This window comes from Dipodomys spectabilis, unplaced genomic scaffold, assembly GCF_019054845.1.
Source record: "Dipodomys spectabilis isolate Male_0828 unplaced genomic scaffold, ASM1905484v1 ptg000069l, whole genome shotgun sequence".
In the NCBI taxonomy this organism is placed as follows: Eukaryota; Metazoa; Chordata; class Mammalia; order Rodentia; family Heteromyidae; genus Dipodomys; species Dipodomys spectabilis.
The window spans coordinates 2,262,427-2,404,961 of record NW_024870746.1 but is presented as its reverse complement, the minus strand read 5'-3'; the positions used below and the strand labels follow the sequence as shown (position 1 = coordinate 2,404,961).

The window sequence follows — 142,535 nt, the reverse complement described above, 5'->3', positions numbered from 1 at the left end:
CTAAAGAAGTGGAGAAGGAAGCTCATTAAACCTTCAAGGAACCAGAAGGGGGGAAATGTATACAGATATACAGACAGAGAAAGCACCCTAAAGAGAGAAATCTATGTATATTATTCACAGAGAGAAAGAGAAAGAGAAAGACACAGTAAGGGGGAAAGAGATACACATGAAAGATAGTGTACCAAAATGTTATTATCTTTAAGCGAATTCCCTCTTGTAAACTTAACCACCAATGTCATTCATTTCTAAGATCTCTCTAGCACAGAGGAGAGAGTAGGAACATTCTCAGAATTCCCTTTCCCCATGTATTTTGAGCGACAATGCAAGGTATTCATGTGAGACATGGGAGAGGAGAGAGAAGAGCTCATTCTTTGCCAGAGGCAGCCAAAGAAAGCCTAGTGAATTTCTTGAGATGCTCCCGCATCAGTGCTACAAGACTGAGCTAATTGGTGTGAATTTTCTAGAAGTTCTTGAGATTTACAGTAAAATCGCTTCTGGGCAAGATCTCTGTGAACACCTCACTTAGGAGTTACAGGCTAAGATTGTCTGGGACCTTTTGCTGAAGAACCCGTCTAATCTCAATCTCTTTCCCCACTTCTCTTTTCCTAATCAAACAGCATGTAACTAGGTAGTAGGTAACCATTGTTTCCTTTTTTGTGTGTATGTACTTTATTGCCTTTAAAATAAACATATTATTTGTGTCATGTAGTATCACAAGCTTTCAATGTGTCAAATGTGTAACAAAAACTATAATAGAGATACTACAGAAGCTTTAGAAGAGGGGCATAAAAGAGGAATCATAAGGGAGCCAGGAAAGCTTCCTAGAGAAAGCATTTTGTTCCTAGACTGAACCCTGAGGAAATGAGGGGCTGCTGCAAGCTGAAGGTAGTAGCTGAACAAGGACACGGGCATGGGCAAAGGCATAGGTCCTCTGCCTCTCTGAGGATGTGCACATGGCTCAGCGTGCTGGGGTTATACACTGGCACAGAGGAACTAGCTGAGACAAACCTGAAGAGGTAAAGCCTCACCCCTGAGGGCTCTGACTGCCAGTCTACAAGTGCTGGGCGGGTTTCCTAGAGAGCAATAAAAAGTTACAGAGGGAATAGAAAGGTAGGATCTGTGTAATACATCGAAGTTACACAGAAGAGAAATAGAGAGCCGCCTTAGAAGAGTCCAGAGATCCAGAGTGATAAACCATGAGGTTCGGGAAAGACGGCATTTGCTATGGAAAAGGAAGGAGGTGATGATGGGATGTGTAGTCCATCGCTGCCTTCCTATCCTTCAGATGGCAGGGAGGATGGGAGCACTTAAACTGAATGATAATGACATCCAGTGTCATGCCTGGAATGTAATTAAAAGGTGAAAAGGGCAAGGAGGGTTGTTTCAAGAATTCCTTCAGAAAGGAAATCTAAGCACCAAGCCCTTCCTTAGGACAAAAACAGGAAAGGCATATGTACATTTGCTCCTATTTTTCTTGGACATCCTTCTAACCTGGAGATAAGACCAATAGATTGTTCTCATCCAGAACTGTTTAGTGCTTATCATTGGCCTGGGGATTCCTCCCAAACTAGCTAGACCCCTTTGAGACTCTCCCTCTGCTGATCAGCAAGTCCTCCTACAGCCCCGCTCAATTCCAGAGGTCTGAAACTCTCCATGTCACCACCTCTATCACCAGACCATGGGTGCTACCAATGACCATCAGAAAAATGGAAGGCCAGTCTCAGGATAAAGCAGTCTTATAACAGGGCTTCTCAGGCACAGATGTGAGATTAAGGCTCCTGGGATTCCCATCTGGCATGGAGCTTGAGATGGTACCTTTCTCAGGAGCTCCCACACACTGTCCACTGTGGAGCTCACTTTAAGAAGCACTGGTGGACAGGTGACTGGAAAACAGCCATAGGTTTGGGATGGTGCTGACAGGAAATTAGATCCCTGAAATTGCTGAACTCCACCAATGCACTGCATTGGTTATGTTTGCCTTGGAAAAGTAAGTCGAGTTGGTCTACAGGTTTTGAAAATTGGAAAACTTAGCGCAAAGAGTCAAAATAAGATTATGTGACAATCCAGGGTCTAGTATTGTAGTCAGCATATTAAAAATGAGGAAATAAAGTAAGTTAATAGAATATTTGGAAGTCTTCTATTGCTGTATAGGAAATTGCACAAACTTAGCGGCTAAAGAAATAGCCATTTATTGTGTCACTGTTTGTAGATTAGAAGTCCAATTACAGGTTTTCCTCAGTTCAAGGTTTCAGGCTAAAATCAAAGTTCCAGCCAGAGTTTCAGTCATCTCTGCTCAGGGCAACTTGAATAATAGAAGAAGGAGGTTGCACCACAATGGTTTCATGGCAAAAGTGGCTGTCACTTAGCTGATTCTGTTCTCACCTGCTTTCTTCAAATAGTTCTTGCAGAGCCAAAGCCTGCTGTCCCTCCCCCAACTCCTGCTGCCCCTTCCCCAACTCATATTGTAATACCTGGTATAAGGCAGCATCTCCAACACCCCAACTTAGAGGTTTCAACACACTCCTGGAAGGACCTAAAAAGAAAGCATAATCACTGACAGCCATAAAGGCAAAACTGTCCAAAAAAAAAACAAGACAAGAAATCAATTAGCAACTTGTGAGATTGGGGTTATGGATTGTTCTGTAACAGTCCAAATCACACCAGCTTCAACAAGACCAAAAAAAAAAAAGAAACATGAAAAAGCTATCAGTGCCATCTGGTGGAAAGACCTATATTAAAATGTCCAAGGTGATCTGACCACACCCACACCATTTCACAGCCTTGCACCCATGGCTGGTAAGCAGCCAGTAGACATCAAGGTGGTGATCTGATTGGATAAACCATGTTCTAACTCTTGCTTCCTGTGACACAGCCAGTTGGTATGCATTTTATATATCCTCTTAAGCCATAAATATACTACATAAACCTTTATCTCCAATACTATACATCCACAAAACCCATATCCAAATGGCTCTGGTTGGTTCCCCTACCAGGCATAGTTTCCCCAAAGGTAGAAAATTTGCAAAGACTTGCCAGAACACCTCACACAGACACAGGCATGCACTTAGACCACAACTGTTTAAATTGCCCTTGTGTCCATTTCATTCCAGTTCGTGAGTTTACTGGAAATTAGTCCTCTTCTTCAAATTGAATATTGCTTGCATAAGAAATTATCCCAAAATGGATGGGTTAAATACTGAATAGTTAGGATCTCACCGTTTCTGTCAGTAGGGAATTCAGGAGGAGGCTTACTTGGGTGGTTCTAGCTCAGGGAATCCATAATGTGCAAGTCATCTCAAGTCTTGATAGGGCTGGAAGATCCACTTCCAAAACAGCTCGCTTGCTTAGGTGACTTGGTAAGACGCTTCAATTCCTCCCCGCCTGGTTCTCTCTAGGTTCTCACCACCTAGCAGCTGGATTCCCAATAGAGAACAAGCCACATCCAAGGTCGGCATTCCACCTAGAAGTTACTCATTATCATTTCCTACCTTACTGGTTGCACAATCTGGCCCATCATGGTAGAAAATGACAACACAGGTATGAGATGCTCCTTGGGGCCATCTTGGAGGCTGGCTACCACACCACACCTTCTTGTTAGGTCCAATTTCCAGATCACAAAATGAGAAGTGTGGTGAGATACAAAAATCAGCATACATAAGACATAGACAATACTGACTGTAGTCCAAGGTCCACAGGAGCCCACACTCAAACCATCTTTGGGCTTGGTGGAACACAGGGAGCTAGCTACCTGCAGGAAGAAATTCTCTAATGTTATGTCTAATTGTTACTAACATCAAGTCTAACAGGGACCTGAGATATCAATGTGGATAAGAACTAAGTCAAAACTAGGAAAGGAGGAGCTAGGATGTCCTGAGACTGATCTGTTGAGCTTTTCAAAAGATACCGCACAAAATGGAAAAGGAAGGTCCTATCTTCCTAACCTTATAACCTAAGCTTATCTCCCCGCTCAGTACCTCTACTACCCCACTGACTGCCTTCATGCTTGTTATTTTTACTGCACAAATTAGTTTTTTAATGTATATTATCTGATTGCCAGATAATGACAATTGCTTTGATGAACCATTTAGGACTTTATTATATGTTTGGGGAATCATTATATCTGAGTCTAAATCCCCCCAGTACATTGTAAATTCCTTGAAGTCAGGGAAATTACTTAAGATTATTATTCATCCCATCATCAGCATAAACAGATTGTCTCCAGGAATCTGTCCCTGAACACACTCGTGTACACAGATAACCACATTCTGGCATACTCATGCATACCACAAGAGCAGTGCCTGATGAAGAAGGTTTATTTATCCCTTTTACAAAAATAGTAATTAGCCAGGTGCTGGTGGCTCACACCTGTAATACTAGTTACTTAGGAGGAAGAGATCAGAGGATTGAAGTTTGAAGCCAGCCTGGGCAGAAGAGTCTATGAGACTCTTATTTCCAATTAACCAGCCAAAAGCTGGAATGAGAGTGTGGCTTAAGTGGTAGAGCTCCAGTCTGGAGCAAAAAAGCTAAGCAAGAGAGCAAGGCCCTGAGTTCAAGCCCCAGTACCAGCACCAAAAAAAAAAAAACTTATTAGACATAGGATTATACTAACAGTCACTATTTTTTTAAAAACAGAAGGCAGATTTTTTTTTAAAAAAAGGTAACCTAAAAGAGATGTTACACAATAGTGAACACATCCTCAAACACAGTCAACAAAAAGAGTCACAAATGTACAGTGCTAGAGACACACAAAAACATAGGATCATAGTCTTTCCAATGCATTCCACTTACTCCTTTTCTAGACATTTGTTTATTTGATGTTTTTGAGCACCATGTTCAGGCTCCACCTTTGTGTAGAATGGGAAGATGGAAGGAGGCAATGTTGGCTTCAGTGCAATGAGGTAACCCCAGTTCAGCACAGTAACTGCCATCCTGAGAAGGATGGATTGACATCGAAGGAGATGGAGGGTCAGATACACTCCACAGAGAGAGGTGAAGAATGTCAAGACCATAGCAGGGGAAGAACTAACATTGCCAGTTGCAGGAGTCCTCAACAGGAAGCAGAAGGATTTTGCGTTAGTTTGAGCTCCCTGAACCACGACAGAAAATTAAATGGGACATTTGACAATCAGACACAGCTCTGGCAGAGACTCCCTTTTCTCCCTGGGTCTGCTGGAAAGAATTTCTTAAACTTATTATTCATCCAACCGGCAGTGTCAACAGATTGCTCTCCAGGAATAGTGTCCTCCCTGGGTAGAACAGCAGAGAAAGTAAAGAAGGCTTTAAAAAAGAGCCAACTGGCCTTTCCATAGGGAGTCCTGTGGGTTGATGAATGTGCTCCTGTCCTGCAAAGACCTATCAGGGAAAATTACAGTCTGAAGACACAGAGAAGAGAATCTGTTTCCCTGCCCAAAGTGTATTGCCTTTGGAGGAGAGAGACTTTGGGCTGGATATCAAGGAGCCAAGAAGGGGAATGGGAGGACAGAGTCAGGGGTAGGAACTTTGAAGAGTGTAAAGAACAAAGGATTGAGCAAGAGATGACTAATTTGCAAGGACTGGCCCTGGAGTTTTGTCTCTAGAGGCAAATGCAACCAGAAATCCTGGGGAGTACTTCAATTGAGAGAAGCAGGGTTAGGTGATGAGTGTTAGGAAGGCCACAACTGGGAAGACAGAAAAGGGAGTGAATAGGGAATTGTTCAGGGAAACAGGAGTGCAAACAGGAAAGATTTAATCAGTACTCAATTGTATAGAAGAGGAGAAAAGAGGAGATTTGGCAACTCCTGAAATCCCAGGAGAGTAGTTGCCTGGGTAAATGGTTTTGCACTGAGTCAGAGCTGGCTTTGAGCTTTGGGGAAGGAGAAATCTTTTTTATTTTGCTGGAGTCAGAGGACTAAATGGTGAAATATGCATGTCAGGCATAGGCCAGGCAGAGGGAGAAGCTCATTTTCATGGCTCTGTGCCCTGGGCTTGGATCAGTGTGTCCCTGACCAACTCCTCTAAGGATCAGGTTATTCTGTATGAAAAGGATATAAAATGCCTTTCATGTGTGGTTCTTCTGGAAAACACCTGGCACAGGATCAGGTACTATTCTCACAGTAATACAACAATACATCATTCATATGAAGATACGACTTCCAATCCTAGCTGAGACACCCTACTCAGATCTAGGTCCCGGCTTATAATCACAATGATAAACTGACCTGCCCAGAACAAGAGGACTCAGAAGGCCTGGAAATCCTGAAATACGGAGAAATAGGAAATTGGAATTAAAATGGAGAAAACCCATAGGTGTTTAAATCTGAGGACATTTGAAGAGTGGTTTTGTGAAGAAGATATAATTTCCTGTAGAACAGCACTGTGTTTCTGGAGCTATTCCACATCTTCTTTAACCTCTCCAGTGCCTGTTCCCTCACCTACAAAATGAGGTTAGATTACCTCTGTCATAACTAAGTTCATATATGTAATGTCCTTAGAAGAGTTAAGCCAATACCAGGGATTGAACTCAGGGCCTTATGCTCTCTCTTGCTTGTTCACACTGACACTCTACTGCTTGAGCCATGCCTCTAACCTGACATTTTGGAGACGGAGTCTCATGGAGTTTTCTCTATGATCTTGAGACACAATCTTCCAATCTCAGTCTCCTGAATCGCTAGGATTACCGGCCACAGGGTCTAGCTAATAAATGTGATTATGCTAATGGATATCATTACTACATTCTGAGTAAGATTTCTGGGGACCACGTGGCAGTCCACTATTTTAAAAAAATTTAAAAAAAACCAATCCCAGCAAAGGGAACATGAAATTAACCTTTTTTGTAATTAATTCCTTCTTACTGGAAAAGTTCAAGAAGTAACCCACAATGACTGGTCAGTTACAGGCGAGGAGACTGGAATAGATTTGTCACCTCTTAAACTCTCCTCCCACACCCTCTGTGAAGAAAGGAAGTCAAGGCCAGGCCCCCAGGGGGACGGAGGGGGACGAAGGGGGAGGGGGAGAGGATGGAGGGGGACGGAGGGGGAGGGGGAGGGGGAGAGGGGATGGAGGGGGACGGAGGGGGAGGGGAAGGGAGAAGGAGGGGGAGGGGAACAGCTGTCCAGAGATGCAGTAACAGCAATGCACCACCAGGGAGCAGCAGAGCCCGACCCCGGTTACGTCATCTACAAAGCAATTAATTTGCTCTGCCTTTGCTCCGTGGTGGGAGTGGACCTCCACTTGGTCATCCAGCCAATTAACGAATGCCTTGCTCCGGCTGGGCGGGGTGGCGGGGCCTTACTGGGTGACTGGGAGCAGAGGCCCCACCCCGGCCCCGCCCGGCGTTTCTGCCCGCCCCACTCACTCCCCCCTCCCGGCAGAGAGGGGCGTCACCCGGGCGGGCCCCGCGGTCACGTGGCCCGGCCCTACGGAGCGGGGCGGGGCTGGGCGGGGCGGGGCGGGCGCCGGTTACCCGGGAGGGCGGGGCCGTGGCGACCAGCCTCGTCTCCGGCGACCCCGCGTCCCGTGCGCCCCGCCTCCCGAGCCATGGGCGCACAGCCCCCCAACTTCTCCTGGGTGCTCCCGGGCCGGCTGGCGGGGATGGCGCTGCCGCGTCTCCCCGCCCACTACCAGTTCCTGCTGGCGCAGGGCGTGCGGCACCTGGTGTCGCTGACGGAGCACGGGCCCCCGCACGGAGACCGGTTCCCCGAGCTCGCCCAGCACCGCCTGCGCGTCCCCGACTTCTGCCCGCCAGACCCCCAGCAGATCGACCGCTTCGTGCAGATCGTGGACCAGGCCAACGCGCGGGGAGAGGTCAGCGGGCGGCGCCCGGCGGGCGGGGCGGGGCGGGGCTGGAGGAGGGGACCCCGCCACGTCCAGGCGCGGGAGGGGCCGGGCCCCAGTGGGCGGAGTCACGGGGCGGTGGGGATGAGAGGCCCCGACCAGCTGATGTTGTGAATGGGAGAGAGAGCCAGAGGGAGGCAGGCCTTTTACAACCTTCTAGAACAATGCCGGCCAGTGTAAGGGAGCCACAGCTTGTAATTTTAAATTTATCACAAAATACATTATATATGATACATAATGTGTATTATGCATTATACATAATGCATATCGCATGTCTTATGTAAATTTTATATGTAAATAGAAGCCGATGGACTCAATTCTGGTACTACTGACTGAGTAAGGCAAAAAAGGTATTTCAACATATAATCAGTATCAAATAAATTTGTTAATAAGATATTTCTGGGCTTGCCCTGCTGCATCTTCAAGTCCTAGTGTGTATTTTACACCGCATTTCAATTTGGACTGCCCACGTTTCAAGTGGTCAGCAGCCAAGGTGGCTTACTGGCTTCTGTGTTAGACAGCAAGGGTAAAAGAGGGGTCCTGGAGGTAGACCAGATGCCCAGCGCGGGAGCCAGTCAGTTCACTACTGTGTGAGGATTGTTTTCCATGGCCCAGATGGCATTTCTCACCCTCTGAGGGTCTGAGACTGGGCCACAGAGTACTGGGGAGGGTATAGGGGGCTCCACCAACCGCATCAAGCTGCCTCTTCACAGGCCGTGGGAGTGCACTGTGCCCTGGGCTTCGGTCGTACTGGCACCATGCTAGCCTGTTACCTAGTGAAGGACCAGGGCTTGGCTGCAGGAGATGCCATCAGTGAGATTCGTCGCCTGCGACCTGGATCCATAGAGACCTACGAGCAAGAGAAAGCAGTCTTCCAGTTCTACCAGCGAACAAAATAAGGGGTCTTGAAATGAGGGGTCTCAGAAGTCTTCTACTAGCACCTCAGCCCCCTATTCTATGTGGGGCATGCGGCCAGAGAGGAAGGAAAGTGAAATACTAAGCCCTCCAGCTTGCATTGGCTCCCATTGGACTGAAGTAGGCAGCCCCGACTAGTAGGCAGGTCCCAAATGAAAAAATGGCTGCGACCCTATGGAAGTGAAAAGAACGGGACCCTGCACTGCTTCCTTGAATAAATGATTTGTCCAGCTCACACTGGACAGCACTTTACAAAGCACTCTCACACATCAATTTAAGCTTCATGCTAGCTCTGTGATATGGGAATGGGAAAAAAAAAAAATCCCTGTTCTTGGGATGGGTTGGCTAAGGCTCAGAGAGGTGCCAAGATCATACTTCTAGAAAGGACTGTGACATGTATCTTTAGCCTCTTAAAGATGCTGGAATTCTCTGCACCTGTTCCCTGATGCTATTTGATATGGTTTGTGGGGAAATGGCCAGTGAAAATGCAAGTCCCTGGCTGCCAAGCTTTCTTGAATCTCCAGATCTCTGCCACTTCCTGGCCAGGAGGACCTCTGTGAATGTCACCCTGGGTGGAGATCCACTTGCCCACATGTGTCACCCTTATCCCTCTCACAACAACGGAGGAAGCTTAGCTGTTTTGTTCGAAGATGAGGACTGTATACAGTTCTCCAGGGCTGCCTAGCTCACGTGGTTCTTCCATCCTGCCATGCTGTCCTCTGCATCAGACCAAAAAGTGCTGGAGCTGAACGACTGGTTACTCAGAGGGGTGAATATTCATTCATTAAATAAAGACTGGTAGGACTGTGAATCTTGGCCACGTTTCTTTACCACACTTTCAACTTCTTGAGAGATGGTGTGAATTGTGTATGTTAGCCAAATGGGCTCTGTTAAGCCGACATGGGTCTGAACTGTTGTTCTTTGCTGAAGCAGGCTGTGCTGAATAAAGTAGGATTCATGAGGTATGTATTGTGTGCCTGTCTGAAGGAGGCTCCATTAGAGATACGAGATACTGAGCAGAATGAGGTGTGCTGACTGCTTTCAGGAGCTCACAGCCTGCAGAAGAAGCTAAGCACACAGTCCAGTCACACACATAACGGACATTCGAAATTGTGTCTGTCAATCCAGGTACAGTGAGATAGAGGGATGGAGGAGTTAGGCCTTCCATCTTTCTAGAACCTTCCCTCATGCCCCAGTCAAGAGCCAGTCCTCAGCCGTCCCCTCCTCTCTACTTTTTGTCTACTGCACACGCAACTCTGTGGCATCCTGCTCACCCTGACCCAAAAGGTAAATCGGCCCAAATCTCACCAGCTGTGAGGTGCCCTCCCCACAGTCTGGCTGTTGGATCTGAGGGATCAATTCCTTTACTTAGATTCCCAGTCTGTCAGGGAAGGATATTGCCCAAAGAGAAGAAACCTAGCATTCAGACTGCCACAGAAGAAATGAGAAATAGCATGAAGAGAGGTCACACATGAAACCCTTCTTACCCTCCCCCGAAAAGTCCCCCTGCCTCTCTCATCCTTGCACTGAAGCTTACTGCTTTCTGTGCCTTGATGCAAGCCAGAGCATCCTCCAAAAGAGTCTGTGCACGTTTCCTTGCATGGGCAGGAAGGATGTGAGTGGCCACTTCCTGCACCCCCCTTCTCTTCTATCAGGATGGGGGGAAGGAAGTGGGAGGCTCAAAGCTTCGCCCCAGAATTCGTATCTGCACACCCATCCTGAGCTGTGAGGACTGCACTGCCACTCTTCATCCTGTCTCTCGGTTCCTCTTTTGTTCCATCCTCCCCACATCCTCTGCACCACACAAGCAGAATTGTGCCCTTCCCTTCCTCCCAGGTTCCTTTGAAGGTGATAGAAAAATTCTCTTAACCCCATTAAAGCCCTGTGTGCAGCCTCCCTCCCCATAATTTAAGCAGGTCTCCTCTGCCTCAAGAGTTCCTTAGGGAAATAAACATATAATTATGTGCTTAAGGAAATCGTTTTTTAAATAAGTAAGGGTTGACTTCAAATGAAAAACTCTGCCCTTACCCTTCTATCTTCCTTGAGAGGTTAGCCTGAAGCTCCATTTGGGCTCATTCTTGGCCTAGAATTTTTGCCTTCTTGTCACCCTCTCTTCTGTATTTATCCACAATTGAGGGGTCACAGATTAGCAGTGACCTGTTCCCATTCTGTTGTATCCTGAGAGGAGAGGGCTAGAACAAGCCTCCTCCATTTAAAAAGCACAATAGCATTGCATCAGGCCAAGATTTCCCAACAGTGCTGCTGGCATGTTGGGTTGGGTGATTTGTTCTGTGGTTGAGCTGTCCTGGGTAGGACATTTAGCAGTATCTCTGGCCTCTACCTACTAGATGCTAGTAACACACCCCTTTATCACCAGTTGTGACAACCAATGATGTCTCTAGACACTGCCAAACGTCCCCTGTGGGGAACAAAAGCCACACTCTCCACCCCCAGCTGAGGACCACAGTGTCAAATCAACAAGCAACAGCTGCTGCCATCAGCTTTCATTCCCTTAGGGAGTCAAGGAGGGAACAGACGGCCATTTCTCCTGCAGATGCACACATCTTAGTAAGGGAGAAAAAGCCATCAAATAGCATTATCTTCCAACCTGTGTCTGGCTGGCTGGCTGGCTGTCCATCATCTCTAGTCCCTCAGCCTGTCAAGGTTGGATTTCCAAGCAGTAATTGACATCGCTCACTTCCTCTATTCAAGAAGGCTGTATTTCTGATGAATGACTAGCAAACATGGCTGCAACTCACAACTCCCTCCACCCTTCTGTAAAGGTCTCTTCATATTTGGTACACGGTTGGAGTTCTGTATTAAAAGGAAGCTGTTCTGTGTAGAAACCTTGCTCCAACTCATCTGAGCTCTTCCCTGACTGTTTCATTTGGTTCCTCTCCCAGAAAGTTGTTCTGATGCACAAATAACTGGAGTTGGGACCGGAAGAGAACTAGGGCCAAAAGCTTCTTTGAGACGCTTTCTCCCTAGCCTTGTCCCCACTCCCACTTCCCCTCCAGGATGCCCACTTGGGTTTCTGGTGCTTTCTAGGTTCTAAATGCCATGCTGCCGGGTAGGCCATGTGTCACAGCACTTAGCTTCCTGGCACAGAGAAGATTCGAGTGAGGACACAGGCCCACACTTACACACTCCTACTGCTACCCACACCTCCCTCAGAGGTAGAATGAATCAGCACCCTTACAGCTCCACCCTTAAAGCTGTTCATAACATGTGGGATGCTGTCCACAGCGGCTCCTCTCAGATGATCTCCTGGCTAATGCCATCTACTGCAGCTCCTCTCTGATGATCTCCTGGCTGATGCTGTCCACAACAGCTCTTCGCTGATGATCTCTGGCTGAGGTGGTCTGCTCTTCAAGTCCTCCACCCACTCACCCACCTGCCCCCATTTTCCAATATGGAGCACATAACCCTTTGTGTTGATGAGAGAACTGAGATTTAGAGAACTGAATAACATACCCAATGCCACCCTTGTACTGAGGAAGGTGGGAAACAAACCCAAGCCATCTCCTGAATCCAGAGCTCATCCCTCTGTCATGAGACATCTGCCTGCCAAGGCTGTCCTCAGTTCCCAGAACATGGAAGAGTCTATCTTCATCATCAGAGCTCAGCCTTATGGGCCATCCTAGCCACATGGCCAGTGGTCAGTCTCTTCATCTTCTGAGACCAGAGATGAACCCTGCACCTGACGCTCCAGTCAGTAGCACATGAATTCTTCACTGCTCTTCAAAACACAGACTATTGTTTAAATGTTACAGTCAGAATAGTAACACGCTTACCAGGATGGTTCTGTCACATTAACTCTTACCTAATCAAAGCACTCAGATGTACCCACCTAGCATGTCAGTCTTAAGGCATGTATGACTGGCACAGAGCCCTCAAAAGCCCTCTCTCACACACACAGTAATAGATAGATAGATAGATAGATAGATAGATAGATAGATAGATAGATAGATAGATAGATAGATAGATATCACCATATGTATATAGTGATTTACCAAAAAAAAACCCTTTCTGAGTTTGTTGTTTGAGCCCTTAATGCATGCCAGGCACTGTGCCAAAAGCAATATTGTCCCATTTGCTCCTCAAAAAAATTAAAAGCCCTATATGTGCAAATGGCCAATGTACAGTTAGTAAGTAAGCTGATAACACGGTTTAAGTAATTTTCCCCACATCACATAGTAGACCAAGATTCATGCTTGAAGCTAACAAGATAGCTCTCGAGAAGAGAGACTGCTGCAATTAGTAAATAATAGCAGCCTATGGTGGTCCCCCAGAATCAAGCCTCAGGACCCTGGGTGAAGCCTCTGCTCACTCAGCTTCCTGTGTGTGGCTGCCCAGTCATTCATCAGCACAGGCTGACCTGTAGTCAGCCCTAACAGGCTTCTGCCTCGAGTCTCCAACACCATCAAAAACACAGCCCCCTGTTAATTTAGAAATGAGTCACATAAACACCCATTATGCTTACCATTTTCTCCAGCTATTATAGATTCAAAGCATACTCTCGGGAAGCAGCATGCCTGTCCAAGCAAGCAGAAATTTGAGAAACACTTTGGTGCACAACCATGCCTGAAGTTGATGACTTATTTGCAACCTTGATAACTGGGGCTTTTGTACCAATAAATTGCTTAAATTGCTTCTACGACTCTCTCACCCTATTTTTCCCTTGACTTCTTCTGTCACCATGGATATGTGATCATGAAACAAATTAGCCACATTACCTCTGAATTTTTAATGTGTGTCATTCAATATGGCAAGCAGTTCTAGGATTGCCCCCTCCTCGGCTTTTATCATAACCACACTGCCTCTTCTTTACTGCCAGACACTGAATAGGGACCAAATCCAAGTTGCTTCTATGGAAAATGGTAAGGAGCACAGCCATCCCATGGGTCATACAGCTAACCTACCCCTGTAGGTTTCATGTACCTTTGGCATCCCCTACCCCTTCACTAATTTACATGTTTCTGTAGGTACCTCCCACCCCTTGGGATCTAGCTGGGGCTGGATGCGGTGTAGAATCCCAGAGTGAACTTAGAGCTATGCCATTCTTGGTACTGATCCACAATGATCTAGAGCATTAATCTATCTCCTCATTTCAAATATTCTCCTCTTCCACAGCCTTTGTTCTCTCTACTTTACCAATTTGGGAGGCCCTCAAGATCACCTCCACATTGAATAATTCACAAGAAGAACTCACACAGTTTAGAAAAACTGTTTTCCTCCTGCTCATAGTTTATTGCAGTGAGAGAATGTAGGTAATAATTGTCAGAGGGGAAAAGACAGAGGCCAGAGTCCAAAAGAAACAAGACACAAGCTTCCAGTTGTCCTTTCCCAGGAGAGTCACATGGACAGGCTTAATTCTCCCAGCAACGATGTGCGACAACACAGACAAAAATCTTGCCAACTAAGGCTATTCCCTAGAGTACTGATGTTCGGAGATTTTATTAGGAGTTAGTCACACAGGCAGGCAGCATGTGCATAATTGACCTTAGCCACTCTGTCACCAGCCCCAACAGAGGTCAAACTGAAACAGCATGGCCCAAAGCAGCCTAAGTTTATAAAAACAGGTGTTCAGCATAAATCACATTGTTAGCATGAACCATCTGGCTGGCCTAAGGTTTCAGGTACACAGAGATACTCTATCATCAGGATATTCCAATGGTCCAGTAGTCATCTCTCAGGCAATGGGGGATAGGCAGTCCTGAAGACCTTTGCAGTGTATAGGGTTTGGAAAACCCAGGCCTACTGTGCTCACTTCACACTACCAGATACTTTGTGTACTCTCCCCATAACAGTCTGGGAACCTGTTATTCCCCTTTGTCTGATATGCTGTTTCACTCTGGCCGAATTGAGTGGGTTAATAGCTTAATAGAAGAATAAAAGCCATACATACATTCAAGGTAAATGCAAAGACGGAAGATAGATATGCAATGTGCAGATATTTCTGCACTTTACAGTGATTGAAGAGATAGGAGCAAGGAGGCTGATAAAATTCAAAAGGCTGAGCTTTTCAAAGAAACATTGAGGGTGTGGCTGGATAGCCTAAAGGGATACACAAATTTGAGTGCTATTAAACATGCCAGTGTTGAAAGGGATGATGTCAAGAGGCATTGCATTCATAAACTGCTTTGTTAAAGGGTGACTTCTTTGTACAACCACTTAAAGATAATAAGAATATATCTTTTAAAAATCACAGCTGCAAAAAAATAAAAAGCCAATGTTAGCTGTCAAGTGCAAAGGCTATCAGGAGGTTTAGAGTGCGAACAGAATGGACAGAACAAATGGGTGTCGGTGAGGGAAGGGAAGTTGATTGGCATAGATGAAGTCAAATCCAGTGGAAGCAGAGAAGACAAGGTAAGGTTAAGGAAGCAGAAGGGCAGAGACACTCAGAGCAGGGGGAAAGGACCAGGTCTGGCCAGTGGTGTAGAGTCGCCACAGGTTTCTGAGTACAGAGGACATGTCACTGAGTTCCATTTTTCTTAAATTATATTCTGACAGAACGACCCCATTACTTAGCTGCAGTATGGTGCTCTGTGATTTAATATTGTCAAAGACAGATGAGGCCTACTGCAGCTGGTTTTTTAAGACTTTTTTAGAAGATAAGAGGTAAGTAAGAACTTGCTTTTCCTTCTCACTGGAAGTTAATGGCTTTAATGCTTTGCAAAAGAAAGTAAAAGAGTTGTTAAGTCGAAGTGCTCACCCTCTGGGCTTGTAGGTTATGATTTTTTAATGCTTTCCAAATGGGAAAGGATCTCAAGTGTCATCCTCCCTACGTGCTAGAAATCTGCATCTTTCTGTGGCAGCCAGCACTGGCTTCTGCACACCAACTGCCCTGCCTCATTCACTGGTGTCTTGTTGTAAATCAGGCTCTTACCCTATCCCAGTTAACTGGTTTCCAGTAGCTCTCTGTACTGCTGCCTTGGGTCTAGGGTTCTGGGATTCCTCCTTGGCTGTTCCAAGGCCAGGGACCATTCTGAAGATTTGAATCTGCCTCAGCTCTATTTTTCTTCTCCTCTACAGGGCCAGTCCATCTGAACCTGGCCTTCATACTCCTTTTATTGTTTCCCTCCAAATGGTATTCAATTTATCAAGTGCAAAGAAGCCAAACAGAACAGGTCATATGCTTCCTGTAACCAAAGGACACTGTGCTGGAGGCTCCAAGGAGAGGCGCCCTGGGAATTCCAAAACACCATCCCCCACAGGGGGAACCTGCAGGGTCCCAGGAGGAATCTGCAAAGCCAGAGCATCTGACTCTGGGACTCTCCTGGCTGGCTCTTTTCAGCTGGAGCCCTGGGAATAATAAACCTGCAAGTTCCAGGAGCTCCTCCTGGCTCTTCACAGGGGCCTTCGGAGCTTAAGGTGAGACTGGACACAGGGGGCGATTGTGAAATGATTGTGGGTGTCCGTATTGTTCTTCCATCCTGGGAATCCCTGATCTGCCCTGGCCTAAGTGCTCACATCCTTCCTGGGAAGAAAATGCTGGGGATTTATGGTGAGCTCCAAGTCCCTGTGGAAATCAGGCTGCATCCCTGGAGTGACCTTCAACTCACCCCAATTCATTATGTTCATTTGATAACCTGGAAGTTACAGGTGAAGTTAAAGGGAGACAAATTAGTAAAGCAACTTCATCTTCTTCCTTTTTCACTGGTACTGGGATTTAGGCCTGGTGTACTTGCCCATAGCTCACACTAAGCCACTTGAGCCATACCTCCAATCTAGCATTTTGCTGGTTAATTGGAGATGAATTCTTATAGACTTCTCTGTCCTGGGTAGCTTGGAACCTTGATTCTCCAAGTCTCGGCCTCCTGAATAGCTAGGATTATAGGCATGGGCCACCAGTGCCCAGCTGATTCAATAGTCTTCACCTCAAAATCTAGACACGTTAAGTATATACCAGCATGTACACATTTATAAACAATTAAATTCTGTTCAAGATGGGGAAGTCTTTCTCTGGTATTTCTTTCAAATTATAAGAAAAAAAATCAAATTATAAGAAAGAGTTGGTAACAAGAGCATTAGGCCCTCATCTTCCAGCAAGCCAGTGGCTGGAAGGTTCCAGTCCTGTATACCTGTCTGAGATCCCCATCTTCACCCACAGGAGGGCACACCACAAGTAGTAGGACCAAAACAGATTCCAGCTACCGCCCTGAACCCAAGCTCCCAACGAGTTGTCTTGCTCCCCCTGGCAGCCACAACCGGCTCAGCAGCTCTGTCAAGGAGAATGTGAACTCATCCATATTGCCTTACCAGAGGGAGTATGTTTAAAACACTTTTTTTCCAGTAGTACTGCAGTTTCAACCCAGGGCTTTGTGCTTGCTAAGCAGGTGCTCCCCCATTTGATCCACACCCTCACCTCTGTTCAATCACTTTAAAGTTTACCCTGGCATTGTCTAGTAGAAGATGAAGAGGCACATGTTCTTTTATCCTCATTTTAAGGTCTTCAATCTTAGAGGAACTTTTAAACATATGCCCAAGGAAATGTGTACAAATGTTCTTTGCAACATTGTCCACAATAGCCAAAAGTGGAAAATGGCACCAGCATCCATCATTGGGAAAAGAGATCATTAGTGTTAGACATCTATATCCAATGAAACACTGAGCCACAGTGAAATGGCAATGGAAAGCTACGTGTGGATCCACCTCACACACCACACTGAGCAAAGGAAGAGCTGTGAGTCCTTCCTCCTCCCTAAGGGACAATTTGCAGAAAATTGTAATGACTCCAAACAAAACTAGATATTGTTGGTTGAGCACACACGTATGTAATCACTGTGAAAACAGACTTGCAAAGGATAAATACCAAATGCTGGGGCTGCTTCTTGAAAGGGAGGGAGAATAGAATTGGAAAGGAGTTTATATGCAGGACTTCAGATGATTCTGATTTCTTGTGTTTGTTTGGTTGGTTGGTTGGTTTGCATTGCAGGGATCCAACCCGGGTCCTCTTGAATCCTAAGCAATTTCTCTACTCCTGAGCCCAACCCCCGGTCCTGTGTTTTATTTCTTTATGGTTAACAAAAGGTAATATATACCTGTAACTCCAGTAATAAGGAAACTGAAGTGTAAAGATTTTGAGTTTGATGCCAGCCAGGAAGATCTAGATCTTCCCAGGAAGATTTAGATAAGAAAAAAGAGGAAGAAGGAAAGGGGAAGGGAAAAGAGAGGAGAGGATGCGGGAGGGGAAAACAGAGGGAAGGGGAATAATAAAATCCCGAAGTGCTATATGAACAGCACAAGGAAACCTATTGTGGACGCTATTTCTTAGAGAGAAAAGTGCAGGGAGTATTACAGAGGAGGTGAAAATTCTTGAAATACAGTGTAAACATATATGGAGATGGAAATGAAATCCCTCCCCTGTATAACTGATATAAGCCAATTAAAAAATATTCAGGGCTGGAGACTTGGCTCAAGAGGTAGAGCTGAATTAGACAGTAATGGAAATTGTCAGGTACAAAGTTTAAGTCCTAGTCTCAGACAAAAAAAAGCCAACCTGAGGAAATGTAACAAAAATTTTGAACTAAGTAATTTTAGTACATGGATGTTTCTTGTGGTATTTGGTAACATTTTTGGTCTTTCGGATTCATCATGTATTCTATTGTAATATTCACTTATTTATTTAGGAAAAAGTGGAGGCAGAGGTGATAGAGGAAGAACTTCCTCAAATGAAGGCCTGTGGAAGGAAGGGGCTCCCTGTGTGAGTTTACAGAGCTGAGAGATCAGCCAGAGTCTGGTAAGAGGGGAACATGGCCTTAGATGGGGTGGGGTAAGAGACAGGGCCTAGACAGGCAGAAGATGAGGGTGTGCCTTGTTCTCAGTGCAATGAAGAGACCTTGGGCTGTAAACAGAGTACTACACTTGCTGTTTAGATTATGTCTTCTTTTTCTTCTGTATATGAAAAAAGAAGCAAATGCACAGAAAAAAGTTGGGGGAGAAAGTCTTTACAGCAATGTAGGCAAAGGATATTGGGGGCATAACAAGGAGTCAGGAACTCTGGAGATAAGGTGGATTTGAGATAAGTTTGGAGAGGAATTGTAATTTGGTCATAGATTAGAGGTGAATCTCAAGTAGAATTTGAACAGCTGAAAGTGGAGGCTGTTTTCTGAGATGAGAAAACTAATGGGAATGGAACAGAGGTAGGGGAAGGTGGCTAACTGGTTAGTTAGTTCTAAGCAAGGAGGAGATGGGTAGAGAATCTTACTTTGGAGATGACAAGTGAGATGTTTGTGAACAACCCAAGTGGAGAAGCAGAGCTCACAGGTGTAGATTCAGGTTAGAATTTCATGGAAGAAGCCCAGTCAGGTCAGAAGATAAGAACTTGAGTGTCACCAGCATAGTATTTAAAGCCAGAGGAGTAGACAGCTATTGTAAAATATAAATTCTGAGTATTCCTACATTTACTATCAGGAAAAAGAGAATCCAGCAAAAAACTTGTTGAGGTAAAAGCAGAATCAGGATGGGGGAATATGGCAGATGTCAAGAAAGGAAAGTGTTTAAGGCTGGGAGCAGTGTTCACCTGTTGAAATACTGCTTGGGACTAACTTAGCAACACATACACACTCACCACCTGGTTGGAGCTAGAAGCACCAGGGTCTTTGTGACTTTGATAAAGCAGTTCCATAGAGTGGAGACTCTGTGAGGACTGAGGCCAGATGGTCCACGAGGCAAGTGAATGTGGGGAGTCTTTAGCAGCTTGCTCAGAGTGAAGGAGAAAGATGAGCTGGACCCTGAGAGGGAAGAGGAAGGAAGGAAAGGTCTGTTTGGGATGGTAGATGTTCCCGGTCTCTATGCAAATGAAGAGGATCTACTGGGGAGAGACACTGAGGTGGGAAGAGTGGAGGGATGAATGCCGGACCCAGTGCTTTGAGAAGAGAAGAGGAAGGGAATCCAATCCGCACATGCTTCCTTGGCTAAACTGTAACTCTGCTCTGCCTGGTCCAGGTCCCACCCTCTTTCCCAGACACTCTATCTCACTCATGGGTGTCCAGCTCCCCGGAGTACTAAATCCTTTACCATCATTTCCTCTAAATATATAAGTCTTGCAAGTCTTCCTATTTCCATCTGGGTTCCACATCTACCTAGGGAACTGGAGGGGAAAATAAGCAAACTGAAGAAAATTAATTCTAACTTATTTTATGCATTCTGTATCAAGGCATGAAATAGATTATGTTTGACAGTGGCGAACAGCGAACCCAAAAAAGATCCAATTTATCATTTTAATTATATGTGCTTTTCTTCCTCAGTCCCCAGGGAACAGTGAACCTCGGGCAGTTCTCAGCCTCTCCTTGGAGCCCATCTCTACTTCCTGAGGCTGCTTTTGTAACCACAGACTTTTAGTGGAAGATGCCCCATCTGAAACACAGCCAAACATTTTTAACGTGTTTCTTAGGAAGGTACAATCAAAGAGGTATGTAGTAAGTACAAGTAAATTAAAAGTGAGGAAATAGAGATAGAACATGAAACTGTGGCTCAAAGGCACTGCAGAGATAAAGTTGGAGTCCTTCCAAAGAAATGGGTGTCTCCCACTGCCACTGTAGAAAATAGAAAGGCACTGAGTGAATATGGATACCAAGGTAACTCAGAGCCAACCAACCATCGTTTTTTCTAGTGCTGGGGCTAGAAGTCAGGGCCTGGAATTCTTGCTTGGCTGACTCTTTTGCTCAAGGCTAGTGGTCTACCATTTGAGCCACAGCTCCACTTCCAGATTTTTTCTGGTTAATTGGACATAAGAGTCACACAGATTTTCTGGGTAGGCTGGCTTCAAACTGGCCTCCTGAAGAGCCAGGATTACAAGCAACCTGTACTTAGCTTCAATCAACCATCTTTAAGTCAGACTCTAAAACCTACTTTTCTGTGACCAGAATAGGAGGGTAAGAAAGCCTGCAAGAGGAGAGAAGGCAGCTCAGCTACTGCACGCGAGCAGGATCCGCATGAAGGCCCTACTTTCTCTCGGTCTCCACTCCACACCTATTTGTTGAATACATACTCTATGCCAACCAGGCATTGGAGGCACAGCAAAGAATATAACAAACCCAGCCCTGACATTTGCCAAGAAAGTGCTCAGCCTGTGACAGAATGCTTGTGAGAAGCAGTTCCAATACCAGGCCAAAGTGGCAGGTGCCAAGGCAGGGGACATGTACGCCTAGCTCAGATAGTGTTCATGAAAGAGTGTCTACAAGAAGAAATCCAAACATTGAGATCTACGACATATCTAAAGTTAATCCAGACTGGCAGAGGAAGGGTGGAAATAGTCAACAATAAAAATATAAAGTAGCCAGGCACCAGTGGCTCACACCTATAATCCTAGCTACTCAGGAGGCTGAGATCTCAGGATCACAGTTCAAAGCCAGCCTGGGCAAGAAAGTCCAGGAGACTCTTATCTCCAATTAACCACCAGAAAATTGTAAGTGGCACTGTGGTTCAAGTGGTTAGAGCACTAGCCTTGAACTGAAGAGCTGAGGGACAGTGCCCAAGGCCAGAGTTAAGCCCCACTACCGACACACACACACACACACACACACACACACACACACTATATATATATATATATATATACATATAATATATATATATATAGTATATACTGTATACAGTTCATACTATATACTTATATACTATATGTGTATATACTCATATATGTAATATCTATTGTCTAAAAGGGTTGTATTGATGAGAACACTTTGTCTGGGCTAATTTGTACTTTAAGGCTAATCAAATACAGAATTCTGACTCATACATCAGAGTAAGCAGTCAGATGACCTAGAGAATACCAGAAGAAGATCATGTTGGCAAGCAGAGGTTGGGTTAAGTCTTAACTGTCTGAGTAAGTCATGAGGAGCTCTCAAGTAAGCAGTTAGCTACTCATAGCTGAAACTCAGGATGATTCTTTATGCTAAAAAGATAACACAGGTATTCATTGGGTATAATAATTTAATCCACAGATGCAGATGAGAATGCTTAGTGATAGGATACAGGACAGAAAGAGAAAGGGCATTAGACCACAGTTGGCAGAGTTCATTCAAAGCCTGGAGAGGAGGGAGGCTGAGCCTGTGGAAGAACAAGGAAAGGAGATGTAAGACACCAGAGAAAATGGAGGAGAGAGCTGGTGTCTTGGTATTTAAAGAAGGAGGTAATAATCAGCAGAAACAAAACTGGCATGCACGAAAACAAAATGAGTACAAAGGGCTGGGATGTAACTCAGTGGCAAAGTGCTTGCCTAGCAAATGAAACGGCCTGGGTTCAATCCCCAGTACCAAAGATGAAAAGACAAAAAGAAAAGAAAATGATGACAACTCTGTCAATTGGATTCTGCAGACACGAAAGGGGTTGAGGTGGGTGAGATGGGAGAGGGTAACAAGCGACCCTGTGCTTCCCAGACTTGTTTCTTTGTGGCACATAAAGATTATCTTTAAATGGAATATTATTTAGCTGAGCAAGGTTGCTTGTAGCTAGAAGCAGTGCTCTACATAGCTGCTCCTAGGCCTGAGAAGACCAATACCTTCTAATACCTGTGACTAGTTGTAGTTTACCAACAGAGAATGGCTGTGAACAGGGTTCACAGTGGGCCTGGAATGAAGAGAAGGATTGCTAGGTTTATTTAGTTGTTTTTTAAATGTCTTTCATGGATGTTTTTTAACTTTTTTTTTTTTTTTTTTGGGTCCGGTCGTGGGGCCTGAACTCTGGGCCTGGGCACTGTCCCTCAGCTCTTCAGCTCAAGGCTAGCGCTCTACCTCTTGAGCCACAGCGCCACTTCCGGCTTTTTTTCTTTTTGCTTATGTGGTGCTGAGGAATCGAACCCAGGGCCTCAGGCATGCAAGGCAAGCGCTCTACCACTGAGCCACCTTCCCAGCCCCTGTTTTTTAACTTTTTAAGATAAGTATTGCTGTAAAGTGTAATCCTCCTCCTACCCTGGCTTCCTGTGTGCTGGGATTACAGGTGTTAAGTACCATGCCTGACCTCAGCCGGTCTTAAAGTGAAGAAAACTTAAGCATCTTTCAAATTTATCTACAGAAAAGATCTAGTAGAAATGGAGTGGTTGAATTCATGGAAACCAAAACAGCAGAATGCATCTCATATAAGTCTCATAAGAAGGTATTAAAGTAAATAAAATATCATGTAGAGCATACACTAAAAAACACTGCCATGATACAGACTTAAAATGTAAAGACTAATGAGGTTAAGGCACTGTTCCCATTCCCTCCCTAGTAACCAGCATAACCAGGACTATAATTCATATTTTTCTTAAAACTCCTAACAACTATATTTAGGTTTATCTTGAGCTCACACTGTACAAGACCTGGAATCACAAAGATAAACTCAGCTCACTCATTATATTTGAGGAGATCATGGACTCAGAGTAGAAGAAAACAAATACAATACAGCATGATAAATCAAAATGGGACCAGAAGAAAATGCTTTAAGAAGTACAAGAGATCACAGCCAAATATATGCCTATACTTTCCTGAGCTTATGAAGGCAGAGGTGGATTGGATATAGCTAAGAGGTTTTGTAAGTTTGAAGGATGGAAGAAAGTGTGGATGGGTTGTTGAATGGATGACTATTGGATACGTTTCAGTATCTAAGAGTCCCTCCTTAGATCAACTCTTGTCCATATATCCACAAGAGGTCGCTGCAGACCTGATGCAAATGAAGTTTTTCTATTGGCCCTTTCAAGATCTCTCCAATTGTTTAAGGAAAGGAGGGGGGGAAGGTTGATGACTGGATGCCTCATAGCAATTCCTGCCTCTTTGGGCCAGGCCAGATCTTAGTTCGAAGTCTGGGTCCACCTTCATCCTACTCTCGCTTTGTCAGCTCCTCCCCTAAATTCTAGGCCGATGGCACACATCTCCAATTTGTTCTCATCATAGAAACTAACTCAGAAATGGTACCCAGTCTTTCCTTGGACCTCCACTTCCCACGAGGAATGTAGCTACACTCGCAACAGGCTGAATGGGTTGAGTGAGTTCCTTCACACATTACTTCATCTTTCTAAAAGTCCTCACCAATAAAAGCTCAGGTTGAGAGGAAGGCTCTCATACCTTCCTCATCAGAGGCCTAACATGGTCTCTAATCCAGTGATAGCCAAGAAGACATTCAGGAGCTATCTGTCTTATTTAAATTAGAGTCATTAAAATAAGAAACAACTTGCCAGGCACCAATGCCTGTAATCCTAGTTACACAGGCTGAGATCACGGGATCCTGGTTTGAAGCCAGCCCAGGCAGACACATCCCAAAGGCTTTTATCTCCAACTAATCAGCAAAAAGCCAGAAATGAAGGTGTGGTTCAGGTGGTAGAATACCAGCCTTGAGTGAAAAAGCCAAACAAAGAACAAGTCCTGAGTTCAAACTCTAATACTGGTATGCGCGCATGCATGTACACATGCACACACACACACACACACTTCCGTTCTTCAGTCTCACCATCTAATTGCAAGTGGGCAACAGCTACTTATAGCCAGGAGCTACTGCGCTGGGCAGCCAGAGAATATTTCACTATCACGGAACGTTCCATTAGACAGCAACATCTCAGTGCAGCACACGTTTTCCTTCATTTAACCTTCATTACATTCCTATAATACAGGGTAATTATATATCTCTTTCAAGATAAGGAATTTTGAGGCACAGCAAATGTTGGATTTAGCCAAGGGCTGTGAGCAGATTAGTCTCTGGAGTGAAGATTCAAGTTGGGGTGCTTGGCTCTATACCCACTCTGTCTCTATGCCCAGAGCTGCCCCTCACCCCAGATCTCTACACTCCCCTCTGGCCTCCTGGGAATTGAGCTACCTTTTCTCATTCCCAACAGCCATTGGCCCTCACAGCTGCTACCCAGACACTGATCTTGAGCAATGATGGCACCTAGGATCCAAGCCCCTTGTAGAAGAAAATCTTCATCTCCAATTCTCCATTCCCATGGAGAATTGCTATTGTTGTTACAGGTTTGGGGGCCCTTCCTTAGCCCACAGAAGTCTTAACTCAATGTCAATCTGAGTCCTATAAGATTCCTAACCTGTGCAGTAGCCCCAGGGCCACCTTCTTCCCCAAAGGAAAGATGTTCAGTAAGCCCAACTCAGGGCAATGGACTTACCTCTGAAGGTACAGAAGAACCTCACTCGGCAGAAGTGATTGTCAAGACAAGCTGCATTTTACACCATTAGCTGTTGGAACCCAGTCCCTATCGAAGTAGCTGGGGCAGAACTGCAGCAATTTGGTGTGTAAACCACCGCGGATGTTCTCAAGTTAGACCACTTGTGGTTGCCCACCCCCATCTCTCTCAGGCCCAGCTGCTTTTTTGCAGGGCATCTGCTACCCACACCACCTGCAGCTGGAGACAACGCATATCAGGAAAAACAAGAGAATGACAGAGAAAAATATAGAGATGTTAAGACTTTTAGGCAGATGGACAAGATATCCCACTCCTAACTTATCTCCTCCCTTCTTTCACTCCCTCCTGAATATGAAGTGACCCTACCTGCCCCCCAAAATTGCTAGGTTCAGGATATAGAGAGTCTAGGATGAGAAAACAAAAAATGCACCTTCTCCCTTTCTGCTTTCAGCAATAAGCATGCTGTATTTCTTCCACAGTATATGAAGCTTCTCATCTAAAGACTTCCAGGAGCCAAGAATTGGTGGCTCAAGTCTGTCATCCTAGCTAGTCAGGAGGCTGGGATCACATTCAAAGACAGACTGGGCAGAAATGTCTGTGAAATTCTTATCTCCAATTAACCAGAAAAAAAAACCTGGAAATAGAGCTATGGTTCTAGTGGTAGAGGGCTAGCCTAGAGTGAAAATGCCAAGCAAGAGCATAAGGCCCTGAGTTTAAGCCCCAGTACCAGAACAAACAAACAAATAAAAAGAAAGATACCTCCAGGGAAAAGTCTAACATGGACTATATCTATAATCCCATATTCAAGAGGTTAAGTCAAGAAGGTGATGAATTAAAAGGCAGCCTGAGCTACATAGTATGATCCTGTCATAAATATATAAATAGGTTTTCAAGGAAACCTTATCACCAGAAAGGGCTTCCTAGTATTTTTACTAGACTCTTCCACATTTTTCCTTAAACTCCCGGAGTGTTCTAAGTTCTGACTCATAGATGATGGAGATACACTCTGATGATTGGCTCTTACTCTGTGAGGGGCGATGGAGTAGTTTCCAATTGTTATCTAGCCCAATTATCATCTACTTTAATTATCATCAATGAGCACTCTTGTGCATGCGTTTTGATGCCCCTACATATGCCTTCCCATTTAACTTATTGTTAGGAAGGGGCTGAGTCAACAGGTAGCCATTATTTTACTTTTAGGAGATTCTGCCCAGCCATTTCTCACTGTATCAATTTTTGAGCCTGTGCACAGGGAGTACATTATGACAGGGAGCATAAGGTGAGGTAAGCTGTTCACCCCCTGGCTCCTGGGAAGCAGTGGTAGAGGAAGAGACTGATACCCACATCCCACAATCCTCTTTGAAGGCATGCTCTGATGACTTAAGACCTCCCATTAAGCTCTACCTCTTAAAGGTCTCACCACCTCCCAATAGCATTATGGACTAAGACCAAATTATTTAACACATGGGCGTTTAGGGTCCATTCCAGAGCTATAGAAAGGGGGGACCTCAAAGAAGTAGAGGTCTCTCTGGGATTTGGGGTAGGATGCAGACAATTTTAGTGTTTTCAGTTTTATGCTATCCCCCAGACAAAGAAAAGCTGAGAGACAGTTCTAGAAAGTCTCTTTCTAAAGGATCTTTTCAGTGGATATATCTCATAGCCATGTTCTATCCTGTTCCCTGGAGTGAGCTTTTTGAAGCCACAGAGAGAATGTCAGCAAGCATTTATATGCCATTTACTTGATTCCTGCAGTGTTTATAGTCAAGAAAACCAATATATTTAATAAACTTCAACTGAAAAGGAAATACCACTTTGAGCTTTTCAAATTTCTCCCCCACTTCCTCTAGTTAGACTACCAAGCTATTACACCACCCAGATCACAGGAGGCCATCTGTTCACCCTGGACCAGAGGCCTGGGAGCTCTCCCTCCACTTCACCTCTGCCTGCAGCCTTCCTTGTGTTTCCAGATCTGTACTAGAATGGACACCATACTGCTATGGATGGTTATACTCCTCTTTGGTAAGTCACTGAGCCCAGACATCCACTCCTGTGATACCAAGTCCTCTCGGAGGCTGAGACATACACTCATGTGGGCATGCTTAGGGGAAATGGACACAGAAGTATGAGGAACTCTGTTGTGTTCTTTCCTTTTATTTTGTTGTGGGGTGTGTGTGTGTGTGTGTGTGTGTGTGTGTGTGTGTGTGTGTGTGTGTGTGTGCCCATGCGTGAGTGTGCACACGCACTCGTCAATCCACTTAGGGCCTGGATAATATCTCTGAGCTCTTTTGCTCAAGGCTAGCACTCTTCCACTTGAGCCACAGTTCCACTTTCAGCTTTTTTGGTAACTAATTGGAGTTAAGAGTCTCACAGATTTTCCTGCCTGGGCTGGCATAGAACCACGATTCTCATATCTCAGCTTCCTGAGTAACTAGCATTATTACAGGCACCAACGGCCTGGTTTTGCCATAATTTTTATTCTATTTTCTTGGCAGAGTAGACCCTCAATGTGTCAGAGGTAAATTAGGAAGGCAGAAGCACATTCTGCGGTCCTCATTTTCCAATGACATTTTTACCCAGTGAAATCAAATTCAAAGACTTATCGGGGCTGTCTCAAAAAGAAAACAAAGATTAAAGGAAAGGCCACTGCAGACACAATAAAAGAGATGAGAAAACTGAGGAAAGACGTTCATGCACTCTGTAGATCAATGAGAGGTGAGATTATAAGATAAAGTATACTTGTGTGGCCTTTGCCTTTTCTTAAAACCTCTTGCCAATGACCTGACTTTTCAAGAGCTCAGTAGCTATGTGCATATGATCATATAAAATTATGCTTATTATAATGAACTCCAAGAAATGGAAACGAGTTTTTTATTGTACCGTTTGTAGTCCCTCCCCCAGATTTTGTTTATTTCCTTTTGTCACTGTTTTGTAAATTTTTTTAATTTCTGTACCCTTTGTCTTGTATATAAGTTTATCTGATTTGGGGAGGGAAAGAGAAGCACAGAAATGTAGGGACGAAGGGTGAATGAATTCAGTAGTGATACTCACTAGACACTATGTTGGAAATGAGCTTTACAACATGGGAGTTAGGGGGTAAGGATGGAAAACACTGGGAGAAAATGAGAGCAAGGATGACACTGTTCAAAAAGAAATGAACTCATTACCTGACTTATATATAACTGTAACCCCTCTGTTCATCACCTTTACAATAAAATTAAAATAAAAAATAAAGATTAGATATAAAACATTATATTAGATTGGTAAGACTCTGGTGAGGGGCTAAAACAAGTCTTGTGCACTGACTAAAGCCTTTTTGAATTTGACCCTTTCTCTTCTGCTTCTACTGCCTCTATCTTCTTACCATTGGGAGTATGGTGAGCTTGGAGTCTGATGGTTTGGGGGTTGGTTTGAATTCTCAAATCTATTTTCTCTGACCAGTATCTCTCTCTTCTCTCCCCTTCTGTCCATGCCAGCTGGTCATGCAGTGACGAAAGGAGCTGTTCTCTGTGTATAGGCTACAATGGGAATATTCTCTGCTTCTACCCCCAATTCAGCTCTATATCAATCAGTTTCTCTATGCTATATCTCAAAGACACAATTTGTGCATGTATTTCATTTCTTCTGAGAGTTTCTGAGTTGACCTTTTTAACTCGGTTCCAATGATTGGTTTGCTTATTTGTTTGTTGATTGATTTCATGGGAACAAAAATGTAAAACTATACCTTTCCACGACTTTATACAAGTAACAGCCTTTGGGCCTATCTAGATAAAGAATTCAAGAAATCCAGGATTTGGATAGAAACTAGCAAAGTTGGGAGAGGGTAGCCAGTAATCAGCTGACTGGTATAGTATCATGGAGAACCAGACACTGTAGGCCAGACTTGATGCTCAGAGACTCCAGAAGATACAACCCCCCAGGGCTGGGCATGGAGGTACAGTTACCGTACATAAAGAGTTGCTATTTCCTCTCAAATGTGGACAAAAAGAGAGGGAGGGAAAAAAAACCACTAAATGACTACTTTGTGCTATATGAATCATCTAACCTTTAGAAGCCTACAAGGTAGTTAGTTTTATCCTTATTAAGTGGTGGAAGAGGCAAGGATTCAGAAAGATTAAGAAACTTTCCTGAAATCAGAGACACAAATGCAGCCCCACCTGAAGTCAAACCTCATGCTTTCTCCGTTCTGTCTATAGTCAGACACAGCTGGGTTTTAATTAAAGAGCAGTGGGAAATAATAATTCATTGAAACTATCTAGCAAGGCATGGTCTCCCTCATAAGTGGCTACTACTATTATTTGCTCTCAAAGTTCCAGAAAGTTAGGGGGCTCTGATTCAAACATGCTAGCACATGGCTGAACACTAAGTATATAAAGTTTGGAAAATGGTTCTGAGGATTAGCCCACTCCCCTTCCTACTGGAGCTCACCCTCAGACACTCACATACACAGCTTCCATGGCACACTCCCAGAAACATGGAAGCCACCTTCGGCAAAGTAGCATATGCCACCTTGATAAAGCTCAGGCATGAGATTGTTCTTTATGTTGAGCTAAAAGCTGCCTTCGTGGTGGCTCTAATTAGTCTCTCTTCTATACTGTGAAATGACTCAGAACATAGTCTCTCTCTGCTTTTAAACAGACTACCGAATGATTGAAGACTTAATATACTCCTACACTATTGTCAATAGAGTAAATAATCCCAAATCCTTCAGCAAATCTAATAGGAAATAGCTTCTAGACCTGTTTTCTACCTTATTCTGTTTGTCTTGGTATGCTTTATCAACACACTAAGGAGCAGGACTTTCTGTTCCCTCGCTTTATGGACTGACTAGCATAGATTCCAGGGGGAATGCTGCTTCCCCCTGTTTGGGACTACAGTGCAACTTAGTTTGACAATAGCTTTTGGTCGTCATTTGACACTGCCACACATCATCTTTAGCCTACAGTTAACTGCTATCTCCAAGCCCACTTTACAGGAGCAGCTATATAAGCAGGAGTCACTCTGAGTGTTCCCAGTTGACTGGCATCTTGATCATAGACTGAAGTTCTACTATCCAAACTCCAAGGTCCAAGACTTGGAGACTAGAGATCATTTAAAGTGGCTCTGCTCTCTAGATGACTTCTCCCCTGTTATGAAGTTCAGGTACCCTCAACCACTGTTTATTCACCATTTTGTACTTACAAAATTGTTTCCCAGTAAGGAAGGAAAGGCAGAAAGGCAAAACTGCAGAGCAGTTTCTCAGTCACCCTGAAGTTAGGCTTTCTTTCTGTTTTCAGTTAGTGTCATAACCGCTGTCTCAGGCAGTGGGTTAATATAACCTTTACCTCCATGCTGTAAAAAGGATATTACCATTATCATTCCCATTATATGATAGAACAAAATGAAGAATTGGAAGCTCTTGTAATTTAGACAGTGTATCCAAGCTCACACAGAAAGAAGCAGATCTATGAGTCTGATCCATGTCATCTGCTTCTAAATATTGCATGCTTCCTTTACTTGTTATTGTTGCTTTCGCACCAGTACTGGGGCTTGAACTCAAGGCTTGGCCTATTCTACTAAAGGCTGGTACTCTACCATGTCCATATCTCCACTTAAGGCATTTTGCTGGTTAATTGGAGCTAAGAAGTTCACAGACTTTTCTACCCAGGCTTGCTTTGAACTATGAGCCTAAGATCACAGCCTCCTGAGCAACAAGGATTATGGGTGAGAGATACTGGTACCCAATTCCTGCATGCTTTCTACTACAACAACCTCATCAATTGAGGAAGAAGGAGAAAAACAATTAGAGGGATCCAAAGAAAGGGATCCTCACAATTCTTCTTACATTTGAGAACTTATAACTGAGCTGATCATGAGCTAAGAAAATTAGCCTGAAAAGCTCCATATCCAAAATAGTGATACATGTCCACTCTTACAGGGTAACACACCACACTTATGATAGTTTTTGTTGCTGTGAGAAAAATTAACCTAAGGCTCATAATTTCCAAGGTTTTTGTCCACATTTGTCTATTAGGCCTGTGGCAGGGTGGAAACATCATGGTAGGGGAGTATGGTAAAGGTAAGTGTCTCACCTCACGGTAGCCAGAGCAGACAGAGTAAGCAAGGAAGGGGCATATATTCTTTCATGTCACATCCCAGTATGTTCTCCACAGAGGTCAAGCCAAAAAGTGATAATGGCTATGGTTACGTGATTATTAACGTTGAGAGGATGGAAGACTCTAAATTGAGGGGCAGAATTAAACATGGAACTCAACTAGGTTCAACTTCCTAAATTTCCAGCTCCTCCATCCCAATACTGCCACCAAATTAAGAACCCATCAGTGAGTTAATCCACTGGTGATATTAGAGTTCTCATGAGCCAGTCACTTCCTAAAAGCTCTACTTCCAAATGTGGCTAAATTGAGAGGTAAGCCTTCACATATTTGAGGAAAATACTCATATCTAAACCATAATAACCCCGAGACTGCATTTCTCAGTGTCCTTCAAAGTATCTACTACATGTCACCAATGGAGAGCACAGCTAACTGTGTAAAGATTGTCTGGACTAACTACACTTAGCCCTACAGCCAGTCATGTTTCATCCCTTGCCCCAAACATCAGACTAGTCTCCATAGCTCATGCCCAACTCTGCTGCTCAATTTAGGGCCCTCATTCCCCTACCTAAGCTCTTCATACCTATCTAGCCATATCTATCTATCTATCTATCTTTTTTGGTGGGGAGAGGGTTTGTCTTCTCAGGCCATTTATTTTCTTGCATCATTAAAAGCATGAATGCAATGGTGGGTAACATCTCAAAGCTTGTTGGTTGTTCTCTTGTTTAACTGAGCTGCCTGACCTACATCCTGCATCCTTTAATGATTACTCCTCCAGAGAAGCTTGCCTCCTCAGTCTGATGGCTTCCACATTCTGTTCCTCACAACTATTTACGGATCACAGGAACTAGGTCCAGGCCTTGCTATATGGTGGGAGGTAGGTCCAAACCATTGGACATAAAGGGAAACATTCTACAGATGCTTACTGTTTTACTTTTTAATCACTGTGACAGAATGCTTGACATAAACACCTTAAGGGGGAAAGGACTTATCTGCTCACAGTTTCAGAAGTGCAGTCCATAATGGAGGAGTGAGGCATGGCAAACAAGCAGTTCACATCATGGCAGCCAGAAAACAGCGAGGGGATGCAGGAAGGGGCCAGAGACAGTTACTTCTCCCAATAACATTCTTCAGGTACCTACTTCCTTCAAAGGTCCCATTTCCTACTATTCACCACTTCCCAATAATGCCCTCATACAAGTTAGCGATCAAAAGTAATCATTACCTGAGACCTGGAGGCTCATGCTTGTGATCCTGACTACTTGAGAGACTGAGTCTGGAAGGATCCTGACTCAAAGGGAGCCCAAGCAAAAAGTTCTTGGGACCCCATCTTGATAAAAGATATATGACTTCCATCCTCACTATGAGGGAGATTGAGATCAGGAGAATTGCTATTTTAAGACACCCCAGAGTTAAAAAAAAAAAAAAGATACCCCAAGCAAAAAGAAAACCATACAGAAAAAAGATACGATAGTATGTATCTTAACATCCCACCTACAACAGGAAGCATAAATAGGAAGATCACAGTCCTGGCTAGCACAAATAAAATGTAAGATCCTATCTCAAAAATAACCAGAGTAAAAAGGACTGGAGGTTTTGCTAAATATCACAATAGGTGAATAAAATAGATAGAATGCCTGTTTGCATTCCTGACAGAGGAAAATAGATAACAAGGTGTCAATTTGGTAAGTATAATAAATTCAGTTACTAGTGGTCTGATGATGATGCCATGGGAACTCATAAAAGTGATTGGGGAGAATCTTTTTTGATTGGGATACTTGGAAAGATGTGTCTGAGGAGGCATTATTCGAAACTCAAATAAGGTTCAGAATTCCAATCACCATAAAAGTTAATTTTTTTTAAATTTTTTTGTCAGTCATGGGGCTTGAACTCTGGGCTTGGGTGCTGTCCCTCGGCTCTTCAGCTCAAGGCTATCGCTCTACCACTTAATCCACAGCGCCACTTCAAGGTTTTTTCAGTTTTTGTGGTGCTGAGGAATTGAACCCAGGGCCTCATGCATGCGAGGCAAACACTTTATCACTGAGCCAACTTCCCAGCCCAAAAGTTAATTTTTTTCATGTTTGGGGGCTTGGTAATTAGGTGGGTAAATAGTTAGCTGTCTGGGTGATTTGCTTAGTGGTTGGGTGGTTGAATGGCTAGGTCGAGGGATGATTAGGGGTAAGCACCAATTGTTGAAGTGAAAGGCATAAAAGTTATTTCCATAGTGAAATTTCTTTCTTCTTTTTAATCTAATGTTATCACTTTGTTCTCTTATAGTCACCTGTCATGGGAAAACTGGTAAGTCTTGTCCATGCCTCTTCTAACTCCAAGTATGTTTCTGGGCCAACACTGAATGGATGGAAAGAAACAGGACAGTGCTATTGAGTCCCCATAACCATCTGCATTGCAGCACCAGAGAAGGCCCCTTCCTCAGGATTCTTGACTAGTAAACACGGAGATCCACAAACTAAGGCTTTGAGTAATTCTAGAGTCTCAACTCAGTGGCTCTGGGCCTCTTCTCTATTTCTTTAAAAGTGGCTCTCCTCTCAGCATGGTGCTGGAGCTCCTATATTCTGTCCTTAACAAGGCTCTGAATCTTTTCCCTCCCTTTTATGTTCTGAGAGGCAGGCACTTTGTCCAATCAGTAGCCTTCTGCAGCTATTCTTGTTCCCCGTCCCATCCCATTTCATGTGCTTTCTGTCCACTAAGGGAAAAAAGTCTTACTATAAAAACCTTGACTTCACATGACCTGCTTCATTATTCAGGGAGGAGTTGTTCAAACCAATATTTGGAATTTATCCAAATGACAGTCAGGGAAACAAGGCTTACCCTTCAGTGATGCTGTAAACATCACAGGGTTCTCTTTTCAGAGTAACAGCAGTGGGCCCTAAGCATCCAGGGAGATCCAGGCAGAAGCAGGATGTGCTAGGGCTGGCCTCCAGCTCCCTGCATGACACTCAGAGCATCCATATGGACTCCTAGGCTGTTTGGAATGGATACAGCATGGGGACAGATCTAGCCTGCTGCCTCCCTCCAGACAGGTTCCGAATCCCTAGGATCTCTGCTCTCATCCGTGTCATAGCATAGAACGTAGGAATATGTGCAAAAGAATAAGCAATCTCTCCCATGGTTGAAAGCAAACGAAAGTTCCTTTCAAGGGTAGAGGTAGAGGTTGGGCCTAGGAAGACTAGCCAGGAAGCTTCTCTTCAACAGGCCAATATGCAGTATTATCACACAGAAAGAAAGCATCATCACACAGCAGAAAGCATCACATTTGCAGTAGAAGCCAATCTAAGGAAGGAGAAAAGAGGTCTGGAGGAACAAGACCAGACAGTGGATTTAATAAGCCTAGCCAACTTGTCAAGGCAGTGGAGGAAAGTGCAAAGTAAAAGGAGAAAAAAAAGAAAGGGAAGAAAGAAGGCTGGGGAGAAGGCGTGGAGAGGAGAAAGGCAGAGGAGGCAAGAGATAGGGAAAACAAAGTGACAAGAGGAAGAAGAGCAGAAGAAAGAAAGTCAAAGTCCTAGCCTGTGCTGGTTGGCCTGAAGGACTGAGACAGGCAAGGGCTGTAAAGGTGCTTTCTGGGAGCCTCCATCCACACCAGAGGCCTTGGGCGTGGTCAGAGAGGGAAATGAGGGCTGATGGGACCTGCAGCTCCAAGGCTGACCTTATCTCCATGTCTCACAGTCTGGCTGCGCCTCAGAGTCCTGCCACAGCCTGTTTTTGAAGGAGACACACTGACTCTGAAATGTGAGGGAGAGAAGAACAAAGCTGTGTCGCAGGTGAAGTTCTACAAAGATGGGGAATTACTTGATTCCCCTAACACCAACAGTTCCTTAATCCTGGGGACAGCAACAACGGCAAGCAGTGGCCAGTACAGCTGCACTGGGACGGTGATTTACATATCCCAGCTCACACAAACCTCAGCAACTACCGTGGTTCAAGTCCAAGGTGAGTCACTTACTAAGGACACTTACTGGTAAGACAGTAAGGTGTTGTTGAGTCTCCAGAGCTCAGAAGTTCTCTGGATGACACCCTTCTCTCTGGATGCTATTGATGTTGAACCAATCCATGGTGTCCTGAAGGCCCATGATGCTGTCCAAATATCCCCTCATCCTATGGGGCATGTCTAGAGCCAGGGAAAAGAGGAAAGATTAGGAAGAGTTCTAGACCAGACCAGCCATTCATCTTTCCCCTCTGAGGACCAAACAACCACTAAAGGAGGGGCTTGGCTCTAGGGGAGTCATTTCAGAAGTGCGTGAATGAAGACAAGAGGACGGATCCTGAGGAGCAAACTGTCTCCCACCCGGGCCTCAGAGCTGCAACCTGGGCGATGGCTGGTCTCAGTCTTCCAGACCTCACTGTCCAGTACTCCCTTCATGAGCCCTGGGCCTGTTGTCTCTCCAGAGCTGTTCCAGGTTCCTGTGCTGAGGGCCACCCCTCCAGAGCCCCATGAGGAGAATCTATTGACCCTGACATGTGAGACAAAGCTGCACCCCCAGAAGTCAGCCTTGAGGCTCCTCTTCTCCTTTTACAAGGATGGCTATACCTTGCAAGACAGGGGCCGCCACCCAGTACTCTGCATCCCAAGATTCAAGGAGGAAGACTCTGGGATTCACTGGTGTGAGGTAGCCTCTGAGGGTGGCCAAGTTAAAAAAGAGAGCTACTGCGTGGAGATCATGGTCCAGGGTAAGTGGGTTAAGCGGGGGGAAATATTTCCCAAGGGTCCAGTCATCAGACAACAAGACTCCCTGGGAGCAGAGACAGGAAAGTAGGAATGAGGAAGTCTGGGCCCTGGGTGATTGGGTGGAGATGTCTAATACTCTTGTGCAATCTCAGTTCCTGTATCCTGTCCTGTGCTCTCTCTATGACACAGGGCCACTGGCCCTGCTTTGGAAGACATAGTAGAGCTCCTCTGTGAGTCTCTGAATGGCTCCCTTCCAACCCTGTACTCATTCTACTTGATGGGGAGATCTTGGGGAAACACCTGGGCTCCCTATGGCAGAACAGCTTCCCTTCTTCTTCCCAATGGTCAGTGAAGGATGCTGGGAACTATTCCTGTGAGGCCAAGAGCAGTGTCTCCAGAGAGAAGAGTGAGTCCAAGTAGCTCTTTCTGGATGGTGTATTTTGTCTGAATCAAGCAAGTTGTCAGGGACCATATCTCTCTTCCCTACCACCTACCATAAACAGCATCATGATGGCCCACTACTCAACTGCATGTGAGCCTGGAGTGGGAGGCCTACCCGCTGCACATGGCAGGGAATGGCATGCACCTTGGGGTGGGGCTATGTGGCCATGCAGAGCATGACTCAGCCATGCTGGAGCTTTCCAACCATCCTGCACTCCCATCTCCAAGGCTCCTGTAGGCAGGTAGTTCTTCTACAGCCAGCCATTCTGCCTTGCCTGTGCCTGTCTGGGATTTTTCGGATTTTATGCTCACTGTTCATGGTCACTTTCCCCTCCCAGGTTCTCAAGTCTTGTCCACCCCCACCATCAGCAACTGGCTGGTTGCCTGGCTACCTGGGAGTCTGCTTGGTGTAATGTTCATTGCTGCTGTGCTTCTAGCATATTTCAGACCCTGGAGAAAAGCTGGTTAGTATCTCTTTGGGGCTTTCTTGATTGCTAAATTCCTATGCCAACCACTGCTCAGGTTTTGAGAAGCCAAAACCCAACAGGAACCTGGCAGGTAGAATTTGGATCTTCTCCTCCCATGTCACACAAGGGGGCATGTGGAGGGACACTTACAGCTTCCAGAACATCTTCACTCACAGACACACTATTGCACATGCTCACAATTACACACAGATTTGCACACAGACATACAGCTGCACTGTCAGGCATGAAGAGACACATAAGCCAAGGAATATTTACAAGCCAACTGTGATTTATATTGATGTCCTTTGCATTGGGAAGATGATCTGTGGTTTTGAACATGACTGAAAAGAAACAAGGCCTCCAACTTCCATTAAACGCAGCCAAATTGGTAGAGGAAAAAGAAAAAAAATGAGAGCTAGAGTGCATATGTGCATGCTTGCACACTCAATACTCACCTTTACAATGCTGTTAGGGGAGTATTCAACAGATGGTGACACTTCAGAAAGTAAACATGATAGAGAAAGCTGAGCCATGGCCTTCTTCCAACACTACTGTTTACTAGTTCTGTGGCCTTAGGCCAGTTCATTCTAAGATGCACCAAAATCTATCCTTCTCAGGGATGCTGCAGCGTTCAGGTTAACAAGCTAACGTGCTTGAGGGAGTGTCCCACAGTTAAGTCCTCATTCTAGCCCCAGTGGATTACCCCATCATGTTCCCTGGGCTGCTCTTCCACCTGCTGTTCATTTTCTGATTTCTAAATCAGTCACTGAACATAAAAAAAGGCTTGGCTAAAATTCCAGGTGTAAAAGATTTTTGTAGAGAGGAAGTAAAAACAACCAGATCATTGGCTATTTATTAATTGTGTTATTGCAAATTTTCTTCCTCCACCTTTCTTGGCAGTGATAACTAAGCAGGAATGTTGGATATCAATGAGACACTTTCGATGGCTACATGCTTATTCCCACTCTAAGTGTCATTTGCTTCAGGCCACATTTAAAGGAATGGCAGTCAGTGCCAAAGGTGCTTGGTGCCAATTTATATCTAGGAATTTTAAGTCTACTTGCAGGGATTCAAATGAACTCTACTTCCTTGTCTGTGGAGACAGTGTTCTTATTTTCTAAGTGATTGCCCTTATCAACCCCCAAAGCTAGATTTATTTATTCAAGTTTGTTTAAGTTTGTCCCTCAGTAGAAGGAATTTATAATGTACTTTCTGGGAGCTGAGTCAGCTCACTTATAAAGGAGGATCACCCAGTCATGAACCCAAAGCATCCTTCCCAGACCACAGGCCAGAGTGTCTGAAAGGTGGTCCCCCTAGCCCCAGACCCAGGCTTCTGCCTCTCTGAGTACCCAGTTCAAGTTCATGAGAGGCTTCAATTTTCTCTCTCCTTTTTGATGTAACAGTCTCCACCTATCCAACTTCCCATCATCCCTCTCTTGATCATCCTAAGTCTGGCTAGACTTGCTTAAGTTATTATCTCTGTGTCATATGAGAAAGGTGAGGCTAGATGAAGAGACAACTACAGCGGGGATCACAAATTGAAGATCTGAGAGTCCTGTCGCTGCTGCTCCTGCCAGTGATCCAACAGTGACACAAACGTTTCTATCAACTTGCCTTAGCGTTAAAGACAAGGCGACACTGACAGCCACCTCCCTCCAAGCCCCAGACAAGAGAGTGGAGCCTCTTGAGACCTGTTACAAGGAACAGCAGAGAGATCTTATACCACCAGTAGCATTGCTGCCAACCTGGGAGCAAGTGGACTGCACTGTCTCTCATGTGCAAACAGTGATGGTCCTGGGGATGGTCCTGAAATCCCAGTGTCTCAGGAACATAAATTATTCTTTAGAGAGTCAGGCAGAAAACCATTTTCAAATTTCATGGCTACACAAGAAAGCTACCAACCACCCACTTCAGTCTTCATAGCTTGCTCCAGAAGAGGCTTACCTATTCCAAATAACACATCTACTTCTCAACCAGAAAATATGTCACCAAGAGATCTGATGGCTTGATAGTCTAAGGACAATTGTCAAAACACATTGGCCAATGATGCAATCACTGGAATAAGGATATGGTTGTGTAAGGGATCCATTTCAAAGTAGCACTCACCTACATGTACAGGTTCTGCGTTGTTGGTTCTAAGATGTTTATTTTATTATTGATCAAACCGCCTATAAAACGAAGTTCCATTGAAGTTATGGAACTCTTCATCGGGTGAGAATGGGACACACAGGTCTGACAAATGAGCATTGAAGAAGATTTAATAATGAGCGGCTTGCCTGATTCCCATAGGTGCCCTCTTGGTTTTACAGAAGTGGCCATTTCCACAGACCCTACCTGGTGATTCTGAATCTTGCTTTTAGAGCTAATGAGTATTTCTCAGGCACCATCCAGCGTTCTAAAGTCTACACGTGACACAACTCCCACCCCAGAAGTTACCTTTTAGTTCTAGAAGTATCGGCTTTCACAGAGCCTGTATGCTAGTGGCTGAAAAATCACATGAAATCCAAGTGCATGCTGATGGCTGGATTAACATCTATCTCAGCTGGTTGGACCTAGCTTGGCAAACCTAGCTACTCAGGAGGCTTAGGTCCAGAGGGTCATGGTTTGAAGCCATCACAGGAAGAAAAGTCTACAAAGTTCCATCTCAAAATATAACCGGTAAAAAGCTAGACTGGAGATATGGCTCATGTGGTGCCAGCCAGCAAAGCAAGCCAAGTAAATTGAGCTCCTGAGTTCAAATTCCATTACTGGCAGAAAAGAAAAAGTCTCTTCCATTGATTACATTTTTGGAAAGTTCACCTCTTCCAGCCTGTCTTCTCACCAACCAAACAGAGATAGCACTATCCACCTTTGCAAGAGGACTACAAAGAATATAAGTTACCCAAAAATTAAGAAGGGAGGCTTTCTTAAAAACAAACTGCATGCTGGTCAGTGGGGTAAATGCTTTGCCAGGAAGTAGAATTTTACTTGAAATTTCTGGTCCTGTGTCTGGCCCCTAATATGTGGTAATGTTATTAGCTCTTCCTCCTGAAGCACCCTGTCTGTGTAAGGATGTGACCCTCTCCTTTCTGACCTTACCATATGTGATTTGCATGGAGCCATCCTCTCCTACAGAGGATGTTTCAAAGGAAAATCCCACCCAAAATTAGCCATGTCCAGACCTGTGAGTAAAGTAACCCTGGAAAACAGCCAGCAACTCCACCACCATCCTTTCAGAGCCTCTTGTCCCCACTGCCACACCTGTTCCATAAATACAGTGACATGCTTCTGTGTCTTCTAGGGTCCCTTCCATCCCAGAATCCATCCCCAGCTCCAAATGGAGAGCAGTGTCCACTACATGACAATGGTAAGAACTTCCAGCAGGACCCTGCCTGTCTGCAAAGGCAGAAGAAGATATCTCACAAGAAGTAGGAAGGAGCCCCTCACCAGCACCAGGCCTCCAGAGGCAGAAGCATCCAGGGAAGGGAAATGGCAGCGTCTGGAGAGGGCTTGAGGAACACGTGCAGTACAGCTGGTTGTGGGAGGTGGAGGCAGGAAGGGAGTCAGGACTTTAGGAGAAGGCAGGGAAAAGTTGACATCCCCTGGGCCAAACCCAGCCCACTGCTTATTTTTGAAAACTACAGTTTTATTAGCACCCAATCATACACATTTATTTGTGTATTCTGTATATCAACAGTCTCACTACAAAACTGAATGTTGATGATATGGTCCACAATGTCCTCAGGCTCTGGTAGCTCATGCCTATAATCCTAGCTACTCAAGAGGCTGAGATCTGAGGATTATGGTTCAAAGGATTATGGTTCAAAAGTCCGTGAGACTTTTATCTCCAATTAAGCAGCAAAAAGCCAGCAGTGGAGCTGTGGCTCAAGTGGTAGAGCACTATCCTTGAGCACACAAGCCCAGAAACAGCACCCATGCTCTGACTTCAATCCCCATGACCAAAAATAAGAAAAGAAAATGCTTGGCAATCTGGTTCAAAGCATATCAGAGCTAGGGAGGCAGCTAAGCTCTTCTGAGTGAGGATGTCTACCTATGCCATGGTAGACATCACCTCTCTAATGACAGATTCCCATGCTAGTCATCACCTTGACAGGGCCACTGATTGGTTTCTTTCTTTAAGTGTCTTCAGGACAGTGAAAGAGTCAGACAGGTCCGATTTAAGCTTCAATTTTTTTTTGGCAGCACATCACCAGTATCAGAAAGATGAAGGAGATGAAAGTGTTATCTACACAGAAGTACATACAACCTTGAAAAGGAACAAAGGTGGGTGATCTCAAGAGAGGCCATTATGCTCCAAGATGTTGAGGAAGGATGGTACAGAATCTCTTATCATTTGGAAAACACCTCCTAGTTTCTAAGGATTCCGTATTTATGTACAGTTCCACTTCTTACAGAATGACAGTAGATTTCTCAATATGAAAAGAAATTTAATAACCTCTACTTTGCAGGGCTAATATGAGATTAGATACAATAAACATAGTCCTTAGACCTAAAAGGTTACACTCCAGTAGAAGTCTAGGGTAGCAGTTACTCTAAGAGCATCCTTTGTGTGTCTTTTAAGTATCAGCCTCATCATTGTGATGAAGTCATTACCATTACCAGTTTTGTTTTTTTGTTTTTGGGGGTGAATTTTTGCTGTTTTAGTTTGGTTTGGTTGGGGTTGGGAGGGGCTATTGGTGGTGGTGGTAGTGGTGGTGGTGGTGGTGGTTGAGAAAGTTGAGATTCAGAATCTAAAGCCTAAGGTCATACAGTTTGTGATGGTTGAATTGGGACTAGAACCCCAGCCTCAAGATTCCGACTTCTATTTTCAAATGGAGTAGAAGTGAAAGGAATCTCCCTGGGTTGGTCCATGCTCCATACAGCAAGAGGGAAGACAAGAAAAAAGCAGGGAGAAGATCCGTGAGCACAGATACCCTGACCTGAATTCTCTTTCCCTCATAGCCAGGTCCAATGAGGATTTCCCTGGGAGCCAGAAGGTGAGCAGGATTTTGGTTCTTTTCTCACCCTCTGTCTAATATCTGTTTTCTCAACCTCATCCAACTCTCTCGTAGGACGTTTCTATTATCTACACAGAGGTGAGATGCCCACAGCTCAGGGAGAGTTCACCAAGGAATTGAGTGAAAGAAGTCAGACCTACCAAGATAAGATTCCTCTGATGACTACAAGAATGTTCTCTAGGGCTGGGAAGTGGCTCAGTGGTAGAGTGCTTTTGCCTTGCATGCATGAGACCTCCGGTTCGATTGCTCAGCACCACATAAGCAGAAAAAGCCGGAAGTGGGGCTGTGGCTCAAGTGATAGAGCGCTAGTCTACAGCTTTAGGCCCCATGACCGACAAAAAAAAAAAAAGAAAGAAAGAAAGAAAAAGAAAAGAAAGAAACAGTGTTCTCTACAAGTGATGGCATCCCATTCCAACATATACCCACCTCCTGCCCCCACTGCTTCCCAGCCATCCCCTCCAGCCCCCTCGGTACATCCTCCAGGTCCTGGCCCCATCCCTGAGGGGAGCCTCTGTGCTCTTATGCTAACTAGAACTCCCAAACTGTGAGTTCCTCTCTTAGCAAAAGACAAAGTCATGGTGTGGGAAGGGACAACCCTCATCCCATCCCACCCCCACACTTGGGTTCCAACAGTACTACTGAACTTAGAGCCTGAGGTCTTCTTTCTACATAAATAGAAAAGACCGATTCTCCTTTAATAGACAGACAGACAGACAGACAGATAGATACCTGATAGATAACATACATGCATATACATATATAAATAGCTGATAGATAACCATACTAAATAGGTGATAGATTAGCTAAATAGATAATAGATTAGATAGACTGATACATAGATGCATAGATAGATAGATACATACATACATACATACATACATAGACAGACAGACAGACAGACAGATAGATAGATACATAGGTACACAGATACATAGATACATAGATAGATACATAGATAGATAGAGGGAAGAAAGAGAATGTGATTGGCTTTACCCTCAGAAGAAACAATATCAAACTTGACATCTTAGGACATGCAGCTCCATAGGAATTTCCAACATCTAAGCTGACGCCCATCAGTGACCTCAGAACTAAGAGGACTCAGAAGTTCAGCAAAACCAAAGTCAGCCACAAACAGGTCTGGCCCAAACTATGTTGTAGAATTCTTGGCAACAGGGTCAGACTCTGCAGGCACCAAGGACCCTGCCTTCACCTGCAGCTCCACTCCTCCTCAGACCCTGCTGTTTACTGAGGCTTGCCCAAAGCTCTAGGTTGTGAAGTATATCAGTAAAGTCATTTGCTCTTTACTTGTTTAAAAAGTTACATGGTCGTAAAATGGTTTGAACAACATTGAGATTCCACCTCACCCCAGTTAGAATGGCTATAATCAAGAAATCTAATAACAACAGATGCTGGAGGGGATGTGGCCAAAAGGGAACGCTGCTGCATTGTTGGTGGGAATGTAAACTCGTTCAGTCACACTGGAAAGTAGTATGGAGGTTCCTCTAAAGACTAAACATGGAGCTTCCCTATGACCCAGCAATCCCACTTCTGGGCATTTACCAAACACACACACACACACACACACACACACACACACACACACACACACACACACACACGGCCACACTAAAGCTTCCAGCACAATTATGTTTACTGCAGCATTATTCACCATTGCTAAGATATGGACCAACCCAGAACCCCCTCAGTAGATGAATGGATCAAGTAAATGTGATATATATATATATATATATATATATATATATATATATATATAATGGAATTCTATGCTTCCATCAGAAAGAATGACATCACTCCATTTGTAAGAAAATGGAAAGACTTGGAAAAAATATATGAAGTAAGCCAGACCCAAAGAAACAGAGGTTACATTGTTTCCCTTATTTGGAATAAATAGTATACATCTAGCATAATCTTAGCAGATGAGCAGAATAGCTCATTAGCTATGTACATCTGACCATATAAGATGATGCTAAGTGAAATGAACATGGACACAAGAGGTTTTCTTTGTTATTGTTTTTAATGTGCTATGTGATTTTTTTGTTTCTTTTGTATGTTCTTCCCCCTATGGTAAATCCCCTGTTGTCACTGCATTTGATTTTGGTACCCTGGTATGGTATATACATTTATCTGAATTCCGGAAGGGAAGGGCAACAACAGAATGGTGAGACAAAGGACAAGGGGGGAGCCAATGCAACAGCCATATTCACAAGACAATATGTTGGAAATGATCTGTACAACTGGAGGGGGCGGAATTGGGGAGGGAGGGAAAGTAGGAGAAAAATGAGGGAAGGGGTAACAAGTTTGACAAGAAATGTACTTATTATCTTATGTGTGTAAGTGTAACCCTTCTGTACATCACCTTGACAATAAAATAACAAGGAAAAAAAGAAATATAGTGGTTTGTTTCATATCTTTCATCAACATCAATCATTTGCATTTCCTGACAGCTGGGTCCGTTTCTCACAACAGTCCAACAGTCCATACTCCTTGATGCCCGACAGTAGTTGGGTCTCCTGTGAGACCCTAGCTTGGTTTCACAGGCTCCTGCTCTGGCTTCACAGACAGGGACTACACAAGACTCCATCTCCCTTTCATATGAAGAAGGCACCAGTGTCACCAAAGAGCTACTGGCACTGAACTTCTCACATGGTTTCTCTTCTAGACGGGCAGTGTTGACATGGCCAATATTAGAAGTGCAGCTGCTCAGACCCAGTCTCAGACCTGCTGTATTATAATCTGCATTTCAATAAGATCCCCAGGCAATTCTCATGCACCTTAAAGTTTTTTTAAGTGCTGATTTACCTACAAGATACACTGTAGAAGTAATCCATCCAATCATCATGGGAGCTTTTACCTGTGGTACTTCTCTTGATGAAGACAGAAAGGCCAGGAGAACTAGTAAGCTAACCATGCAAGCATATTTTTCCATTTCTCTTCTGTTCCCTTTTCCTCCTTTCCTTCTCCCATGCCAACACCTTTCCATCTTCTTCCTCATCTCCATCTCTTGTCACCAGTCTAGTCCATGTCCAGAATGTTCTAACACCTCCTCCTCCTGGTCACCAATCAGAGCATTAGAACTGCCTGCTGTGAGGACTGAGCAACACAATACTGACCATCTAGAAGCACAGGGTGGGTTCCTCCCTAGAGATGAAGCTGCACCAGGGCTGGGAAGGTGGCTCAGTGGTAGAGTGCTTGCCATGCATGCATGAGGCCCTGGGTTTGATTCCTCAGCACCACATAAACAAAACGAAAAAAAGCTGGAAGTGGCGCTGTGGCTCAAGTGGTAGAGCGCTAGCCTTGAGCTGAAGAGCTGAGGGACAGTGCCCAGGCCCAGAGTTCAGGCCCCATGATCGGAACCCCCCCCCAAAAAAATCCATGAGATGAAGCTGCACTAGCAGTTCCCATGCCTTTATGGGGGGAAAAAATCACTTCTTATAAAAGTCAAGACATAGTCAAGTCAGCTTAAGAAGGAAAACACTAATGATAGAGAAACCTGTTCCAGTTGTCCCCAAAGACCAGAGACCACTTCCTTCCTGAGCTGTTAATACTTTTGCCCTCCCTGACACTAGACCAGCGGCACCCAAAGACTGGTAACATACTATGAATTGCTTCTTACTAATTCATGAAAATATATGCAGGCAAATCACAGGAAGAATTTAGAAATGTTTATAGCAATCTGACAGTCATTTGTGTGTGTGTGTTTAATACAATCATAAAAAGTTAAGATTTTCTAGTAATTTGCTTTAACTGTATTCTATGAAAGTATAAGTCCATAATGGATTGGAAGTTAAAAAATAGGTTCTTCAGCCCTGATGGCCTGATGGGTAAGAACCCCAGTCTACGTGCTACACACACACACTTCTGTTCTCTCTCACACACCCCGCTTTCTGGTTGCTCGGGCGCTTTGAACTCCCCATGGAATCCTTCCCAACCCCAGATCTATTTGTGCAGATGAAAACATCATTTCCCCTTAATTTAGAAAAGAACAAGCTGGATTTTTTTTTCCCAAAAATGAACCATATATCTAAGAAAATTTAAGGAGGAAAAAGGTAGAATTTTTCATAGAAGCCTGACTCTCACTGGTGTGTAGACTGTCCACACATCCAGTCCTTGAGACGCTGCTTCTACTTCTGAAAGACACTGGAGCAGGGAAAGGCCAGGGCCAGCTCTCAGGGCGAATGGGGCATCCACAGTTCTCTAGGGGTAGACTGGTGGGCGCTGCTGCCACCATTCACTGCTATCGCAGGCTTCACACATCCCGCACTCTGAAATATTCCTTCTATACAGAGCTGAATGCAAACATTTGCCTAGCCAAGTGTGTTAACTCCACCTTTTCTAGGGATCTGGAGCAGCCCCCTTACTAAAGAAACAAATTCAAGGCACCTGGGGGCCTCATGGCTGCCCTCTGGTGGTCCTCTCAGAAAGCCAAGCCCTGACACACCACCCACATGGGTTTGATGCATTCATTGGGCAATTTTGCATCATTAAATATGATGAGACATGTTGTCCTTGTTTTGTATGAGGCTATGCAATTTAGATATAAGCCAAAAATGAAGCATGGTTTGTTTTTTTTTCCCTGACACAAAAGGACTGTGTGCATGGGAAGTTCTTTCAATTCCCAGTTTTCTTCTCATTTGGCTAAGAAAATTTAGCCCTGCATCAGTAGCTCTTGCCTATACTCACGAGGCTAAGATCTGAGGATTGTGGTTCAAAGCCAGCCCAGGCAGCAAAGTCTGGGTATGAGGCTTTAATCTCCAATTAACCAGCAACAGCAAGTGGAGCTGTAGTTCAAATGGTAAAGCACTAGCCTTGAGCAGAAACAGCTAAGAGACAGCACCCAGGCCCTGAGTTCAAGACCCAAATCAGGCAAAAATAAATAAGGCCTACCCTTTTATTGAAACTAAGCAGCACTGTGTGTCTTTTCATAAACTTTAATGACACTGACTACAGACAGGCTGTACAGTATGGCAAACATGCAGAGATACGTTGTGTCCTGCCACATATGCATATTTCCTTCTGCATTGCTAGAAGCAGCTACAGCTGGCAGGCCCTGAAACCATCAACAAGCCTGCATTGTTCATCATACCATGGCTCAGAGGAATTCTTCCAGACTCTGAGAGAACAAACTATGCTCTATTCGTAGAATTCTTTCCCACGTGAGGCCCAGATCAATAGTGACTATTCCTTTCATCATTAGTATATGATCGCTGTCATCATCCGAGTGAGTTCCTGACCTCATGGGGTGTAATCCGTATGCTCAATGCTCCATAAATGTTTGTTGGACACATTAGTGCATGCAAGATGGGAATCTAAGGGTTTGGTGAAGGAGTGAATGCATGAAGAAGCGTCTAGTTTCCCCTCTCTGCCTCAATAACGCACAACTGGGACTTTGTTTCCTTTTCCTCAGCCTTCCTTCAAATCTCTGGAAAGATGAGCCTAAGTTGTAGGCCCTTCGCCTCCACTCTGTTATAGGTGTTCCTTCTCACTCTGTCTTCCTCCTGGCTCTCTGGCTTCTCCCCATCCAGCTGTGTGCTCCACACTAGCAGTTCCTTAAAGATCCCATCTCTTCTCCCTACTTCCCTCAGAGCCAGGATGAGACAGGAGAGATGGTACAAGCACAAAATTGAAGGAGGCAGGGAGATGCAGGGTTGTGCCCATGCCATGTCAGGAGAGGTAAGGTACCTCTGAGTGTCATCCCTGCAGAAAATCAGTGACAGTGGGTGTTTCTAAGATGTGATGGAGGCCACATTCCCTCTGGGGTGTTCTGCCTTGGGTCTAGTCCTCCTGCCATTCCACAGCTGCCCACCGTGGCTGGTTGGGAAGGGGCTGCCAGGAACTCACCACCCCGGCATAGTGTCTGCTGACAGACCATGCAGGAAGGGGGATGTTAGAAAAGTTCAACAAAATTGGCTTGTATACACAATTCATGAACTGGGGCCACAACCCTCTACAAGCTTGATAAATGACCCAGCTACTTAATAGGTCATTTCAAAGCTATTCTCCTATTAGGTTTAGAACTAGAGGGACTTCCTTGGGCTCAGGAAAGTGGCTGCTGTAAGTTTCTTCCTTTTGTTTGCTTGTTTTGGGAACTCTCCTTTTTAAAGATCAGTTGGATTATGGGAGCACCTGGCAGGAATGACTCCATTCTGGTTTGGACTGCTCAGGATCTCCATCCAACCATGTTGCCCTTGAAGTTCCATTGAGCAGTTCTTGAGCAGGTTCACATGGCCCCTTCACCCCATCCCCACAAGTCATCTCAAAGCTGCACCCAGGGGTCTAGCCTCTCCCCAATAACACCTCCATCTTCTCCCACCTCCATCTGTACTCCCTCCGTCCTGTATTCCCTGTCCTGCCTGGTTCCCCCGCTTTAATTCTTCAATCACCCCCACTTTCTTTTCCTTTCCCTCTCTCCCCTGCTCCCAGCCCCCAAGAGAAGCATGGCCCCATTCTGCCCTTGGACAGGGCACCTCATGCAAGCTTGGCACGACTTCATCCAAATTCCATCCAGCCCGAGTCTCTACACCGAGCAACTCAGGGTTAATGGTCAAGGTCAGGCAAGCTGTTTGGCCAAGGTTAACACCTGCTCCCCACCTTCCAGGCAACCTACACTAGAGATGGGCTTATGGTGGAGTCTGCACCATTCGCGCATGGCAGATGTTGCTGCTACCGCTCCAGCCTCAGCACACACGCACACACCAGACTCTGCCTGACTCCAGTTTCCCAGAAAGGCCCCAGGGAGGCTGAGTAGCAGCCCTGGCTGCCAGCTGCTCTCTTAATTAAGGAATGCGGGGAGTGGCCCCTTTGAACTCACCTGCTAATTTACTCTAGCACACTCCCCCCTGTGGCTGGGTAATTAATGTGGTGTGAACCAGTGATTAGCAGTGGTGGGGAGAATCTGCCTGTAGCTGCCTTAACCCTTCCCTGTACCTGGGAAGAAGCCTGGCTGTCTTCAGTTCATCTTTCTGCAGTGGTGCTTCAGGCTGGCTAAATAAATTTCTTCTCTTTGGGGAGGTGAGATATTTTCCATTCCTTATCAAACCTCCTCCTCCTCCCCCTCAGCTTCCAAGGTAAGAGAGGTTTAAAGAACCACTAGGAACAACCAATTTTGCTAAGAAAAATAATGACCATGAGTGCTTGCCTAGCATGCATGAAGCCCCAGGTTTGATTCCCCAGTACCACATGCACAGAAAAAGCCAGAAGTGGCACTTTGGCTCAAGTGGTAGTGTGATAGCCTTGAGCAAAAGAAGCTCAGGGACAGTGACCAGGCCCTAAATTCAAGCCCCAAGGCTGGCAGAAAATAATAATAATAATGACTGTCCATTGTCCCTTCAGAAGGAATTCAGGATCTGGTCCATGCTGGCCCTAGTCCTAAGCCCTCACAGGCCCAAGTCTGGATACTCCAGAATCATTCCATCCAAGCTGGCAGATGCTTAGAGGGCATCTCCTCGTGGAAAGCCTGTCTCAGAAATGGACAGGATGCAGAAATAAACAGGGCATGGTCCCTGCCTTCAAGGGCTTAGAAGACTAGAAGAGATGAAGCAGGATACTGCTCTGTCTCAAACACACCTTTATCCTCATCCACATGGCTGTCCCCTCTTCCCTGTGTCTTGCACCTTAATAAAACAATGGCTCACAGTGTTTTGAGGACTCCATATACAGCAGACCTATTGCAAACCCTAAGAGGCGTTAGATTGGCATCCCTTAGAGGTAGACCTTGTTATGAATTCCCATTCGTCTGGTGAGCACACTGCAACGTAAGAATGACTTCACTTGTGATTTTACAGCCAAGATCTGCTCCCCACTCTAACTTAGGAGCTGGAGTTCTTAACTGCTTCCATCATCCGTTTGCTCCGCTCCAACACCAGCCCTTCCACAAAGCCTTCCCTAGCCTCCCACACTCCCAGGCGGGGGCAGGACTCTTCCCCTCTAGCTCCCATAGCATCCTCTGCACACTTCTGGCATTGTTCTCACCATACTGATTGTAATTATTGGGTTACATATCCCATCCTCTCCTCTAAACTTCAAATTCCCTGAAGGCAGGGACTAAGCCTTTCATGTCTGTGTCCCCAGCACCTGGCACCTAAGTAGATGCTCAATAAATGCCTGATGAATGGGTGACAGAAATGACAATAGAGTCATAAATAATTCCCCTCTCCCAGCCTCTCTATCCTACAACCAGGCAGCTTCCAGGTTCTTCCAGGACTTCTGCTCTGTCCCATTTCTCTCTACTCCAGATATTTCCTTCCTGGTCCGAGCCTTTGTCCTTTTCCCAGGACCATCACAACAGTTGGTCTCCAGGCTTTCCTGCATCTTTTTTCTCTGCCAACCTGCCCTACATGCTATCCTCTCATCAGGAAGTCACCCCCAGACCAAAACAGGATCCAGGCAGTGCTTCTTAAAACTCTCTCAAAGTCCACCTGCTGCACATCCCCCTGGAGCAAAGTGCTGGTTAGAACTAAGATTCCTGAGACCATCCCCATCCACAAAACCAATATCCCTGGGAACCCAACCCAAGTATTTAACAACCATATGAGCAACTGGTCTCCAGAATATCTCAACACAGTATTCAAGGTCTCTGTGATCTGAACCCAATCCTACCATTTCCCTGTGGGCCCTCATGTCCCCCTCCCTACCGCCAGCCTATTTTCCTACCACCATGACTGCACATTCTGCTTTCCCCTCATGTTTAGGGCCCACTAGCACCTATGGCCTGCTCCTTTCTCCCTAATCTAAACCATGTCCAGTGTCACTTGCTCAGAAGGCATTCCCTGCCCAGATCCACAGAGACCTCTTCCCTACCCCCTCCTGCAGTGTGAACTACATGTGTGACCTGTGTAGAGTCAAAGGCGCTTGTCTACAGGCAGCCCCAGCATAGCTGCTTCTGTATGTTGCATGCACCTGGAAGGCAGGAGCTCTAGTACCAAACTCTTCTGCTTCCCACCATGCCATCTGCATACATCTTGGCTGAGTCCAAAGCATGATGTTGTTTGACTAACAGGTCAAAGGCTTCCCAGGACCAGACTCAACCATCCTCACTCAGGACAGCCAGGAATCTTCCTCAAGGACAACATCTTTTCTCACATAAGCAACCAGGTAAGTAAAAGTGAGAAGAGAAACAGAGTGAAAAGAGGGTATGTGTGGCAAACATGAAGCACATCCTGCCTCTCAGCACACCTCAACAAAGTGTTGGAGCTCACCTTGCCTTTAACTTCTCCCACTTCCAACAAGGCTAGCAGAAGATCTGTCTGAAAACAATCACAGAGACTACACAGAAAAAAACAGGCAATCGTGTCTAGCACCCATCCATACATTTAACAGATATTCATTAAACATCTATCATGCACCCAGCACTGAAGAGAACAGAGAAACAGACACTATCCATCACCGTCTAACCAGCGAACATCAGAAAACTGCCATGGTGATATGCTGAGGGCAGTGAGAGAAGAATCTGTACACACAAAGGAACAGAGCGGGAGCAGTTCTCACTCCCCTTGACATCAGGAAGTGTTGAATGACAACCTGGCTGGGCTCAAAGCTGAGCCAGGTCTGCAAGGATAAATGGAACCCCATTCATGCCTGGTGGAGGAACAAGTAACGTAGGTGCTTCTGAAAAGAGATCATTCTGGATGAGACAGCCAGAAAGCAGAGTAGGTATACCAAAGCCTCACGTGCTGAGCTGAGAGTTCAGTCTTTATCCCAAGAGCAACAGGAAGCCAAGAGAGAACTCTCCAGCAGAGGGGAAGTGATTTGGTCAGCACTGCAACTCAGAAGGCTCTCTGTGGCTGTAGGGAAGGCCCGGACAGAACTGGGCAGGGCTGGATGCAGTGAGGCCTGGTGACAGTGATCGAGCAGCACGTGGGCTGTGTAGGTGTGCATATCACTATGCATCGTCCAGCCATGTGCACAGGAAAGAGGCTGACTTACAAGAATCTGCTCTCAAAACCCCAGCAAGGTCCAGGGAAGCCTGCTGCCAACTTCCACTTTACTGTGGATGTTTTCACTTTCGGGGTATCTTGTTCTGAGTCAAGATTCCTCCTTCCTAATATGGGACTTTCCAGAAGAAGACCACAGCTGTTCCCGTGCATCCGCCTTGGCCCTGCAATGTTCTGAAGTTGGGTTGTCAAGGGAGTTTGCCTGCCTCTCTGGAGGAAGAAAATGGCCATGTGGTCTCTCTGGCGTCTGCTTCTCTGGGAAGGTAAGTGGGGGAGGTGGACAACCTATCCTCAGAGTGCTGAAGGCCCCTTTCAGACCCCTGAGCAGCCCTACCTACCACTACCACCAAGCCAGATGAGAATCCAGGAGCTCGGGGGGAGAAGAGGAGAGTGAAGCAAGTTTTGGGGCAACATTTCAAGCTAGTGGATACAAAGCGGGACGCGAGAATACTGGATGGGAAGAGGTTGCAGCACTAGAAGCGTCTATGCCCCAAGTCATGTGGCCCAGGAAAATTAGAAGCAAACCAGGAGCACTGCTGATCCGGAGAGAAAGTTGGGAGGCTGTGGCATTGGTAGCACGTGGGAATTCTACATATAGTCTGGGTAGAGAAGAGGAAGGCCTGGAGAGCGGGAGCAGGACTAAGAAGTGTGTTCTCGGTAGTCTGTGGGAACACTAGGGTCCCTCTCTGCAGCCTGTGCAAGGAAGGGGAGGGTGGATATTAAGTAGGAAGGAGAAATTAAAGCAGGTTTCAGTATGGTTCCTATGAACTTGAGAATGGCTGACAACGAGATGTTGAAATGGCTGAGCTAAGGGGCATCTTCTGCACTGGGCAAATCCTGCCATCAGTCTGATGCCTGACTTTCCCTCTCTATCAACAAGTGTCAGCCCCTGCAGGCTGAGGGATGGGAGTCACATGATATATAGCAAAGGCCACAATGCTACTGTTTCTATCAGAGACACACCTGTTGTTTTGCCCATCATCGCTGCCTGAGTTTCTGGCCCTGGGGGTTCTAAAAGCCCTTCAGGTTTCTTCAGCATTTCTAAATGTGTGTGGGAAGTGACACTTTATAGTTGTTAAAAGATCCTTAAAACCTTTTAAGTCATTGGGTATGTACTTGGAATTAGACACTGAACATGTGGACTTTTTGAAAAAATAATTATTGCTTTTTCTGCACACTAAACAGATGATCTAACCATAGGGATATTGGACAATATCCTTAGCCCTTAAATAATTTTAGGTTCTTTGGGGCAAGAGATGAGTAAATATGATCCAATACAGGCCCCACGTTTTACAGGCAAGACCACTGAAGCTTAGGGAAGGAGGATGATACACTGAATGTAACACAACTGATTTATGTCAACACCAGGGCAGAATAGAACATAGGTCTCGACTGGCATCCAGTGCAATTCTCTCTACATGCTCTGTCTGCATTTTGTATTAACACCGGATCTGAAGCCATGTCTAGGCGAGATGGAAATGTCTGGGGCTAGAGAGAGATGTGAGATGGATGAGGGATTGGAGTTATTGTTGCCAGTTCAGTGCCCATCCTTAACCCAGTTCCCAACAATGAGGTCCATGATGTGTCAGCCTTTCTTCTGCACTATCTCTCATGTCTGCTGCAGTGTCAGGCACAGGGTCAGTCCTCAGCAAATTCAGCACAATTTAGAGTTTCTCCTGTAGCCTGATCCTAAACAGGGTGGGCACTGGGAGTACAAGGATGAAATAAACTGTTGTTGGCCTCGAAGACTCATGGTCTGATGGGAGGTGCTGACTCAGAAGCAGATACTAATAGAATAACAATAGGCATGGTGCTGGTGCCTGGCTACTACGGGGAGCACAGAAAGAGTTGTAACCTGGGGTGAGAGATAGGGGAGGTTGGAGGAAGCAGGGAAATTTCAAGAATGGGAAGAAATTAGCCAGGGAAGGACTCAGGAGGGTATTCCAAGCAGAGATATCTTCTTCACACCTCAAACTCAAATCAATCCCCCTAGAAATCAAGCATCCCCCTGTGCATTTCCCCCCAGTTCCAGCTCACAGTGCTGGGACCTTGGGACCAATGGGTCCCAAGGATCTGGGAACCATCTCTATTCCTTTGCCTCCTGTACTCTCCAGATCTAATCTATTACTAAATCCTTCCAATTAGGATTAGTAATCTCTTGGTTGGTCCCACTTCTCCTGAGGCTCCTTCCCCAGGGTCAAGTCTCCATTCCCCCGCCCCCTTGGATTAATATAAACAGCCTCAGTCTTGGATGCATTCTCTATACCCCTGGCTGGAGTGATCTTCCCAACCATGCATCTAATCATGTCGCTCTACTGCTTAAAGCCCATCCAAGATGCAACTCCCCCCTCCCCCCCACCCACTTCCCCCACCCTCCTACCCCACCCCTCCCCACCCCCCCCACCCCACCCCACCCCATACACATCACACCATGCACACACACATTGCTCTAAGGATAAAAGCCCCAAGTCCAATGCAGCTTTCGGGTCTCAGAACAATCTGGCTCCTACCACCTCTGCAGTTTCTTACTCTCCTTGCAGAGAATCACTTTGAGTTCCTCCACACACACTCCCTCCAGGTCCTCTTCCCTCTGCTCTTCCCTCTGCCTCCAGCAGCCATTGCTTGGCCAAGTTGATTCCAGCTCCTTCCATTCTCAGCTCCTCAAGGCTAAGTGAAAATCCCTATCACCTTACCTGTGTTTTCCTAGTCCTAGGACCAACTCATTTTCCTGTCACAATACTTAACGTACTTTGTGTCTGGGCCTGTCAGTACTGAGGCTTGAACTCAGAGCCTCACAAGCTCATTTGACTATTTCACTCAAGGCTGGCACTCTGCCACCTTGAAAATAAGAGAGTTGAGGATTTATCTGCCCTTTCTGGCATTGAACCTCAATCCCCAGATCTCAACTCCCTGAGTAGCTAGGATTGAAGACATGATCCACCTGTGCCCCCATTAACATACTCTTTACTTGCTTCCTATTTGACCAACATAAATAGACTACAATGAAATTCTCTTCCTGCTTATTTTATCCCCAATACCTAGACTCAACTTAAGTATAGAGAGTGTGGGTGGAGGGGCCTTTATCTACTCCAGGGCAGCTCAGTGGCATGAGAGAGAGAGATAAGAAGCATTCACTGGTAGGCTGACCAGGGTCTTTGTCCTTCCAGCACTTATTGAAGTTATTTGTGCTCAAGTGCTGAGCAAGGTGGGGGGTTCTGTGCTGCTGGTGGTAGAGCACCCGCCCAATTTTCAAGTTCGTGAAGCCATCTGGCGATCTCTGTGGCCTTCGGAGGAACTCCTGGCCACGTTCTTCAGGGGCTCCCTGGAGACTCTGTACCATTCCCGCTTCCTGGGCCGAGCTCAGCTACACAGTAACCTCAGCCTGGAACTTGGGCCCCTGGAGTCTGGAGACAGCGGCAACTTCTCTGTGCTGATGGTGGACACAGGAGGCCGGGCCTGGACCCAAACCCTGCAACTCAAGGTGTACGGTGAGTGTGGGTGACATTGGCGTCCTGACCCTCTCCTTCTACAAAGCATTCGAAATCATGAGTCACGGCACCTGGGGAGAGGTGAGTTCCAGAAAACTTTGGTCTCTGATCACGTTGCTAACTCAGGGAACAGCTGCTCCCTGGCAATCGCACCGAAGAAAACTCCCCGGATACTTCCACGTGAGCGCCTGCCTGGGGCAGCTGAGCTTCGCCATCCCACTGTCCTTATCTGAACTCCACTTGATCTGTTCTTGGCTTAGCAGCCTCGGACTCAATTCTTACCTCCCTGACCTTCAACCTTCTCATTTGTAAAGTAAGCATTATGATATTCCGGTGGATAGTGACCATGAAGGTAAAATGCAATGATACTAAGCTCTCTCCTATCCATTTGTTCTAATGTCTCGCCATAGATTATGTTATGCAATCATTTTCTGTACAACTAAAAAGGAAAGTGTTACATATTTAACATTGCCACTAAATGCAAGGCTCTGAGTTCAAACCCCAGCAACACCAAAAAAATTTTTAGTTTTATTATTAAGTAGTTGTACAAAGAGGTGACAATTCCATATGTCAGGTTATGTAGAACAATCCATCTTCACCAATGCCAACCCTGCCATCACTCTCCCCCATTTTTCCCACTCCCATCCTTACCCTCCAACTACAGAGTTCAATGTTTGCATAATCTTCCATGGACATAATGGCTACATTTGTTCACCTCTTCCCTCCTTTTGGGCACCTTCCCTTTGTGGTCCTTACCCCAGCCCCAGCATGTTTTTTATTTCCTAGTTTTAAAAAAACCACTTCTAATTAAAATATAAATTACAACATAACAGTTTCTATTTATAAATTAGAGTCAACTTTTACTATAATTATACCACAATTTTGGGTGTGTATTTCTCTTTAGTTTGGTTGTTGGGGGGGTTGGTTGTTTTTGTTTTTAGGGGTTTTTGGTCATGGGGCTTGAACTCTGGGCCTAGGCGCTGTCCCTCAGCTCTTCAGCTCAAGGCTAGCACTCTACCACTTGAGCCACAGCACCACTTCCAGTTTTCTGAGTGGTTTATTGGAGATAAGTGTCTCACAGCCTTTCCTGCCTGGGCTGGCTTTGAGCCACAATCCTCAGATCTCAGCCTCCTGAGTAGCTAGGATTATAGGCATGAGCCACTACACTCCGCTACGTGTGTACTACACCTACACCTAGCTAGGCATGAGCCACTATGCCCGGCCAAGGTTGTTGGGGTTCTTGTGTGTGTGGTTGTTGGTGCTGCTACTGTTGTTTGAGTGCTAGAGATTGACAATAGAACTTGTACTTGCTGAGTATGGACTGTACCACTGATCTATACTCTCAGCCCTGCATTTCTTTTTATTTTTGAATTATTTTATTTGTTTTTAATTTTATTATCTTTAAGTAGTTGGACAAATTCAATGTGTCCATTTATGAGGATAATGTACCTTGATTAAGGATACGCCTTCTATCAATGTCTCTCTACCCATCCCCTCAAGTTATCTGGTTCCATTTTCATATCTGTGCATTGAATGTAGCCCTGTTTTTGTTAAAAGAGGTGGTTTATTTTTAGAGACATTTTAAGTAGATGCTATCCCTGGATTCACTGTCATTCATCATTGCAAAACAAAGTATCTCAAAACTTAAGAGCTAGCCAGGCACTGGTGGCTCACACCTGTATTCCTAGCTACTCAGAAGGCTGAGATCTGAGGATCACGGTTAAAGACAGCCCAGGCAGGAAAGGCCGTGAGACTCCAATTAACCACCAGAAAACTGGAAGTGGCACTGTGGCTAAAGTGATAGCGTACTCGCTTTGAGCTGAAAAGCTCAGAGACAGCACCCAGGCCCAAAGTTCAAGTCCCACAACTAACCAAAAATAAATAAATAAATAAAACAAAATAAACAAAACTTAAGAGCTAAAAAACAACTGCTTTTATTTTTCATGTTCTTCTGGGTTGGCAGGACCCCATTAAGCAGATTTTCTGCTTCACTTGATCTTCCAGGTGGTCCCTGCTGCTGCTTTTATCCCTTGCAGCTGGAATAGCTGAGTTATCCGGGAGCAGAGTGGGCTTTGTTCTGCAACAAACCCTCCTTCACTGCCCCCTTCCATTCCTCCACCGCCCCCTTCCACTCCGCCACCACCCCCTTCCATTCCTCCACTGTCTCTACACATTTCTGCTAGTCAAAAAAAAAAAAAAAATGCCAGGCACCAATGGCTCACACCTGTAATCCTAGCTACTCAGGAGGCTGAGATCTGAGGATCGTGGTTCAAAGCCAACCTGGGCAGAAAAGTCCGTGAGACTCTGATCTCCAATAAACCACTAGAACACTGGAAGTGGCGCTGTGGCTCAAGAGGTAGAGTTCTTCCCTTGAGCTTAGAGCACAGGGCACAGGGACAGCATCCAGGCCCAGAGTTCAAACCCCACGACAGATTAAAAAAAAATGTCTTTTAGTCTCATTCATCTCTCTAATGGCTTAGGGAAGAGATGAGAGGGATTCCTAAACCACAATTTCAGTGGAAATAGTGGACCAAAATATGAATAGGAAAAAGAAGAAAAATCCAAATGCATAGTAGGTCCCAGTGCTGATGGCTCACACCTGTAATCCTAGCTACTCAGGAGGTTGAGATCTGAGGATCATAGTTCAAAGCCTACCCAGGAAGGAAAAGCCATGAGACTTCTATCTTCAATTAACCACCAAAAAGCCAAACATGGAGCTGTGGTTCAAATGATACTGTGCCAGCCTTGAGCAAAAAAACTAAGGTCCTTAGTTCAAGCCCCAGTACTGGTATAAAACACACACACACACACACACACACACACACACACACACTCACACACACACACGATATCAATCAATCAAGAATGGAAAGTAGGGATAGCAACTGAAAAAAGGAAGCAGAGGAAAGGAAGGCTATAAGCAAACCAGAGAGGCATCTTGAACTCTCAGAGACAGTTATCAGGCCTCCCTGGGGGGAGCCATTCACAGTACAGATGTGCAATGAGAGGATGCCCTCCTGGATACACAAAGCCCTGAGCCAGGCTGCACATCTTGGCAAGCAGACTGCTGGCTGGATTTCAGCACACACACCCCACCCCACTCCAACCCTCTAGCCTGATGCCCTTGTACAGTGACTAACTCCCACAACCATGGAAGCCCTACAGCCCCTCCCCCCTTGTGATTCTCAGCTGCTGCATGTGTTAAATGAGGACATTCAATGTGACAATACACACAGCACCCACACCGCTAAGCTCTAAAATGCCTTGTTCTCAGTATCTGAATTACAGATTTTAAGGAAATTGCTGTTTTATTGCTTCCAAATACATAGCGTGATTAGAACTAATTGCAGGAAGCTGCCAAGCAGCCATCCTTAGGAGCTCTGCTTTGACAATAGATAAGAATGATGTGAATTAGCAGATCAGTTACGAGACATGTCGATGGGTGTTTCTACTGCGCCTGATCGTGTTTGGAAGCCGAGTGTCCTCCTAAGTGGTGTAAATATCCCCCCTGTAATCTTTGTTTATACTATTAGTATGCCCAGCAAATCATTTCCTTTTTCATATCACAAATCCCACCAGACTGAGCTGGCATTAAGGAGGTTTTACTCTGCTTGACTCTGGAATGCTGTCAGACACTGAGCACTCCCGTTGACATTGTAATGCTCTCCCACTGGCCCCATTGCCACAGAGATTCAGATTTACTCATCAATCTCTATAGCAATGAGGAAGGCACTGCTTAGGGTACCAGGACACCAATTTGCTCAGTGGCCTAGGTATTGAACACCTATTTTCTGACACTAGGCTGCTAAGGTTATTGAGATAACAAGAAAGAGCTCCTTAAAATCATATTGTCCTGTACCCTTCTCATTATTCCTTTTTAGCTATTCATAGTCATTTGTCAGGATCTGTCTTTCTTACTAAACTATAAACTCCAAATCCCCAGGGATGTGTTTTCTTGCCTGAATTAATAAGTGTTTGTTATCTCTTGTTGACTGCTTAGAAAGCTAAAAGCCATTCCTGAAATAACAGGGAAAATTTCACAATTTAGACTTTAATGACTTTAATATGTCCAAGCTGGGTCTTGAAGATTACATAGGAGCTCTTAAGGAGGACAGAGAGAGAAATCATTTATGTGTGCCAATGAACTACAAAGAAGCGTGAAAGATCTGAAACAGCATCACACGCTTAGGAGAGTTGCAAATTAATGAGTGTCAGAAGGAGGAGACACTGGAGGGAATCAGTTCACAAAGTGTCTGGATATTGGCCTAAGACTCAGCTTCTGTCTGGTGGGCCCAACATCCTTGTAATGACTATCTGCTCTGCTGTTCTTACCCAGATGCAGTACCAAGGCCCACAGTTCAGGTGTTCGTTGCTGTAACAGGGGATACTCAGCCCTCTAACATCTGCCAGGTCTTCCTGTCCTGCTTGGGTCCCAACATCAGTGACATAACCTATAGCTGGCGACGAGAAGGGACAATGGACCTTGATGTTGAACCACACAGCCTCTTCACAGAGGGACAGGTGCTAAGTATTTCGGTAGGACTGAGAGACAAGGATGTGGCTTATTCCTGCATCATCTCCAACCCTGTCAGCTGGGGTGTGGCCACAGTCACCCCTTGGAAGAGCTGCAACCATGAGACAGGTATGCCAGGGGCCAGGGATCAATGATGGAGGGAGGGTGAAGCATTGGGTCCACCCCTGACCCAACCCTTCTGTGTCCAGCATCAGAGAAGACCTCCTACAAGGATGTGCTACTGGTGGTGGTACCAGTCTCGCTGCTCCTGATCCTGGTTGGTCTCTTCTCAGTATGGCACTGTGGCCCCTGCTCAGGTAAGAGGGATCCAGCAGGTGCAGGAGATGGGGAAGGAGGTAAATCTGCTGGGTAGGAAGCTTGGGTTGAACCTTCTTCCATTTTTATGTTAGGCTCCAGATGACCTATTCCCTTCACCTCTTCCTGCCTTGTCTCTTGGCCCTCTTCATCTCATGCGTTGTTCAAGTAGACTGAACTGTGTGAAGTCTTCTTTCAACGCTCTACAAATGACATACTCTCCTACACATCTTAGGGCCTATGCACATTCTATTCCATCTGACTGGGAGTTTCCTCTCAAATCCCCTTTTCTATTTGGCTTAAATCTTCAAAGTTAGCCCGCTCCAGGAAGCCTCCTCCATATACCCACAGCTAGGTGCAGACTTTCTTTAATTTCAGCTTTTATCCTGATCACAGAGCTAATGACACTCCCTTGCTGAATTCTGGTCACTAGGTCACCATGGGGCATTACCAGTGGTGCCTAGAACTCAATGGTCCATAAAATATGACTAGGATTGATAAATATGTATTGAGAAAAAGTACCAGGGACTCACAACCTCTCCTTGCCTACCATTCTTAGAAAGTGTCTCTCTGAGAGAAGTCCCCTCCCTGGACAATGCCTGGCAGTGCCACCTTTTTTTTAAAAAAAAAAAAAAGGGGGGGGGGATGGGGGGAATCTGAGATCAGGCAACAACACTGAGTCTTGCACCCAGCTTAGCTTTCTCTCTGCTCCCAGACGCCTTGTCCCTGAAAAATGGACTGGACTGACCTAGGCTCTGTGGCTGCTTTTACATCCAACTGTTTGAGCTTGCTGGTCCCTGGATCAGCAAAGAAGAAGCACTGAGAGCTCACTACAGTGAATGTGTCCTGGAAAGCCAGCATCTTGGCACATCCACTAAGCATGGAGGCAAAAAGTGCATGATTGCTGATATTCTTCCCAGGGGACAGGGAGAGCTGGTGGCAGCTTAGACTGCACTCCTCCTACAGGCTCTGTCTACAGGCATAGCATCTGGCCCTAGCCCTTTGCCCCTGAGAGTCTCCAGTATTTATTTACAGAAAGAAGGTAGATTCCAAGAAAAGAACAGCTATTTATTTGTTTATTTATTTATTTATTTTGCCAGTCCTGGGGCTTGAACTCATGGCCTGGGCTCTATCCTGGAGCCTCTCTGTGCTGAAGGCTAGCACTGTATCACTTGAAGCACAGAGCCACTTTTGGCTTTTCCTGTTTATGTGGTACTGAGGAATCAAACCCAAGGCTTCATTCATGCTAGGCAAACACTCTATCACTAAGCCACATTCCCAGCCCAAGAACAGCTCCTTAAAATCAACCTTATTAGCCGGGTGCCAGTGGCTCATACCTATAATCCTAGCTACTCACTTAGGAGGCTGAGATCTGAGAATCACAGTTCAAAGTCAGCCCAGGCAAGAAAATCCTGAGCAGGCCTTGAGTTCAAAGCCTATGACCAACAACAACAACAAGCCCTTATTAAGGTAAATGTTACACACTGTATAATCCATCTATTTATAAAGTGTACACCTCAATAACTTTTAGCATATTTACCGAGTTGTACATCCAATACCACAACCAACTTTAAAACATTCCCATTGCCCACTTAAAAAAATTCTATGACCACTTAGCAAATACCTCCCAAATCCTCCCATGCCTCCCACAACCCTGGACAACCACTGATCACTTTTAATCACTACACATTTGTCTACTCTGGATATTTTGTACCAATGGTCTCAGACTATATGATGTTTCAAGGTTCATAAAAGAGTAGCTTTAGCCCCTGAGAAGGGACAGAGAGGACCCAACCACCTGGGATAGTGGAAAGGATCTACACACAAGGGATCACATACTGGTCTTAATTCTGCCATGTGGCTTCTGATTACTTACCAGGCCCATCACAGTCCTCTCTATACCTTCTGTAAGCCATATCTATAGCACAGGAAGACATTAGAAAGAACTCCTCTTTTTAAAGAATCTCCTCCCCCACCCCACCCCCAGATTTTGGAGGATAAGGAGAGATATTCCTTTGCCTGAGCTTACTGCATTAGCACACATAGATTCAGTGGCCAGAGCAAGAATGCCAAAATGCTAAACATTGAAAAGGTAACTCCTGGCACTTTTGTCATTACCAGGGAAAAGGAAGACGGATGTCTGCACTGATGAAGTGGCTCCCGAGACAGAGAACCCTGTTGTGTAGGATGTGCCATGAAGAACAACACAAGCTGAGACCTGGATCATGGAGAGCTTCCCTGCCCCGACGCTTGATGCTCTGGGACATGGCTAGTGCCTGGAAACTTCCAGTCCTGCCTCTCAGGATCAAACTGGACAGCCAGCATACTGGGAGGATAGGCAGCACCTGAACAAACTCGGCCCTTCCTTGGCTGTCCGGTGGACAGGATGGGCTAATAGGATGCTCCTTGAAAAAACATCCTAGGTTCTCCAGGATCCACAGATTTGAGTATTTGAGACATCTGCTCCTCCACCATACATAAAAGTATTGCCCAACTGGCACCAAGTAATTGCTTCCGGCCTGAATCCTAGTCTCTAAACAACATCAGGTGATTGAACTTCAGAGAAAGTAAATCACCCACGACCAGTGAATCAAAGTATTGTCAAGAAGCAAGGCCTAGAATAAATAAAATTCAGAGGTGGGAGACAGGGCCTTATCTTTTAGACCTGAAGGTCTTTGAGGTTATCTGAGTTCATGGTCTCTCAAAGGTAAATGGTAGTTACAGATGACCTAGAATGACTGACATCCCACAGTTGGAATGGAAGCCATTTTCCTGATAATACTTTGTATATAGACATCCTTGCCATTTCCACTGATCTTGTCACCTCCTGCATGATCTGAGGATGGTATCTGAGGTTTTTCCTTTACTCTCAAGCACAGTGACCTGAAAAAGATGACTAAATATGCCTCTGCCAACAAGAAACTCTTGTATATCTTCAAGAAAAGCAGTTGAGTTCATGGCAAGTCTTTTTTTTTTTGTCTGAGACTGGGAGAGGAAGCTACTACAAAAGAGGAAAATTATGGAGGGGAAGGATGCCAAGGTATTTGAGAATCTGCCACATTCATTTTTAGATGCAAGTGCAGAAGAGCCAGCCAAGTATAAGGAAGAGACAAGACCCCATCACTCAACAGGATCATCAAGGTCATTTTGATACATGGGACAGAAAAGATTATTGTGGCCATCTTTAGAAAATGCATTCTGCCATTGACTGATTCTGGTTGAAAACAAGTCTAAGCTATTATTGCCACTGGAGGGGGAAAAAAGCTTGATGAGTGAAATTTACCCTTAAGAACAAGTGACTAATTAGGTTCACAGTTATTCCCACCCAATGTAACCAGGTTGTATTCCGGGGCCTCACTCAAGTCTCATAATAAAGACGTTCTTGATGAAACAGCAGTAGATTTTGGGTATGTTCACAGGTGGCTTCAGTCCCTCCACCTAGGATGTCAATCCTGCTATAGGACCTTCCCTCTTCCCCCCCCTGCCTGGAGAGTCACTTCACCTTGGACAAATAACTTGCAGAATTGAATTCCAGATTCACATCTCCACTGCTCCTACATTTCCTTTTCGGGCTCGCTTGAGAGTTCCTTGTTGGTCCTTGGTTTAACTCATGCTTATCCCTCTTCAGTGTCCACTTCTTTCCTATCACCTTCCCCTGCCAAGTTTACCTGCACAGCATATATGCCCACTCAGCCTAGCACTTGTGCTGCCCTGACCTGCCACCTAGAGGCATTCCTCATGCCAGATCACTGAAGTACGCAAAACTGGCCTAGCCCTAAAAAATGATAGGAGAAAGAAAGCCCAAGGTCTAGCAATAAGTTTTGATGATTCTATAAAGAAACAAAAAGCATGCACCACTGCCCCTTTCTTCCCTTCGTGTCTAATCTCGCCTCTGAATGGAGGCTACAGTGTTCCCCTGCACACGGTGACTCTTGACAACTTTGTATAGACAGTGGTTGGTTTTGATGTGAGTTGTCTCTGAACAGGCCCGTACTGCACATATCAACTGTATTCCCATCCCCAGCGACTCACTTGTCAACTAGGAGACTTACTAGCTTGCTATTGAACATCACAAAATGCTCCTGTAACACCAATAATTGTGCTAATAAGCATTGAGATTAGTGCCTTAACACTTCTGTCATCATGCATGGGTTGGATTTATGGCAGGCCTGTCTCTGTGGGCCTTTTATAGTGTCCCTTGCCAGAGCAAACTGTGGTTCTGAACCATTGCCTGGCCTCTGCCTGTGGGCTACTGGCATGGAAAGGGGTTGCATAGAGGAAAAGAACAGAAAAAGAAAAAAATGTGAATGAAAAGTTATGTCATCACAGATATAAACTGCAGGTTCTGCATATTCTGAGAGGAACAGCAAAGCTCTGGCCTTCATGGAGTTTATGAGCGAGGTCATGTAAATAAGGTATTAAGTTTATGTTCGGTGCTGATAGGTTCTGTTGAGAAAGGGCTGGGGAAGAAGTGTTTGAAGAGAGGGTTCATCTTAAATAAAATGATTGGAAGACACTTTCTAAAGAGGTGACATTGGAACCAGGGCCCAGGAAAATGAATGAGTGAGCCATGCAGTGACCAAGAATCCTTCACAAGGAAAGACCAGAAAATGCAAAGGCCCTAAGCAGGAGCAGGGTCAAAGAATAAAGACCAGGATGGTCTTCAGCTCATCCGTTCCTTGGGTTTCGGATGTTGACACCCTGATCAATCAGGGTGTCATACTTTACCAGAATAACGGTTGCACCCTCGTTTCCAGTACATTTACAGTCAGATTAGAGCCCTCCCCAAATCTGTTTTTGCTTTTCTTTTTTCCATTTTATTTTCCTTAAACAAACAGCCCTTACACCTGTTCTTCTGTGCAAAGGACAAACTCAAGAGCTACTAGGGTCATGGGGTCATGTGATGTGATTGGCTCAAATAGGGAGGGGAACGGACAGATTGGAGAGAACCTGGAGATCAAAAAAAAAGGAGGCAGAAGAAAGAAACTGCTGTGAAAATTAAAGGCATCTTTGGTGAATCTTCTAAATTTATGAAGAAGTCGTACCTGTTCTGAAATCCACTCTTGGATTGCTTACTGATTTCTAGAGGAAGAACCTCCCCTTTCCAGATTTGACAACATGGCTCCTTGCATCTATTCTGCAGGCAGCCTGGAAGAAAGGATGCAAAACTACAAAACACAATCATACACAGATTCTTGGGCAGCATTATTTGCCAGTAGGGACAGGCTCCACACATGGATAACCAGGAGGTTGTGGGTTGTCATACTTTCAGGAAGATACTGGTATATGACCAGAATGGTGAAAAATCCAGAACCCTTTCTCACAAGCAGTGATTAAAGAAACTGGTCATGTTTACTTTGGACCAAAAAGCTCAGAGGGGCATGACTGCAAATATTTGAAGGGCTATCACCTAAGCCCAGACTGTATAACTAAGGTCATTGAAGCATGTCACTAAGAGACAGAGATTGGCTCATATAAGTAACACTGTATTTGAGCTGTGAGGAAACTTCTTGGTTATTTAGTTCAAGGCTTTCATTTCTTGGATGGAAAGCTGAGCCCCCAGAGCTGTTACTCCCCAGATGGATATAATTAGAATAAAGTCAGAATTAGCTCTAGGTTGTATAATTCAATCCAGCAGCTCCTCACATTGCACCAGACGACCAGGGAAGGACCATTAACAGATAAAGAAAGCCAAATATGAAATGAGCTGTTTCAATGAATGTGCTTAAGCAAATATAATCTCAGAGCAAGATCATACACTGGACATGTTAACTATTAGGAAGGACTCTGCATTCGGAATGACAAGTATATGGCACATACATCCAGAATCTGCCTTCCAGCGCCATGTCAGATGTGGCTAATTAATTATGACACTTTTTCTGAAGAGACCAGCTGCAATGCTCAAGCTACCTCTATGAATCAATTAAAGTTGGGAGGCAAGATGAGACCAATTCATATTGCTTCCCAAACAGTATATAAGACCCTCCTGATATTACAAATTAATTATAAATGAAAGAAATAATGATTGAATATACAGCAGGATAAAAGAGACCAATGAGAAGATTCTCCAAGGGTATCAGAAAGAAGCCCTGCTTTTGCTAAAGAAGACATGTTCAGCCTTCATTTCGTCTGCATTTTTTCTGGGTATGTTGACTGGAAGAAGTGTCAGAACTTTCCAGAACAAAGTGATTGGCAGCAATGGCAAATAAGTTTCATCTTGATCTCCAACTTTCATTGATTGGTAGAGGTAACTCAAGCATCAGTAATACCATTACCAGGAAAACACTGAACAAAAGCACATAAACCAAATAAGTGAATATAAAATATACAGCCAAAGAAATGTTTGTGTTCTTTAGAATATTTAAGAATGGGAAAAGACTTGTATCTGTCAAGAGTCTTTGGATGTAACAAACAAAAAATAACTAGGATCCAAGCTGGGATCCTAGCTGGACCAAAGTGCTGATATACCCACCCTGTTGACCTTCACATCCCACCCCAACAGGGCTGCTCTGGCTCCTTAGAAAGCTATCAAGGTCAGGGAAGGTCACTGAAACTTAGCCTTGCTGGAGAGAAAATGAAGAGGTCTTTGCTCTACCCACTACCCCTCCCTGTGCGCTGATTGGCCCACCACATCTGCTTACATTCAGCCAGCTAAGAGCTCTAGGTGCTCACTGTGGTCCCCCTCACCAGGCTCAGGCACTCACCATGCGCCAATCCCACCAGCCACAATCTGCTGATAGTCTGGCCCTCTCTCTCTCTTTTTCTTGCTCAAAAACATTTTGCTGTCCCCCATAGACACACACACACACACACACAAATCTTGTTGATAACAGTAGCCTTATAGCCTGACATTTCCAGCAAATTGCTAACCATTGTTACACACACAGCGCCTTGGACTCTTCCTGCACACTTAAGCACACCTCTTCATACTCAGTGGTACCTTTAATAGGAGACTGTGGTAAGGGAAGAACCAATTTGAGGCACAGACACTCCAGGAAGAAGAATGAGAGGTACAGGAGAGAGATAGAGACTACCGTATTACCTAGTATCACTCATGTGAAAAAGAATTTTATACCAGACACCACAGTGACCACCCAACACTTCAGCCAAGACCAGGCTGCAGTTAACACAGTTAACAGAAGCTGTATTCCTAAAGGACAAGCACAGCCAGATGCCTGTTATTCCATTACCTGCCCAGTTATTCCAGGAAGAACATGCACACAGAGGCAGCTCTACCTCTGCACCAAGGCAAGAAGGTCGCTACCTCAGCCTGGGCCCCAGGAGCCCCCCTCTGGCTCACCCTCAAGAAGCCAATGGGACACCCTTCTAGATTCACTACTCCTCGCAAGCTATACTTCATGAATCCAAGATCCATGAATTTCCTGCCCACATGGGAATTCGCCACCTTCCTTCCTGGGTTCATCCTGCCCCAAATGGACCAAATCCTCTCTATACACACCCTAGGTGTTAAGGTAGCTTGAGGGGGAGGGGGTAGAGGTAAGACAGATGTGCCAGAGGATCTACGTGTTTGGAGCCACAGCCCAATATACTCTAGGCTAGAGATGAGGGTAAGAAAAGGAGTGCTCAGGACCAGAGCAGTTTTCTTACCGAGTCCTGGTATGCTCAATGAGTCTAAGAGTTCATATAAGGATTTGTTAGGGGCTGGGAAGGTGGCTCAGTGGTAGAGTGCTTGCCTTGTATGCATGAGGCCCTGGGTTCAATTCCTCAGCACCACATAAGCAGAAAAAGCTGGGAGTGGTGCTGTGACTCAAGTGGTAGAGCACTAGCCTTGAGCTGAAGAGCTGAGGGACAGCGCCCAGGCCCAGAGTTCAGGCCCATGACTGACAAAAAAAAAGGATTTGTTAGTATGATTTATAATTAAGGCAGGATTGACTATGAATTAGCCTCCCTTGGGACTCTTGTCTATCACAACTCCCATCCATCCATCCATCCACTGAACCTGAGATCTCCCTCTGTGACTAAGAGGAAACCCTCATTTGTCACTTCAGTCCAGAAGGAGCACAACGGCATGGATCTGAAGTCAACCTGGAACAACAAACCATGATGTCCTAGCCTACTGAGCTCCGTCTCTCTTCACAATCATTCTGCATACCTTTTTATGTTTTTTTTTAATTTTTTGTCAGTACCAGGGTTTGAATTCAGGGCCTCATGCTTGCTCTGCTTAGCCCTCTACCACTTGAACCACACCTCCAGCCCAGCTTTTTGCTAGCTGGCTTCAAACTCTGATCCTTCAGATGTCATCTTATTATATAGCTAGGATTTCAGGCATAAGCCACTGGTGCCCAGTTCAGTACACTTTTAATGAGTACCTACTGCATGCCAGAGACTAAGAATCAACATGTCTCTGCACTCGGGAAGCTTGCAATCCAGTAGGCAGAGACAGACACTGAACAAATAAGCATATATGTTTGATTAAAACTGTGCTAAACTGTACAGAAGAAAATCACTGATAACCATAAACAAGAATAACAAAATGTCACTGTGGGAGGACAACACAAAGGGCTTCTTTGAGGAAGGGCTATTCAAACTGCAACCAGCAAGGAGAGTACAAATTAATAAAATGGCAGTTGGGAGATGCTGCATGCTGAGGAACTGGCAAGTATGAAAGCCCTTCTGGAAAGATCTTGGTTTATGTGAACATCTAAAGGAAAGATCCCCACAGCCAGAGGGTAATGAGCAAGCAGGACCCTGGACTGAGACAGTTGCAGAGGTCAGGTCAGGCAGAGTCTGGTAGGACATGGTAAGATTTAAATTTTAATTATAAATGTGAAAGGAGGCTACTGAAGAGCTTTAAGAAAAGAAATGACATGAGCTGACTTGCATTTTTAAAGGACTAGTTTGGTACTGCATGGTGCACAGAGAAAAGGGGGAAGGAGGGGGTGATGAAGTGATTCTTCCTAGCAGTAGATGATGGCAGTCTGGAATGGAAATGAAGGGGGAGAGCGAGAGAAGTGGGTGGAACCAATACATATAGAGGAGCTAAAATCTAGAGGGCTTAGTGCCCTTGGCTGAGGGAGGGTCAAGGGTGCCACAGAGGCTTGTTACTGAGATCTAAGTAACAAGGCACCTCAAGGTGTAATTCACCCAAACTAGCAATGAAGACAGAAGATCACATAGGATGGGGTCAAGAGTTCATTTGTCTTTAAAAATATATGGAAGCCGAACAATATATTGGGTTGAATCACATAAAAACCATCATACTTACAAGTTAAAAAAAAAAACTGGTCAAGATCTGGGCACTGGTGGTTCACACCTGTAATCTTAGCTACTCAGGAGACTGAAACCTGAGGATCTCAGTTCAAAGCCAGCCCAAGCAGGAAAATCTATGAGACCCTTATCTCCACTTGACCACCAGAAAACTGGAAGTGGCTCAGAGTGGTAGATCACTATCCTTCAGCAAAAGAGCTAAGGGACAGAGCCCAGGCCCTGAGTTCAAGCTCCATGACTGATCAAGAAAACTGGCCAAATATAGGTAATTTCAGTGAAACCTAGTAATTTAAGTGTAAGTTGACTTAAAGAAAAGACCATTTCTGCATGATTCCCTTCCCAACCTATGCTTATATAGTCAAGTAGTTTTAGTTTGTTTGTTTCACATTGCAAATCAGTTATCAGAGTCCTTCATCATGAACTTGAGGATGGAGGGGTTGCAAGATGTCTTTGGACAAAGAGGATCTCTTACCTTTAACTCAAATTGTTCTGGGCCCAAAGTGTCCTGGTGAGTTCCTCAGCCACCTGGCTTGAGTCCTGCTTATCATTTCCAGATAATCCTGGAACATTTAGAATCTGAGGATAATATTGGAGATGCTAGAGCTGCATCGGGAGACAAGAGGAACTGCTCCTGACCTCATCACCTCTGACTCCACCCTACCTCATGGCGACTCCTGAAGCATAGAAGGTCCCACACAGAATGTCTAGGTAGAGTCTCTGGATGTGGTCTAGGGGAAGGCTTCCCATAGGGACAGCGACTTGATCAAGTGGACAGGGTCAAACACAGAAGGATAATGCATCATTCATTACAAAGCATCTGGATTATTAGATGCTGTGATTGTCCCTCAGAAGCAAATAACATCTGCCAGGTCAAATGTCATTGGGTATCCTTTTATGTAAGAACATCAAGACTTGCTGCCTGAGGGCAGGAGCCTGGGAAAATGAGACCCCAATATGCCAGTGAAGAAGGCGTTGCCAGTACCTGCCCGTATAAGAGCTCACAACTGGTTACAGAGCTACAGCAGGGCTAAAAGTAGACTGTGTTCCTGGCTGCTGGGAAGGAGATGTCCTAGATACTTCTAAGGACCAATAGATTACCTAGGAAAGAGAGAGGCAGACAGATGAGGCCAGCAGAAGACTGGATCTTCAGGCAAAGATATTCCTAGTCCTAGAGATGCTGTAGGCTGTCGTACACTATCCCCTGACACTCTGACCTCCCCTCACTACAAAGCCTCCTGTGAGGTTGTGCAACAGCCCCGTTTTGAAGGACACAAACACAATCACCAAGTTGTCCCCTTGCCTCAGGGAGCCAGCATGGCATCAGTGCTGCCAGCAGAGCCAGGCCTCATTCCTGGAGGGTTGAGTCAGCCAGGTCTGAACACTAAAGAAAAGAGTCATCTTGCAATGTCCAGGCTGAGGAAGTTTGTGGAAAAGGAGAGGAAACAAGCACTGGTGGTCAGTTGGCGACAGAAGAAATAAGGACATTTGGCCTGGAGAACGGATATCCAGCTAGGAAGCAGATGACACACATATTTCACCCGTTCTAACTTTAGCCCTAGGAGACCTTAAGGTTGGCAGGGGAGGCAGGGGTAGGGGGAAGGGAGTGCTTCCATCAGCAGCTTCTACCCACAGCCTCCATTTCAAACAGACTGGAATCTTGCCTGCCCAACCTCCACTGGAGACTCTCATGCACTCTGTCCCCTTTTCCAGGCTCTTCTATCTCCCAGCCTGGTATGCACTCCTCCATCCATCTTCCTTTCCAAGCAAGTGATTCAAGGCCCAACCCCAGGCACACCTACTCAGAGGCTTTCCCTCCAGTGATCCCTTGGCGTCAACTCTCCCGGCTTACTCAAAGCTGAATCAACAGCTAAGTGCTTCATTCTTTAATTTCCCAAAATGAGTTCAGTTGCCTCCCTGGGGAGTTTGGTCACACTCCTGGAAGGGTCAGGTTTAATAGCCCTGCCCCATCACTCACACACAGTAAGAGCATCCTCAAGGCTTACTTAATGAAATGGTTCATGCAGCAGGCAGGAACATTCTGGTGAACAATGCGTTGTTGTTATTCATGGAAGAAGATGAGTCTGAGGTTGGGAGATTCCACTGCTAAATCTCCTGATTCTGAGCAGCATGATGAGTGGGATAAGCTCTGAACCCCGAGAGCATTTTAGATGACTGTCAGTATACAATAGCTTCTCACCTCTTCTCAGGCTCAGGGCCTGGAGGTACATCCCCCTATCCTATTGTTTCTTTGAAACAATATTCATTGACTACCTGCTATATACCTGACATCTTAAGGGGAATTAAGTATAGTAATGAATGCCAAGTACTGGTGGCTTGTGCCTGTAATCCTAGCTACTCAAGAGGCTGAGATCTGAGAATCACTGTTCAAAGCCAGCCAAAGTCCATGATACGCTTATCTCCAATTAACCACCAGAAAATGGGAAGTGGCACTGTGGCTCAAAGTGGTAGAGTGCTAGCCTTGAGCAAAAAGCTCAGGGACAGAGTCCAGGCCCTGAGTTCAAGCCCCATGAATGACAAAAATAAAAAGTATATTAGTGAATAAATAAAGATCCCTGTCTTATACTTCATCCTGAGAAGCTAATAGGATGGGGATAAAGTGAGTCAATTAGCAACCATCACAACATATGAATTATATAGTATGTTAGGGAAAAGGGCTGCAAATTAAAGAAAGATAAGGATGATAAAGAGTAAGATAGACAATCATTGCAATTGCAAATAAGGCAGCTGTGATAGACCTCACTGAGAACATAATTGAACCAAGATTTGAAGATGAGGACTCAACCATACAGAAATCTGGAGAGCCATTCTAGACAAATAAAACAGCCAGGGGAAAGTCACAAGATGTCTGAGAAGCAGACCAGAGCCAGTGTGGCTGGAATGGAGAGTCAAGGGGAAGATGAGTAACAGATTTGGTCCTCTGGGAACAGTGTAAGGACTTTGACCTTGAAAAATCATTGGAGGGGTTTGAGCAGGAGAAAGATTTAATTATCATTCTGCCTTCCCTTTTGAGACTAAGCTGTAGAGGAAAAGGGAGGAAGCAGGGTGATCAGCCTGGGCAATCTTGCTGTGACCAAGGCAAGACTTATAGAAGGCTAAGGACCTGTGAGGTAACAGGAGAGAGGTCAGTTCCAGACCTTCTTTAAAGGCATAAGCCAGGACGTCCTATCAGGATGGGGTGGGCGAATAGGGAGAAAAAAATGAACTAAAGAAGCTGGACGCCTACGATTCATGCCTGTAATCCTAGCTACTCAGGAGGCTGAGATCTGAGGATTGAAGTTCAAAGCCAGCATGGGCAGGAAAGTCCATGAGATTTCTTTCTCCAATTAACCACCTGAAAACAGGATGTGGTACTGTGGCTCTACTGGTAAAGCACTAGCTTTGAGCAAAAGAGCTCAGGGACAGCGCCAAGGCCCTGAGTTCAAGCCCCACAACCAACAATAAGATAGAAGGAAGGAAGGAAGGATGGAAGGAAGGAAGGATGGAAGGAAGGAAGGAAGGAAGGAAGGAAGGAAGGAAGGAAGGAAGGAAGGAAGGAAGGGAGGGAGGGAGGGAGGGAGGGAGGGAGGAAGGAAGGAAGGAAGGAAGGGAGGGAGGGAGGGAGGGAGGGAGGAAGGGAAACCAATGGACCTATAAAGCTCAAAAGCTATGTACATATGACCATATAAGATGATGCTAAACAATATGAACCCTAAGATATGAAAACAAGAGGTTTTTCTTTGTCATCATTGTTGTTAATGTACTATGTGATTTTTTTATGTTTCTTTTGTCTGTTCTTCTCCATATGTTATATTCCCTGTTGTCACTGTACTTGATTTTGGTACCCTACATCTTGCATATACAATTATCTAATCTGGGGAGGGGAAGGGGAATAGCAAAATGCTGAAACAAGGACACAGGATGACCCATTGCAACAATGATACTCACAAGACACTATGTTGGAACCGAACGTTACTACTTCTGAGAGGGAGGAGTGGGAGAGGTGGGAGAGAAAAGATATAGTAGGAGAAAAACAAAGAGGGAGGGTAACAATATTTGACAAGAAATGTACTCATTACCTTATTCATGTAACCGTAACCCCTCTGTACAGCATCTTTACAATAAAATAAAAATTTTTAAAAGAAACAGCTAAAAAAGAAAGAAAAAATGGAGAGAGAAAAAGAAAAAAGAGATAGAGAAAGAAAGAAAGAAAGGAAGGAAGGAAGGAAGGAAGAAAGAGAAAAAGAGAGAGGGGAGGGAGGGAGGAAAAGAGCGAAAGTAAAAAAGGAATTAAAGAATAGAACTACCAACTGCTGAGAGGAAAAAGACAGTGGCGTAGATTTAGGGGTGACACAAGGCAGTGTTTGGGCCATGCTACTTTTCATCTGTTTGTCAAATATTTAAGCAGGCAGCACCTGTGTAGGAAAGATGCCTATAACAGGAGCAGGATTTGGGGTGCAGCTTTTAGGTAGATCTCCAAGTGGGAGATTGTTCCTTGCCCCACGGTTCCCCCTCTCAGACTGTGTACTCCATTCCTGGAAAGGCTAATGTTTACCAAAAGGAAAGAATCAAGTTTCCTCACAGGAACAATGTTATAATAGCAGGTTAAGCTCCTGACCAAAAATATGTTGCTCAATTTTTTTACTAGCAGTAATCGCAGAGTATTTCCTCAAGTCCTCAACTAACCATGAAGGAGAAGCTTGCTTGCTTTATAGAAAAGAGATTCAATAATCTCCTAGTTAGAGAAAAGGGGCAAACACAACCTAGCCTGCAGACCTGGCTCCATTCTGGAAAGCCCAGAGCATGAGTAACACTGTTGTTTCGATCCTGCCTGACTTTACTCATTCTTCCATGAGCCTCTTAGAGAGAAAGTTTCACAAGCACTTCTAAGAAGTGTTTGGGGAAAAAAGATGTGGCTCCTTCCACCCCCATCTCCCTGAAGTTATCACCAAGCATTGGCTACTGTCATCACTTCAAGTATGCAGAGGAGTCATTAATACAAACTTTATCCATCACATTAAGGTCTTTGGAGGTGGTGGCTGTTCTGTTTTGTTTTGTTGGTGCTGGTCCTGGAGCTTGAACTTAGAGCCTGGTTGTTGACCTTGAGATTTTGTGCTCAAGGCTAGGGCTCTATCAGTTGAGCCACAGCTCCACTTTCTTTAATTGTATATGAGTCTCACAGACTTTCCTTCTTGGGCTGGCTCTGAACTGCTATCCTCTAATGTCAGCTTCCTGAGTAGTTATGATGACAGGAGTAAGCCACCAGTGCCCAGCACTAGGATTTACCCATTAGTTCACAGAGACTTTCTGAGCTTTCATGGGAATAGATGTTGAGAATGGAGGACACAAGGCCTCCATCTTCAGAGAAGCCTAGACTGATGGAGATGGAGAGTATTAGGATGTTTTCAAGACAGGGTAAAGCTAAGAAACACCTTTTCTTGTCAGGGGCAGAGGAGAGGCTGGAATAATGGGACAAATCAAGACCAGTCGAAACCAGGCTGAGAAAGAGGATGAGGAAAAAGGGAGGAGGAAAAATCACTTTGGCCAAGGGGCTGAGATAAGGAGAAAGGAGAAGCTTGTGGTACAGAAAGGATGGGGAAGGGCTAGGAAGGTGGCTCAGTGGTAGAGCACTCGCCTTGCATACCTGAAGTCCTGGGTTCGATTCCCCAGCACCACATAAGCAAAAAGAAAAAAGCCGGAAGTGTCACTGTGGCTCAAGTGGTAGAGCACTAGCATTGAGCTGAAGAGCTGAGGGACAGCGCCCAGGCCCACAGTTCAGGCCCCACAACTGGACCCCCGTCAAAAAAAAAGAAAGGATGGGGAAGACTGATAGAAATGAGTCTCCAGGCAAGCAGAGTACAGGGCCTGGAAGGCTACTTGATTCTCCTAAAAAGTTGAAGCAAGGGTCTAGGAAGGTGGCTCTAAGGTAGAGTGCTTGGCTTGCATGCATGAGGCCCTGGGTTCGATTCCTCAGCACCACATAAGCAGAAAAAGGAAGTGGTGCTGTGGTGCTAGCCTTCAGCTGAAGAACTGAGGGACAGTGCCCAAGTCCAGACCACACACCAACAGAAAAAAAAAAAGTTGAAGCAAATGTATGCCGTGTTGGAAAGATCCCTCCTCAGCTGTGTGGACACCCTTCGGGGGATCTGTCTACCAGCAATGGTCTGACATGGTCAGTGACACAGAAGGTACTACAATGGGCCCTGGTCCCAGCTTGGCCTAGGTGCCAACTGTTAAGAACAGGTGGATGGGACAGGACTTGCCCTGATGCAGGGAGGTGTCCCTGAGGATTCCAGCAGCTGGCCCAGGTCCTGCCAAGCTTGTGTTTCAAGTGCTTCCTCTTATTAGCAATATCGCTATTACTAATGGAGACTGTTGTCAAAGTTAATACCTGTGTGTGTAGTCCAGGCTTCACTGGCTAGGCTCAGTACATGCTGCTTCCCATCTCCCTGATGGTGAGCTGTCTCCAAGTTCAATCCCATGGCTTCGTTCTTCCCACATTATCCCCTTCCCTGTGGCCTCCTCACTGCCTCAGCCTCTACCCCCCACATCTGAGGTTGCAGAAGATGGAACTACACATCAGGGTTGCGGAAGATTAGAGAGCAATGATTTTCTATGCCCCTGCCATGTACCAGGCTATGTAACATTCACAAAACCTAAGATACCTTTCCCACTATTCCATTTCACAGATGAAGAAACTGAGGCTATAGAAACTTACTAATCACTATGAACCCAGATCTGTCTGAAGCCCAGACAGAATCCCTTGCATATGAGTGTATGGCTCTCTCACAAATTGTAATTTTTCTACTTCCTTCTCCTTCCTCCCCTAAAAAGACCACTGTCGCCTCACTCAGCCTTCCTGAAAATGAGTTCGGCAGTTTTACTCCATCCTCTCTTGCTCATTTTCCTGCCTTCAGTAAAGGCCGTAGTCTCCATACTCAGTGTCCTGTTCCACCCACACTTCCAAAATGTATCCAAGATAGCTACTAAGGGCAATAACCAGAGGGGCGTCAGGAGGCTAGCTTGTCCACTCCCCACTGCAGGCACTGGGACCACACTCAAAATATTCCAGATTTCCCAGAGCTGCCTCCACAGCCCTTTTCTTCCCCTGCAGTACATTATTTCTACCTAAGAACCACAGATTGTCTGGAGTCAGTTTTGTTCCCACACACCAGGAATGAATGAAACCGTTTCTCCAGATAAGCCAAGCAGATGAAGAATGTAAACTCCAGAGCAGGGTTTCCCACCAAGCATGGCCACAGGAGGCTCCTGAGAAGCTTAAAGACAGGGATAAAGTCCTCATGCAGTCCTCCATCTCCAGATAGGCCACAGCCTAAGCCCCCAGGGGCTTGGTAGTTTTATAACTCTGAATGGACAACTGGGTAATTCCCCCAAACTCCCTTATTTCTGGTGATTTGGACAACAAAATCCCCTCCCAGTTAGTTTCTACAAATTGAAATATAATGAGTAGCATGCCTGGTCATAATGTAAGAGGAGTGCATAGGATTCACTAGGATGCCACCTCAATCATGGCTTGAGAATTTGAGACTTAAAAGTAGATGGCTGAAGAATGACTTCCTAAAAGCCTAGGATGGATATCAGAGAAGGACCTGAATCTGTGAGGATTCAGGAAGTGCTGCTGGCATAGATTCCTCCCACCAAGTGCCTTAGAAGGCAAATTCTGACAGCTACTAAAAGAGTAGTGTTGGTTCCCAAGGACCTGTAAATTACCTAAATACTCATGTGTGTGTGTGTGTGTGTGTGTGTGTGTGTGTCTGTGTCTGTGTGTGTGTCTGTGTCTGTGTCTGTGTGTCTGTGTGTGTGTCTGTGTCTGTGTGTTGCTACTGGGGCTTAAACTCAGGGCCATGCTCTCACTTCGTGTTTTTTGCTCAAGGCTGACACTCTCCCACTTGAGCCATATCTCCACTTGCAGATTTTTGGTGTTTAATTGGAGATAAAAGACTCTCAGACTTTTCTGCCCAGGTTGACTTTGACCAGAATCCTCAGATCTCAGCCTCCTGAGTAGTTAGCATTACAAGAATAAGCCATAGAACCTAGCTACTTCTAAATACATTTTCAGTGACTAGAGGAACTAGAACTTAGCCCTGGCAAGGCTGAGGAGAGATGTGAAGGGCAGAACTAGGAAGATGAATGAAGACAACTTATTTTATGCTACTTGCACTTCTCAGGAAGAAACAGGTAACCATGGGACTGTCACGATTTCTACCCTGAGGCAGCTCTTGTGTCCAGCCTTCTGCTTGCTTGCCTAGTGCTATTGGATAAACGTCCCTCAAAAGCTATATGGTGGGCTGGGAAGTTGGCTCAATGGTAGAGTGCTTGCCTTGCATGCATGAGGCCCCGGGTTCAATTCCTCAGCACCACATAAGTAGAAAAAAGTCAAGTGGCTCAAGTGGTATGGCACTAGCTCTGAGCTGAAGAGCTGAGGCAGGCCCAGAGTTCAGCCCCAGGCAGACAAAAAAAAAAAAAAAGGCCACATGGTAGAAGTTTGATTTAAATTCACATGTGATTGGAAGGGAGTGGAACCTTTGGGAGGTGGAGTAAGTAGAAGGAAGTTTGATCGTGTAAGACATGTCTTTCAAGGAGATGTTGGGGTCCCAGGTCCTCCTCTTTTTCTCATTGCTGTTTCAAGGGGAACTTTTTTCCTCCAGCATGTGCTTCCACCATGATAGACTGCTTGCCGTCTTGCTAAAGACTTAGAGGTAACTAGGCCAAGCAACCCTGGGCTGAAATCCCCGGAACTATGAGCCAAAATAAAGCTTCCTTCTTTTGAAATTCACCATCTCAGGCATTTTGTGACAGTGATGCAAGGCTGACTGACATACCTTATGACACTGCCCACCTAAATTTTGCAAGCCAGATATTCAATACAGACACTGTTTAAAAGCAAATCACACGAACTTACAAAATTAAGTGAGTTGCAATAAAACATGGGTAAGCACCAGAAATTCACCACGTGATAATTGCACTACAGTTCTCTAAGCTCCAGAGGCCATTTCTACTCTATATGAATTGTGGAAATATTACACAATGCTGCACTACTGAATATTTCCTCCAAGTCCATGCTGGTAACATCGTGTGAGAGCCTGAAAGCAGATTCAGTGAAACTTGAGAAATGTTACAAATCAGGTCTTTCCTGACTCTTCCCCCTCTCCCAAGGCCACACTGCTCCAGAAGCCCCTGCTGAACATCTAGCACCACAAGTGCTCTCCTACACTGAACAAGGTTTCAGGCAGGAGAAATGAACAAAAAGATCAGGGTGTTTGTGCAGCAAAATCAATGGAATGAGCTGCATGCCAGTGACTCACACCTGTCATCCTCCTCAGGAGACTGAGATCTAAGGATTGAAGTTGGAAGCCAGCCTAGACTGGAAAAGTCCATAAGACTCTTAACACCAATTAACCACCAAAAATCCAGAAGCAGAGCTGTGGCTCAAGTGGGATATTGCCAACTTTGAGCCATCACACTGACGTATTATACCCAGGTCTTGAATTCAAGCCCCAATACTGGCACAAAAAGAAAAATCATTGAAGTAGAAGAGTCTCTCATTCCTGGTTCTGGGATATGAAGCTGAGTGAGGGTTGCAATGTCAGTCTGGCATTTAGGAACTTCCCTGGCATCTCAATTGACTCATCCTAACAGGAAGTTGTTGACAGAGTCTTTCTGAAGTCTCTCTTGCATTTTCTTAGTGATGTTCTCTTGCTAGAGTCTCACAGTTTCCACCCCTCAAATGAAGGGTAAATCTGAGTTGGTTCCTTGGTTCCCACAAGGCTAGCTGTACACCACAACTTGTACAGCCAGATGGCTTCCTCTTTCCCTTAACCACCCTGCAGAAGGCTGGAATGGAGGCTCCACAGAGCAGCCTCCCAGAATCAATGTTGTCAGTCCTCAGCCTCAGGACAAAAGTGTGCCCAGCACAATACCTTGCTGAAGACCTAACTCTATTTGTGAGTAAGTCACCAGAAGGGTGCTCATAAAAGTGAGAACATAAATGAAAGAACAGATAGTATTCTGTTCCTTTCCTGTTCAACTCCCTTCCCTCTACCCCCTTGTCCAGTCTCCAGCCCAGTCCCAAGCCTAGTTCCCCAGTTCAGTTGTTCTGGTTTCCTGTGTCTCCCCAATTATCTCATTTCTTCTTACAAGCTTTGTCAAGGCAGAGGCAACAACATCATCACCCCTTTGCCAGCAGCCATCTTAAAGGATTCAGGGGGCTTCTTAAACACAGACACTCATGCAAACACCACTTCATGTGGTCCTAGGGTAGGAGCAAGAACTAGGAAGAAGAGCTTCTCAAAAGAAGAGGAGATAAGGCTTCTCAACAAGCAGATGGCTGGGAAGTCAGAACTAAGTGTCCTCAGAGGATCTTTCTGAGGATGCCCTACCCTTACACTGGCCAGATGTCCAGTTGTGTGCCTGTTAGAACTGTTTTGTGTGGATTACAACCACTTGGTCCATTCGAGCATGTGAATTGGAAAGGTGGATGCTGTGAGCTCCCTAAGAGTAGATCTTGGGCCAAGGGAGTTCTACTCATTCCAATAGAAGAAATGTTCTATTGTATTCTGACAATCAGAGAGGCTGACTAGCCTGCTTTGGGAGGTAGTGAACTATACCAGTGGAGGTTAGGCAAAAAGAGACTGAAACATCTTTTGTCTGGAATGCTGTAGAAGGAAGTTAGATATCAGAGAAACAGCACGATAACCTGATGTCAACTACACTTAAGCCACATCCTGAGTTATTACTTTTGCTGCCTTGGTTGAGATATCAAATCCCCCTGTGTATAATAGGAGAGGTCCATTGTCTCACCAGTCGAGGATAAAGAGATAAACGTAATATTTTAAAGCATCTGCCACTTGAAGGGTGTTCAAAAACGTGACTCCTCTTCCCATCAAAAGGGGGGCTGGGTGAGATGGCCTTCTACACTAGTGATCCTGACTCCCTTCCTGACTGCTGGGAAGGAAAGCATACACTGGAAGAAAGGAAGAAGTCAGGATCGCGAGGGTGGGGACAATGATCAGGGAACGGTTAGATAGCTCTGATAGCTCTGTTTCCTCTTGGGCCCTTATAAAACGCAGAGGGGAAGTAGGGTTCTAGATTTAAAGTCCAGACTGAGGGGCCTGCATTTCCCCACTGTATTAAGGAGATCAGATGTCCCCTTTTGCCTCTGACTTCCCCCTCAAGAAAGGAGTGGAAGGGGGTGGTGGGAATGAGGGAGGTGGTTAGGAGCAATTCCCCATTCCAGAGCAGGCCCCTCTCCTTCCCACGCCCAACCCTCCCTCCGTGGAACACCCGCGCAGTCACCTCAGTCTCAAAGCTTCTTTATTGTGCTAACACTGTTGCCTGGGATCCCAGATCTCACACGTAGAGCAATTCAGTCCAGACCCCCACCCACCTGGGGCCCCGGGGCCCTCTGCCTTGGCTGGGGACACCCGGCCTGCTCCTCTGCGGCTCTCAGATAGGACTGGCTTCCTCCTCCTTCCCTCCCTCCGATTCCCCCAGCCCCATGACCAGAAGTCCTGGGGGCGGGGGGGGGGGGGGGGGTGATGTGGCTGGAGAGAGCTCTGGACCGCCTCCCTCTTTCTTTCCCTGCCCCCTCCCACTCTGGGGGAGGAGGCTTAACCTCCCTATACAAAGGGTGTTTTGGTTTAGTTTTTTCGGGAGGGAAGTTCCTCAGCTCGCGCACCCAGAGCCTGTCAGCCCCGGGAGAGCGAGGTCAGCACCGGTGTCAACTTGTCCCCAGCTGCGGGCAGAGAGCCCCGACCCCTCCTTCCCGGCCGGGGCGCAGCCCGGCGCAGCGCCACGCGCGCTCACACTACAAGACCGTCCTTGACCTGCTGCAGCCCCTGGGCGCAGTCGGCCGGCTCGGCGCTCTTGACCTTGACGTAGACCGGGGAGGGGCCCGCTTCGCAGGCGGGGGCGGCGGCGGCGGCGGCGCGGGGCACCAGGGCCACGTCCTCGGGGCCCCCGCAGGGCGGAGGCGCGTACTGGCGGCGCAGGGAGCGGCTGACGTTCTGCGTCGGGTACCCCAGGAGGTGGGTGACGCGGCTGCCGCGCCCGCTGGCCTTGCACCCCGGCGCCTCGGCGTCCACTCTGGAAAACAACAGGCGGGCGCGTGAGCGGGCTCCTCCGCGGCGCGGCGTTGGCACGGCCTGGGCAGAGCTGGGGGCTCTTGGAACCTCTGGTCTCCCGCGCCTCCCTCCGTCTTCCCTGGCCGCCTCCTCCTCCTCCTCCTTCCTTCTCTCTCTCTCTCTCTCTCTCTCTCTCTCTCTCTCTCTCTCTCTCTTTCCCTCTCTCCCTCTCTCCCTCTCCCTCCACACCTCTTCTCCTCTCTGCACCTTCCCGAGCCGGCGATCCTGGGGGGATCCACCGTCCCAGTGCCCACGCTTGTCCACGCGTGTCCGCACGGCCCGCGCCCACGGCCAGCAGCCCCAAGCTGGTGTCCCGTAGGGAGGGATCTCAGCTCTGTTTCCTCTGTCCTGATTTCCCATCTCTCCCTCCATCCCCGAGGCATTGCAGTCGTTAGCGCTGCTAGTCTTGTTCTATTTTTATTTCTACTTTGTTTCTAATGTTAAGTTATCCGCACTATTCGTCTTACGAACTCTTCTTAAATAAGCATGTCGGAGTTGTCACCGGCGCGTACGAGGAAAACGAGAAGAAATTGAAAAGGGGGGGGGGGGGGGAGCCTGCCCTCCAGGAGCTTACAGTCTAGACCAGACTGGCAGTGGGGTGCAAAGAGAGGAGGAGGAGATGGAGGGCAGGGGAGCAGAAGACTGGGAAAAGAAAAGGGGGAGAGACAGAAAAGCCATGCGGCGAGTGGCAGGTCGACATGCTGAGGTCCCAGCACTCCGTGGCGATGGCGAGCAGGTTTGGGGTGAAGAGGGGTCCCAGCCGGCCGGTGGCAGGCAGGGGTGAAGAGGGCAGGGCGCCGGTCCCCTCGGCACAGCAGCATGCATCATGCATCAGGTTTTACCTGATCTCACTAGCCAGGTCACCACAGGGCCCTCCGCCGACCCCGCCGCCGTTGCCGTAGCCAAAGGCACCGCGGGCGCCGCCGGTGCCGCTGCCCCCGCAGCAGCAGCAGATGAGCCCCCAGATGCCCATCGCCAGGCACGCCAGCATGAGCAAGGAGCCCAGCACAGAGCCGATGATCATGCCTACACGGTGGGAGTCTGTGGAGAGAAAGGGCAGCGGGTCAGACCAGGGTCTGTGGGAGAGAGAGAGGGGGGAATACCCCTGGGGGTCGGGGGGGGGAGGGTCTCTGGGGGACACTCCCAGTGTGGGAAGTTTGGGGAGGTTGGGAGCTGATTCTTTATGTCTACATGTAGCCTCTTGCTGTCCTAGGCAGAGGCTCCAGAGGCTGGAAAGACAGAGCTGGCTAAGGCTCCAAACTAGAGTCCAGTGACCCCAGACCAAACCACCCATCGGGGACCCTTAGGGCCACTGCACCTACCTGACACCTTCACCTCCACCACACAAACGCTGTAGCCCACATGGTTGGCCACGGTGCACTGGTACAGCCCATTGTCCTCTGCAGAGATATCCTTCAACACCAGGTCCCCGTTAAAGCCTGAGATTGTAAGAACAATTAGATGGTTCTCCTGAGTTCTGGGAAGGTTGGTCTCTGAGCGCCCTTGTAAGCCCCTGAGTGGGGAATTGGGCACTGCTTTTAGGGAAGGAATGGCTTAGACACACATGCACATCCACTTTACTTTTAACTGAGCCACCTTCCCCTGCTGAGTGGAAGACACCTGGAAAGACCTCTGCCCCAGCAAAAAGAAACACCATTCATTCATTCTGTGACCTCTGGGAAATACGTCCCTTTCAGAAGGGACCAGAAGGGACCTTCTCTGAATGCACCAGATTCCCTATTTGTCCAGTGAGGACTGGGTTAAACCAGGGGACCAAGTTCCTTCTCACTATATTATTCCTTCATCATGGATATCATTCCACTGCTCTATGCTAAGAGTCTTGTATACCTTGTCACATTTCAGATTTACCTGTCCCTGAAAGGTAGTTATTCATCTTCTCTTTTCATAAGTCACAGAGATATTAAGCTGTTTGCCTGAGATTTGTAGCTAGTTTTGAGTCCTGGTCAGGATTCAAGCCCAGCTCTATCTCAGATCATGTTCATTAACCAGGCTATTTCTGACTAACTCGCTGCTTTTACGTTCTCTTCTTCCCAGAGTGGAAGCTTCTGGATGAGAGGAGCAGTCTCTCACAAATGTTCCAGGCTTGCTTGGAGGCCACTGTTTAGCTAGGGAAGCCTCAGGCACTCCGGAGTTCCTGTTTATTCCCACTCTGCCCTCTAGGACTTCTTTACCTTGATTGATGGAGCTGTGGAAAGATTCCTGGTAGGAGAGCTCAGAGTGGAAGCTGTGCTGGGAATGGTAAGACCCGGCTCGGTAGGGGTGACTGTGGCCACTGATCTTGGCCCACTTGTATGAGAGGGGTTGGGAACCCCCGCTGGCAAAGCACTTTAGCACCACATCATTGCCCTTTGCCATGTGGCCTTCAGTCCAGCACATGGGTACCGCAGGACGTGCTGCAAAGAGACAGACAATTGTAAGCCAAGATCCAGCCAGGAGGCAGAGCCAGGTTCATCATGGCCAGGCTTTGAAGCCTGGGAGAAGGGGAGCCCATTGAACACTGATCCTACCTTGTACAGTGACAATGACCTTCCGGGTGGCCATGGTGGTCTTCTTCACCCGGCACTCGTAAGTGGCTGTGTCAGATACCTGTAGGTTCATGAGGTTTATGGACGCATCATACTGGCTGGGGTCTGAGGCTGCAAAACGGACCCTCTGCTGCAGATGGGGAAGGTTGCCATGATTGATTCTCTTGTCTTGGTAACTAAGGAACTGTGAAGAAGAGAGAAAACCTGGTGAGGCGGGCAGAGCCCAAGAGGGGCTCTGTGGACTGGCTGTTTGGGTAATATATTGAGCATTTCTGAAACTCAGGTTTTTGGGGGGGTTTCAGCTGAAAAATAGGAACAACAATGCCTGTTTTGCAGATTTCATACAGAATACGTGAAAGCTGATGAAAGCAAGCACTTTGGAAATTGTCAGGGCAGGGACCACGCCTCGCCTCCCCCTGGGAGTGGGTGGGAGGAGGTGGAATGACTGGCTGGCCCGAGTCCCAGTTGCACAGCTCTTATCCCTGTTGCCCCATTCCCCAAGAGGCTTTGGAGGAAGTCCCGGTTTCACCTCCTTCTCCCTCAGGATGTTGGCGACCCACCAGGTAGTCATCATTGAGTCTAACAAAGGGAGAATTCTGTGCCCAGTACTTACTACATTCTCTCGGTGTGAGGGGTCTGAATTGACCTGCATCCACTCAATGTCTAGCCCATTGGGGCCATAATCCTCAGGATCCAGGATGTAGGGACAGCCCAGCCTCACGTTATCACCTTCTGCGAGGTACAAGACCTCCTGGCCATCCCCGTTGATCCGCACAGCAGACAGCAGTGCTGAGGAAGGGTAGGACAGGGAAGGTGAGAGGAGCAGAGCCAGAGTAACCAGCCTCAGCCTGGCCAGGCTGCTGCTTCTGTCAGGGCTACCCAGAACTCAGGAGGGCTTCCAGAGGGGGGAGAGGAAGGAGGGGGATTCCGCGTGTGTGTGTGTGTGTGTGTGTGTGTGTGTGTGTGTGTGTGTAAACTGCAATAGGCATGTCTCTGCAGACACTTGCCAAGCTTGTTTATTCATTGGCAGAGCCTGTTCATACTCACAGACTCGTGTATATATTCCAGCACTGCATAGGTGTCATCTGAGTACTATTTGCATATACAGAGCTGTTATGTATGCTGTGTCTGTATATGATTGTATGTTTGCCTGTATGTACCCAAATGTGCATTATGTGATTGAGTATTTGTAGATGCAAAGGTATTTATGCATGTAAAGCATTTGCTTATATGCTTGCTCAAATGTAGTCGTGTGTGTGTGTGTGTGTGTGTGTGTGTGGTTGTAGATCTTCATGTGGTATTGGGCACTGTGTGCAGTGTATGTAAAGGCTCTAAGTGATGGAACGTGCCCTTGCGTGACAGTGCAGCTGTGACCTGGAACCTGGCTCGGTTCCTGTGTGATAGTGACTGATGGCTTATGCCTGGGGCTGGGACAGCATGTGTCTGTAGGATGAGCCTTGCGTGGCAGTGTGGCATTGTAGGCTGTGTGTCCTTTCCCTGGTGTTATTGTGTGGCTGAGGTACAGCCACTCCCACATGCTCACTCCCATTGAGGCCCCTCCTGCCACTGAGTCAGAGGCAGGAGGCCAAGATCTAGAAATCCTCTCCTCCCTACCCTGAAGCCCCAGGCAAGAACCCAACCGGTTAGACCTAGAGAGAGAAAAGGGGGGGAATGTACCCAGGGCCTCACCCTGCCCACTCAGCACCCTGCCTCCCAGCTTCCAGCAGCCATCCCTCCCCCAGGACCCTCGCTCACCTTCTTATCCATCTACCGACTTTCCTTTTAATCCATGTACCCTTAGGAATATCTAAGTCTGCAGTCGTTCATTTCTGTCCTCTATGGCTCAGGATCTCTTGCATGTTTAGAGAATATCATATACACACACTCACACAGACACACAATTACACTGTCAGAGGCAAAACAAATCAACACAGATACAACATTATACCGTCTCCCCTTCCTATGCTCACAGACATGGTCAGATCTATACAAATACAGACACATTAGTGCCAAACACAGAATGTATTAATCCAGAAGACACACCCACTGCACACCTACTGCATGCTCCTTTGGTTTCATACACGTTCATTCAAGACCAGACATACCTGCAGAAAAGCCCTGTTTGCCAGGTGTATCCTGCCTCTAGAAAGGCCGGCAAGGGCCCTTTTCACATTCTCAGAACCCTCAGAACCCTGGCTGGGCCATCAACTTTAAACTACGAAGTACTTGCCCGAGAGCAGAGGCTGGCAGCTGGAGCTCTAACGGGACCTGGAGAAGCCTCCTTCAGCCCCAGGCCAAGAGAATACCAGCTCATTCCTAAGATAAGGATCCAATGCCATCTGCCAGATCCTGGGGCAGCACAGTGCAATCCAGGGATGAGCCAGAGTTCATCTGAGAGCAGAGACTCCTCCCTGGGGAAGAGCCCAGACTGGAAGCAGCCTTTTCGCACACCATGGAAGTCAACCAGACAAGAGCGTGAGTATTTGGAAGAAGGGGCTTGAGAAGGAGGGACAGACTGGAAGAAAAGTGTCTCCACCCTGCACTAGGCTGAGTGTTTTTCTTCAATTGTCCTAGGACAGGGAACCTCGCCCCAGCTTCTCAATCTCCTTAGAAGCTTTCTCAGCCTCCTCCCAAGGGTTCCAGCCTTTTTGCACCTCCTCCCTCTCCTTGAGAAGAGCTATTCCTAGTGTCCCACTGTGACTACTCTTACTATGGTACTGAAGAAATACGTCCAGGGGATGTGAGAGAAGAGGGAGGCTGGAGAGAGGGAAGAAAGCCAGGGTGGAAAGAGAGCTGCATTGGGAGACTTAGGGAGGTAATAGACACTAGTGGGTTTCTAAGGAAGACAGTGATTGTCCCTCGACAAAATCACCAGGGCTACCCACCCTCTGGGGAAGGTCACTTCAATAGTAGTAGCTGCTGTCAGCTGGGAAATTTATTCTGAGATTTCAAGCTGCTTCCAAGCAGGAATGTGACAGGTGGAAAGGAAGGGGAAGGAGGAGAGAAAAGACAGCTTGGTACATACATGTACATGGAATCTGTGCTCACACTTGGATACACACTGTACACATGGACATGCCTCAGCTCTCCAAGCACAGCAGGGGGTTCTGCCAGTCCAGTGCTCAGTAATCAGAGAGGGTGCTACAGCAATCCTGCCAGAAACACACACACACACACACACACACACACACACCACACCACAGACGCTAAAATGGCCCCCCTTCTCATGTTCTTCCTCACAGCCTTCATCCTAAATTCAGACCCCTGAAGGGACCCAGAGATCTTTCCAACAATGCCAGACAGAATGGCCCTTGCTGGGACTTGCCCAACCTAGGCATGTAGCTACAGTATCCAAACCTGAGCTCTCCCCTCCAGGAGTATCCCAGAGGGGCAAGGAGACTCTGAGAGTTGCCATCCATCCTTACCTCCCAGGTCTCATCCTGGAGAGGGCACAGCCTGGAACTCTCAAAGCAAAGGGTGCCCAGAGCAGAGGTCTCAAGTCTGGATGGTCACTGGCCATGTTGGAAGCAATACCCTGTAGACTCAGCCTTTTCAAAGCAAGCAGTTCTTCTGCCCAGGCTCTAGCTTGGGAAAGTGGCCCTCCCAAGGAGAACAGTACGTAGAAAGTCTGATGGAAATTGATCCTAAGGAAGCTCCTCCTTAGCCCCCACCCAGAGCTGCTGCTCACCTGACTCCTACCCCACCTCCAGCTCCGATAGGTAACTCAGAGCAAGCCCTGTCTCCATTTCCAGCCTGGGCCATAACACGCAGGGATCTGCAGACATGTGTGAGCCCCAGAGGCTCTCAGACCTCCACCATGAAGATCCACTCAAAGACCTCCACACAGAGATGCTGCTCAAATCCTTCAGGTTCAGGCTGTCCTGGCAGTATCCAAACCAAAATAGTGGTAGGGTGAGGATGGGCAGACCCTGCTAGGGCCTGTCAGATAGCCTTGGAGGCTCCTCTCTGAGCCCTTGCTGAACCTTTCTTCTGCCCATCTAGCCTCATGCTGGGCCTCCCGGCCTACTGCCCAGTCCCATACCTGGGCTCAGGCACACGAGTAGAAGGTGGAATGCTCCTCGAACTCCCATGTCTCTAGGCTCGATGTATCCTCCGCCTGAGCTGGGTTCCCGTGGGATGGTGATGGTGGGTGTAAAGGGGCAGGAGGAGGGAGGGGGAGCTGAGGGCCCAGACACTGCCCGGGGTGGCAGGAAGGTGCAGTGAGTGCCCAGCTGGGGAGCAACCGGAGTTATTTCTATGGGAGGGAGGGGGCCTGGTCTCCGCCTTGGGGAGGAGCCCCAGTAGCCCTAATTAGCGGGGTGACAGGATAGCCTACCCAGGCATTACCCAGCCCTCACCCAAGCTCTTCCCTGTCCCAAGAGTGGTGCAGGGCGGCCAGCGGGACTTATAATTAGGCACCTGTTAAACTTCCACTTCCTCCTGGCCACATCCTCAGGGTGACAACAGTCACCCCATTTTACAGCGTCCACTTTACAGCGTCCAGGGAGCTCCCCTCACCACTCATTTGCTGCCTCCTTCCCTGGGGGAAGTGGGAAAGAGGAAGGAGAAGCCAGGCTTGGGGAAGAAGGGTGGGCATGACTTGAAGAGTTAACACTGACCGGATTGGGACCTGGCGTGTCCCTCAAGTGCAGGGATTCAGCGAGCATCTCTGACCCTCTGGGGACCCATCCACATTAGCTATGTAAAAGTGACCCCGGGGAGGGGAGCCATTCCCCATGCCAATCCTGGAAAGAGGAAAGGCTCAGGTGGATGAAAGCCATCCAGGAATACCCCAGCCTCCCTTGAGGCCCTCTGGCCCTTCAGAGGGAGCAGTGCTCTGAGCTGAAAGAGGGAGGGAATGAGTGAATTCAGGAACACAATCTTCCCCTGCAACTGTGCTCCCACTCTTGACTGACACAGGGTGGTTCCCAGGTGCCAGGGTTCCAGGGACCTCTTTCCCCAACATATAGATCTAAAATACTTCAGTGAGGCCTGCAGTAGAGGGACGTGTGTGTGTGTGTGTGTGTGTGTGTGTGTGTGTGTGTAAATGAGGGGAGGTGGAAGGAGTGAGTGGGGTTGTCTTTAATGAAGGAACAGGACCAGGGGGATTATGTGTACAAACCCATCACAGGTGGGAAGGAAGGCTGAGCCTTTCTGTGTGTGCTTTTTTGGGGGATTTCTTTGTTTTCCAGATTCTATGCCCAGGAAGAGTTAATAGGCCTTGAGGGGTGAATGCAGGCCCCAGTGTTAAATGGATCCTTGGGTTTCTAGACAACAGAAAGAGAAAAAGGAAGGCCAATCCTTGGTGACTGTGCCGGTGGGGGGAGGGGGTGCTGTCCCACGCAGGCAGGTCATGAGGGACCCTGTTTAAACAGCTTGACGCCCTCAAAGGAGCCAAGAGCCCCCTCTCACTCACTCTGACATGGGGCTCAGGTAGGCCAGAGAAGGAAGAGTCTTAGGAAGAGTTATGGAGCTGCCAGGACTCACTCTTCTGGGAAGAATAAGACAGAACAATAAGGAAGCGCAAAGAAAGAGTCCATGCACCTCTGTGTTCTAAACTCCTCTACCCTACTAACAATAACAGGGTATTCCAGGACCCACGAGATGTACACTGTAAATATCCTATTTCCTTATTTAATTTGAGGTTTATGGGATTGTCCTGTGCCCTCTGGAGAATGGGATCATTATCCCCATTTTACAGTTGGGGAAACAGAGGCCAGTAGAAATAAGGGTTTGGCTCAGTTGCTGCTACTGGCTAAATGAAGGATAACTAAGCATCCTGACTCTCAGCCCAGAGTGGTCCAAGAAAAGGGCTTAGGGACACCATGAGCTAATAGACTCATTTATAAGAAGTAAGCATGGAAGGTCAGTGGTGGGTGGGGGGTGGAAAATCAGGACAGCTAGGAAAAGAGACTGAAAGGAGAAGGGTTGTAAATCCATTTAACTACAGGTACAGGATAGAATGGAGTCAATTGAGTTCTGGATTTGAACTAATACCAATGTTGGGGTAGGTTAGCAAAAATCTAAATGAAATTGAAGCCAGATTGGGATTTGCATGAAGGTTGGCATTAGGATTAGAATTACAGCTAGCACCGAGGCTAGTGGCTATGTCTAAGATTTGTGTAACAAAAAATAAGACGTTAGTTTCATTTACAGATATGTTTTGGAATGCAACTAAGGCTAAATCAGAAGCTGAGCTAAAATTGATTTAGGATTAGTAGCAATTAGGTTAGAATTGAGTTTGGGATTTGAGGTAGAATTGGCTGTGGTTGAGGTTAAAATATGTGTTAAAAACAGAGCAGTGGATTCATGTCAATCAAAAATGAGATTTCATTTATGATATAGAAAGATGTCACCCTGTACCTGCTAAATCCAGGTTTGGCTAGCATATTCAACCCATACCTCTGAAAGAATACCAATGGAATATACTCTAAGATTTGGGGGAGGGATCCAAATGTGTATGAGCTCACATGAAGGGTATGAAGCAGCTTAATCCCATAACAAATGAAACTTGTGAAGTCCGTCCTACTCCACCATCAAAGCTCACAGCTTGGTCAAGCTCTAAGAAAGCCATTTGGGGAGGGGATGCAAGAAGCTATTAGCAATGAGAGAGGGTGCTGACATCAAACTGAACCATGAGCTGATTGAAGCCCATCAGAAGGAGTCTTACCAGGGAGGAGGTCTGGTTGTTCAGTCTAGGAGATGGAAGGCAAGGGAGAATGAGAACCTACATGTATTTAGAAGCACAGCTGATTGGGACGGGGAGGTGGGGGAGGTGGGGCGAGAGGGAATCCATGGGAACTTCTCAAATCCTGGAAAAGCAGAGCACCATCATCAATCCCTCTTGACCTACTGAGAACTAATTGTCACCTCCTTGCAATTTGGAGCCTATAAAAGAAATTGTCATCCTTCCTTCCATATGCCCTGAGCCCTGTGGGGGTTTGAGGTGGTGGTGATGGGGTGAGAGTGCCAGGCATAGTTCAGCCCACAGTGCCCTCCCTTTGGGACTGGTCCACAGCCATATCTCCTCCTGGGCCTCAGTCTCAGCAGAAGAAGAGAGACTGACAGGCTCACTGCTGGACATCCCATTTCCCTCCCTACCCACTTCCTTTTCGCATCTTATAAAGGTCCAAAATGATCTCAGCCACTGGTGGACTTCTCTCTGGGCCAAGAGCGAGATGCAGAGAAAGAGAGAGTGGAGGACAAAAAAAAAGATGTGAGGGAATGGAAAGGGAGATAATATAGGGATAACAAGACTAAGTGACAGAGACCAAGACTGTCAGAAAGCATCACATGCAAATGGCCCATCAGAGAAGTTCAGAGAGAGAGTCAGAAGACTGATGCTATAATCTGGAAGCAATGTATAAATCTCTGAAGGAAGCCTTCACTTTTCCCTGAAAAATTCATCACTTCCCAGAGGAGAGTGCTCCTTCTTTTATGCATTATCGAGGGAAGAATGATCCCAGTTGGGGTAGTATTTGCTTCTATTCTAAGTCAAAAACAGATTCAAGACAGGCCCAGTAAAGACAAAGAGGAGGAAAGAGGCAGGACAAGGACCTAAAGAGGCAGGACAAGGACCCAAAGAAACCCAGAACCAACTTCTGAGACAAGGTGCAACCCAATCTCAGAGCCTCTTCAGGAAGGACAAGCAGAGGCCTCGGCCACCTACTCTTCCCTCCAAAGCCCACTTTGCAGCAACCACACAGCCTTATAGTCCTACCATCTCTGCCTGTGCCCATTCCAGCCCTTTCTCCAGGTTCCCTAGCTTCCTGGGCTCAAGCTCTCATTTCCTCTGCCTTGGCCCAAGACTGATATTTGAATCTGACCCTTTTTCAACACCTCCAGTTCACATCTAGCCCCTCAAGTCCCTCAGGGACTTTCATGCCCTTTCATCCCTTTCGTGCCCAGAGCTAACCCCCAAACACCTAGGAAGGAGCTATGCTTCAGAGAACCTCTGAGGAGAGTCTGAGAACAGAAGTTATAAGCTACTATGGAGATACAGCATCAGGTAAGTTAGAGAGGTAAGGAGCTGGTATGGTTGCTGTCTCTCCATGAGCCTTCAGCAAATGTTTAGGATGAAGGACTCTGAGTGAGGCCATGGCTTACAAACTGTGAAATCCTGATGACAAACTAAAAGAAGTATTGAGAAATCTTGAGGATAAAAGGTGTCTTCAGCTCACAGAGATCAAACCACACTGAACAGGATTTTCATCCTTCCATGATTGGCTGGGCTTTGTGCTAGACCCTGGGGAAACAGCAATGGAAAAGATTCAGTCTGTCCTTCCATACAAACAAAGAAAAGGGCACCTCGCCCATCAGGGACCAACCTGGTAGAAATGATGTTTAAAACAGAGATCTGAAAGGTAACTAATGATGTGCCAGAGGAAGGACTGGGGGATACCCAAGAGGGATGTTTCAGTGCATGGGAAATAAGCCAGGGCCTTGCCAGACAAGATTGAGAAGAGTGAAGCCAGGAGTGACAAGCCATGATTAGTTTTGGATGAAGGTGAGAGATCCTTGAGAAATGAACCTTAGGGACCTTCTACCCAAACCCCCGGAGTGCCTTACTGGGATCAGAGCCAGTCCCTCAGGATGGATTTGGCAGCTAAGATTGATAGGCCTGGACTGTGTATGTGGAGATTGGAGACTGTGATGAATTAATCCACGTCCAGTGAGACTTTGGCTTTAGAATTTATAGAAATAAAATTTTCCTTTACTTTGCCACCTGGATTTTCCCCAAGTCAAGGGGGAACCTAAGGTGGTCCTAGGCTGGTCTTGCCCCCTGTGAGCTGCCAGAAACATGTGAAGCCAGGAGGCCTCAGAGGGGAAGCCAATGTTTTCTGGTTCAGAGCTTTCCCCAACTAAGCCCAACCTGACTGGCCTTCATTTGGCCCTCCCTGTTTGTTTCCTGTTGCCTGGATACCAAGATGAAGGACTGAGCAGGGGAAGGTGGTGCCAGAGTGGGTGGGACTCCGAGGAAACATGCTCTGCCCTCTGCCCAGGCTGGCTGGGAGGTAGAGGGAAGTGTTAACTGGCAGGGGAGCAATAAGCCCAGCCCAAGTTTCCTCCCTCTAACATGGGCTCCCTGAAATACTCAGGAGAACCCTGAGTTTTCAGAACTACAGGCACTTCTGCATATAGCTTGGGTAGGAAATACATGAAGAGGGTTCCATCATGTAAAAAGAACCTGAACTTCTTTTGGGGTTTTCATATGATCCCAAAGAACAGAAGTAGGACTATGCATAGACATACAGGAAGACACAATGGACTCAATATTATATATATAATATATATATATGTATATATATATATACACACACACACACACACACACACAGTGGTCGTGGGGCTTGAACTCAAGACCTGGGTGCTGACCCTGAGCTCTTTTGGTCAAGGCTAATGTCGTACCACCTTGAGCCACAAAACCACTTTCAGTTTTCTGGTGGCTAATTGGAGATAAGAGTCTCATGGACTTTCATGCCAGGGCTGCTTTGAACCACTATCCTCAGACCTCAGCCTCCTGAGTAGCTAGGATTATAGGCATGAGCTACCAGTACTTGGCTAATTGACTCAATATTAAGAACTTTCTGAGCACTAGGGCTGATCAAAAATGACCAGGTTCATTTATAAAGCGATGAGTGCTCTGATAGTAAGGGTCTGCAAACTCAGACTGTCCAGCTACTTAGCTAGTTTGCTGGCTCCACCTCAGGAGGAGGAGGAGTCTCAGAGGATCAGCTGATTAGTACTGAGGAGATTTCAGTACCTAAAGGTCTTCGAGGTATCTTCCAGTCTTGAGGTTCTATGGTTTGGTGCTCACCCCCACTAGCCTAGAGACAATCTTTTCATTGGAACCATGGAGAAAATCTCTCTCTCTCTAGTTTCTTTCAGACCTCAGGCTCTCCACTCTCAGCTCTCCACCCCTTCCATCAACTTGATTCCTCTTGCCGGTGGCTAAGGTCATCTCAAGCCTCAACCCAATTCTTGTCTCAACCTCAGAGCCACCAAAGGGCACTGAGGCGATGGCTACCCATTTTCCCTTTTCCTCTTTTCCTAGGAGGATGTGGACAAGACATGCAGAAAGAGACATGAGGTTGCACCTTAAGAGGCATATGGAGGGCTGGGAAGGTGGCTCAGTGGTAGAGCGCTTGCCTTGCATGCCTGAGGCCCTGGGTTCGATTCCTCAGCACCACATAAGCAAAAAGAAAAAAGCCAGAAGTGGCGCTGTGTCTCAAGTTATAGAGCACTAGCCTTGAGCTGAAGAGCTGAGGGACAGCACCCAGGCCCAGAGTTCAGCCACCCCACCCCCCCTGACCGGACCCAAATAAATAAATAAATAAAGAGACATATGGCATCTGGAAGAAACAGAAGCCATGGGCATGAAGACAGGGAAGTTTGAGCTACCTATTGAAGACCAGTCAAATCAAGAATCGTATATTGCTGGAAATGCAGATTTCCAGGTAACATTGTCATGGTTTCCCAGGGAGCATCACAGTGCATAGAACAGGAGATAGGCCACCCTGGACGGCAGCCTTAGCTGGGAAGAGATCTCTGGTCTTCAGCAGGCTGTCTCCTTTTCCATGGCTCTCAGCTCAGGACCCCAGGTTTTTCAGAAGTCATGGTTAGGAAGGGTGACGGCTAGGAACTCTGTCTTAATCCCCAACAATCTTTGTACTCAGACTTCTTGTCTGAACCTATAGCGTCTCCTCTCTACTGTCACCTCAACAGCTGCCACCCCTTTTTACCCCCCAAAGCTTTGTGTGGCTTTGAACTCTCACAACCCCTTTCATCTCGCCTGTTCCAAATGCTTTTACTGAGACCAATTAATGTCCAGCTGTGACCCAAGTCACTGATCAGGGTTCTGAGTCTTTTGGGGCCACTGGAGGACATCCCAGAACCCCACTGAGTCAGGGACCGCCTGGCTCAGCCACCAGGACTGGCTGCTGAGTCATGACCCACTGGAGCAGCTTCAATGGCAGGTGCAAGGTTCAGAGACAGCCCCCAAGCCACAGCAGGTGAAGGGGCAGGGCACAGAGCCAGCTGGAAGCTGAGGCGCACGTGCCCAGGAAGCAGCGCCCAAGTGCTCTGAGGCAGAGGGTGAGGAAGGACCTAGCCATTGGCTTTTCCAGGCTGGACTAGCCCAGTCTGACATTGCAAAGACTAAAAAGACCTCAAAGGCACAAGACAAGCTCCTAGAAAGTCCTCAGAAGCTCAGATATACCTTTCTGTGTAGGATAATGTAAAGAAAAAAAAGAGACATAAAGTAATATGTAATCCATGTAAGTCAATACTAGTGTGAACACCTAAAAATAAATACATCTTTGGCCAGATGCCGGTGTCTCGGGCTTTTAATCCTAGCTACTCAGGAGCCTGAAATCTAAGGATCACAGTTCAAAGCCACGCCAGGCAGAAAAGCCCATGAGTTTCCTATCTCCAAGAAACTACCAAAAAGCCTGAAGTGGACTTGTGGCTTAAGTGGTAGAGTGCTAGCCTTGAGCAAAAAAAGCTCAGGGACAGTGCCCAGGCCCTGAGTTCAAGCCCTAGGATGGGCGCACGCGCACACACACACATACACACACACACACACACACACACACTCATACACAAATGCATCTTTATACCAACAAAGAGTGCACCCAAAGCACCTTCTCCTTAATCTCTAGATTTGCAGCCTCCCAGACACCCCAATGCTGACCCAGATGTGATTCTCACAGTGTTTCCTTCTTGAAACCTCCTTGGCAGAACTCCCCACCTGCCCATACACACCCAAGGGTAACCTCAAGCAGGAGGCTGAGCCTGGTCACTTCTGATTCCTGAGCCTGGGGACTACAGAGTTTGAATGTCACACCCAGGCTCCACCCCCACTCAGCAGCCTGCACTCACACAGCCTCCTGCTGGCTTGGCCACCACTGATCCCCACTTAAGCCAGAGGACTTCTGCTGGGAAAGAGAGGGGTTAGAGGGTTTATAAAAGATTTCCACAATCCAGGCTTAGACCTCTGACAGCTCTCAGGAGTGCCCCATTTTTAGGAACTAGGTTCCCGCTGACAAGTCAGGCTGGTTCTAGAAGCCATGAAAACCTGGGCAATGTACTTAGAAGTCCTGAGAGAAGAAATTAGTGAGATTGCACAGGGCAGCCCTGGACAGATCTCTGCAGTTCCCTCCCCAAACCATCTTTTGCTTGGTCAGAGATTGCTGTAGTCTCCCCTTCTCCAAGTCAGAATTTTATTCCTATATTCTATAACTGTCCTGTGTTTAAGCTCTATCCAAAGAGTCTCACTTTTGAGGCTTGGGATCTAAAGCCCTACAGGCTGGCAGGGCAGCAGCAGCTTCAATCAGATGACAACCTTGACTTCAGTCTGTGAACTTGGTCCGTTTTTATATACATGGGCTTAGGAGTTGGGAGTATGGAAGCCCCTTCTTCCCTAGCTTGCATTCCACTGGGGTCCAGCCTTGAGTGGATGATTTAGGTCAAATTTCACAAGGCTCTTTCTGACTTGGGCTCTGGCTCCAGCTGGGAAAGTAGGTCCTATGAAAGAGATCAGCTTTCCTAGGGAGTAGGGCTGCTGTGGTCAGGGGTAGTGAGTAGGGATGGCTACAAAGTCTTACTCTCCAACAGCTAGTGGTGCTGTGGAGAGGGCACCTGAGGCAGTTGCTCAGACCTGAGGAAGAGGAAGCACAGGAAGCAGCTTGCTGACTCTCCTTGGGCCCCTTGAAAAGAGGACTCTTGCCCCAGGCCCTTGTAACCTGGCATCGTAAACATTCAGGACGCGCCCAGAGCTGCCCTCTCCTCTGGTGCAGGATGCACAGGGGAAGACAAGGCTGGGCATTAGATATAAGAAATGGAGTGAGCTCCTAGGAGTAGCAGAGATAGGAGAGGCGTCACAGTGGTGGCTGCTGGAAAAAGGCCCTTTCCCTCCCAAGAGGTACTGAAAGAGAGAAGTGGCTCCATTATTAGATACTAGCACTCCTGCCAAGACATAAGGCTTATAGCCAGGGACTTCCAGAAGAGCTGGGCCCATTCTAAAGGTACCAGAAATTTGGAGGAGGGGTGGAGAACCAGGAGAACAAATCAGAGGCTCTCAGGATTTGGAAGTGAATCTGTAGCAGTTTCAGAGTGCCTAGAGGGTAGCTGGCACATGGCAGGTACTCAGTAAGTACCTGAGTCAGTGAATGAATAAATAAAGAGTAGATTGGGACTAAAGTGAGCAGTGAGCACAGACAAAAATGGCATTGGGAAGCCCCACTTAGGGAAGGGAGGTGGGCTGAGGAGGGCTGTGCCGTGTGAGGCAAGGGCAGCCATGCTTGGGTGAGGAGCCTTCGTGGAGATGGAGAAGCTACTCGTGTTAGAATACTACCTGGGGTTGAAGGGGCTCTGACAGGAAAGGGCTGGAAAAGGCTCAGTGTTCCTGGATTCATGCACTGTTCACTCACAGATAAGGTCTGAATCATGGATGTGAGCTTAGAAAGAGCTCTTAGACCTGGAACTTCTTACCCAGCTCTGCCCAGCCCAGCCCCATGACCAGCCCTCCTAGAGCAAGTATACAAACAAGAGTATGCTGTAGTTGATGACCTGTGGGCATCACAGAAAGGCCAGCTGACCCCAGTTTAGGGGGAATAATCATGTGGGGGCCCCCTCCCATTCCATCACCCTGAGCATCACACAGCCTGCACATGGGTTCCCAATTTCCCTTTGCCTTCAGTGGCAGGCAAGAAAGCCAGGCTCTTCCTTAGAGAAGTAGAACCGATTTAATCCATAACTTTGAAATGTCTAGGTTTGCAGCAATTGTGAACCACGAGATACTGGACAGAACCAGTCCTCCAAAAAGACCACAGAGGCTCCTCATCATTTCACAGAGGTGAATGCCGGGATGTTAGCCTTGCGCTCCGCTTCCACGCAGTACTTCTCAGGAAGGCCCGTGGCTCTGTGGGGGAAACATGGGACAGGTATAAGCAAGGTGATGGGCCTAAGTTAGAAGTATGAAGAAGTAGGTCCTGGGCTTCTAGAACCTGGAGGCCTGTGCCCACAATCTACCCACCCGCAAAAGCACAATCTACCCACCCACCCCAATAGGTCCCTGCACACTGCCAAGGAGCTCTCAGAAAAACCAAGAAGCCTGAGCCCAAGAATCTTCTGCTAGAGGGTCCCTAAAGAGTGTGAGATTTGTGTGTCTGAGCATCTCTGCCGTGGCTTGTCATCCCTGAATCCACAACTAGAAATAAGCATGTTGTAAAACTGTCACGCCATCACTTTGGAGAAGGGAAGAAGAATGGAGAGGAAAAGATTCAGGGTACCTCAGGTCTTCAAGCTTTTTCTTCTTGATATCCTCAATGCGTTCGCGCCGTTTCTGGGCCTCTTCTTTGAGCCGCCGGCCCTCTTCAAAGGTGGCAATCCGGCTTTGCACCTGCTTCTGCTGATTCTCACGCACCTGGCGCCGGAGCTCATTGGCATGCTGCAGGCGCTCTGTAGCCCTTTTCTCCTCCTCCAGCCGCTCCTTCTCAATCTGTTCTCTCTGAGCTCTGGAGGAGACACACGGGCGTGGAATGGGCTAGGCTGCTCCGGAGATCACAGCCCTCTTATTCTGCAGCTCAGGAATCAGCCCAGAGTCTCCCAGACCCCAGCCATGTTCTGTGGCTCAGGGATCAGCTCAATGTGGCCACCATGTTTGCTCCCTCCACCCCTTTGCCAGAACCAGCTTTGTGTCATGGGCATGCTTAGAAGGGCCCTAGCCTTGGTTTAATGCTCTGTCATGGTACTGAAATTCTTCATAATTTTTTAATAAGAACTTCCACAGTCTGATTTTACACTGGGCTCTGCAAATTATGTAGCAGTATTTACAGCCACGGTTTCACCCACTGGGAGCTGTTGTTCATACTCTTTCTTCATAACAATGCATAACTTCCCTCAGCTTCTTTTAAAACATATTCCTTTTTTCCCCCTTACTTCTGTCCTGCCTTCCTTCCTCTCTTCTTTCCTTCCTTCCCTCTCTGATGATAATAGCATTAACAAAACCAAGCAAGGAGGAGAGAGCAAAATCTGTAATGCTTTCTTTACCTTGGCTGCTAGAAAGAAGAAGAGAACTCAGTGAGATATCTCTTAGTTTGCTATTGATCGTCTCTAAATTCTCTAAATTCTCTAAATTCCTCTTCTATAAGAATGCTTCATGGACTCTGACACTGAGGAAAAAAAACACTAATGACAACCAGATAGGATATTCACAGGTGGACATGGTGGCTCACATCCATAATCATAGCTACTCAGGAGGCTGAAATCAGGGCTGCTGTTTGAAGCGAATCTAGGAATAAGTTCCTTATATTCATATCAACCACTAAAAAGCTGGGCACCGTCTTCCCTGCCTGTCATCCTAACTATTCCCTAACTATAAGTAGGAGGATCATAGTCCAGAGGCTGGCATAAGCAAAAACTGAAAGCTTACTGGGAAAAAAAAAAATCACAAAAGCAGAAAGGACTCATGTTGTAGAGTGCCTGTTAACAAAAGAAAAGCCCTGAGTTCAAACCCAATACCACCAAAAAAAAGAAAAAGGAGAAATAAATTTGCATCTCAAAACAAATGCAGAGGCCATCTTGAGCTAACATCTAATTTTCTTCTCAATATAATCAAGAATGAAAACAAGATATTAAAATCAGCTTGAGGAGGGATCACTTAACTGTTTTTCTCCAATAGGCTCAGCAAAAATCCCCAAAACGTTGTTTTATATATTCATTTCCCTCTTGTTATCTTTCAAGATTCCCCATACAGAGGGAATACTCCCAACCCCCAGCAGTTGTTTTCCCCATACACATATCCCTGAAAACTCCTCTACAGAGACTTCCCCATGTGGGAAGAGAACCGCTGACCTCCTGTGTGCCTGAAAACACCAAGTGTCAGACACATGTGACAGCAAGAACCCTGTTCTGCATTGATACCATTTTTACTTCGCACTCTTCTGAGCTAAGGTGTGAGGGTGGAACAGGGGTACATGTATGTGTCACTGCAGAACCCCCGGGCAGCTGAAAATCCAGATAGGGAAGAGGCTGCCCATTGCCCAGAGCTAGGGCAGTGAGCATGGCATCTGGCTGCATAGTAGAATTGGCTAGATTTGAAAGATACTGATATATGGGCCTTACCCTAGAACATTTAAATTAAAATCTATGGGGGTAGAGGGACATGAGTGTTTTTCAAAATGCCCTAAGTATGTCTATGAACCACTTGGGAGGGTAGACTGGATATCTCTGCTTAGTAAGGGTGAGAGTCCAAGGAATCCCTCTGCCCAGATGCAGGAAGTCTAAATGTAGGCCACATTGGATGGCATGCTTTTGAAGTAGGAAACTTTGGATGGCTCACTATGGCAGAGACACTCTTAGAGTGAAGACTTCCATCACAGAGATCACGTGGCTTGGAGACACTGGGTCTCAATACTAAAGCCGAACTTCTCCAAAGGGCTTTAATAACTGGCTACTGTGTATGCTTTAGGCAAACAAAGCAAAGCAGAAACAAATGGGTCAGCAGCAAAAGTAGGACTTTAATTTCATTCCATTAATATTTATTAGTGCCTGCTAAAGGCATGCAAATGTCCAAGGGCACAGAGGCCAGGAAGAAGAGGGGACACATCTGGAAGCTAATCTAGAGCCTCAGGGCAGGCTGTTTGGGGGTATTTAGGAAGCTTCTTTCTTTACCAGCTAGCCAGTGAACACAGAACAACCCTGAGGGTAGAGAAAGTGACAGAGCCAAAAGGTATCACAGCCTGGGGAACAGGCTGGGGGCCCTAAGCCAATAAAAGATCAGGAATCTGGGTCTGGCAAAAGGCAAAGGTTCTTACAGGTCTTTTCTGCCTTTGCTAAGCATAGGGACATCCTGGTGGCAAGCCATTTCACTGACAGAGTTCCAAGAGGAAAGACTTACAACACAGATACCCAAAGAGTTGGACTCTGGTATTCAATGCCACCCATCTGAGTATAAATTCTATAATTTCACATTCCCCAAATTTTGTTTGGTTTGTTTCCTTTTGTGGAAAAAAAAAAAAAATTCTGATCTTACAAAAGCTGTACCCAGAGCAAGAAGGGAGATTGACTAGGCCTAATCCTAGCAGATCTGACAGGTAGAGAATAGAACAGAGAAGGGAAGCCAAGGGGACCCCTGCCTAGGACTGCTTTGGGGGAAAGCTCAGAACAGGGAGCAATGTGGGCAATTAGCTTCCACTTAGGCAGTGGAATTACCATTGAGCCAAAAGAGAGAACAGAAGATAAAGAGCTGCCAAACAGGAAAGATGGATGAATCTAAGTGAGGGCCATCCAAATATAAATCTCTAACATCTCCCCTACAGATGAAGCAAGAGCAGTGCTTATCCATCTCTAGTGTCCTCCATGGTATCCAGCACAGAGCCCTGACCACAGATGTTCAAATGTATTTGTCAAGACAGTGGCAAAGCCCCTCTTCGAGTCCTGTTCTGATGGAATGATCCTCAGTGACTGAAGCTCTTCTGTCTCTCCTAAGTGTCTGTTGCTGCAACTGCATCTCTAATTTGTAGAAAGGGGAGCAGAAGGAACCAGATTTATACCTTTATTTACATTTAGATTGGTCTGGGATAAAAACCCTCCATAATCCCTAATTCCTTAGACGCTTCCCAGATTCTATTTTCCAATTCTCTAATCAGCTCAAGTGGCTTAGAAATATCTCGGTCGTTCATCTAGTGAGAATCACTTCACTGACATGGTCAAGATGAATGCACATCCATCCATTCAAGTGCCAGAAAATTTCTCTCGGTCTAATATGGACCATCCTTGCTCCAAACGCCTTCCACTCTGCTGCAGACAGGGAAAGAAAGGAAGCTCAGGTTCCCAGGCCCCTCCTACCGAAGAATCCTCTCGAACTCATCCCGGTCTCGTTGCACCTGGACTGCTAGAGTGTGTTCCTTGAAGGCCACCTGTTCGAGCCGGGTCTTCCGCAGATCCTCTTCTGTTTCTATCCTTTTCTGTGCATTTTCTTTTTCCTTTCTGCGCCACTCCCGGTCTGCCACCTCCTGATTGCGCTTGGCACGCAAGGCATCCTGGATAATAGGGGTCACCCTGCAACCTCAGTGTACAGACTAGTTATCTATAGCAAGACACCTACTTATAGATTTTACTTGCTCTGTTTTGAAAAGCACCATAGATTTCTCTAGGCAGCAAAATCTGCTAGGAAAGAATAAATGGACTCTTGATGGAAACTTTTGGGTCAGAAGATACCCTGAGGGGTCACCTTGTCCTTCTACCCTTCTCTCTGCAATTCTTTCCCTGCTTCTCAAACACCTCCAGGCACTCCTGCAATTGCTTCTAATTTTAAAAACTGCTAATGATGGAGATGCCAGTTTCCTCTGGTGACATATTTCATTGGTCAGTTAAGGTTGGAAGTTGTTCTTTATATAGCAGCCAGGAAAGTTTCTCTTGACCCTAAGCACCAAATGTTATTCCTTCATAACTGCCATAGGATTTGGGAACAGGCCCACACTGTCTTCCTCAGACAACTGAAGGCTGTTACACATTTGCCATCCTCTCTTCTATACCTCCACCCTGGAGGCCACTTTGCAGTCCATCAAAGGAATTGCTAAGGGAGCTGGAGAGGCAGGGAGAAGCTGGGAGGAAGAAGAAGTGGGTACCTGTTCTGCCTGGTAGTCCTGGGCCTTCTCCTGCATGGCCCTGAGGCGGGCAATCTCCTTCTCTTTCTCCTTCCGGATTTTCTCCTGCTCAGCCTCAAATTCTGCTTCTCGAGCCTGCCGGGAAGAAAATTCCTCATAGAATAGTTGTTTTCCTAGCAGCAACACAATCTCTGTAACAAACACACTGTGCAACATCCCTCCCTCCCACTTCCCAATTCCTTTCTTTTTTTCTCTTCTTATTATTTTTTGTCTTATTTACAATCTTCCAATAGTGGTAACAAAGGGGTTTCAATCTGACACGTCTATTCATGTGTCCAACACTTCCGTTTTTTAAAGATAAGCAAAAGAAACATAAAATCTAGCATTTGTAAAAAGCTGCATTCTCTACAAAGGATTCTCCCATGCATTATTACCCAGAGTGCTCTCACAGCATCTTACAAGACAGATATTATAGATGAGGAAAATGATTTGAACACAAGACTCCTGAGAGCAGCTTTCCTGCTCCTTCTACACTTCCGAAAACTTTGAGTTGCAAGGGTGCATTGCCAAGTAACTCCTATGGCTCTTGCCTTCCTTGTAAAGTGTAGCAGGTAGAGGTTATCTCATTAGTCCCTGGGCAAATAGCCAACCATGCTTTGGGCAATACCACAGTGGTTAACAGATACCTGAAGAATGAACCATTAAAATTAGTTCACTTACCACCTCTCTGAAAGAACAGACATATCCCTAATGCTTCCTAACCACTCTTTCCCAAGTAGACAAGTAACACAGGCTGATTGGAAATTCAAACTTCCCAGAAAGAACTTCGATTAGTGCTCATTGATATATAGTCATGTGTTATATAGTGATGACAGTATCTTTTTGTTGTTGGTAGTGGTGGTCATGGGGCTTGAACTCTGGGCCTGGGCAATGTCCCTGAGCTCTTTCAGCTCAAGGTGAGTGCTCTACACCTATGCCACAGCTTACCACTTCCAGTTTTCTGGTGGTTAATTGGAGATAAGAGCCTGACAGACTTCCCTGTCCAGGCTGGCTCTGACCTGCGATCCTCAGCTCTCAGCCTCCTGAGTAGCTAGGATTACAGGTGTGAGCCACCAGCACACAGATGAGGACAGTATCTTATACACATAAGATACTGATCTCTAGGATTATATTGCCTAGTTAACATTATAGAAATTTTTGGTGTTATGTTTAACAATGAAAAATCACCCAATGATGTATTTCTCAGAATGTATCCCATCATTAGGTGACGTAAGACTATATAAGACTGTACTTTGATACTTCCACAGGGGACTGGGAGTGGGGGCAGGGGGCAGAGGTGCCCAAATGTATTATCTCTTTGCAAGTCTTGAGGCTCTCCCAGCTCTACCTGGCCAGTGCCCTTTCATGGATGAATACAAGATGAAGTTCATCCTGCTAAGAAATCTATTGTGACTCTTCATCATTCCACCCTTCTTGTTCTGCTGCAAATCCAGGGCTCTCAGTGATCCAGCTTCACCCTACCCTCCTCAATTTATATCATGACCACCACAGACTGTTGTACCCAGAAAACTTCTGTGTAATTACCTATTATGACCATCACCCTGTTGGTGAAACACCTGGGTGAATTTCCATATGAAATACATTATATTACTAGGCATCCAGCTTTGCCTGGCACTGGACACACACTGAAGAATTCTATGTGCTTTTAGTCAGTCAACGACTATTTCATGTGGTTGTTGAAAAGGTTCATTAATAAAACACACGGGCCTAGGCCCAGTCTAAATGCTCAGTGAAGGCCAGTTATACAGCTGCTACTAGATATGAGCCAGCTGTGGCCCCAATCTTATATTGTCACTCTATTGCCTGCTCATCCCTGAAATCCAAAAGTCAAAACTAAAACGAAAGCCAATAACTGAACTTTGCTTTTGTTTTCTGTCATCTGTATTCAGCATGAAAAGGTATGCTAAATATGCCTATATATAACTACACCATCCTTCCCTTTCATTAGCAAGCCCCACTGCAGAGAAATGGAGAGAAGTATGGCGTGTTTACTGTCACAGCCAGAACTTCGAAATTTACAAGGGAGACAAGACTGACACATGAAGAAATTATTTTCCTGTCACTTTGAGTACATCTTCCCATTTTTACATAGACACATGTTGACTCTAATCATACAAGGAGCCGTTCTTTGCCCTCCACTCTCCACCCCCCACCCAACTCGACTCAGCTCTGCCTCCAAATGAGCACATGTATTTAAGCTCCATCCATCCATAACTGCAAACTGCTCTCTGCTCTACCACACATTTGTTCTTGTCTGATTTACAGAGAGAGAGGAGGAGAAGGAGACTTGATTTTTCTGACTCTTCACATTCTTTGTTTGCTACTCAATTATAGGAGTTTTTACAGGAAATTTAAGGGACAGCTGACTCGTGATTACAGATATATTCCAGCCATAAGGAATCCATAGAAACCCCACACTTGGTCATGTGCTGGTGGCTCACCCCTGTAATCCTAGCTATTTGGAAGGCTGAGATCTGAGGAATGCAGTTTGAAAAGAGTTCCGGTAGAAAAGCCCATGAGACATCTCCAATTAACCAGCAAAAAGTTGAAAGTTATACTGTGACCCAAGAAGGAGAGTATGAGCCTTGAAGTGAAAAAGTCAAGTATGAGATCCTGAGTTCAAACCCCAATACCAGCACACACAAGAAGTCATTTTTGCCAACTGTTTTTCTTTCTCTTCCTTCCTGCATATGATGTTCATGAAACTGCTAATGAAGATAATATCACATTAATTTGGGGTTCTTCCTGGGCTACTGCCTACTAATAAATGAACGGCCTGGCCAAAAGGAAGAGAATAAGAAGTCAAGCTCTCTAACTAAGGAAGTACATTGCAGCATGGAGCTGGCAATGTAGCATTGGAATTTTCTCAGTGCCCAGGCCTATCTCTCTTACAGACACGCCATTCCTAGCCAGAGGATCCAGGCATAAGAAACCAGGTCCTTACCATCTTCTTCTTGGTAAACTCCATCACCATCTGGTCTGCCAACCTTTCCTGAGCCATTCGCTCTTCTTTCTGTCTCTGGTTTTCCTCGTTGATGCGCTTGATCTCAGCCTGCATCTTTAGTTTTTCCTGGTGCCTTCGTTCTATGTCCTGAAGGCAAAATGAAAAGAACCTCAGTATCGAAGGAGATGAGATAAACAGCTACTGGACACTGAGACAGAGAGTCACGAATGGAAGCAAGGGGATTAACACACTGCATGCAGTCCAGCTGCCACTACTGGCCCTTGATAAAGCTGTTCTTTCAATGGTAGTCAATGACTCTGCCACCAAATGGACTCATTCCAGTCTTCATCCAATTCAACTCTGTGGCCTTTCCTGTTGCTGCTGATCATTATGCACTTCAGAAGTAGATGCTTTTTCTTTTTTTTTTCTCTTGGTCGTGGGGCTTCAATTCTGGGCCTGGGCGCTGTCCCTGAGCTCTTCAGCTCAAGGCTAGTGCTCTACCACTTGAGCCACAGCACCACTTCCGGTTTTCTAGTGGTTTATTGGAGATAAACATCTCATGGACTTTCTTGCCCGAGCTGGCTTTGAACGATGATCCTCAAATCTCAGCCTCCTGAGTAGCTAGGATTACAGGCATCAGCCACCAGTGCCCAGCTAGATGCTCTTAAAATGATACTCAGTGTCTCCCTAATGCCTTGCTAAGTCCTAGAACTGTGGGTTTTTTAGGTTCTGCCATCCGCCTGCCTTCATTTCCTTCCTACTGAATTTCAGACTTTCAATCTATATTCAGTATAATTAAGAAAGAAACAGGCATGGGCTGGGGTTATCGATCAGTAGTAGGGCACTTGTCTAGCATGTACAAGGTCCTGAGTTTAAGTCCTACCACTACAAGAATAATAAAATAACCATTGTCCTAATTGAGTACTTTCCATTCATTGAGCACTTTGAATAGGCTTTCTCTAATACTTTAGACCTATTCAGGACGAATTGAGGCCCAATATATAAGTGACTTTCCCAAAGCTATACAGGGCCCAAATTTTGAACCTGCTTGTTCTTTCTCTGGAAATCTTTCTCAATTTTCTCCAATTCTAAGTTTTCTGAACTTAGGTGATGCTGTGTCTCTTGAGAAGTGATCTTGGAGTATACTCATTTCATAGGAACTCCTGTCCCTGCCGGAGGACAGGAACCTGTGTCCCATTCTCTCTTTCCCCTAAATGCATGCAGCTCAATGTGAGAACGAAAGCAAGTAAGCCCAGCAAGAGGCTAAATAAGAACCAAAGTGAGTGAAATGAGAGGGAGGAAAGTTTTACACAGGGAGAAACCCGTGTCTCTGAGCAAGGGAGTGAACCTTTGTGATCCTGAGTGACAAGATCCTTTAGAAGGAAGGAGTCCCTGATTTTATCAGTCCCAGTCTCCCAAATCTCCCAATGATCAAACCACTTCAGAGGCTAGGCACATTCTCAGATCACAATGCTGGGGGGATGGGAGGGTACTTAAGAATCTTAGGCCTTGTTTAGTCCTATTGACCTCAAAGCTAAAGAAACTACTGACCCCTGATTGGGAGCATATGTCTAATCATGTATTAGTTGCTTAATCTTCCACCTATTTTTTTCTAGCTTGGTTTTTGGTGTGGTGTTTGTTGCTTTGGTTTGCAATACTGAGGATTAGACTCAAGACTTACACATGCAAGGCAAGTACTCTGTGACTTGAGGTATGACCCAGTCCTTTGTTGTTGTTGCTGTTGTTGTTTTGTTTGTTTTTTGTCGGGTGGGGCTTGAACTCTAGGCTTGGGTGCTATCCCTGCGCTCTTCAGCTCAAGGCAAGCGTTCTACCGCTTGAGCCACAGCACCACTTCCGGTTTTCTGGTGGTTAATTGAAGATAAGAATCTCACAGACTTTTCTGCCCTGGCTGGCTTTGAACTATGATCCTCAAATCTCAGCCTCCTCAGTAGCTAGGATTACAGGTATGAGCCACCAGTGCCCAGCTCAGTCCTTTGTTTTTAATTCTTTTTTATTTGTTGTAGCAGTACTGAGGTTTGAACTCTGGGCCTTGTACTTGTTAAGCAGCCACTCTACCACTTAAGCCATACCTCAGTCCTTTTGTTAATTATCTTTTAGATAAGGTTTTATTTTTGTTGTAAGGCCAGCCTCAGATGGATATCCTTCTAACTATGACTCCTGTATTGCTGGGATCACACACACACCACCACCACCACAGCATATATGGCTGTATTTTGTTTTTCAGATAGGGTCTGACTTTTTGCCCAGGCCAGTCTCAAATTCTTGGCTTTCCTGCCTCCACCTCCCAAGTAGCTAGGATTACAGACATGTACTACCATGCCCAGTTTGGTTTTGTTGTTTTGGTTGGTTCATTTGATTTCCAAGGAACTGAAGGACTTTTGCTGTCTTTAAAGCCCTTCAAAGCAACCCAGAGAAATTCCCTTTTCTCTTCTTCATCTTTGATAACATGGTAGGAAGAGCTGTCTTAAGATGACATGCAGTAGGACTGGGAAGGTGGCTCAGTGGTAGAGCGCTTGCCTTGCGTGCTCGAGGCCCTGGGTTCGATTCCTCAGCACCACATAAGCAAAAAGAAAAAAGCCAGAAGTGGCGCTGTGGCTCAAGTGGTAGAGTGCTGGCCTTGAGCTGAAGAGCTAAGGGACAGCGCCCAGGCCCAGAGTTCAGGCCCCATTACCAGACCCCCCCCCAAAAAAAGATGACATGCAGCACTAAGGCTGGGAAGGTGCTGTGTTCTCCCTAAACTTGCCTAGTAATTTCCTGCAGACTCTAGGGAGTGGCAGACAGACGGGATGGTGGCACACACCAGATTAATGGTGTTGACTCACTGACTCCAGGAGCTTCTCAGAAGCCCCTCCACTCCCACAACCTAGTTGGTTTTTCACTCTCTGTTTCTCATCCCCTTCCCTGACTACATCTCTCTCTCCTCCCTTTCTCTCTCCCTATCTTTATCTCTGTCTCTCCCTTTTCTTCTCCTGAGCCAGAAACTGAAGTAACCTGGACATGTCTCTGTCTTCTTGACTCACTTGGTTCCCTTCTCAAGCAGTTCTCAAGGCAACATGAACACACACACACAAGCACACACACACAAGCGCACACACACACACACACACTCACAACCACACACACACAAGCACACACACACACACACACTCACACACACAAGCACACACACAAGCACACACACACAACCCATGTGACGTTTATCCCACTCCTCATACTGAGTCACACTGCAGGTACTCTGACAACCTTAATAATTATGTCTGCCTACCTGTGGGGCCCTTCTCAGACCCATCACTCACCACCATCCAATGTACTGCTTGATGACAATTCACTCATCCATAAAACATGAGCAATAAAGAGAAAAATAAAAAATAAAATAGTGTGCACTCCATAAGCAAAATAGTACCGGAGGTGGGGAGGGGGAAGGGAATTAGATAAATTCCAACACAGGACATTCATTAAGGCACCTAACCTGGATGCTTCAAAATATCAGTGTCATAAAAATCATAAATATGGAGTGGGGGGAATAGCAGTGTCATTAGATAGGAAAATAAACTTCTTTTTATTTGTGCTGTTACTGGGGTTTGAACTCAGGGCCTCACACTCTTGCTTCACTTTGTCCACTCTGGGATGGCTCCTTATTGGACATGGCTTTAACTCATGATCCTCAGATTGAAGCCTCCTAATAGCTAGGATTACAGGCATGAACCACTAGTGCCCAATAGAAGAATAATTTCTAATGTCCTGCAGTACAGCTGACAGCAATTAAATGTATTTTCAAAAATGGCATGTACAGATGACTTTGAACATTCCCAACACAAAGAAATGATGAATGTTTAAGGTGATGGATATGCCAGTTATCCTGACCCAACCCTTACACATTGTGAACATACTGAACTAATCACACTGTATCTTATAGGCAGGCAAAATTACTATATCAATTAAAAATAAATGTATCAATAATGACACTTAAAGTGAATGAACTAAAAAAACTTAACTGAATGCAATGTACAAATCTTTTTTTTTCTTTTTTGTTGGTCGTGGGGCTTGTACTTGGGGTCTGGGGACTGTCCCTGAACTCTGTGCCACTTTGAATCACAGCACCACTTTCTGTTTTGTGGTGGTTAATTGGAGATAAGTGTCTCGTGGATTTTCCTGTTCAGACCGACTTTGAACTGCAGTCCTCAGATCTCAGCCTCCTGAGTAGCTAGGATTACAGGCATGAGCCACTGGAGCCCGGTCAATGTGCAAATCTTGATTGAAGCTTGGTTCAGAAAAAAAGAATATAGTTGCCAAGTATATTTTGAGAACAATGTAGAAAATTTTAATAAGGATAAAATACTGGGTAATATCCTAAAAGCACTGGATTAAAGTTCTTTGATGGAAGATGTGCTAATGATATTCTCCATAGGTAAAAGTGACCTTATTCTACAGAGACCTGGGCATTTAGAAGCATTTAGTGTCAACTATCAAGATGGCTGCAACCAGAATACTTAGCAATAATGAAAATATGTGGGGCTGGTCATGTGGTTTCATGGTAGAATGCTTGCCTAGCATGCATGAAACATAAACAGAAAAAAACAGAAGCGGTGCTGTGGCTCAGGTGGTAGAGTGCTAGGCTTGTGCAAAAGAAGCTTAGGGACAGTGCTTAGGCAAAGAAAGAAAAAGAAAGAAAGAAAGAAAGAAAGAAAGAAAGAAAGAAAGAAAGAAAGAAAGAAAGAAAGAAAGAAAGAAAGAAAGAAAGAAAGAAAGAAAGAAAGAAAGGAAGGAAGGAAGGAAGGAAGGAAGGAAGGAAGAAGGAAAGGAAGAAAGAAGGAAAGGAAGGAAGGAAGGGAGGGAGGAAGGAAGGGAGGGAGGGAGAGAGAAAGAAAGGAAGGAAGGAAGGAAGGAAGAGAAAGAAAGAAACAAAGAAAGAAAAAAGAAAGAAAGAGGAAAGACGGAAGGAAGGAAGGAGAGAGAAGAGAAGAAAGGAAGGAAGGAAAGAAAGAAAAGGAAGAAAAAGAAAGGAAGAAAGAAAAGGAAGGAAGGAAGAAAGAAAGAAAGAAAGAAAGGAAGGAAGGAAGGAAGGAAGGAAGGAAGGAAGGAAGGAAGGAAGGAAGGAAGGAAGGAAAAGAATATGTGGACATCTAGAAAGGCACATGCAACTAAGGCAAATTATTAACAATACTGAAATCTGGAAGAAATCTCTACAGGTATGGTACAGTTCTTTCTAAGTTTCTATGCTTGTATTAGTTCCAAAACTATATATATGGGAAAAAATAATAAATGTTACAAATGCCTGCTGTGTCCCTCAACTGTGCTACAGGTGTGTGTATATTCAACAGACTACATAAGGCAAATGCTTTCATTTTAACTCTGTTAATACTTTAACTTTACTTAATTTAGTCATCAGATTTCTAGAGGTTTTGGCTTTCTTAATTTTCCTTATTTTTCTTTACTTTTTTTAAAGTTCTTTTTTGTTTTTCAAGGCTGCGCCTACTAATTTTGTTTTGGCTAACCGGAAGGAAGGTTTGAATTCACAACACAGTTAATGACAATGGGAAGCTGTGTGCTTCAAATGAGGTACCAGCAGGGAGCCTGAAACAAGACACTGCTACTGTTCAGCTACAAAGTGTATAATGCCCCCTCGATAATTGAGGGATGACTATAAAACACCCCCATGTGTCCTTGTGGAAAACATGCAGCCATATATTTCTTTTATGTGTCTGTTTGACAGTGACCTGTCAGTCTCAGACCCCAAGTCCCTGGGAGGCAGTGAAAATATCTACCCAAAGCACTGCTCATCCCCCAACATGACGCCATGGACATATAAATGTTGGAGACAGCAATAAAAAAGTGGATGGTGGTGATGATGTTGTGAAACGAGCATGTGCCTGACAGAAAATCGGCCCACACCCTGAAACCCCAGTGGAGGGCTTTGTTGCTGCTGCTGGTGAAACTCGGCCTGTTACCTCCAAGTCTGCCTCCTGGAGCTGCTCCATGTACTCCAGCATCTGCTCCTTCTCCTGCTCCCGTTGCTCAGCAAGCAGTGATCGTTCCTCCTGGTTCTTTTCTATTTGCTGTACAATATGCCATCTTCCCCTGGGAAGCAGCAGTGCCACAGTGGCTCAGAAAGCAAGCGAGTCATGTCTCTCCACCACCACCTCCACCCAACTCACCCCCAAGTTCAGAGGTTTCATTGGTACTATTTGACAAGTACTCCTTAAACATGCATAGGCTTTGTGGGTCCAGACCAAAATCCTTCCTCAGAGCATATCCTGTAGGAAATGGGTCCCTTCTCCTTTGAGTTCCTAGTTTGGAGTCATTCCCTTCCTGAGATTCTCCTTCTTCATCCATCTGTCCAAAAGGTAACTCCATATCTTTGCACGCTTTTTCCTATCCAGTCTGTAATGAGGTTCTGAAATCTAACCTCTTCCCATGTCTTCACAAGATACAAGAAGCTAGCTTTGTCTGCAAACTTTCCAGACTTTTACAGATTTAAAAATCCCAGGGCTGGGCACCAGTGGTTCATGCCTATAATTGTAGCTACTCAGGAGGCTGAGACCTGAGGATCACAGTTCGAAGCCAGCCTGGGTCTGTGAGACTCTTATCTCCATTAATTACTCAGAATAAGCTGGAATGGTGTTGTGGTTCCAATGGTCGCGCTCTAGCCTTGAGCACAAAGAGGCTCAGGGATAGTAGCCTGAGTTCAATCCCCCAAGACCAGCAAATATAAATCACCCAATTAATCTTGTCTTCCTAACCTGTCTCCTATGCCTACTCTGGGCAACTGTCTTCTTTACATCCTTGCTCTTATTGAAGATTGTCAGCTGCTGGCAGGGCTGAGTTTGACTAAGTATCTCTACTCAGCAAAGCCCTCTTCCAACAGGAAAAAGCAGGGAGACTGGCTCTCCCATCAGTGCTGCTGGGGACTTCTGCATGTTACCATGGTGTCAGTCAACATGGAAGCATTTAGACCTCATGACTTGAGTAAAGGCTAGAAGAGCATGAGAAGACAAGGTGAGGATAGGAATCAAGCAGAAAGAATATAAGATTCATAGTCAGATGGAACACTTACATGAAATAAACAGAAGCAATAAGTAAAAGAGCCTTGTACAGCATCTTTACAATAAAATAAAATTAAATATATATAAAGATCTTTAACAAAGTATCAAAAAAATAAGTAAAAAGAGTTGCCTTGAAGCAAGTATGTGGGTTCAACATGAGGACCAAGTCAAATCACTAGAGTTGTCTAATGAGGCGGTGATTTTTTTTTCCTTCATTGCTTCTGGTAAGGCAGAAGGTGCACAGCTACTTACCCACTAAATGAACTCTTCCTGGGAGCCTGCTACAGGGTACAGAGTACCTACTAGAGAATACAGTTGAGAAGATAGAACTGTCATCCAATGTGTGGTCCAAGAATCACTTACAGAAGTAATTCACACATTGTATGGCTGACGTTTTAACTCTAGGACACCTTGAGTCTATAGTAGTTCAGAGACTTGTTCCTTTTTACATAATGAGGGAGAGGGTAAATTTATGTGTTCTAACATGAAATAAATTCCTAGGACAGTTTGGATGCTCCAATAGGTCCTTGGACTTCAGAAATGAATGACTGGACCCCTGTCTTCCATGAGCTCACAGTCTGGTGAGGGCCAGGCAGCCTCATCATGAGAAGAAGTACGTGACTATAAATTTAGACAGGCATGGAGCAGGAAGCCACCAAGCCTGCCTGGTAAATTGAGAGAAGGTTTTCAAGGAAAGTGACAGCAAAACCACTAAAGGGAAGAAAAGAGGAGGAAGAAGAGAAAGATGCTCAGCAAAGTGAACAGCAAAAGTCAGTGGACTTGTGACTCCAAGGCCTTGCATGCTGGGGGCGTGGGAAGCATGTGAGTGGATGGCAGGAAGTGATGAGATTTAAGACTCAGTTGGATCTGGATTGGGAGGCACCTGTGATGATCTTGAAAATAAGCATTAAAGGTTTTGTGATTCTCTGGATCACTCCATAAGGGATGACAGATGATGACAAACAGTGTCTCATCTCTTCCCTTGCTGCTAGGCTACACAGACACGAACATATACAGAAATGACTTAGATGGGGAAATGTCAAGGCCACATCCTTACCGTATACTTTCCTCCCTCCTCTGCTTGTCTCGTGCCTCCTGCCTTTCAAGAGACATTCTCCGCTCCACTTCCATCATCTGATCCAACCTCTTCTCCTCCTCGTCCAGTTCTTTTTGGATCTGTTGCTTCTCCAGGATTTGAGCATCTCGAATGGCATGACACTTGGCATTGAGGATAATCTAGGGAGTGAAGGCAACACAAAATGTGGCACTGGGCACGGGAGATGTGCAAATTTAAAGGGAAAGAAACAGAAGCAGGATAGCATCAAGGATGCTGGGGATGTCAGATGTCCAGAGAAGCAAGAGCATCCTGGCCTTGTCCTTCCCCTTCACACAGTGCAGCTCAAACATTTCCTAGGCATTTGGTGCTAGGGTCTGTGCAAGGAGAGAACCAGAACAGCATCTTTCTGGGTATTTTAGTGTTTGAGGCAATGGAGCACCATTTGGAAATACGATGAAAGTCATGAGCCTTCTCCCTATAACTTTCACCTACACAAATAAACCCAGAATAGCCATAAAATTTCAGAGGTTCATAATTTGTGAGAAACACACGAATCCTACGTTAAGCTCAGGGAAGCCAAGACACTCTACTAGACGCTCGGCCCGCTCGATTTTTAAGCTGGAAGAGCCCAATGTGACACAAAAAGGGATGTTAAAAACAACAATCATGGGCCCATCAATAAGGACTGAGAAGTAAAAGCTATGGAAAATAAAAGAAGGTATGTGTAGCGATTTACCTGAGACAGAAAACAGAGATGAAGGAGTTGGGGAGTCAGCATTTTTTTTCATGTGATCAGAAAAAGAGGCACATTCAAATGAATTGGAAGAAATAGAATTTCAAATGAGCCCCTGGTCTTTATGCTCCCAGCTAAAGGAAGCAAGATAAACACTTCAAAACAAAATCCTGCTCCCTCCGAACACTCTCTGAGGCCATAATTGAAGCAGCAAGACAAAAATAAAAGCAATGTCCTCGAGTCGATTTATCAACCACAGTTCACAAAGGCTTTCCCATCTTTGCCTATGCAACCTGGCCAATAATAAGCGTTCTGCTAAGTAGCGTTTCCACCCCCATTTCGCAATTTTCTTTTTGTACTTAATGAAGTGTTTATACATTTTAAGATATATTTATAGAGTTAAGGCAAATATTTAAAAATATTGTTTTATCAAAACCTCTGTGTGTGCGCACACACACGTGCATGTCAATCCTGGGGCTTGAACTCAGGGCTTAGATGCCATCCCTGAGTTTATTTTGCTCAAAACTGATGCTCTATTACTTGAATCATAGCTCACTTCCAGCTTTTCTGGTGGTGAATTGGAGATAAGAGTCTCATACGTTTTTCTACCCAGGCTGGCTTCAGATTGTGATCCTCAGACCTCAGCCTCCTGAGTAGGATTACAGATGTGAGCCTCGGGCACCCACCCTATCATAACCTTTGAAATTCCACAAATTCTATTGTCTAAGCTACCTCAAAGATGTTTTCAAGCACTCTAAGCTTTCTACTATTTCTTTACTCTCTTCAATTTATTTATTTAACCTTTGTTTTTTACATTTTTCCTTCAATTTCGCAATTGAAGCAAGTGAGACTCAGAGAGGGCAAGAAATTTGCCCAAGGTGACACAGTAAGCAGGAGGCAAAGCCAGTCCTCTAATTAGAACAACTGTCTTAGCAGGTTCAGTTCACCACCTGCCTTCTCCTACCAGTACCTTGTTTTGTCCTATATGTGAATAAAAGGAAAGAGGAAATAGAAGTGAGTATGGAGAGGGAAGGACCCCAGACCCACCTTGCTCATGTCCTTGAGCTCTTCCTCTTGCTCCAAGCGAAGTTTGTCAGCTCTCTGCAGGAGGTTTTGAGCCCGCTCCTTGGCCTCCTCCTCCAGGTCGCTGAGCTTCTTGTGGATATTCCACACCATTTCTTTTTGTTTCATGATCTTCTTGCGTGTCATCACTGCATCCTAAGGAGGACCACGCTGTGTGAGTTGGGGTGATTCCCGGTACTCTTGGGTCCTGGCACTAGTCTAGCTACTACAGGTGAGTGAGGATGATTTTTGCCTGAGCCCACCGTGACGTCGGAGCAGAGAAGTGTAAGGACCTGACTTCATTCTCAGCCTTCCCCTGGGCCCGGGCAGCCCCCCATTGCAGGAAGGTCTTTCCAGTCTGGTGCTACAATGCTTCTCCGCCCATGTCATGTTTTAGGGTTCCCTACCCATGGAGTCTCCTTGGTGTAAGACGCTGGCTCTTTCCACTGTTTCTACTCTGCCGCCCACTGCGGAAAGGAAAGATTAGGGAGGTTATCTACCACAACGGCTTCCTTCTCCTTCTTCAGGGCCTGCTCCCTAGCCTCCAATTCTTCCTTTGTCGGGACGTGGGATGCCTCCTTGATCCGCTCGAACTCCTCGGGGCTGATGATCAGCGACTCCCCGGAAGGATCCTCTTTTGGAACACTGACCCAGGAATAAACAGCGTTAGAGAAGAGCGGGAAGGAAAGCCATGGGCACCTTGCTCCTGGCTCGCTTCCCTCTCTGGCACAGACTCAGCCAATGGCAGGAGAAAGTGCATCTGCACAGCCACTATAAGGCAGGGTTCCAGGTCAAAATCAAGGACTGGTACGGATGAAAGAATTTAAGTCCTTTATCTCTAAGATCAGTTCATGCTCCTACTCTGCAGCTGTCTAAGACCCTCTTCAGCGTTCACACATACCACAACTGGCCCCAGGTCCCTTCCTCTGAATTCTAATCCGGATGGTGGCGGATGGTGGCCCATGGTGCAGGGTCTTTTTTCTTTACAAGCTTCTTCAAGATATGAATCTGTCCTAGTCTTTGGTACAGTGCTTGGTACTGAATGAGCACTCAAAACAAAGCTGTTGATGCAATATTTACAAGGCAACATGTTGGAAATGATCTGTACAACTTGGGAGGGGGGACTGAGGGGAAAGGGTGAGTAGGAGAAAAATGAAGGAAGGGGTAAGAAGAAGACAAGAAATGTACTTATTGACAAGAAATGTACTTATTACTTTACTTATGTAACTGTAACCTCTCTGTACATCACCTTAACAATAAAAAAAGAAAAAAGAAAAACTAAAAAAATAACAAAGGAAGTGGCGCTGTGGCTCAAGCAGTAGAGCACTCCCTTGAGCTGAAGAGCTGAGGGACAGCACCCAAGCCTAGAGTTCAAGCCCCATGACTGACCAAAAACAAAAAAACAAAACAAACAAAAAAACAAAGATGTTGAACCTATCCTTAAAAATAGACGATTCTTGGAGCTGGAAAAGTGGCTCAGTGGTATAGTGCTTGCCTTGCATGCATGAGGCCCTGGGTTCGATTCCTCAGCACCACATAAGCAGAAAAAGCTGAAGTAGTGCTGTGGTTCAAGTGGTAGAGTGCTAGCCTTGAGCTGGAGAGCTGAGGGACAGCGCCCAGGCCCAGAGTTCAGGCCCACAACTGACAAAACAAAAACAACAACAACAAAAAAAAATAGATGATTCTTGATGACATTCTAAAAAAGGGCTAGGGGACACCAGATAGGGTTGGAATGGATGCTGGTGAGAAATCTAAACATCCCTGTCCATCCAGCTTAGAGAGAAGCTTTGAACTCTAAATATTAATTAACATCTCTGATCGACAACTTCCAGAGACGTGGCTATAGACCTCTCCTGGTAGCTGCCCAACGCATTCAACAAACCTATAGCTAATTATAATGATTACAAACAAATGACATACATTAATGGGGGAGGGAGGAGTTGGGGGTTGGGAATAAAGCTGCTTCTGGGCGAGGCAATTTAACAGGCACATGGCAAGAAGACGCAGACAGTCTGAGACAGGAAGTGAAACCTCATCTAATAAAACTAGTGTGGGGTGCGAGAAGATAAAATGAGTGAGTGGACTGAAGGCTTTAGGAAAAAGGTCTTGTGCTTCACTGAATGACCTGGGCTCTAGAGTGACCAGGAAGGATCTGACTTTACCACAGTAGGTCTGGGGAAAATAAAGATTTCAGAGTATCTTCAGAAGAACACTCCAAGAAGGAACCCTTTCTCAGGCCCCAAGCTTGGCTTCATGGCTGCTGCCCCCATCCGAATATTGGATGTCTAAGCTAGCCAAATCAAGTTCAGGAGAGGGCTGCAGTGGAGCCCAGCTCCTGTGCTGTCTTCCAGCTGTTCCTCCCCAGCTCATGCAACAGGCAGTATTTTCTGAGAGTTCTCTTTGTTAGTGGCTGGAGACAAAGTGAAAAAATAGTTGCACGGAGTGGAGCATTAACTCAAGCTTACAACTATTGAGCATGGTGCTGGCTCCTGGTTGAGCTGGGCGTGAACCCTGAGAGCCCACTTCAGTTAGGAAGCAAGGCTGGGCCAATCACAAGGGAGCCAGGGGAGCCCCCTGTGAATTTCCGCTGATAGCCTCAGAGTCTGGGCAGGAGCTTGCAGGGGGGGGACGGGTTGATTAGGCATCTGGTCAGTTTCCCTTTGCATGGACTACTTCATGTAACCAAAAGGAAGTGACTCATCTGGATGGCCTCCCTTCCCAGAGTGCACTAATGGGGACTTAAGGAGGCTCCACTAAGCTCTTCTCTTCTATCAGTCCCTTCGATCCCACAGCCCACCAGAAGAAAGAGAAAGGAGCTAGGAGAAAAGGGCAGGGAGAGCAACGGAGGATACAAAGGGAGAAACGAGAGAGCCCAAGATAGAGTCAAAAGAACCATGAAGCAAAAAGAGGGAAATGAATACCGAAGGAAGGAAGAGTAGGATTGACAGAACAAGACCACAGCCGTTTCCCCATTTTCCCGCAAAGAACCTTGGAGGGAGTATAGGCTTAGGGAGGGAAGTGTGGGGGACTATGCCCTGGGGACTCACATGAGCTCTCGGACCATGTCCCTTGTGATGATCCGGATGGTCTCTGGCTTATGGTCCATGCTCAAGGAAGCAAGAGATTTTTGGATGGCGCGTTTATCTCGGAGCAGCACAATGGGGCTATCATTCTGGCCACGGGCCAGGGGCTATGAGATCAGAAAAGACAGATTAGAAGCTGGTCACCTAACTTCAAGTAAGTAAGTATCTACCCTTACTTTAAAATCCTAAAATGCAAGGCATGGCAGTGTATGCCTATAATCTCAGCTACATGGGAGCTGCAGCTTCATGGGTCCAAGGAAAAATACAAGACCCTCTCTTTAAAAGAAAGAAAAGAGAAAGAGAAGAAAAGAAAAATACCAAGAGAAAAGGACTAAGTCATGTGGCTCAAGAGAGTAGAGTGCCTGTCCAGTAAGCACAAGGCTCTTCCTGAGTTTGAGCACAAGGTTCTTAGTTTAAGCCTCAGGAATGAAAAGTAAAATTTTGGTCTCTAAATTCTCCTCTCTCTATGAAAGTTTCTCCTTTATTAAAGAAGGACTAATTATTTCTGGTGGAGCACATACTGTGAGTTTGAAGCAGTACAATTTGTTACAGATGAAGCCACTCTGTGATGTTAGCCATTTTTAATTCTTTCTAATGATGAGTGTACTTTGAACCCTCAACAAAAAAAATCATATTGAGAGAGTTAGATATAACTAAATGCCTGGTAGGCTCTGTCCTTAAAAATCTAATATGGTTGAGTTAGAATTCAGCACAATGAAGACAGAGTAGATGTGTGATGTTTTTCAAAACTTCCTGCTCACAAAAGGCTTAGATATAACAAGACAAATGCAGCCACTTATTCAGGGAATTTCTAAACACAGTAGCTCCTGCCATTAATGTAGTAACTAGGGCCTGCCTGGGGGCCATAGAATGGCCTGGTCGGTCCTGGGTGCTTCAGTCTGCCCATCGCCCCTGACTGCTGCTGCCCCCTGGTGCCCACCTCTGCTTCCAGGCCCGCAGCACTCAGTTGTGCTACAGGACACTTCTGCCCCCTACTGGCTAAGAGAGGTCCTGGATATTTACATTCAGGACGCAACTGGAATTTTTCTGTCTTTTATTAGCCAGCAGGACAACTCCTAAACACTCTCACCTTCCCTTCATTTTGAGTAGAGAATTCCACATTGATCCTAATGTCCTCCCTCCAAAAAAAAAAAAAAGTGTAAGTAAAACCTTGCATTCCTGTGATTCTTTCCCTTACCAATAGGAAAACTGCTTGGGGGAGAGGGGCCATCAAAATGAAAAAGACACCCATGTTGTGTTGTGTCTTTGATTTACAATGATGATAGTGAGGGATAAAGACAGACATTAACTCTCTCCTGACTCTCTTCCTCGTGCTGCCCTTTTCTTTTTCTTTTTCCTTTTCTTTCTTTCCTTCTTTCTTCTCTTCTTTCTCCTTCTTTTCTTCTCTCTTCTATCTCCTTAAATATTTCCCTGTCTTACTGCAGTGTCTTGTTCTCCTTTCCTCTTTTCTTCCACTCTTTCTCACCTTCTCTCATGCTCTCTAGCTCTCTTTTCCTAACACTGTAGGAGTTCTTAGCTTCTTCATCTAGAGGGGACTTGCAGATAAAGATCTTCTCCTTTCTTAAAGCCAGATGAATGATTTAGTTGAACAACTGGGGAAGGACTAGAAAATTTTACATGGAGCTCTAGTCTGTACTCACATGTGTTCTACCCCAATGCTCTTTCTGGGTGGGAGAGAAATCACTTGCTTTCTGAGTCTGAAAGTTGGGCCCATTGGCCTACAAACATTTTCATCCTGGCCTTTTGTGGAGCTACTACTGCATTCTCAGCAGCTGAGCTTCCCCTTTGACATAAATACTGAGAATATGAGGACCTCAGGGATGCAGAAAGCCAGGTACTCCTGCTTGCCTAAGCCAAACTTCAAGTAGAACTCTGTAGCGTGGGCCTCAGCATTCCTGTTTTGTCTGCAGTCTGAGAATTACCTACAAGAGCTCTGTGACCAGTGCAAGCCTGGGCCTGAGCAGCACAGGGCCACTGCCTTCACGTGGCAGCCACACAGAGGGGTTTGCTTGAGTGTTACCTTGACAACTCCAAAAAGGCTCTCATCCACCTCAGAGCTCACAGCTTTGGTCCGGTAGCGAGTCCTATTGCGTGACCTGTTGGAGGCAGTGGAAGAGGAGCTCAGGACACCAGTTGTGCTTAGCGGCTGCAGGAAAAGGCAGAAAATAGGGGTCATCAGTGCAGTGGCATCCAGACCCTAGGCAGCAAACACTTCTCAGTCTATGCAGGAGGCCAACGGGTGGGCCTATGGAAAAACTACTTAGGGAAAGCCCCTGAATAAACCCTGTAATGTAGGGGCAAAGAGCATCGGGTGGACAGCATCCTCACAGAAGCAGGAGGTCCCTTGGTTGGGGCAAAGCACACTAGCTACACATAGACACACACTAGTCTAGTCTCAGGAACAAGGCCACGTTGGCCAGGCTGTATGCTAGGAAGGGATGGGAGGAAGAGAAGCACAATTTCACCTCTTTGCCTCAGTGGCTTGAGCTCCCCAGAAAAACAACCTCTTGCAGGGCAATTTAAACTATCTCCCCAGAAATACATAATTCTTCTTTGCCCCCAATCTTCCCAGCTTGAGCTCCAGGTCCCCTTCACAAACGACATGCTTTCTGACCTCCTTAGTATCTGGCAATCTCCCAAGGTGAGAGTAGGGACCGGAAGATAAAAAGGATGTAAAAGAACCTCATATTTGGTTGATGTCTAGTACTTTTAAAAGTTGAAGAATGAGCCGGGCGCGAGTGGCTCACGCCTGTAATCCTAGCTACTCAGAAGGCTGAGATCTGAGGATCGAGGTTCAAAGCCAGCAAGGGCAGGAAAGTCCATGAGATTTCTTTCTCCAATTAACCACATGAAAACAGGATGTGGTACTGTGGCTCAAGCGGCAGAGCGTTTGCCTTGAGCTGAAGAGCGTGGGGACAGTGCCCAGGCCCAGAGTTCAAGCCCCACGACCAACAACAACAACAAAAAAAAAAAATTGAAGAATGCTAAGAGATTGTCCACTGAAAGGGTGAACAAACGCAGCAATGGCACTCACTAGACACCATGTTGAAAATGAACTATACACACTAGACATAGAAGAAAAAGAACTAAGCAACCTAAAGACAGCAATGGGAAGGGAGGAATGAGAGGGAAAGAGGGAACAGCTTCCACTAAGCAAAAGGAAAGAAATGTGAACATCACCTGATGTGTAAAAAATAATTTTTATTGTCAAAGCTCATAGAATTCACAAACTGTCTACACCATGATAATGACCATGTGCCTTGTGAAGGTTAAAATGTGTTGGTGACTTTAACTAAGTATACTATTCCACAATACTGTGAGATATGTGAAATTTATGTAATCGCCTCATCTCAATTTAAAAAAAAAAAGAGAAAGAAAGGATGTGTTAGGAGTGATGGGTGACAATGTTGTCAGACACCTTGTATTCATATACTTTTTGTAGAGTGGGAATTTCTTTGTATAACTACTTAAAGATAATAATAATAAAAATAAATAAATAAGAAAATGAACTATACAACCTGTGGGTGGGAATGGGAGGAAAAAAACTGGGAGACAGCGAGGGAAGTGGTGACATCATCTAAAAAGAAATGTACTCATTACCTGATGTATGTAATTGTAACCCTTCTGTACATCACCTTTATAATAATAAAAAGTATTTACAAGCTGGGCCCTTGTGGCTCACGCCTGGAATCCTAGCTACTCAGAAGGCTGAGATCTGAGGATCACAGTTCAAAGCCAGCCAGGGCAGCAAAGTCCATGAGACTCATTTCCAATAAACCACCAGAAAACTGGAAGTGACACTAGGGCTCAAGTGGCAGCGCTAGCCTTGAGTTGAAGAGCTGAGGGACAGCACCCAGGACCAGCCCCACGGCCGACAAAAAAAAAAAAAAAAGTACTTACAAAAAAATAAGTAAAAATAAAGAAGATTGTCAGCTGCAATCAGGCAAACAGTTAACTAGTTTATAATATCCACTATGTGGTTTCTTTCTCTCCTGAGAGTATGCATTCATCATCTAACCAACACCCCAGGTATCTTCCATGTTTGGCAAATTCCCTTGTCTAATGCTATGGGAGACTGGGCTGGTCTCCAATGACAAAAGCTGAAACACCAGGTATTTGTCTTCCCAGTCAGGCAGGAACCTAGGCTGAGTCAATGAGATCACTCCTGCCTGACAGTGACTAGGAAACCAGTGATGTAAGATACAGAGCAAGGAAATCCTTTCTGACAGAGGCAGCTGAGGTTGCGATACCCAGTATATCTAGGGCAGCGCTGATAAGGATGCCAGCAGCAGCAGCCCACATCCAAAGCCAGCAGTGTTGGTGGATAACAGTGCCTCATAGGGCCTTGCCAGATCCATTCTGTTCTGATTTTTGCCTTGGTTCCAACAGCAGGGCCTTCCTCTGTTCCTGTTTTCCAAGCCTAGTTTCCCTACCTTGGCATCATCTGTTGGCTCTCCAAAATCCTTTCAATGTATTTCTTTCTACTGAAAGTTCTATTTTGTTTGTTAACAATCAAGAGCCCAACAAATCAGCCATCCATCGATCCAGCTTCAGTTTGGTCCCAAGGATACAAGGCTATCCCCAGGAAGCAATTTCTGCAAGGGCTTTTGGATGACTCCAAAGCTGATTCAAAGCTCACTGTGGAGTAGCTCACGCCTCCCTCTTCACATCTCTTGAAGCTAGGCTACCTTGGGGAATGGGCTAGAAAGACTGAGCCCCTCCAAGCCTGAACATCATCAGCTATCAAGAGAACAGGGTAAACAAAAATGGGCCATTCATCCCAGGTCACTTGAGACTGGACAATTATTTGGAAAGCTCTCTGTGATCTGCCATTACCAACCAGCCTTTCCACCTGTATCAGGTTTTCACATTAAACTGGGCGATTCTTCTACAGCTGGCTCTGATCCAAACAATAGGCACCACTGTACCTGCCTTCCTCTTGAGCCGGGCACTGCCAGCAAAAGGATTACAGACGGAGCCTCTCTTTGCAACCTTAGTCAGCCCCCGTACAGCAGGGCACAAAAGCTCAGATTTATTAGGAGGTAAATATAGCAGCACAGAGGATGCCTAATAACAGTCTCGGAAGGGTTATTATATGATAGGTGGTGAGCAAACGCTCCCCTTTCCACTGAAAATAGACTAAGAGGAAATGAATAGAACTGCAGTAGGTGGGATGGGGGGGTAAGCATTGAGAATAACAGGAAGGTGGAAAACCATGGATCGTGAAGGACGGTGTGAGTTCTGTATCTAATTCAGAAAGGAGGTGTCATGCCTAGCATACAGTAGGGACCCGATACACATTTGATGAAGAACAACGAATGAAACTGAGCAAGATGGCCACTTAAGGACTGAGATTGGAAGGCTTGGGAAACACATCTGATCAGTTCCAAGTCACTCCACCATTCCACATTTTCCAAGCTGCCTATGTGGTCTGCACTGTGGATAATAAATGTAAGCGAAAGGGCTTTAGAGTACAGATGGAAAGTATTATTATTGTTTTGCATTTGTTTTCCTGTTTCTTTTCAAGGCCTCCTACAGGTTTTCCCTATGTGAAGCGCCCACCAGACTGCAGGACCCTCGAGGCCGAGATGGCAGCCGCTCTCCTCCCTGTGCCCTTGGGGCCCGGGTCAGAAGGAAGCCACCACAGGAAATAATCAACTGCCTGAGCCTAGGAGTTTGAACAGAGGAAGGAAAACAGATGACCACAGAAAAGTGGCCATGGGCCGGCCACAGGGAAGCTCGGAGCTCTAGGTTTGGATGTCTGAGAAAAAAACCTCATTTGAAAACTGCTGACGTTGGAGCCACAAGCCATATCCCAGGGCTAGAATAACCAGTTTTGCCAAGAGTAACAAGAAGAACTAGGGAGGTCACTGTGTAAATGGACTAGAAAAAAATGAAAAACCAAGCAGAAATGGAAAGTTGGATCCCCCTGGGCCAGAGGCAGTAGCCAAGAGGCTCTTCAAGGAGGTAAAGGGCTGGTTTTACTTCTTGCATGACCAAATAAATATTCCTAAGAAGCTGAACAGTGGCTAAAGAAGCCTGCCTTGTCTCTCTTGTGGGGAAGGCAGTTTAAGAAGGGAAGGCAGCTCTGCCCTGCTCCCAATAGCTGGGGCGGCAGGGGAAGCTGGGCAAAGGCGAGGCCGATTGTGGTCAGGTAATGAAGTCAGCCTTACTTTCATGCACTCATCTTGGTGACCCAGCTGACTCCCCTCTCTTCCTAAAACCACCTCATTTCAGAAGCACAAGAATCCAGACAGATGCCAGGCATCAGTGGCTCACACCTGTAATCCTGACTACTCAGAAGGCAGAAATCTGAAGATCTCAGCTCAAAGTCAGTCCCAGCTGGAAAAATCTGTGAGACTCTTTATCTCTAATTAACACCAAAAAGCTGAAAGGAAAGCTGTGGTTTAAGTGGCAGGATGCCCGCCTTGAGCAAAAAGGCTAAGTGCCAGCCCCAGGCCCTGAGTTTAAAGCCCAGTACTAATACACACACACACACACACACACACACACACACACACACACACACACACACACACACATACTTACCTAGCCAGGGTAAGGGGCTGGAAGAGAAATTCCAATGTAGAAAGGTTATTGACACAATTGTTGATATAGGGCAATCTCCATAATATATTAAGTTTTGAGGAAAATGGATTTTAATACATATGTAAATGTGCCTATAGAAGTGTTTGGAGGGAGGGTATACATTCAGGATGGATCACAGAAAGAACCTTCACAGAAATGTCTAACCAGAATTTTACGTGAGTTTTACCATCTTAAGATTTTTTTATTGAGTAATTTTCTGCTGTGAGTAGGTAACTATTTTTGTGATCAGAAAAAATAATAATACTTATTTTAGTTGAGAACAGAGTATTAATGGAGAGCCTGGAACCCCAACTCTGAAGGCAAGGGGCTGCAACCCACAGAAACCACAGCATTGTATATGCCGACAGCCAGGGTGTTTCACTCAACTCCAGCAAAACAGAGATGGCACAGGACTGGAATAGGTTGGTGTGGAGTTTCTCTGACATAGTGCTAACACCTGTCAACTGAACAAAGACAAAGGTATGTCCTTTCCTAAATGCCCTACCCACTTATGGGATCTAGTTTCTCTCCTGCCTAAAGCCACTGTAAGTTCAGGCTTCAAACTCTTGGTCTGGCTCTACTTCCTTTCCTATAAACTTTGCTTGCTAAGAACATGGGGATTCCCACACACCAGCCCTTGCCTTTTATTCCAAGTAATCTTCCTGGTTTTCCTTTCTTCAACTGGACCAGGTTGCCCATGGGTGGGGATGCTACCTGAACACGATACCCCAGTCAGCACTGACATCCCTGTCCCTGTTTCTGGACTGTGTTATATTAATCATTACTTTTATAAGAGTCCGAACAATCTGCCTAACTGGGAGCCTCCGCATTACCTCTGCATCTTCTCACTCCTTCACGCTCTCTCAAAAACTCACATATAGCACCAGACTTCCATTCACACACCAGGCCTGCCTGCCAGGAATCTCTGGGATCCACCACTGCTGAAATGCGTCCACAAGTTCCTTTGCCACCCACAATCAGCCCCCCTAACCTTAGCCCCCCCGCCCAGGGCCTTCCTACTCCTTAGGACCAGCCCACTCAGGCCCTGGAGGCCCCTTCCTGGTTCCTGAGGCCAGGGATTCCCCAAGCCTGCCACATTGGTCCCCATCTCTCTCTTCAGTGCCTTGTAAACCTGAGACCCTCCTCATTCATTCGTCCATCCACAAATGTTTGTTGAGTACCGACTGGGGGACTCAAAGCCCTGCTAAGAGAAAACCGGGGCTCAGCGGGCATTAGGCAGCCTGTTCATGATCACCCTGGTAAGTTAATGGCCCTCCAGCTGCCCTCCCCACTGGGGTTTTTCGACACCCCTCACCCCACGATCTCCTCCAGTGAAGCAGGCCTGACTAAATAGGAAGAAAAGGAGGGGGGGTGGGACATCTCTTTCTGCACAACTCCCCACTCCGCCCCACTCCACACTGGCAATCTTTACGAATCTATCCTGATCTCTCTTCCAAAGCTCCCATCGCGCCCCCCTCCAGCTGCACCCTCAAGGCTTTCCTCGCTGCTTTTCTGGCATTCCGCACCCCTAGACTGAGATCCAACTCCTGCCAGCCTCCTCATCCCAGCCTCCGAGCCCAGCCCCGTTCAGGACACGAGAGCTACCGCCACCCAGGGCCTCACCATCTCAGCCTCCGTCTGCAGAGGGCACCGCCGCCAGGCGCTGGGGTGCAGACGCGTTGCCACAGCAACCGAGAGCCCGCGTTCGGCGCTCTGGCCCCGCCCCCAAGTTCCGCCCCGCCCAACTGGCGAGGGCGGCACCCGAGGGCTGGAAGTTTGGGAACCGGACTCGTTCCCTCCCTCCCCAACCTTTCACGCCCGGAGCTGGAGCGGGAGCAAGGGCTCAGAAAACCTGCCAGGCTCAAACACGCTCAGCATTTCAGTTTGGCTGTGGCTGAACCCTAAAAGGGCCTACGATGAGCCCTGCGGGGGCGGGGGGCGCTAACTGCCAGGGTAACCCCAGAGCCAGGCTCAGGGTCAGGGTTCCCCCAAGGATCCCAACCTAGGTTACCATGGTTACTGTTGCCCCGGTGCCCTGGAGGTGCCAAGTGAAATCTGGCGGGAGAAACAAGGGGCATCAAACAAATTTCAAGACTGGAGATAGTAGGTTAGACCAAAGAACTTTCCAGTCCTAAGCATGTGCTTGAGTCCCAGAAGCAGACCCTGTAAAATGTGGGCATCATGCCGGGCACCTGTAGATCATGCCTATAATCCTAGCTACTCAGAAGGCTTAGGAGGATGGCAGTTCAAAGCCAACCCTAGAAGAAAACTCTATGAGAAAACTCCCAATAGCCAACAAAAAGCCAGAAATAGAACTGTGGCTGAAGTGTAAAGCACCAGCCTTGGGTACCAACGCTCAAGGACAGTACTGCAGCCCTGAGTTCAAGCCCCAGGACCGGAGGGGGGAGGGAGGGAAGTAGGCAAGCCAGGTGCTGGTGGCTCACGCCTGTAATCCTAGCTACTCAGGAGGCTGAGATCTGAGGATCAAGGTTCAAAGCCAGCCCGAGCAAGAAAGTCTGTGAGACTCATCTCCAATTAACCACCAGAAAACCGGAAGTGGTGCTGTGGCGCAAGTGGTAGAGCACTAGCCTTGAGCTGAAGAGCTGAGGGATAGTGCCCAGGCCCCGAGTTCAAGCCCTACGACTGACAAAAAAAAAAAAAAAAGCAGGCATCAGACCTCCAGAGTTTATAAAAAATTAAAATATTGGCCCTTTCTTAGACTAAGTCAAAAATCTATGGGACTGGCTTTAGGAAAGTTGCCTTTTAATACTTCCTCATTTGTGTATTTTGAGGAGTTTTATGATTTTTTTTTTCTCCTGATTTGATTTGACCCCTTTACCTCCTAATCCTTCAGAAACAGAAATGAACTAGCAGCCCTGCATGGCCCCAGGCCTCATGAAGCCTTCTCACAAAACCAAGTCATTTTTCTAACTCGGGTGTTGATTTTCTGAGCTTTTGGTGACTATGTTTCCACACCCCAACCCTTCTCTCAACCCTAAAGATAGCCTAAAATTTCTGGAACTTCCTATAACCTAACCATTGAGGAGCAATGACAAAAGTGCTGGGGAACAGATGGAAGAAGGGACACAGGGCCACCTGTTGCTGATGCTTCTACAGGACATCTCCTGTGGGATTCTAGAAGATACTTAAGTGCTGCCTTTAAGGTTTTCTGTTAGTGGTGCCAGACCTTGGCAGCCCTGACCTGAAGCCTGGAGAGATAGAAGACAAATAGCCACCCTACTACCCAACTGTGGATCAGATGCTTCTTAAAGGTTTTCTACCAAATTCTCAGCCATGATCCCCATAAACAGAGGCCAAGAGAGTAACGGTGCAAATTCCAGGGCTGGGCTGTTTTCTCATCTCAGACTTCCTCTCTTACTGAAAGGAATGGAGTTGAGACAGAGAGCAGGGGCCGATGAAGTCCAGCTGAAGTGTCTTGCTTGACTCTACCTCAAGCCTAACTAATAATGCCCACCAGACTTCAGGCCTCCTTTGTGCAGGGAGGATCCCTGGAGAACTCATAACAGAGCCCTAAGCAACATGTCCACTTAGTTGTGTATTCGTTTAACTTTATGAAAAGTAAGTTGATTTAGGAAACATTTACTTTGAACTTAGTGAAACATGTTTGTGTGGTGTCCAACACTTACATGTTACATGTCAACTGTCCTGGAATAGGTAAGGATTCCTGGAACATTCCTTCCATTCAGCTTCTATGTCATCTCATAGGATGTTGGGCAGCAAAGTACCAGCCATTTTCCCCTATAGAACTGTGTGCTCTGAGAAACACAAAAAGGATCTGAGGAGGAAAAGGAAAACAAGGTTTGAAATGTTCATGGCCAGAAGCCAGTCTATGAAAGAAATTCTTCTGACCGGTAGTGGTGTAAAATTGTAAGCAAGGACTCTAGTGTTATCAGTGCTTTGATCAAAACAAAACTTCCCTCTGACCAGAAAGAAACTCAGTAAGGCAGCTTATATTTTTGCATATATATTAAAACCTCTCATCAGAGAAAAGCTGCCTGTGGATCAACTAAATGGGGTAACTACTTCCATGTTTCCCACACTGTTATGTTTTCCTTTTACATTCCTCTCCTAGACAAAGTATTTTCAGCACTTGAATTTTCCCAAATATAATGAGATGGTCTCTTCACCTTAAAACTATTTACGGGGCTGGGAAGGTGGCTCAGTGGTAGAGCGCTTGCCTTGCATGCCAGAGGCGCTGGGTTCGATTCCTCAGCACCACATAAGCAAAAAGAAAAAAGCCAGAAGTGGCGCTGTGGCTCAAGTGGTAGAGCGCTAGCCTTGAGCTGAAGAGCTGAGGGACAACGCCCAGGCCCAGAGTTCAGGACCCGTGACCGGACCCAAAAAAACAAAAAAAAAAAAACAAACCTTAAAACTATTTAGGTCTTGGATACTCATTTACCACTACTGCTGTAACAAATTGCTATAAATTTAGTAGCAAAAAAAATTTTTGAGTTCTAGAGTTTGACACAGGTTCCGCTACTTGGGTGGGTCACAAGGTATCCGCAGGGCTGCATTCCTTTGGAAGGATCTCACTTCTGAAGCTGCTTATTCTTCCTCATCACAGCCCTTCTCCCTACATCTGTAAAGCCAGGATTGGCTATGTGGTTAGCCATTCTGAAGTAGTTACATCTTAGTCTGGAGGGAGAGGTAGGACTAAATCAGATCTGCCTCCCTGGATGATCCAACATTGTCTCCCATCTCACCACCTATAACTTAATCATATCTGCAAGGTCTCTTTTGCTGTGCAAGGTAAATATGCACAATTCTGGGGATTCAAAATGAAACATTTGGCCCAGGCACCAGTGACTCATGCCTGTAATCCTAACTACTTGGGAGGCTGAGATCTGAAGGTCATGAGTTGAAGCTACAAATTCAATGAGACTCTGATCTCCAATTTACCACCAGAAAGCCCTAAGTGGAACTGTGGCTCAAGCGCTAGAGTACTAGCATTGAGCAGAAAAACCTAAGAAACAGTGCAAGACCTTGAGTGCAAGCCCTAGAACCCACACAATAATAATAATAATAATAATGTTGGCCAGGCACTGGTGGCTCACGCCTGTAATCTTAGCTACTCAGGAGGCTGAGATCTGAGGACCACAGTTCAAAGACAGCTCAGGCAGGAAAGTCCATGAGACTCTTATCTCCAATAAACCACTCAAAACTGGAAGTGGCGCTGTGGCTCAAGGGGTAGAGCACTAGCCTTGAGCTGAAGAGCGCAGGGACAGCGCCTAAGCCCAGAGTTCAAGCCCCTCGGCTGACAAAATAAATAATTTATTAATAATAATAAGTTGAGCATTTGGTGGTGGCACATATCTGTAATCAAAGACTCAGGAGGTGGGGAAAGAAGGATGGATTGAAAACTGAAGACAGCCAAGAAAAGTTATGGAGATACTACCTCAGAAACAGAATACTAAAGGACTGGAGCTGCTCCAGTGGTAGAGAGGTGGACACTTGTGCTTGGAGGTCAGGATAGGGCAATTTCTTCTGCCTACCTCACTGTGGAACATAACAAGGATATTTCCAAGGTCCTGCGGTATATTTTCAAAGACTTAAGAAGACAAAATGTAAACCATTTAATCAAAAAGTTGATACAACTTAAATATGCATGCCAAACTTCCTTTGAACTTTTTAATAATATTATATTTAACATATTTCTGACTTGGACATATGTTAGCAATATATTTTATTTTTCTTTGTTGTTGTTGCTTTTTTTGTAGTAGTAGTAGTACTGGGGTTTGAACTGGAGTTCACCAGGCAGATACTCTACCACTTGATCCACATGCCTAACTCCTTTGTCAGAACTAAATTTATGTATTAAGGGACATAAAATTGACAAAATTAATCGTTTATGCTGGGCGCCGGTGGCTCACACCTGTAATCCTAGCAACTGGGGAGGCTGAGATCTGAGGATCACGTTTCAAAGCCAGCCTGGGCAGAAAAGTCCATGAGACTCCAATTAACCACTAGAATCTCCAATTAACCACTAGAAAACCAGAAGTGGTGCTGTGGCTCAAGCAGTAGAGCTCTTTCCTTGAGCTGAAGAGCGCAGGGATAGCACCCAAGCCCAGAGTTCAAGCCCCACAACCAAAAAAAAAAAAAAAAAAATTAATCGTTTGTGAAACGAAAGTGACAAAAACAAGCAATGAAATTGGTACAAATTATTTTGAAATTCAGAACCAAATTTTACCACAATTATCAGATTATACAAGAAAGGTAATTCAGTAAGCAGAATAGACAAATACTAAATAGAACAAGTAAGCAGTTAGATTGTTTGGTAATTTACTTAACAAGGAGAAGAAAATCACATGAACACATTGGGATAATATTAAGTTTCTTGTTGACAACATAAAATACATTGACACACAGTATGTGAAACTCTTATTACTACGCTAAGAGGAAGGCTTCTGACATACTGATTAATGGGTGCTATCAACTCAACATGTAAGATTAATTACTGAACAAAGCTCTGAAATCCTACAACTTATTGGAGAAGGAAGTTGAATGCATATTTCGCCCAAATTTTGACAACAGTCATAAAACCGAGTGTGGTTTTGGGCTGGGAATGTGACTTAGTGCTTGCCTATGCATGCATGAAGCCCTGGGTTCAATTCCTCAGTACCACATAAACAGAAAAAGCCAGAAGTGGTGCTGTGGCTCAAGTGGTATAATGCTAGCCTTGAGCACAGAGAGGCTCAGGGACAGTGCCCAGACCCTGAGTTCAAGCTCTAAGACTGGCAAAAAAAAAAAAAAAGGGCATGATTTTATCCACAACAAACTGAGAAATGAAGTATTTTAAACTATCAATAATAATCAAAATGTTGATCAAGCCATGTTAGAAGACAGAATTATTTTTGTTTCCCAAAAAAATGATTAAGGCCAGTGCCAGTCAGTGGCTTACTCCTGTCATCCTAGCTACTCAGGAGGGAGACTGAGATCTGAGGATCAAGGTTCAAAGCCAGCCCGGGCAGGAAACTCTGTGAGACAAGTGCTTGCCTTGAGCTGAAGAGCTGAGGGATAGCGCCCAAGCCCAGAGTTCAAGCCCCACGGCCAAAAATAAAATTATTAAATCATTGTCATATGAAAAAATTATATAATCAAAAAGGTAGAGTTTAAAAAAAATCAAAAACCAGACCAGGCACTGGCTCATATCTGTAATCCTAGCAACTCAGGAAATTGAGATCTAAGGATCATGGTTGAAAGCCAGCCTGTGCAGACAAGTCTCTGAGACTCTTATCTCCAATTAACCAACAGAAAACCAGAAGTGGCACTGTGGCTCAAAGTGGTAACGCGCTAGCCTTGAACAAGGAGCTAGGGACAGCACTCAGGCCCCAAGTTCAAGCCTCATGACCAAAAAACAAACAAACAAACAAAACTGTTTCTTAGTTGTTTTAGGTAGCTAATTCCTACAAATCTAATGTTAACTTTCTATATGTTGTGATTTTTATTTTCCAGATTTTTTAAATTTATAATTTGTGATGATTTACTATTCCAAATATTTATTTCTGAAATTTTTATATTAATGCTTTTGTATTGCTTTCTCAGATGGAACTTCCTAAAGGGCATAAGCTTCAGGCCTCACAAAACTAGGTTCCAGCCCTGATAAGTAGGGAGGCAACCTTTCCCTTCTCAGCAAAACTTGGCTCAAAAGTGCAGCCACATCCGGTGGGGCTGGGATAAGAGTCTTTCCTCTGCATTCCCTCCCTCAGCCAACTCTGCCCAGTCATCCCCTCGCCTTCCTTTCCCTCTAATTTCTATGTGTGCTTCTTTGGAGTCCTGTTCCTTCTCCTACTTTGATCTGCAAGCTCTGGTTTCACTCTCTAGTAGTCTTGGGAGTAGGCAACTCATTCTCAATGCCTAGTAAGCCTTGGGCTGAGAGCAATGGAGAGGGTTTACAGGCTAAAGATGCTTGAAGAGAAGGGTCCCTGACCTCATCACCTCCAGCTGCCTGACCCTTGCTGCCATGGCACCACTCCTAAGAAAACTCAGAACAAAATCTAGATTGTAGGCCCAGGATCAGTCTCCGAGCCAGGAGAGGGGTGGGAGCTGAGGAGCCAAAGCGGAGTCCAGCAGTCCTGGGTTAGACTTGGTCCTGGCACTCCCTCCTTCCCTCCCTCTGAGCCTTGAAGCCTCAAGGGCACCTGGTCAGTACCCTGCTGGTCTCTGAGATGCTCACCCTACTGCCTGAGGCAGGAGACACAGGAAGTTTGACTCTGATGAATAAGCACATTTAATGGGAGGAGCCTGGGAGACCAGCCTTTTGGTTCAAATGAAAAGTCTGGCTTCTCACTTAAGCATGTCTCCTGTCCAAGAACAATGAAAAGGAAGGCTTGTTCCCTGCTTCTCTCTCCAGCCCTCCCCTTCCCCGGTCCCTCTGAAACACAGTGGGAAACCCTGAGCTGGCAGACACTGCAGCTAGGTGAGGAAGAACAGAAGGCAGGAGTGGAATGGGGTGGCTGGTCATGGATTTAGGATGAGTTCCCATGTTCCTGTGGAAGAGCTTGTGCTGCATGCTTGTGTTAGTTTCGCTGCTTTCTCTTCTTTGCTCAGTCCTAGGAGTTCTGCAGTATACAATCCTGTACCCCATTCCCTGGACCAACCCTTCATTGTCTTGAGCCTCCTCTGCTTCTATTTTAGGGGTGTCTATTTGATCCTCCGTGGCCTAAATCTTTGCCATAATCCCACCTAGAACAGCTTGGAAGAAGCTCTCCAAGCTCTGTTCCCAAGAGAATGCTGGGTGAGGATTGCCCCCTGGCCTGGGCTGGTTTTCTCACTGAGGAGGTTGATTAGCCCATGGGGGGGGGGGGGGGGGGGGAGAGGTGTAAAGATAAGACTGGGCTTCACCCAGCTGAGCTGTTTTCTTTTTCTGCCCCCAGCTATGGGAATAGGAGGGGTTGTTCTTTGTTCTTAGCATAAAATAAAAGTGATCAGGAATCAGATCCTGTACTTTCTATGCTTCATGGACGCTTGAGAGGTTGTTTCACTGTGTCCCTTCTTTCCAGAACACATGAACTCCCCACACTGCCCTAAAGTCTTCCCAAATGAAAATAAGACTCCAAATATAAATAAATACTTACATGCATGAATTATCTTATTCCAACCATTGACTGCTTTCCTTCTATCTTCAGACTCCCTTTCATTTTCCTGTTTTTAAAGACTGCCCCCAGGGTCTCCACTGGGGCTGGGAAGAGGCCAAAAAAAAAAAAAAAAAGCAAATAGAAGGATGATGCGCAACTAAGCAGAAAGAATGGGAATGAATGGATGGAGCTGGTGTGGCAGGGGCATCAGGGTCAGACTGAAAGTGGGGACCACCGGGGAAAGCTTGCTGGAGACCCTAGACCTAAAGAGGGGAGAAAGAAAGCAGAGGAGGGGCACACACCAGGGACTACTCCCTCAGTCCAGGAGGGAAGGGACCAAGAAAGGCTGAAACATCAGAGTACTGACATGGCACAGCCGGCCTTGCTGCCTCCTTCCACATCTTCCCCCCTGGGGAGACCTCCAGAGACCTTCCAGATCACAGAAGACCTGCAACCTCCACGCCTTTTGAACACCCTAATCTCTACCCTCCTGGGGCCAGCACGTTGCCTGGTATCCTGGACACGCCTCCACATGCCTCCTGGCACCAGCTTCCCCTCCTACGTGACCAGCGCAGGGCCCTTGACTGGGTGGCGGATGCTGAGATAAGGCCAAGGAGGGGAAAACCACCAAAGACAGGAAGTTGCACAGCCTGGTTCCCTTGGCAACCGCACCACAATCACCAAACATTGCTGGGAGGAGGAAGGGAGGGGAAGGGGAAGGGAGCTGGTAGGGACAACTCTTGTTCCCGGCTGCAGTCAGGGCCCTCCCAGAACTTAATTTTCTTGTTGGAGAAATTATCTCCAACCTCCAAGGACAACGCTGCCTAAGGATTATTGGAAGAAACGTTTAAAACACAAATTTGGGTCAGCCTCTCTACCTCCCACCTTAAGTTCTCTGTCTGTGGATCTAATAAGTCTCCTGGAAGCTGCATTTCTAACTAGCATCCCAGTGGTTTGGATGCTGGCAAACAGAGGGCTTTGCTTCTAGAACAGATGTGTTTCAAGAAGGTGGAACTCCTTGTGACAAGGTTAGGAGTGGAGTCTAAGGACAACTCCATCTCTGGTAGTGCTGACTTTGGACATTTTCAACACCATGAATCTAGAGATACAGATGCTATACACACAGAACCAGTCTACAGAGTTCACTCCTGGCTTCCAGTGCTGTCTGTGCTAAGAACCAGGAGTCACAGGAAGATGTAGAAAACATGCTATCAACTCTCAAGAACCGTGAGCTGCTGGGGAAAAATAAATCACTCACAACCCCCTAGGCTTCCGTGTTTCTGTTCTCTCCAAAGGGAGACTAAAGCCTTACCAGGAGGCTACAAGCCTTTCTGGAATTAATAGATATGCAAGTGTACCTCTTGGGTATTGCCCTGGTTGTCTTACAAGCTTTTCACTGCTGGAAGGAAAATGGGGCTCTCTGAAAGAGGCTGAGGAGGTCAGAGAGCCTTGAGAGCAGCAGGATCCGGGGGCTGAGCCTCAGGCACCCTGTGGGCTCCCATCTAAAGCTGCCAGATCTTAGTTAGACTGGAGAGGTGACTGCTACAGAGCTGAACTTCCTGTACTCCTTTCCAAACCTGACCTCTCCCTTCCTCTACTGTGGCTTCGGCCTCCATTCACAGGAAAACCACAGCTCAAAGTAGTCGTAGGCTGAACCCTTCCATAGGGTCAGTCATCTTACAGAGGAGCTCCAGGACAAGGCAAAATAATAATAAATAATAATGATATGAGCTTTGATTTCTATTACTAAAAGGTTACATCTCATTGGTCCATTGGCTGAGCCTGGCAAGTTTCACAGTGTCCTCCTTTGTAAAATGGGAGACATTCATAGTTTGTAGTGGTATCTGCTTCTTCTCCTGGATTCCCCATCCCAGGAACAGCACCGTCTGCTCAGTTACTGAAGTTAAAGGATGTCTTTCTTAACCCCTTTCCCTCTTTGTCAGCCTACACAACTGTATAACCTCCATTCTCTAGCCCGCACCCACACAAAACTCTCTAAGAATGCAACTCTCCATTCATCTGCTCAAAATCCTTTAACTTTTGCCCTTATAAAATGTCCGAACCGTTAACTTTGAAACTTCCTTGAGGATCCAAGCCTCCCTTCCCTTCCCAATTATATCCCCATTACATCACTAAACACTAGGTCTAAAATCTAGTTCTGCTTATTCTCACCCATGACAGTGATGTAGTTGCCATACCTCTGCCTGGAATATGTCCTCACCAAAGCTGGCTGCCCCTTCATCCTTCTAATTACTCTTCCATTTTCAATTCAAATGTCACTATCTGCCAAACACCATCATGGTGTCACACCTAGACCCCTTATCGTGCCCTTATAATTGGCTCCTTATTTTTCTCTTTCCTTCTAGGAGAACAAAGACTGTCTTGTTAACTTCTAGATCCCCCAGCACCCTGTATAATGACCTCAGGGTAGAGAAAATCCATGGAGGCATGGGCAAAGGTGACAAGGAGTTTTTATTTGGTTAGCCATGACTGCCTTGTCCCAGGAGGACCGAGAGCAGTTCAACCTCCAGGAATGCAGAGTTTATACAGGTCAGAAATACACACAGGTGGCAATTTACAGAAGCTCAATGATGACTGGGGGTGGGGATATTCTTCAGCTGTGGTCAGGATCAGGCAGACAGCATTCTGGAGGCCAGAGATTCACCATTTGAATTGGGGGTTATCAAGGCTTGAAAAAGGGTGGGTCATTATAACAGAAGGTACCTTACCTAGAAATATTTTTTGAACATGTCATCCCAGCTACTTGGGAGTCAGAGATCATGAGGATCTCGGTTCAAGGTCAACCTCAGTAAAAACATTTCTTATACACTATCTGAACAAATAAGCTAGATGTAGCAGTCCACATCTATAATTTCAGCTCCATGGGAGGTATAGAAGGAAGACTGTGGCCCAAGGCAAGACCCAGGATTGAAAAAAAAAAAAAAAAAGACTCTTAAAAAAAAATCTAAAATAGGGCTGGGAAGGTGGCTCAGTGGTAAAGCGCTTGCTTTGCATGCCTGAGGTACTGGGTTCAATTCCTCAGCACCACATAAGCAAAAAGAAAAAAGCTGGAAGTGGCGCTGTGGCTCAAGTGGTAGAGCGCTAGCCTTGAGCTGAAGAGCTGAGGGACAGCGCCCAGGCCCAGAGTTCAGGCCCCACGACCCGAACCCTTAAAAAAAAAAAATCTAAAATAAAGCAAAACAGGGGTGGAGATGTGGTTTAGTAGAGCAGTTGCCCAGCAAGCACAAGATTTTGAGTACAAACTCAGTAATGCAAAGAAAAAAGAAAAGCAAGAAAGAAAAATATTTTTGAAATGATGAAAAATATAAATACAAGTAAGGCTGTTAGCATAGTGAATAGCCAATAAAAGGTAATATCATCTTCATACCATCACCATGTTTATGTCCCACATTGAACCATTTCTCATAGAAGATAAATTCAAGCCAAGAGCTGATGGCTTATGTCTATAATCCCAACTACCCTGGAGTCCGAAACCTGGAAGACTGAAGTTCAAAGCCAGCCCAAGCAGAAAAGTCTCCAATTAAGCAACAAAATTCTGGATTGGAAGTATGGCTTAAGTAATAGAATGCCAGCCATGAACAAGAAAGCTGACCAAGCTGGGCACTGGTGGCTCATACCTATAATCCTAACTACTCAGGGGGCTGAGATCTGAGGATCATGGTTCAAAGCCAGCCTGAGCAGGAAAGTCTGTGAGACTCCTTATCTCCAATAATCCACCGGAAAACTGGAAGTGGCATTGTGGCTCAAGTCGTAGAGCACTAGCCTTGAGCAAATAAGTTCAGGGACCATGCCAAGGTCCTGAAGCCCCACATCAGAGAAAGGAAGAAAGAGAAGAAAGAGAGAAAGAGAGAAAGAAGGGAAGGGAAGGGAAGGGAAGGGAAGGGAAGGGAAGGAAGGAAGGAAGGAAGGAAGGAAGGAAGGAAGGAAGGAAGGAAGGAAGGAAGGAAGGAAGGAAAGAAAGAAGGAAGGAAGGAAGGGAAAGCTAAGCAAAGGCACACAAAGTCCTGCATTCAAATGCTACTACCAGAGTGTGTGTGCGCGCGCGCACACACTCGCACACACACACACACACACACACACACATGAAAACCAATTCAAGGGTTGGAGGTGTGGCTGAAGTGATAAAGTACCTGCCCAGTAAGAATAAGGCCCTGTGAGCCAGGGGCTGGTGGCTTACGCCGGTAATCCTAACTACTCAGGAAGCCGAGATCTGAGGATCACGGTTCAAAGCCAGCCTGGGCAGGAAAGTCCATAGAATTCTTATTTCCAGTTACACACCAGAAAACCAGAAGTGGCCCTGTGGCTCAAGTGGTAGAGTGTTAGCCTTGAGCTGAAAAGCTGAGGGATAGTACCCAGGCCCAGAGTCCAAGCACGGCAACCAAAAAAAAAAAAAGAATAAGGCCCTGAGTTCAAACCCCAGAATTGCCCCCTCCAAAAAAGAAAATCAATTCAAAATTCAGGTCCTCCAAATACAGGGCTGAAGCAGTGTGATAGCTCCAATGTCCAAGGGAGTGGGTCTTTTATTTCTTTTTTATTTTTTTTTGGGGGGGGGGTCCAGTTGTGGGGCTTGAACTCGGGGCCATGGCACTGTCCCTGAGCAATTTTTTGCTCAAGGCTAGCACTCTACATTTTGAGCCACAGCTCCATTTCCAGTTTTCTGGTATTTAATTGGAGATAAGAGCCTCATAGACCTTCTTGCCCAGACTGGCTTTGAAGTGCCATCCTCAGATCTTAGCCTCCTGAGTGGCTAGGATGACAGGCATGAGCCACAGTGTTTTTATGGCCCCTCCGCATGCATTTCAAGGACCCAGTGATGTTGTTCTCTCTGTCCTAGCTGATCCCTGGAATCAGCCTGACTCAGGCCTCAGACCACTCCCATCCTAGGCAGAGAAGAGCCTTTCTACCCCAATAGCCCTTGACCTCTTCCAACAGAGCCAGTGACTTCTCCTTTTCCTAGAGAAGTCCTTCAGACAAGCTCCCTAACTCCCCAGGGCAGAAGGGGAGATGATCCCTGAAAGAGGTAGCCTCAGCTCCCCTGTGGCATTCAGGAATTCAACCAGGGCATTAGGGGGATTGGCAAGAGATGGAGGAACATATAGTCTCCAGCAGCACATAATCATGGAGCAGAGACTATGAGCATCAATATCCCCTACTCCCAAAAGGCCTGACATAGAGTAGAACTTCAGTAATTGCTACATGAATATATGAATGAAAAAAACCAGCATGTATCTGAGTTTCCCCAGGTAGAACTGTGATTTTCCTGCATTTGGAAATGAGATGTGTCCTATTTATTGAAGACATTCCACTTGACCCTTCAGAGATTCCAGAGGCTAATAACCTTCAGAGTCAAGAGGATCATTTTTCTTTGTCTAAACTAAATTTCTCTAGAAGCAAGTAGAGGACCCTCCCCCTCTCCCCCATCCCCCCACCCCTTGCAATCTACTTCCCTGGCCACTGGGGCTATAACCTATTTCTTTACAAGGAGACAGTTACTAATTTACTCTTTCAACCTTTTCTTCAACATATTTAATCCCAGGCCCTTTATTGTTCCCTCCCTGGAGTCCTATTGTCCAGCCCTTTCCTTGTTCCACTGTTCCTTGGGCCTTCTGCCAATTTCTCAAGCTTCAGCCATAGAGGCAGGAATGGGACATATTGTTCTCCACAGAGCCATGTACAAACACACAAATGCCTACGCACACAGGATCAGCACCTCTGCACATCCATTATCCTCAGTCCTGGGTAAACACACACTCACAGGCAGACTCCTCACCCACTCACAGATCCATGGCCTCTTACCTGAGGCCCCCCAACCCCTCATATGACAATTCCCATCACATCTGTGTGCACACAAATGTGAATAGGCCTATGTTTTTATCCACAGGTGAGCCAAATGAGGAGGAGCATCTCAAATTCTGAAATTCTCCTGCTCCTTCTCCCTTTCCCAACTCTCCTTCCCATTGGCTACTGTGAGCCAAGTCTACTTTCCCTCCACCTCCCCAGAAATTTTCCACTTCAACCCACAAAGAGTAAATGAACCAAAGTAGTCTCCTACCTGTTCATCCTGCCTCCCTCTCATGCTTTGACTCCAAATCCTCAATGTTCTTCCCATTGGCCCAAAGCATTCACACCACCCTCCACCTCCTTCCCAACCTCTAGTCCTGTAGCTTCAGGGGAGTGAGGTTTGTTGGGATTATAACTTTTTGGATATGAGCAATGAGGAAGCATGAGAGCTGACAAATGAGCTGGATTCCATTTTGGATCCAGTGACCAGTTAGTTGGGTTGCTATGGCTCTGGGTTATCTGGGCACTGTGTTAGCAGGCCAGGAGATTCATTCACTCATTCAGCAATTATTTATCTAGCATCTACAATATTCATGATCAAAACAAACAAAAGCCTGCCTCTACAGGGTGGAGACAGAAAACAGGTAAAACATATTGGTGCCAGACGGTAATAAATGAAAGCAGGGTGGGGTGTAGACTGAGGTGGCATGTGTAATTGTAAGGTGGTCAGGATAGGTAACAAGGATTTGATAAGTCCTGAAGTTGATAAAAAAAAAAAAATACAAATCATGCCTCCACCCAAAGCAGAGTATTTCAGGCAGCTAAAACAATCCTGCACGTGATGTGTTAGAAACACCAGTGTTAGAAAGCCACGGAGAATGGGCTGAGAAATGGCAAGAACAGGGGTGCTAATACAGAGGACTTTTCCTTCTGCATCACAGCTGGAACCTATCCTGGGCTCCAGGGCCTAAAATCATGCAGGAAAAAATGAAAGAGGCCAAGCCAGGGATGAAACTGTGACTTCAGATCAAATAAAATGTTAACAAGCAACAAACAGAAAAACAAAAAAGTTTTGGGATGTGACCCGGAGGCCATCTCCAAAAGGAAGGAGCTGAATTGAGCACTTGTGACTCATGCCTATAATCCTGGCAACTCAGGAGGCAGAGATCTGAGAATTGAAGCTCCAAGCCAGCCCCACTGGGAAAGTTCATTAGATTCTCATCTCCATTTTTTAAAAAAAGCTAGAAGCAAGTGAAGCTGTGGCTCAAGTGAGAGAGGACTAACCTTCAGCAAAAAAGCACTGAGTTCAAGCCCCAGGACCAGCACACCCACACTCACCTTCCCCAACCCCACACAAACATACAACACACACACACACACACACACACACACACACACACACACACGGAGCTAAAGGTTCACCAACCATGGCAGGTCTCACACTCACCTTCCCCAACCCCACACAAACATACAACACACACACACACACACACACACACACACACACACACGGAGCTGAAGGCTCACCAACCATGGCAGGTGGTGATCTCAGCCAGAAGGGAAGTGAGCATTCCTCTGGGGTGGGGGGGGAACGACTAACATTTCTTGGACAGTGCTCAGCAGGAACATGGTGCTGCTTTCCTCTAGCCCATCAACCACACAAACCCCACATTTCATTCTCCACACTTCCATTTTTTGTTTGTTTGTTTTGTCGGTCATGGGCTTGAACTCTGGTCCTGGGAGCTGTCCCTCAGCTCTTCAGCTCAAGGCAAGTGCTCTACCGCTTGAGCCACAGCGCCACTTCTGGTTTTCTGTGGTTTATTGGAGATAAGAGTTTCACAGACTTTCCTGCCCAGGCTGGCTTTGAACCACGATCCTCAGATCTCAGCCTCCTCAGTAGCTAGGATTACAGGCATGAGCTACCAGCACCCGGCAACACACTTCTGTTTTATGAGCATGTGTGAGCATTCATATGCAGCGATTTGCATGTAGCTCTCATGTTATCTTCACAACTTCATTAGGAATAGTGTTCTTTAGTTTACAGATGAGGAACACTTTTCCCTACTCCCACAGTCACTTCTCAGCCCTACTTGTGGCCTAGCCTGTAACAGCACAGGCTGAACTGGACCTTCAGCTATGTTGATCTGGGCTCAAACCTCTGCTCTTCCACTTAGTTGCCATGTACTCTTTGGCAAGTTTTTGCCCTTTGTGAGACCCAGGAGATAAACTGAGAGCAATAGTACTCAGATCTCTACCTCCTGATTTCTGTGAGAATCTACTAGGATGAGTCAGTACTAGCACTGGGGCATCTCAGAAAATTGTCAAGAATGTGGCCAATAATTTGTAGCTTTAAAAGTAGTCATAAGTCAGGAAAGGTCACAATTTTTTTTTCTAGTATAAAAGTGAGTTCACTGTTTTCTCTGCAATGACATCATTCTCTTACTGGCCTCTCCATTTCACAAAGCCTTCCTGAATAGAAGATAAAGGTGTGGGGGAAGGGGTGACAGCTAACCCTTTAGGAATTTGCACATAGACTGCAGCCTATCTTATCTGAGTTACAACCCATGAGAGTGCAGCCGCAAATAACCATCTCTCTCAGAATGTAGTGGTGTCAGGATAAGGCTGAGAATTACAAAACACTGGTATGAGACAGGACACACAGTAGGTGTTTCTAGCTAGAGGCAGAGAAGTGGGAAAGGGGTGGAATGAAAGCACAGTG

General features: G+C 46.0%; 5 protein-coding genes and 1 non-coding gene across 7 annotated transcripts; 4 read left to right on the top strand and 2 right to left on the bottom strand.

Moving 5' to 3' along the window:
- The first annotated feature begins 7,425 nt into the window (after positions 1-7,425).
- Dusp23 (dual specificity phosphatase 23) lies at positions 7,426-9,036 on the top strand. The gene is made up of 2 exons (XM_042682033.1): positions 7,426-7,782; positions 8,526-9,036. Exons 1-2 carry the CDS (start codon positions 7,516-7,518, stop codon positions 8,709-8,711), a joined length of 453 nt encoding a protein of 150 aa, XP_042537967.1. The 5' UTR covers positions 7,426-7,515; the 3' UTR covers positions 8,712-9,036.
- A 17,753-nt stretch (positions 9,037-26,789) lies between these two features.
- Fcrl6 (Fc receptor like 6) lies at positions 26,790-39,930 on the top strand. Its single transcript, XM_042681461.1, is given in 8 exon segments — positions 26,790-26,857; positions 33,205-33,225; positions 34,612-34,875; positions 35,332-35,613; positions 35,764-35,949; positions 35,952-36,044; positions 36,391-36,516; positions 39,800-39,930. Coding segments are annotated over 8 exon segments (1,143 nt in total). The 5' UTR covers positions 26,790-26,817.
- Positions 39,931-51,369: 11,439 nt separating this feature from the next.
- Slamf8 (SLAM family member 8) lies at positions 51,370-62,999 on the top strand. Of its 2 annotated transcripts, none has more exons than XM_042681913.1 (5): positions 51,370-51,729; positions 54,759-54,954; positions 59,291-59,596; positions 59,677-59,784; positions 61,904-62,999. In XM_042681913.1, exons 1-5 carry the CDS (start codon positions 51,526-51,528, stop codon positions 61,966-61,968), a joined length of 879 nt encoding a protein of 292 aa, XP_042537847.1. In that variant the 5' UTR covers positions 51,370-51,525; the 3' UTR covers positions 61,969-62,999. The 2 variants fall into 2 exon arrangements, with proteins under 2 accessions (XP_042537847.1, XP_042537848.1); XM_042681914.1 differs by having other exon boundaries at positions 51,613-51,729; positions 54,634-54,954.
- A 928-nt stretch (positions 63,000-63,927) lies between these two features.
- LOC122109781 lies at positions 63,928-64,060 on the top strand. Its single transcript, XR_006147749.1, has one exon. It is a non-coding gene; the product is annotated as a small nucleolar RNA SNORA42/SNORA80 family (small nucleolar RNA).
- A 16,641-nt stretch (positions 64,061-80,701) lies between these two features.
- Positions 80,702-87,787, bottom strand: Vsig8 (V-set and immunoglobulin domain containing 8). The gene is made up of 7 exons (XM_042682197.1): positions 87,739-87,787; positions 84,310-84,485; positions 83,679-83,880; positions 83,343-83,564; positions 82,473-82,589; positions 81,993-82,191; positions 80,702-81,112 (listed from the first exon to the last, which is right to left on the bottom strand). Exons 1-7 carry the CDS (start codon positions 87,785-87,787, stop codon positions 80,830-80,832), a joined length of 1,248 nt encoding a protein of 415 aa, XP_042538131.1. The 3' UTR covers positions 80,702-80,829.
- A 9,655-nt stretch (positions 87,788-97,442) lies between these two features.
- Positions 97,443-126,621, bottom strand: Cfap45 (cilia and flagella associated protein 45). The gene is made up of 12 exons (XM_042682003.1): positions 126,543-126,621; positions 120,352-120,477; positions 118,275-118,417; positions 115,728-115,872; positions 115,213-115,383; positions 113,433-113,611; positions 111,281-111,410; positions 105,312-105,458; positions 102,329-102,442; positions 101,547-101,740; positions 97,988-98,212; positions 97,443-97,617 (listed from the first exon to the last, which is right to left on the bottom strand). The coding sequence occupies exons 1-12, from the start codon at positions 126,543-126,545 to the stop codon at positions 97,539-97,541; spliced, it is 1,656 nt and encodes a 551-aa protein (XP_042537937.1). The 5' UTR covers positions 126,546-126,621; the 3' UTR covers positions 97,443-97,538.
- Positions 126,622-142,535: the final 15,914 nt, after the last annotated feature.

Coding starts and splice junctions, on each gene's coding strand:
- Dusp23 (XM_042682033.1), top strand. CDS start 7,516: ATGGGCGCACAGCCCCCCAACTTCTCCTGGGTGCTCCCGGGCCGGCTG. Junction 7,783..8,525: donor AGGCCAACGCGCGGGGAGAG/GTCAGCGGGCGG, acceptor GCCTCTTCACAG/GCCGTGGGAGTGCACTGTGC.
- Slamf8 (XM_042681913.1), top strand. CDS start 51,526: ATGTTTTCACTTTCGGGGTATCTTGTTCTGAGTCAAGATTCCTCCTTC. Junction 59,597..59,676: donor GAGCTGCAACCATGAGACAG/GTATGCCAGGGG, acceptor TTCTGTGTCCAG/CATCAGAGAAGACCTCCTAC. Junction 59,785..61,903: donor GCACTGTGGCCCCTGCTCAG/GTAAGAGGGATC, acceptor TGTCATTACCAG/GGAAAAGGAAGACGGATGTC.
- Vsig8 (XM_042682197.1), bottom strand. CDS start 87,787: ATGGGAGTTCGAGGAGCATTCCACCTTCTACTCGTGTGCCTGAGCCCA. Junction 84,486..87,738: donor ACTCGTGTGCCTGAGCCCAG/GTATGGGACTGG, acceptor ACCCTTCCTCAG/CACTGCTGTCTGCTGTGCGG. Junction 82,192..82,472: donor GGTGGAGGTGAAGGTGTCAG/GTAGGTGCAGTG, acceptor TTCTCTCCACAG/ACTCCCACCGTGTAGGCATG.
- Cfap45 (XM_042682003.1), bottom strand. Junction 113,612..115,212: donor AGCTCAAGGACATGAGCAAG/GTGGGTCTGGGG, acceptor TTCACTCCCTAG/ATTATCCTCAATGCCAAGTG. Junction 111,411..113,432: donor AGGAGGGAGGAAAGTATACG/GTAAGGATGTGG, acceptor GCTGCTTCCCAG/GGGAAGATGGCATATTGTAC.